General features: G+C 37.0%; 1 protein-coding gene and 2 long non-coding RNA genes across 6 annotated transcripts; 2 read left to right on the plus strand and 1 right to left on the minus strand.

The window, feature by feature from the left end:
* Nucleotides 1-20087: 20087 nt before the first annotated feature.
* On the plus strand, nt 20088-20888 carry LOC141481360 (uncharacterized). Its single transcript, XM_074172753.1, has one exon. It carries the CDS (start codon nt 20088-20090, stop codon nt 20886-20888), a length of 801 nt encoding a protein of 266 aa, XP_074028854.1.
* Nucleotides 20889-42217: 21329 nt separating this feature from the next.
* On the plus strand, nt 42218-107154 carry LOC141481335 (uncharacterized). Of its 4 annotated transcripts, none has more exons than XR_012464903.1 (3): nt 42218-42330; nt 47431-47612; nt 107033-107154. It is a non-coding gene; the product is annotated as an uncharacterized lncRNA (long non-coding RNA). The 4 variants fall into 4 exon arrangements; XR_012464901.1 differs by lacking the exon at nt 107033-107154 and adding an exon at nt 56781-57144; XR_012464902.1 differs by lacking the exon at nt 107033-107154 and adding an exon at nt 53686-55116.
* Nucleotides 107155-116458: 9304 nt separating this feature from the next.
* Nucleotides 116459-118574, minus strand: LOC141481364 (uncharacterized). Its single transcript, XR_012464917.1, has 3 exons — nt 117741-118574; nt 117478-117642; nt 116459-117260 (listed from the first exon to the last, which is right to left on the minus strand). It is a non-coding gene; the product is annotated as an uncharacterized lncRNA (long non-coding RNA).
* Nucleotides 118575-144179: the final 25605 nt, after the last annotated feature.

Raw genomic sequence — 144179 nt, forward strand, 5'->3', positions numbered from 1 at the left:
TTTTTACTGAAGAACTCAGAATATTTCACATTTAAAAACGACGATTGTGTCAAAGTCGAACCACAATTCTATGTGTGCAAGAAAATGCCGATTAGAGAAATTTCTGGAAATCTCTGTGAGCTGCAACTCCTGAAGATGGAAGACACTTCCACATGTAGACAAATCGATGTTAGGATGACTAAGCCAATATCTAACCAACTGGAGGACTCTACCCAAAGGATAGCGACATTTTTAAATAAAGCGACAATCCACCTACAGTGTAATGAACAAGAGGAAGTTCAACGAATAATTGGATCCTATTTGATCGATATTCCAGTAGGCTGCAATATCAAGGCGAATCAAACCGAAATAATCAATGAAGGAAATGTAATCAATAGCAATCAAATAATATTGATTCCCGAATTGAACCAAGATCGAACCCTTCAAGAAGTGTAAATATGAGATTTCAATTGGACGATTTGACCTGAAAGAAGTCTAAAACCTGAAAATCAGCTAATTGGTAACAATCCTGAAATCTTCACATATAGTCAGTGGGTATACTTGAATCCTGAATCCTGAAATAACATTCAACCAAGGCGGACTTTACCAGTCACCGAGTATATGGACTTTAGTGATGCACTTAACGATCATATCAATGATAGTTTACTTCTTGTACAGAAAAAATTTACTTCAATGTTGCACCAATAATGAGTCAAGAAGAGAATCAACTGCAAGTAATAAATGGAGGAACCGATCTATCTGTTCAACTACCCAACTGTGCATGATAGTTGTATCTTCGGGGGGAAGAACCATCTCACCACCTAGGACAATCCCGCTGATCTAGCAGTACCACCACCGTGTTCCAGATGCTGATAAGCGAAGCCTCGCATCCACAGTCAGTCGGATTTCATTCCTCAAAGTAACAACACGTACAATTTCATATATTTTGTATTTCTATAATTTTTAATTTTCAACTTCTGTAACAATAAAACTATTTTTAAAAAGCAAGATTAGTGCCGTCGATAGTTAATTCATGTCAAGACTTGAAGTGAACAGTCCTATTATTGCCAATCATTGCCACGTTACATTTTTCCATTTGTGACACAATCTGAACACGAATGAACCTTTTCATTTTCAATTTCATCAATTGTGAATTACAACTTACCCATTATCTAAATTCTTATTTTTATTTTCTGAGATCTGGGATTCTCCTGAGCAGTCTTCGGTAGCTCTACCAAACAAATATAAATCGAAATATTGACATTCAAAAGTCATATTATTTGCTTTTGATTATTTTAGTCCGTATCACGGGTAAATATGCAATTAGACGTCAGATAAATCTTCTTCTTTCGTTCATTTAAAGAATTCATTCTCAAACTGTAATATTATTGAGTCAGGAAATTCATTTATACCGTGTAGGGTCAAGTTAGAAGTTAAACACAGAGAGATATCTATTTTAATGCATTCTTAGAATCGGTGGATTTTGTTTATATGTCTATTTTATCAGGTGGGAAAAGAGTTTGAACTTTGAACTGATACCTACTCGGTGTAGGTAGAATGAAATTGTGAAACGGTCTTCTCTGTGCTTGTCTTTCAAATAAGGAGGAAGTAGTGGTGACAAAAATTATATTTGATTTCTGATAGTCATCCGTATGAGTGAATTCCAACTTTTAGAGTATTTATAGGGTGGAAATTGAATGAGTACATTATTGAATATTAGTATGAAGTTGTGAATTGAAACTAACCCTAGAATCGATTGAACCTAAAAGTAAACCTAATATTCAGGTAAAATAGAGAATCAAGCTTAGTGAAGCGTAGTAAAACAAAAATAAAAAAAGAAAGTATGAGAATATTATACCAACTGTATGTTATAAAAACTTTTGAAAGGACGAAACCACAATCGGTTGAGATAAGCAGCATGAAATATGAGAATTGAAGAAGAACGTTGAAGAAGTGTCTGGGGTAGCTGCTGGAGACTGCCGGAATCACCAGGAATCACCAGGATCAGAGAAGTCGGAGTGGGAGATCACCAGTCATCGGTTTCGATTTTCATTGATGGTTTCAGAAGATATGATTTTCATCTGAGTTTGTAAATTTTGATGCATTAAACCGTTGGGTGAGATCTTGTATTTTTCAAATATTCTTATCGAGGCCATCATTATACAAGAACTCATTCTTTATCCACCGACACTCTGGGTCATTTATTCAAGAATCAATCCCATTTTTTAAAAAAATATTTAATTCTTTACATTTCTGCATTGAACCGTTTTCATTGTTTTATTGGTAGTCTGGAAGTGTCTCCTATTCCTGTGTAGCATCGTTGATTTATAGTGACAAGTGACGACCTATGCCGTTGCCTCCACAGAATCCACAGCTAGGCGTGGCACTTGTCCCGTTATCCTACTCTGGCTTGAGGAAAGAGTGATAGAAAGTTACAAAACTGTCCTGGTAAATGTTCTCAATGACTTCGTTGATGAGTTGTAATCTGTATAGAAATATTTTTTTTTGATAGACGTGTTTTCGGATTTGTCCACACTGGGATGATTCATTATATATGACAGTCCACGTACAAAATTTTTGTCAGAATTTACGACTATGTTAAACGAAAATATAAATTAATTTTTTCAAAATATCATCTATTATATCATCATTACTCATTTTTTTAGTGTATCATTTTTTTAGGGTCCGGATTTACAATTTTCCACAAGTTTCCAGATTGTTTTTTATTCCTAATTATTTAATTTTTATAAAAAATGCCTCATTCTGTTTGATTAGTATATTAACGTGATTACGATATTGATTATATTGTTGCCTTGTTTCAGCATCTTCGTAATATGTTTCATGTTTACAATATAGATCATTCCTTTAAATAATTGGAATAACAAGACATTAAGTGATCCATTTTCCACGTTAAATTCCTTTTTGATCTATTTTTTTTTATTTTGTGTAATAAAATGCCTGGATATTTCCGTGAACGAACTCACCAATTCGTTAGATTCTACAGTATGAAAATATGCTGTCTAGTTGAATTTTCTTTCAAAGCATTGTAATTGAAACATTTCTTTGTATATAGCGAAAAAATTCAAGACATGGAGAAGAAAGGTTATATCAAGAAGTTGACGAAAAAAGAAGCAAATAATGTGAATGAGAAAACATGGTATTTGCCACATTTTGGGGTAACAAATGTGAACAAACCAAATAAATCAAGAATTGTCTTTGATGCTTCAGTCAGAAGTCACGGTGTGAGCCTCAATGATAATTTATTGACAGGTCCCGATTTGTACAACTCCATGAAAGGTATTCTGTCACAGCTGATATAAAAGAAATGTTTTTGCAAGTTAAAGTAAGACCGGAAGATTGCTCTGCACAACGAATATTATGGCGAGGTATAGATTGACGAATTGAACCTGATACATATGAAATTGTTGTCGTATTTTTTGGATCGACCTGTGGACCTTGCTTAGCCCAGGAGGCTAAAAACAGAAATGCCGAAGACTTCAGAGAAGAATTTCCAGAAGCAGCAACCGCCATCATACAACAACATTATATGGATGATCATTTGAGATCAGCAGACACACTCGAAAAGTCAATAAGTCTTATTAGGGATGTGATTCATGTACACAAAGCAGGAGGTTTTGTCATTTGTAACTGGATCACGAATCATGAAAAACTCAGCCAAAGTATTGATGTTTCACTCTTAGCTTCAGGTGGAAAGAATATGGAAAAGAATGGAGAATTCGTAATGGAAAGAATTTTAGGAGTTTTTTGAAATCCTCATGACGACACGTTCAGCTTTCAAATAAAATTTCAGAAAATTGACAGCGATATTTTGGAACACCTAAGACGACCACTTGAAAGTTTTGATGTCCATCTTTGATCCATTAGGATTTCTGGCAAATTTTTTAATTCAAGGGAAGATTTTACTACAGGACATCTGGAGGAGTCAAATTGGCTGGGATGATGAAATTTCAGATTGTATGAATGTAAAGTGGCAACTGTGGATTGCAGATTTGAAAACTATCCACAATTTCAAAATTCACAGACAATACTTCACTTTGGATAGACAAAAAAGTGAAATCCAACTCCACATATTCTGCGATGCCTCTGAAAAATGTTACGCAGCTGTAGCCTACTTAAGAATTCAACAAGGAGAGAAAGTTCAGACAAGTTTTATCACTTCTAAGACACGAGTGGCACCTTTAAAACCTCTTTCCATTCCTAGGTTAGAGTTACAAGATGCACTGATGAGAGCGCGCCTAGGACATTTCTTGAAAAAAACCCTAGACATAGAAATTTCAGCTATTTGGTACTGGAGCGACTCAAAAACGGTTTTGTATTGGATACGGTCTGAAGCTAGAAGATTCAAAGTTTTTGTTGCCCAGAGACTAGGAGAAATACAGGAATTGACGAATTCTTCAGAATGGAAATACATCAATTCCAAAGAAAATGTGGCTGATGAAGCTACGAAGAGATTGGAAAAAATTACGTTTAGCGATAATAACCGGAGATGGATTACCGGACCAGATTTCTTGATATTATCACCAGATCAGTGACCAGAAGAAAAAATGGAAAGGGAAGTAAATATTGATCATTTGGAAAAAAGACCTTGCGAATTTGTATTCTATCATTTCATTCAAGATAATCTCATAGTGCCTGACCCGAATAGGTTCCCTAAATGGAAGAGATTGTTACGTGCTACAGCCTATGTCATTAGGTTTTATGAAATGATTAAGAATCGTAGTAAATTCAAGTCCGAATTAACTGCAGAGGAAATTTGCAAAGCTGAAATTCATCTTTTCAGAAAAATTCAGTTGGATTCATTCAATGAAGAGATGACATTTCTTAGAAATAAAATGCCCATCAGAAGTAAAAGTCGACTTTACACTCTTTCTTGCAGTTATTCTGATAATGATGGACTCATACGGCTCAGTGGAAGACTGGACCAGTCAATTCAGTTGACCGACTCTGCAAAACGTCCTATAGTTTTAGATCCTAACCACAGAATAACTAAACTTCTGATCCAACATTATCATGAAATGGTTCACCACCATGATTAAGAAATGGTAGTGAATAATCTGCGAATGAGATTTTGGATATTAACAATGAGGCAAGCGGTAAGAACTGCTTGGAACAGCTGTCAACATTGTAAAAATCAAAGAGGTTTACCGAGAATCCCAATAATGGGACAACTACCCCCTTGCAGGATTGAACCCACAATCAGGGCCTTCATTGAAACAGGCGTTGACTATTCCGAACCTTTAGAAGTATCAGTCAACAGGAGCCGAGAAAAAAGATATGGTGTTATTTTCTCCTGTATGGTCACTCGCGCTATTCATCTTGAAATAGCACATGATTTGAGTACGAATTCATTTGTCAATGTACTTCGTCAGTTTGGATGTCGGAGAGGATTTCCTGAGGAATAATATAGTGATAATGAAAAAAACTTTATAGGAGCTGAAAAGGAAATATCTCAAGAACTGAAGAAGTTGAACCAGGATGAAATACTACGATTTTGTGCAATGAAAAAAATTAAATGGGTTTTCAATCCTCCTCTAGCACCTCACATGGAAGGATGTTGGGAACGACTTATTCAAAGTATAAAAAAGGTTTTAAAAGAAATGTTAAAATCGAAGTACTATCCAGAACATATTCTGAGAACTTTTTTGATTGAATGCGAAAATATTTTAAATTCTAGGCCTTTAACATATGTTTCGTTGTACTCTGAAGATGCAGAGGCATTGACTCCTAATCACTTTCTCATCGGTCCGTCGTATGCTGCACTCTCCTGTACCGAAACCAGCGATAGGGATATGAATGTGATGTCCAGTTGGCGTGCTGCACAGAAATTATCTGATTTATTCTGGTTCAGATGGAAAAAGGAGTATTTGCCAAGTTTGATCAGGAGATCAAAATGGCATGGTGATTCAAAATCTGTCAGTGTAGGAGATGTTATTTTAATGGTAGATCCAAATGGACCCAAAAATATTTGGCAGAGAGGTATTATCAACGGAGTTTATCCTGCCAAAGATGGTAAAATCAGGATCGTCGTGGTAAAATCAGGATCGTCCATGTGAAGAATAGTGGTGGCACGATTTTTCGACGACCAGTTTCAAAACTCATCGTTTTAGATGTTAAAAAATAGTAGTAATTTGTTATTCAATTACCAAGGGAGAGAATGTTATAGATTTATCATTGTTATCTGATTACTTCCTGTATATCGTTTTAAGTTGACATTTGTTAGTAGTGATCAAGGTTGATGTGAAAATATAAGTTATTGTTGAAAAAAATAGTAAAGTTTTTGAAAGACGTCTGATTTTTCTAAAAGAATATCAAATTTCGTTCTTCGCCCCGGAATAAATGATAATTTGCAGGTAATTCAAAAACAGACATGATGGACACGTTAGGCGTATTAGGAATGAATAGGTTAGATACTATTATACTTGTAATCAATTATTTTATTTGCGAGGCTCCAAGCCTTCCATAGTTCGATTATTTACAGATATGATGTGACCTTCCGTCGTTTTTTACTACCTTTAAGAAATATTTTTTCATTATTAACATATTGTGACCATTTGATCATTGGTAACTTGTGACAATTTTCCTTTTTCCATTATGAAATAAAATATGTTCTTCTCCATGTAAGTATTTTATACTTCTTTGCATCAACTGATGTTGAGTTTTATTGTAGAATTTCGAATAATCAGCTGATGATGAACCTCTATAGGTTCGAAACATGTTCTGGTTGATGGTTTCACCGTTCTAACATCCGAGGGAGACAACTTTGAGTTTTTATTCTTCGCAAATCTACTGCACTTCACTTTGACATATAATGAACTTCTACCAGAGGTTATTTTTTATTTCTCTTACAGATGAGTAATAAATGTTAGGGTAACGATATTTTTCAGACCTATATCCCTAACTTAGATAGGTATATAGTGAGAAACCCAATAAGAAAGAACAAGGAAATGAAGAAATAATTCAAGCAGGCTGGGAAGGCCCCATAAAAAACTGGCGAATGAGAAAAAGGAAATTGAGGAGGAGCAAAAATAAAGAATAATCAATGTTATACTTTTGAGAAAATAAAATATTTACGTCTCTCATTAATTTTTTCTTTTTTCAGCGAAATGCCTTTTGAAATATAACCTTGCGTGTTTCGATGATTTATATGGAGATGCATTATTGAAGGAATGTGAGGAAATTGAGATAACGATGGAAATTCACGAGTTAACAACTAGTGAATCCATAACCAATATTTTATTCTGTAAAATTTGTAACTCTCCAAAAGAAACCTGCATGAAAGCCATGAGGAAAAGGCAACAACGTCAGTTTTGTAATCATTGTTAAAAAAACCCATTTGAATCATTATTATAGAAAAAATAGAAAAATTATGTATTTTATTTACCTACTCTGTTTATACCATTATCATTCCAGAATTAGGACCTCACAAGGAACTCATTTCACAGTTTATCAGTGAAATGAACCAGAATTAGCAATTATGTGAACAAATTACGACCAAAAAGGTCAATTCAATTTCCAATAAACTACCAAATGCATCACAAATAATATCATTTGGGCAAGGCGTGGTTCGACTGGTTTCCATCGGACCATTTGTGGCACTGGCCATCGACGATATCCTCTACAAGAACTAACAAGGGTGTACAAGACCTAACGTTATTCCATTATTCTCGGGGGGTACATTTTTAACAACTCTTCACAAACCTACGTCACTCTAATACCAATAGGTTGAGAGAATTAAATGAACTGTATCTATTTTAGCGGTTATATTTCCACTAATCATGTATCTTGCGATTTTTTAACGCATTGAAGAAATTGTATTCAAGTATTATGAGCAACATATTCCATTTTATGAGATCAAGTGTTATATTTTATAACGAATATAAAATAATAACAGTACATTTCACATCTATTTTTGTGAAAGGAAATCATGAATCTTGCGATTTTTGAACACATTCAAGGAATTGTTTTTCAGTATGACCAACATATTCCATTTCATGAAATCAAGTGTTATATTTCGTAACAAATATAAAATAACAGCAATACATTCCACATCTGATTCTCTGAAAGAGAATCATGTATAATACAGTTTCTAGACATTCAAGAAATTGCAATTCGTTATGACCAACACATTCCATTTCATAAGATCGAGTGTTATACTCCATAAAGAATGTGAAATGACAGCAATACATTTTACATCTGTTTTCCGGAAAGAGTATCACGTATCTTGCGATTTTTAAGATCGTAAGTATGACCAACATATCCCATTTCATAAGATCGAGTGTTATATTTCATACAAATATGAAATAATAGCAATACATTTCTCATCTGACTTTCTGAAAGAGAATCATGTATCTGGCGAGTTTAAGATACATTGAAGAAATTGTATTTCAGAATCACCAACTTATTTCATTCCATAAGATCGGGTGTTATATTCCATAACAAATATAAAATGACTGCAATATATTTCGCATCTGTTTTTCTGGAGGAGAATCATGTATCTTGCGATTTTTAGACATTCGAGAAATTGTATTTCAGTATGACCCACATTTTCCATTTTAAAGATCGAGTATTATATTTAATAACAAATATAAAATAACAGCACTACATTTCACATCTGTTACTCTGAAGGAGAATCAGACACATTGAAGAAATTGTATTTCACTATGACGCACATTATTCCATTTCACAAGTTCGAGTATTATATTCCACAACAAATATAAAATGGCAGAAATACATTTCGCATCTGTTTTTCTGAAAGAGAATCATGTATCTTGCGATTTTTAGACATTCAAGAAATAGTATTTCAGTATGACCCAAATTTTCTATTTTAAAGATTGAGTGTTATATTTGATAACAAATATAAAATAACAGCAGTACATTTCACATCTGTTTCACTGAAAGAAAATCATGTATTTTGAGAGTTTCAGACAGATTCAAGAAAGTGTATTTTGTTATGACCAATATACTCCATTTCATAAGATCGAGTCTAATGTTTCATAACAAATATAAAATAACAATAATATATTTCACATCAGTTTTTTCGAAATAGAATTATGTATCTTGCTATTTATAGACTCATTTAAGAAATTGTATTTAAATTTGACCAACATATTCCATATCATGAGATCGAGTGTTATATTCAATAACAAATACAGGATAACAGCAATAAATTCGGAATCTGTTTTTCTGAAAGAGAATCATGTATCTTGCGATTTTTAGACACATTGAAGGACTTGGGATTTCAGTATGACCCACATTTTCCATTTTAAAGATCGAGTGTTATATTTCATAACAAATAGAGAATAACAGGAAAACATTTCACATCTGATATTCTGAAAGAGAATCAGACACATTCAAGAAATTGTATTTCAATATGACCAACATATTATATTTCATAATATGTAGTGTTAAATTTCATAACGAATATAAAATGACAGCAAATCATTTCGTATCTGTTTTTCCGAAATAGAATCATGTATCTTGCGATTTTGAGACATTCAAGGAATTGTATTTCGGTATGACACCCATATTTCATTTCATCAGATCGAGTGTTATATTTCATAACAAATATAAAATGACAGCAATATATTTCACATCTATTATTCTGAAAAAGAATCATGTATTTTGCGATTTACAGACTCATTCAAGAAATTGTATTCAAGTATGACCAACATATTTCTTTTCATAAGATCGAGTGTACCATTTCATAACTAACATGAAATGACAGAAATACATTTTGCATCTGTTTTTCTGAAAGAGAATCATGTATCTTGCGATTTTCAGACATTCAAGAAATTTTATTTCATTCTGACCGACATATTCCATTTCATGAGATCATGTGTCAGTGGCATATTTCATAACATATATAGAATGCCAAAAATACATCTCACACCTGTTATTCTGAAAGAGAGTCATGTATCTTGCGATTTATAGACTCATTCAAGAAATTGTATTCAAGTATGACCAACATATTTCGTATTATGAAATCGAGTGTTATATTTCATAAGAAATATAGAATAACAGCAATACATTTCTCGTCTGTTTTCCTGAAAAAAAATCAGACACATTCAAGATATATTTCAGTATGACCAACGTATTACATTTTGAATATCTGATTTTAAATTTCATAACGGATATGAAATAACAGGAATATATTTCACATCTGTTATTCTAAAAGAGAATCAGACATATTCAAGAAGTTATATTTCAGTATGACCCACATATTTCATTTCATAAGATCGAATGTTACATTTCGTAACAGATATGAAATGACAGCAATACATTTTGCATCTGTTGTTCTGAAAGAGAATCATGTATCTTGCGATTTTTATACATTCAAGAAATTTTATTTCAGTCTGACCAACATATTCGATTTCAAAAGATCAAGTGTTAGTGCTATATTTCATAACAGATATAAAATGACAGATATACATTTCACACCTGTTATTCTGAAAGAGAATCACGTATCTTGCGATTGATAGACTGGTTCAAGAAATTGTATTCAAATATGACCAACATATTCCATATTATAAGAACGAGTGTTATATTCCATAACAAATATAGAATAACAGCAATACATTTCTCATCCGTTTTCCTGAAAGAGTATCACGTGTCTTGCGATTTTTAGCCTCGTTGAAAATTTTTTTCAAGTATGACCAACATATCCCATTTTATAAGATCGAGTGTTATATTTCATACAAATATAAAATAACAGCAATACATTTCGCATCTGTTCTACCGAAAGACAATCATGTATTCTGCGATTTTAAGACATTCAAGAAATTATATTTCAGTATGACCAACATATTCCGTATCATGAGATCGAGTGTTATATTTCATAACGAATATAAAATAACAGCAATATATTTCTCGTCTGTTTTCCTGAAAGAGTGTCAGACACATTCAAGAAGTTGTATTTCAGTATGACCAACGTATTCCATTTTGGAGGTCGAATGTTAAATTTCATGACAAATATAAAATAACAGGAATATATTCCACCTCTGTTTTTCTCAAAGAGAATCAGACACATTCAAGAAGTTATATTTCAGTATGACCCACATATTTCATTTCATAATATCGAGTGTTACATTTCATAACAAATATGAAATGACAGCAATACATTTTGCATCTGTTTTTCTGAAAGAGAAACATGTATCTTGCGATTTTAAGATATTCAAGAAATTATATTTCAGTGTGACACACATTTTCCATTTCAAAGATCGAGTGTTGAATTTCATATACAATTATAAAATAACAGGAATACATTTCACATCTGTTATCCTGAAAGAGAATCATGTATCTTGCGATTTATAGACTCATTCAAAAAATTGTATTCAAGTATGACCAATATATTCCACTTTATAATATCAAGTGTTGAATTTCATAACTATGATGGAATGACAGCAATACATTTCGTATCTGTTTTTTTTGAATGAGAATCATGTATCTTGCGATTTTTAAACATTCAAGAATTTGTATTTCAGTACGACACACATTTTCCATTTCATAAGATTATTTACAAATAAAGAATAACAGCAATACATTTTACATCAGTTTTTCTGGAAGAGAATCATGTATCTTGCGATATATAGACTCATTCAAGAAATTGTATCCAAGTATGACCAACATAATTCGTTTTATGAGATCAAGTGTTATATTTCATAACAGCAATACATTTCACATCTGTTATTCTGGAAGAGAATCAGGCGCACATTCAAGAAGTTATATTTCAGTATGACTCACATATTCCATTTCAGAAGATCGAGTGTTACATTTTATAACGAAAATGAAATGACAGCAATACATTTTGCATCTGTTTTTCTGAAAGAGAATCATGTATCTTGCAGTTTTTAGACATTCAAGGAATTGTATTTCAGATTGACCAATATATTCCATTTCATAGGATCGAGAGTCAGTGCTATATTTCGTAACGAATATAAAATGACAGGAATACATTCCACACCTGTTATTCTGAAAAAGAATCTTGTATTTTGCGATTAATAGACTCATTCAAAAAATTGTATTCAAGTATGACCAACATTCTTCATTTTGAAGAATGAGTGTGTAATTTCATTACAAATATAAAATAACAGGAATACATTTCACATTTGTTTTTCTGAAAGAGAATAAGACACATTCAAAAAAATTGTATTTCAGTATGACACACATATTTCATTTCATAAGATCGAGTGTTATATTTCATAATAACTATAAAATGACAGCAATAGATTCCACTTCTGTTAATCTGAAAGAGAATCATGTATCTTGCGATTATTAGACTCATTCAAGATAATGTATTCAAGTATGACCAACATTTTCCATTTCAAAGATTGAATGTGTAATTTCATCACAAATATAAAATAACAGGAATACATTTCACATCTGTTATTCTGGAAGAGAATCATGTATCTTGCGATTCATAGACTCATTCAAGAAATTGTATTCAAGTATCACCAAAATATTCCATTTCATAATCTCAAGTGTTGAATTTAATAACCATAATAGAATGACAGAAATACATTTCGTATGATTTGAAAGGGTTATATTTTTAGGAGTGATTAATTTTTTGGGAAAGAAAGTTTTTGGCTTTCTACTACTCCATCTGATACAAAAAAAAAAATGGATGAGAGAATCTTCCAAAGAAAGGAAGGATTAATCAATTTGAAAATAAGTAACTCTATACATGGATGTGTAGATCATGCAAAGAAGTAACTTTCAGACACAAACTGAAAGAAAGTCCTCCTGAAACAGCTACTTTCATATAAACATTGAATTACACGAAAGAAAAAATTATTTCGAAACAAATACTTCTATATGAACACTGAATTATACAGAAGATACTTTTCTCTATTCAGTTTGTATATCGAACATTCGTGGAGGAATAAGAATCAGATATCATTCACATGAGTTCTACTTTGAATGAATGGTAATAAATTGTACTAAAAACATTTCGTATGTTTTCCGAAATAGAATCATGTATCTTGCGATTTTCAGACATTCAAGAATTTGTTCTTCAGTATGACACACATTCTCCCTTTTGTAAGATTATTTACAAACATAAAAAGACAGCAATACATTTTAAATAAGTTTTCCTGGAAGAGAATCATATATCTTGCGATTTATAGACTCATTCAAGAAATTGTATTCAGGTATGACCAACATATTTCGTATTATAAGATCGAGTGTTATATTTCATAACGAATAGAATATAACAGCAATACATTTCACATCTGTATTTCTGAAAGAGAATCAGGCACATTCAAGAAGTTATATTTCACTATAACCCACATATTTAATTTCAGAAGATCGAGTGTTACATTTCATAATGAAAATGAAATGACAGCAATACATTTTGCATCTGTTTTCCCGAAAGAGGATCATGTATTTTGCGATTTTTAGACATTCAAGGATTTGAATTTCAGTTTGACCAATATATTCCATTTTATAGGATCGAGTGTCAGTGCTATATTTCATAACAAATATAAAATGACAGAAATACATTCCACACCTGTTATTCAAAAAAAAATCATTTTTTTGCGATTAATAGACTCATTCAAGAAATTGTATTCAAGTATGACCAACATTCTTCATTTTGAAGATTGAGTGTGTAATTCCATTACAAATATAAATTACCAGGAATACATCTCACATCTGTTATTCTGGAAGAGAATAAGACACATTCAAAAAATTGTATTTCAGTATGACACACATATTTCATTTCATAAGATCGAGTGTTATATTTCATAACAACTATAAAATGACAGCAATACATTCCACATCTGTTATTCTGAAAGAGAATTATGTATCTTGCGATTAATAGACTCATTCAAGATATTGTATTCAAGTATGACCAATATTTTTCATTTCAAAGAATGAGTGTGTAATTCCATCACAAATATAAAATAACAGGAATACATTTCACATCTGTTATTCTGAAAGAGAATAATACACATTCAATAAATTGTATTTCAGTATGACACACATATTTCATTTCATAAGATCGAGTGTTATATTTATTGTTTTCCACCCTGGGTACAGCTTCGAAGGAGGATGTTGTCTTGTCGAGAGTGACCGCGTAGCAGGGTAGGCCTAGGCGTTCGAACGAAGCATCCAAAATACTCGCTACGTAATCACGTCGACTGAATGTCCAAGTTGGGGAGTGATTGCGCTCCTGAACGAACTTATTTTCCAACCAATGATCCAGGCCTAGGTGATGAATACTACCCGGGCTTTCTTCAACCAGATATTCGCCCATTATCTTCTATGATAAGTAACACCAAGCTGAACTGAACCGTTACATAAAGGCAAATTGATGTAAAGTAAGGTATTTGATAAGCCCACGTATCGTAAAATAACAAGTAGCAAAAGTAAAAAAGGCCCTAAAAAGAACATATTCATGAAAAGTTTGACCGGGTTCACATAAAAACATGCAAAGGCTGATGAAACCTACCTCGATGATGGGTGGCCTTGAGTAGAAATTATTCAATGTGAATTTAGCAAACTTATGTAATTCGGGAACAAAACTTCTAGAAATAGTCAGAGGACCTTCCTTTGACTAACTTTTCCGCAATATTACAAGAGTGTCAAAGAAAAATCCGCAACCAAGCGACCCACGTCTTTTCAATCTTCCTAGAACACCAGAAAAACGATCATTTTCCTCAACTCTCTTTTTTTTCATATTTAACAAAAAAACCCGCTTATTTTAAATTTTTTTCATTAGTGTCCTTCTTTATATTTCAGGTTGGGAACCCTGATATTTATAATGAAGTGACCTGGTAGTTCTAATGAACCTTCTGATGACAAGCAGAAATGAGGTTATGTTATTTTGATATGAATTCCCAAAATGATGCAAACAATTATTAAACGGTCCTTATTTTGGTTATCTACTCAAAAGCAGATCAACATACCTGACGATGAACCGTACCCGTACTATCGACCCCACTGGACTCGTTTTTGGTTAGTATTGAACAAAAAATTGTTATAACATTCGTAGTTAATAGATCTTTCTGTTTTAGGCATGAAAATATCAGCATATCCCTGTTCTGAATGTACATATTTCATAAAAAGTAGAAGTTGAATAATGAAGTTCAGCGAGTAGAAATAAAAAAAACTGTATCCTTTTTTTATTTTCACTGCTATAACCTCTGGAACTAACATAACCCATAACAGAGAATCAGACACATTCAAAAAAATGTATTTCAGTATGATCAACATACTCTATTTTATAAGATCGAGTATTATATTTAATAACAACTATAAAATAACAGCAATTCATTTCACGTCTATTTTCCTGAAAGGGAATCATGTATCTTAGGATTCAGACTCATTCAAGAAATATAAAATATAAATATGACATATATATATATATATATATATATATATATATATATATATATATATATATATATATATATATATATATATATACCGGGTGTCAACGAATCTATTAGACAAGTCATAATTTCTAGACTATTAGGAGAATTGAAATGAGATTTGGTATAATTGAATGGTATGTGGAGAGGAATGTTTTCACATATTTTTCACTTTCCGGTCACTTCCGGTTTCAGCGGAAATGGCTCCGGTTCTGAATTTTTAAATGGAATACCCTGTATATTGTAACATTTTTGGATTTCTGAGACAATTCTGGATCAGAAACTGACATTTCCGGAAGTTTTTCAGCCTACTTGATTTTTTCAGAGTCACTTTTAAAATTGCATCTAGGTGGCCATGATCGGACGTAAACTAATCTATGGACCTCAGGTGATATCAGAAAATTGCAATAGCGGAGTTTTAGTGACTAGTGTGTTGAATATGAATGAGACAAGATTACAAAATAACATTTTCGTGTCTAACTATTATTTTTCAAATGGCGACCATTTTTTGACAAGCAATTTCCGAAAAAAGGATTTTTTGACGAATCTAACGTTACTAATTTATTTGCGATTGGATCAACAAATTTAACAAATTTAACTAATAATTTCAGCGATGCACTTAGATTTTTTGCAATATCCTAAGTTCTTGAAAATTCCACTATAGTAAATTTTCAAAGTGCATCCCTCCTTGTTCAAGACACATTTCAGCTCGTTCAATTGTTTCTCTCAACACGTTTTGTAACATTTGAGGCGATATACTTCTAAATGCCTGTTGAATCCTTTCTTCTAAGATTTTGAGAGTGGCTGGGGCTGTTGCATAGTAGACCCTTTCTTTTACGTATCCCCAAATGAAGAAATCTAACACAGTCAGATCCGGTGAGCGGGCAGGCCACCGTACTGGACCGTTGGTTGCAATAACTCTATTATTAAAATGCTCTATTGAAAAATCAAGTACGTCTCTGCTATTATGGGGTGGTGCTCCATCTAGCTGGAAGTAAATTTGCCGTAAAACTTCTAAAGGCATATCATTAAGATGATCCTCGATTTCATTTTGAAGAAAACCCAAGTATCTAATTCCTGTTAACTGACCTTGAAACAATATTGGACCAATTATTCTGTTTCCAACGATACCAGCCCAGACATTGACGCCAAACCTTTCTTGAAAATTGCCCTCTCTCATTGCATGTTGATTTTGTTGGGCCCAGTACCGACAATTCTGCTTATTAAACATGCCATTATTTGTAAACCGTGATTCGTCGGAAAACAGAATGAAGTTGATAAAATTTGGGTTAACTCTATGAGTTAACTACTCTTCTATTGCCGTCGTCAGCATACAAATGTTGATGTAACTGATATTTAAATGCTCGATATCCGTGCTTTTTCACTATTTTTTTTTGCTGATTCGTGACTTATCTGCATTTCTCTACTAATTTCTCTTAAAGAAACCGTTTTGTCAACTTCTACCATAGCAAGAACGTTAATCTCAGTCTCCTCATTTATGACAAACCTCTGTTCTGCGTCTCGATTTCCCTCTTGCCTAAAACGACTCTCAACATAGGGAAAATACTGATGAGATGGGTGTTGCCGATTGGGATATCTCTGAGCATACAAATCAGCAGCTTTCCTTGAATTTCTGTGGCATTCTCCAAACAATAACAACATATCCACTTTTTCACTTTGAGTATACATTATTTCGACGAAAAATTAAACTAAAATTAACGAAAATCAAGAGAAACTTCTACTTTCTGCTCATGAAGCTTATGTCACTGTCATAACCTAGGTGAGCGTTTTGTTCTCCAAAGTGGACTTGATGGAAATAACCGCAAAATATTATGCATCATTCCTATCCATGGCACCCTTGACAAAAGTAAATGAATTTGTATCGAGTATTTTCCTCAGTAATATTTAATTTATGTTCTTATTTGTAATCCAATCGCAAATAGATTAGTATCGTTAGATTTGTCAAAAAATCCTTTTTTCGGAAAGTGCTTGTCAAAAAATGGTCGCCATTTGAAAAATAATAGTTAGACACGAAAATGTTATTTTGTAAACTTGTCTCATTCATATTCAACACACTAGTCACTAAAACTCCGCTATTGCAATTTTCTGATATCACCTGAGGTCCATAGATTAGTTTACGTCCGATCATGGCCACCTAGATGCAATTTTAAAAGTGACTCTGAAAAAATCAAGTAGGCTGAAAAACTTCCGGAAATGTCAGTTTCTGATCCAGAATTGTCTCAGAAATCCAAAAATGTTACAATATACAGGGTGTTCCATTCAAAAATTCAGAACCGGAGCCATTTCCGCTGAAACCGGAAGTGACCGGAAAGTGAAAAATATGCGAAAACTCTCCTCTCCACATACCATTCATCTGTACCAAATCTCGTTTTGATACACCTAATAGTCTAGAAGTTATGACAATAGTCTAATAGATTCGTTGACACCCGGTATATATATATATATATATATTTATATATATATATATATATATATATATATATATATATATATATATATATATATATATATATATATATATATATATATATAACAAATATAAAATGACAGCAACACATTTCGAATCTGTTTTTCTTAAAGTGAATCGTGTATCACGTGATATTTAGACATTCAAGAAATTGTATTTCATTGTAACCGCTTCACCGCGCGTCACAATTGGTGGCCTGTCACGATGACAGTCGGGCATACCGGTTTACTACAGAGAAGAAGGAGTGAGTTTTTTTTTTGGGGCGCTAGGTAAATTGAGATGCCAAAGTCCCCACAATTACACTCTGATCATTTTTTCAACTTACCAAAAGAAATGAAATGGAACTGACAAGCCGCAATTCAATAAATCTGGTATTGATCATCGAAACCAATAATTATTCAAACAATGTAACCTGAATTTCTGACTAACAAGAGGAAAAAAATACGCTCGTGCTCAGCGTCCAGGCTGACTTCCCCAGAAGACCTGGAAGCTGCCGACAAATACGAGGATTACAAAAGAGTTGAACAACTGCGATGGGAAGACCAGGTATATACGTGTACAACTGTAATAGTGGAAAACCCCCTTGAGACGGAGGACGAGGTGCATAAGGTGGTCATAGTCGAACCTGAAGACCCAGAGATGGCAGTAAGCATACAGAAGCTGTTCAGAGAGAAGTTCCCGGAACTGCCAAAACTCGAGGGAGATATTGAGACCATTGAGCAAATGACCAGAGTCAGAGGAACAGGGAACATCTCGAGCAGAAAGGTCACCAGAATGACTTATGACGGAACGGCACCAGACCTTTGGGAGAAACTAAAAAAGTTGAAAGAGGCTATAAAGGAAGACAGGAGGGTGAGCCTGCATCACATCAAGGCGATACCAGCCATGGAATTCAGGAAGATGGTTGAGGCAATTTTCCATAGGGAAAACACTAAGTTGGAAATATACACTACGGTCAAGAACAAGAACGGAAGCAAAGACAATAAGTACGGTGTCATAGTGAGCGAGGGTGGAAAATCTTATAGGGACATTCTAGGTGCAGTTAAGAATGCCGTACGAAATTCTGAGGCGGCAAAGGCCATCAGGGGAATTAGAAAAACAAGAGAAGGAAACCTTCTTCTCACGACGGATAAAGACCCGGAAGCGCTGTTAGAATTAAAGAAGGCCCTAGATGGTAGGGGATCACTCAAAACCAGGGGTTTGGGAAGGAGCGGGGCTTCTGATACCTTTCACCTCAAAGGCATGGCGGCAGACGCCACTAAGGAAGGAGGTCCAAGAGGCAAATAGAAGAGCCACTGGACAGTGGACCAGCGAATGCAAACTGAGCGAGATAAGGCCGTTGAGGAATGATAAGAACGGCCATAACGGTGACCTTGCCTAAAGATCTGGCTAAGCCAATGTACAAGAGGGAAGAGTTGAGGGTAGGCCTCGTCAAATGTAGTGTCGAGAGGAGAGTGGTAGTCCATAAATGTAGTAGATGCTGGAGCCATGATCATAAAAAGGACAGTTGCAAAGGGCCCGACATAACGGGAAGCTGTTACAAGTGTGGGAAGGCGGACCATAAAGCCCAAAATTGCGTAGAGAAAGAATACTGCCCAGTGTGCGACGCGACGGGACACACAGCAGGAAATGCGAGTTGCCCGCGCTTCAGAGAGGCGCTCAGAGAGGCCAGGAGAAGCCTCAGAGAAAGGAGGAGGGCTAGTGTCACTAGTAGGGAAGACTTTTTCCCAATAATGGCCTTCAAAAAAAATAGTAGGCAGCAGAATGAAGAAGGTGAGGAGTCTCCAAACACGGAGGAAGAAGTCTTCTCTCTGGAGACTGACGGGAGCAGATCCAGGGAAAATACACCAGTCCTCGAAGACCCTGATAGACTAGAAGCAGAATCACTGAACGAAAACCACTCTGTACTTTTAGGTTTAATAGAAGACCAGGAACCTAGATCAATGCAGGAAGGGACGGCGGAGGAGTCTCCTAACATCCACTAATGCCACTAAAAATTTTACAAATTAACGTGGACAGAAGGGGGGCAAGAGCCGAACATCCGGATGACATCCAACAATCCACGGTGGATACTCGACTCGACAAATACCTGTGCGGTATTCTGCGCGAACCCGGGCTGCGGCGTGGTAACACACATGAAGGGGCAGGGCTTTGTTTGCATCAAGTTTGAAGATTGGTCATTATATAGTTGCTATAAATCCCCCAATATCTCGCTGGAAGTATACAAAGAAATGCTTCACCTTATTCTGGATCACGTGGCGGACTCAAAGAACGAAGCAATAGTGGCGGGAGATTTCAATGCCAAATCGCCTTCCTGGAATTCTCCAATTACAGATGCCAGAGGCACATACATGGACGAAGCGTTGCAAGCTCTGGACATTGTTGTCCTTAACGAGGGGAGTACCCCGACCTTCACTAGGGGAGCAACGGCATCGTACATAGATGTAACCTTTGCCACACAGAAGACTAGCAGATTGGTGCATTCGTGGAGGGTATCCACAGGGGAAAGCCTTAGCATACACAGACATATATTTTATGACATCAACAAAGGAAATGTGACACCGAAGAAAAAATGGGTGGAAAGGCCTCGCCCGCAGGCAGATGTATTTAGAGATGCCTTTCGGATAGCCGCTAGGGGTGTGAATGACATAAAGAGAATGGTCAAGGTAATTAGAGAGGCACAAAATCTGAGTACGGTGGGGATACAGGTTGGTCACAACAGGCTGCAGCCAGAATGGTGGAACGAGGAGATCGAGCAGCTTAGAATAATCTGCAATAATCACAGGAGGTCCCTCACAAGAGCAAGAGGTAGAGACATGGTTCAAACCACAATCGAAGGTCTAGAGGCTAGTTATAAAAGCGGCAGGAAGAATTTAAAGAGAGCAATTAGGAGAGCACAAAGGAGGAAATGGGAGGAGCTGTGTAGTGGGTTGGAAGAAGACCCCTGGGGGAGGGGATACCAAATAGTCACTGGGTCGATGAGACATCTTAGGACCCCGTATGACTTACATCACACAATAAAGGTAGAATGAATCAGGGAGCTGTTTCCAACTGACGACAGCTAGATTCCATCATGCACCAGACCAAACGAGGATCCACCATTGTTCAGTACCGAAGAACTCCATGCGGCGGCGGGGAGATTAAAAAACAGAAAGGCACCAGGCCCGGACGGCATCCTTCCGGAGGCGATAAAGTTAGCGGCAGATACAAGCCCGGACATCCTTTTGAATATCCTAAATGCGCTGTTGGCGGGGGGGGGGCCTTCCCACAGGAATGGAAGAAGGCTAAGGTCATTCTGATACCCAAGGGCGGAGGGAATAAGAATAATGCTAAGGTCAGGCCTATCAGTCTTATAGACATTCCGGCCAAACTGTATGAGCAGTTGCTGAAGGCAAGACTAGAAGCGGAGCTTAGAGACAAACATGGAATTTCGGACACCCAATTTGGTTTTAGACCGAAGAAAAGCACAATCCAGGCAGTCCAGTTCGTACTGGAAAGAGCTTACGAGAGAGGGGCAGCGTGGGGGGCGATCATCCTCATAGACGTGAAAAATGCCTTCAACACCGCGAAATGGGGAAAAATTCTACAAAAATTACAGGAACTTGGAATCAGTAATTATCTAACATATATTATGTCCGAGTATCTCTCAGGAAGAACGCTGGTGTGTGGCAGGCACCAGCAAGATATGACACAGGGTGTCCCGCAGGGTTCCATACTGGGGCCAACACTGTGGAACGTAGTCTACGATGGAGTGCTGAGACAGGACCTTCCGGAGGGATGCTCGACAGCAGCATTTGCTGATGACCGAGCATTGGTTGTGGGGGCAGAGAAGCCAAGCCTCCTTATGAATAGGGCGAACACCGCGCTCGCACTAATAGGGGAATGGATGAGTGCAAATGGCCTTGAAATCGCGCCTCAGAAAACTGAGGCCATCATAATAAAAGGCCCGAGAAAGAGGGACAACATCTTTTTTGTCTTACAGGGAGTGAGGATAACACCTAAAAAGTTCGTAAAGTACCTTGGAGTCTGGCTGGACGACAAGAAGATCTTTAATGAGCATATCCGCAAGACCTGCGAGAAGGCGGATAGGCAAGTAGCCGCCCTGTCTAGGCTACTGCCCAACATGAGGGGTCCCACTACCGGCAAAAGAAGGTTGCTGTACGGCGTGGTACAATCCGTGATGCTATACGCGGCACCGGTCTGGAAAAGAGTGATGGAGGTGGAAAAATACAAGAGAATGGTAAACGCCACGCAGAGAAAAATGATCGTCAGAGTGATTGTCGCGTACAGAACAGTGTCAGCGGAGGCGGCTTGCGTGATAGCTGGGATACCCCCTATGGACCTCATGGTCAGGGAAAGGTCTCGCTTGAACGAGATACCGGATGTCCAAAAAAAAACACAAAGACGCCGAGAGGCGGAGAACGGTTCAGGAGTGGCAGGATAGGTGGGACACAAATACAATAAATGCCCTATGGACGAGAAGGGTAATACCGGATGTCCAGTCTTGGCTGGCCTGCAGACATAGACAGGTAAATTACTTTATTACACAGTTTTTTACAGGGCACGGTTCTTTCAGGCAATATACGAAGAAAATAGGCAAGAGCGAGGATGACTTATGTATTTACTGTGGGAGGTTTGACGACGTGGAGCATACTATCATAGCATGTGACAGATGGCTCAGAGAAGAGTAGCGGCCATTGATACCATGGTAAGAGAAATGTTAAATTCTAGAGAGGGTTGGAAAACGGCTGGCACGTTCATCGAAAGAATAATGAAACAAAAAGAGGTAGAAGAGAGAGAACATCAAAGAGAAGAGAGAAGAATTCAGGCGGAACACGGTCTCTAATTATCTATGAAGTATAAGAATTTTTGCCGCCCAACTCTGAGTATGTCCTTCCGGATGGTTCCAGGGATGGGATAGGGCCAGGGGTGGTTTTTGTCGGAGTAGCGCCCGACAGTACTAGGTCTGATAGACTACTATAGGCCAAGGACCTAGTCCTAAGCAGTTTCCACCCTACAGAAAAAAAAGGTTAGTTTAGGTTAGGTTAAGTTAGGTTAGGTTCCCTCTCGAAGTGTCCTCACCTTGTCGTGGTGGGAGGGCTTGCGAACCATGATGAGATGGGAGGCTACGCCAGCGGCAGCCTCGCTGCCAGAAGGGACTCCCAAGCTGGACAGGCTACCATGGAGTGGTCAGACTAAGAGGGACACAACAGGAGTAAACCTGAGAAAAATCCGAAATCCAAGATGTAAAGCGATCCGTGCCGATGGATGAATGGCCCTGCGACAATGGGTCTTGAACGGAGCCTGCAGGGAGATGGCGACACCCTGCAGTACTAGCCTTGCCCTCGCATGCGGGGCTCTGCGGGGGTGGACAACCTATTCCCTAGCTACTCGTGGGAACAAATATGGAAGCAAATAATTCTATAAATGAAGAAGAGTCAGAAAAGGAGGTATTTGGCAAAAAGAGCCGCCTGGCAGCATCACCTACAATTAGGAGGGAGAAAATGATCGAACAGAGCTCAAGCGCACCTCAAGACAAGGATGAAAATAATGTCTTCACCACTCAGATGAAGCAACAGGAGGAGGAAAGCGCAGGAAATAAAATCGCTCAAATAAGTGACTCGGAGGAGGAGGGGCCCTCCTTCTTCTTCAAGAGTTTCCTTCAGTTCGAAGAAACCGATAGCCAGAAACGAAAAAGATTTCCTACGCCACCGGAGGAAAACGAAGGAAATGGAATAGCAGAGGACAATACCATTCTCCATTTAATACGGGAAATAAGGAAACTTGGGAAACTGGTAAAGGAATTCCCAAACACTCAGAAGGGGATTAAGGCAATTAGTAGAGATCTGAACAGAGCCGCCACCAAGGCAGAGAAACAATATCTCCAGGATAGCGATAAAAGGAAAAGGAGCAGAAAGGAGGCGGATAAATCAGACACGGAGAGGGAAAGCGAGCCTAGAACGAATTGGAGAACCCTGACAGCGACAATCTCCACTCAAGTCGATGGGGATGGTATAGACAGGGAGTATGAGGAAATTGCCGAGAGCATGGAGGAGAAGATTAAACTCCATTTAGAAGGCATCGAAGGCCACGGAGGCTGGGATGGGCTGAGGGAAGTCTTGCACAGGAATAAGCCATGACCTGAGGGATCTCAGGAAAGGGAAGCAAGACCTGGTCATATTACTGGACCCAAAGGGAAACCGGGAAGGGGTGATCTTGGAGCAAGCGCGGTATAGATTTCCCGATCTTGCGAGGTTACTTGCCGAAGATCTGATGAAAGTGGAGTTCATCAGGCACAGCACGAAGGTAGTCACCAGCAGAGGGCTTAGAGAGAGCATAGCGAACACGATATATGCGATACCAGTGACCACGGGAGAGACCGGAGGGCCCGAGGAGGTTGAACACATATATAGGAGCCTGAGGGCCTTTAAGGAGGAATTCATGCCCCCGGCGGACGCAAACCATATCTACACGGTTGCAATGGTGGAGCATATGAATGATGGGTACCTAAGGAAGTGCGTAGAAAGTGTCTTCCATAGCACAACGGCGAAGATCATGGTCGTCTGTAAGAAAAAAGAAAATGTGGAGCACAAAAGGAGGAGGCAGGCACCGAGGAAAACCACAGAGAAGATTGTAATTAAAATGGAGGAGAGGAACTACGCGGACGCTCTGAGGGAAATGCGGAGCACAATGGATGTGTCAGCAATGGGGGTAGAAATTAGCAATGTTAGGAAAACGGCTAAGGGAGACATTCTTTTGGAACTTAAAGGTGGTAAGGATAAGACCCAGGTCATGAAAGAAGCCATAAGAAAACAGAACCCTACAAGCAAGGTGGAGCTCACCAGATCAGAAAAAATCCTACATATTACGGGGATAGAGGCTGACATGGAGGCCAAACATGTCAAGGAAGCAATATGCAGGGAGATCGGGGACATGGAAGAGGATTAAATAAAAGTCCTCTCGATGAGGGCTAACCAATACGGGAACCAGAACGCTATAATTTTCGTGGACAGGTGGATCGCCCGTGAATTAAATAGGGTCGAAACAATTAGGATAGGCTGGGTCCCATGTCGTATCAGGGAAATAATAAACATTTTAAGGTGCTACCGATGCCTGGGCTTTGGTCACAGGAAAGAGGGATGTACAGGCCCGGATAAGTCGAAGTGCTGCCTTAACTGCACCGAAGAGGGACACATTGCCAAGGTGTGCCTGAAGGATAGGCGATGCGCAAGTTGCGGTAAGGAGGGACATAGAGCGGATCAGATGAGCTGTCTAGTGTACAGAAACCTCATCGACGCGAAAGAAAAAAAGATCAGGGAAAGGAAGCAAGGTGGTGGGAGGGAAACGCTCAGCAATGTTAATATTGCAGATTAACGTTGGCAGAGCGAGAGCTGCACACGACGTAGCCTTTGCGGCTACGGACAGATTGAACGCAGACATCGTTATTGTGCAGGAGCCTAATAAGGCCTTGGCTGAGAGGCAAGGCCTGTTAACGGACAACAGAATTGATGTCGCGGTTTTCTGTAGGACGAAAAACATAGGTATTGTAAATCATAAAAGGAGAGATGGTTATATAAAATTAGTATTCCCTACCTGGGTCTTGTACAATTGTTGTGTCCCCTAATTTACAGCAAGGCAAATATGAGCGTTTCATAGATGACCTGATGAGAGACTATAGGACGGATGGGCGGGATGCAGTGATAGTGTTACGGTTACAAAATTCGTAACTCCAAATATTTCTGGTTATAATCTCGAAATGCTATTTATTGTCTCTAGCATAACAGGACACGCCAATCCTTTGTATTGGTCTAGTATGTGATTTCAACAAAGTCATTTTTGGAACGGTATTCGCGAAACGATACCGTCTAGAAGTGTTGTTTGTAGAACGTACCTTTAATTGCAATATTATCAGCTGGCAGAACTGCGCTGTAGTCTCGAAATTAAGGTCCGGACTAACTCTTGTTGGAGTGATTTTTTATTTCATATGTGATGAAATACATATTCAATTAGTTGTTTCTTGATAGGAAATTGGTCGTAAGAAGAGGTTGTTTAGTATACTATAAATAGGAATCGAATCATAGGCTAAATGGCATGATTTGGAATTGTTTTAGAAAACAGGTTTTGTGATTGGTCGCTGATTACATTCTTGTAAAGTGTAAATATATTCATTTTTAGTCTTGTTGTTTTGGTAGGCACTGACGGAAAAACGTCAGGGTAAAGGATCACTTCCGGAAGGTGGAATTTGAGGTTGCGGGTAGATTTCTTTGGGGAAGATATAGGTCGCGGGTGGAAAAAAAAAGTTTAACTGGTCCAACGTTAGGGTGATATCACTAGAGAGTGTCAGTGTCCGTTAGTAGATGCGGGATTTCACCCTTCGTGGAAAGTTAAGCGATGCGCAGAACTTGGCCTCTGGAAGAAGTCATAGAGACTGAAGACGAGAACAACCGTACTGGTGGTCTTCGGAGATCGATACGTTACGCAGGGCATGCAACTCCCGTAGAAGGGAGGTCACCAGGGCAAGGACAAGAGGTGCTGAGAACGAAGATCAGGAAGTAGCATATAAGATCGCCAAATCTCGTTATGGAAAGGCAATTAAAAAGGCCAAAAGAGAAAAGTGGAACGAGCTCTGTAATGAGCTGGACAACGATCCATTTGGGCAGGGGTATAAAATTGTCGTGCGGCACTTGAATTACCCACAGATCTCCTTCGAAATCAGAGCGGAGGAAAAGTGGAAGATCGTGGAGAATTATTCCCAACAAGAAACGACCCATGGGAAAGAAGCGAGGCTACGCCCCTTAGGGCAGAACTTGTGTTCACGGAGGACGAGGTCCGACTGGCTGCGGGCAAGCTAAACACTGGTAAATCTCCGGGACCAGATGGCATCAGTGTGGAGGCGATAAGAACTGCGCTGGAATAAATTCCTGAGAGGTTAACTAATGTTTTTAATGATCTGTTAAGAGGGCAGAGCTTTCCAGTACCTTGGAAACGGGCGAAAGTAATACTTATCCCGAAGGGATAAGTGGGTACTTGGTGAAAGTCGTTAAAAGCTACTTCACAGACAGGAAAGTCTTCATAGGAAAGAAACAGTTGAATATGACGCAGGGAGTCCCCCAGGGGTCGGTCCTTGGACCGTGCTTGTGGAATGTCCTGTATGATGGGGTGCTTCATTTACAATTGCCTGCAGGGTGTTACACCGCCGCTTACGCGGACGATCTGGTGTTAGTCGTGAAGGCCCAATCACCCAAGTGCTCATGAATAATGCAAACGAAGCGGCAAGGAAGATGGTTAAATGGATAACCCAAAGGCACCTAGAATTGGCCCCTGAGAAGACGGAGGCGATCATTTTAAAGGGTCCCAGGAATCGCGAAGGCATCTCCTTCGAAATCATCGGAAGGATTATAACACCGGCAAGGAAATTAAAATACCTGGGAATATGGTTCGACGACAAATGCTATTTTGGACCACACGTTAGAGAAGCGGTTCGGAAAGCCGAAATGTTATCAACGGCTCTAATGAAGTTGATGCCAAATATGGGAGGAATGGGCAGCCAACGCAGAATGATTTTAAATGGAGTAGTTCAGTCCATAATCACGTATGGAGCTCCTATCTGGCATGGCGCAATGCGTATTAATCTATACCGGGAGATGGTGACTAGGCTTCAGAGAAAGATGCTCTTGCGTATAGCTAGTGCTCACCGAACAGCAGCCACGGAGGGGTTATACGTGATCACCGGGGTCATCCCGCTGGATCTACTGATAGAGGAAAGAGCCGCAACTTATAATAACACAAATGAAAGAGATAAGACCGAAGAGAGGCGAGCTACGATCGCGAGGTGGCAGGCCAGATGGGAGCAACATATAGAAACGGCACAATGGACTAAGCACCTCATCCCGCGTATCGAACCCTGGGTATCTTGTAGGTTCAGGAGACTGGATTACTTCCTAACGCAGTTCCTAACAGGTCACGGGTCCTTTAAAACATACACATTTCGCATAGGAAAAACCGCAAATAACAACTGCGTGTACTGCGGGGCCCGTGATACTCCGGAACACACGGTCCTGGAGTGCTATAGATGGACCCGAGAGAGGCAGACAATAGAATCCCACCTGGGAGTGAGGCTAACGACCCGAAATATAACGGGAAAAATGTGTGATGATCGCGCTAAATGGGACGGCATTCATGGTTTCATTAGAGACATCATGTCGCGGAAGGAAAGGGATGAACGGGAAATGAATGAATAGATACTTGTCGAGCTACTCCGAAGATATGTCCGCAGAGGACGGTTCCGGATGGCTCAAAGGGCAAAAGGGGGGAGGTTTTAGTCGGTAAGAATCCGGCACAACGTCTTATGCAAGGATTTCCTCCTCCTCCTCCAAAAAAAAAAAGGTTAGGTTAGGTTAGGTTAGGTTAGGTTAGGTTAGGTTAGGTTAGGTTAGGTTAGGTTAGGTTAAGTTAGGTTAGGTTAGGTTAGGTTAGGTTAGGTTAGGTTAGGTTGGGTCCTAGGGACTCGGGCGGCCTCACCGCCTGAATAAAAAAGATGAGGGCGCCGGGAAAAGTACCAATACTTTTCCCTCCCAGGTCGACGTGATGCGAAACAAATAGCCTCTCCATCGGCAAGATCGTTGAGTGCCTACTCGTGGCGGACCTGTCTCTTACAGAACTCAACGGATCTAGAGGGGGAATCCTCGATAAAAAATCCTCCTGGAGTCACACATCTGGTGTGCAGGCATGGCGACCCTGGGATTTCTCCAGCTCGGACTCCACCTTCCTTCAACTTGTCTTGGGTGGACCCGTCTCGTTTTTTCGACCCTCTTTGGTCAACTCTTCTTTTTTCCGATCCTGACGCCAGCGAAGTATTTCGAGGGATAGGGATCATTATTTTCTAGTCTGTCCTCGCCCAGGGAGTAAACCCTTCCAAAATTCCGTAACCTAAGGTGTTATGCGACCCGTGCCGAGAGGTGAATGACCAGACGTTATATGGTCTTGGACGGAGCCACCGGAAGGTTGGCGATCTCCTGGTGTAGATAGCCTTAGCGGGGTAAGGGCGCACTGCCCCGTCGGAACTGAATTTCGACCCACCTCGTGGGAACAAAAATGAATACAAATAAAAATAATTTACAAATAAAAGAAACGGGAGACCACCAGCCCGCTAATACTGGTGGCGTAAATAAAAATGTAGTACTTTTGAGCGCAGGTAGGTAATCAAAACTGGGCAGAAGTTTCTCGGTCTCAGAAACTTCAAGAAAGAGGAGAACGGCAGATACGTCTTTTGATAAAGGCGAAGGGATATACAAAAGAAAAGAGAGCCCGGAGGCATTTACAATCATGGAGGCAATTAAATGCAACAAAGATCAAATGCGGGAAGATTAAGGATATCTTCCAAAAGATGCAGAAAACTACAGAACTTTTTCAGCGAAAAATAGTCCAGGAATGGCTGGAACGAAACAAAATGGAAACAGTAGAGAAACTGTATTTGGAGGCAGACACGCAAACCGAGACCAGACAGGCTAACTCTCACAGCAGGGAAACTCAAACCGAGGAGAGGGCTCATAGGTCACAGGAAGCGGATGATGGAGGTGAGGACCTGGATAAATCAACAGGGAAAGGGGAAAAGCAGTCTAGACTAACAAGACATGCCGAGGCCATAGTGAAAGAACTTTCAATGAAGGTCAGAGATAACCCCAATATCCCCGTGCACGTGCGTGTGCTCGTATACAATACAGTTGATGAAAGTTTTTTGGCTGACAATGTCAAGTGGGAAATATATGTATATATATATATATATATATATATATATATATATATATATATATATATATATACAGGGTGTCCCTGGACTTCCTCTTTTCCTCTCGGGAATGTATAGATGGGATCAAAATATCACCAGTACTTCATATAACTTTTTTCCTAAAATCCTTCGTTACCAAGTAACGGGCCCTCGAACTTACAAAATGAAAAATGTTTTTCTTTGATAACTTTTCAAGTGAATATTCAAAATCATCCAAATTTTGGTAATTGACTAAACAAATGAATTCCTTCCATGAGCTTTCATGCAGGAGTCAGTTGTTTTGCTACAAAGTCAGGAACGGACTACCCCCGATGGTCCACACCCCAAAACTTTGAAATGACAGATATTTTTCAATATTTTTCAACAAATCAAGGTTACTTGGACAATTTTATGAATAAAAGTACTCGTGTGGAAAGTCGATCGGAGCAACGAGTCTTGATAAAAATGTAGTTTCACTCGACGACATCAAACCCGCTCGTCCACCATTATTTGAAATGAATAATTATCAAAGCAGAAATAATAATGATAACGTTGATTCAACAACATTTATCCTGAGATGTCTACCATTATTCGAAAATATTAGTTTTTAAGGAAAATGGAAATGATAGGTAAAATGTTCATAACGAATTTTTATAATGCAAACACGTTTAACTAACGAAACTCAAGAGCCTCAAGAGCAAACAGAAATGAAAAATCCGCTACAGAAACTGCTGGATATGACCACCTTCTCTCTCTATACATTTCCTCAGTCTGCGAAGACACCCTCTCTGTACTTGAAATAGCATTCCAGGTCATATGGCTTCACAATGTAATGTTATTCTATTCAACAATGCATCTCTTGTGTGAATAGGTGTAGCGTAAACAAGGCTTTTTAGATGCCCCCACAGAAAGAAATCCAATGGATTTAAATCCGGAGACCGCGATGGCCATGAATATGGCCCACCTCTACCAATCCATCTATTGTGGAAAATATGGTTCAGATAGTCACGCACAATTAAACTAAAATGAGGAGGAGCGCCATCATGCATAAACCACATATCTCTTCGGGTTTGCAATGGAACATGTTCCAAAAGTCCATTCAAATCGTTCTGAATGAACTCCAAATAACGTTTTCCATTCAATCGGTCCTGTAGAACGAATTGTCCTATAAGATGGTTTCCTATGATACCAGCCCAAACATTCACGTTGAATTTCCGTTGGTGTTTGGTTTGCAATATCCCATGGGGATTTTCTTCGGCCCATATATGGAGATTATGAGAGTTGATAACTCCATCTCTACTGAAACCTGCTTCATCAGTGAATAAAACTCGATTAATAAAAGTCATATCCTCTCTTTGCCTATCCATGAACCAATTGGCATATTCCAGTCGTGCTGGAAAATCTTGAGGTGTCATGGCATGTACCTTCTGGATGTGAAATGGGTGGAGCAGTTGTTCCCTAATTATTCTATGAATAGTGGACTTGGATGTATGGAACTGTTCTGATAGATTTCTGATGCTCATTGAAGGATCATCAGCGACGGCTTCCAAAATATTTTCCTCCAATACAACGGTACGTACAGTCCTAGGAGCGCCCTCACCACCTCGTTTTGGCAAAACTGTACCTACAATAATATCGAAATAAAACAACGTGCGCAAATTAATTATCAATTATTACATACCTGTCTCCCTCAAGCTGCGATCGACACGCTCGAATGTTTCTCTTGACGGTACCGTTCGATTGGGAAAATGCTCGGAATACAGACGACGAGCTTCTGCAGCATTACAAAATGCTCGTCCATAAAATACATGCATATCTGCATATTCATTGAATATAAACTCTTCGGCCATATCAAAAAAATTCAAAATATCCTATAGAATATTAACAATACAATGATAGTCATATGACAACGCACCACTCAACAAAACAAAATCGCATTCCAGTTTCTCATTTTTTATCAAAACTTTCTAAAAGGTTTTTTTGTCAACATCTGTGAAAGAAATGGAACATAATTATCCCCTGGATATTTTTCACCTGATCATGTGCAGCCGTTTTTGTAGTTCATTTTTTTGCTTTTTATTAGTATAGTAAATATTTTTTCCGATGTGCGTTTTTTCAGCTAAATTTAGATTCGTGTTAAAGAATTTCTCCCATAAAATTATAATTATCAGTGAAACTCCTCAACAGTTTAGCTGTGAAGAAGAATTTGAAATATTCGAATGTTGAGTTTCATGAGATTCAGATAACTGATCAACACGAAACGTGATTATTCCACACGTATTATGTACATACAAAATATGGAATGAATTCGGTATTTCATAGTAGAGTAGCTTGTTACTTTAAAAACACCACGAATCTACAGAACTTGATATTTCTTTTGAAAAAATATCTGCTATCACAATTGTGACTTAAACTTCCATATAGGTACTGTACTTTTTGTTTACGACTTCATTTTAGCATACTTTGTATTATTCCTGTTATAAATGTTGTTGAATCAACGTTATCATTATTATTTCTGCTTTGATAATCATTCATTTCAAATAATGGTGGACTAGCGGGTTTGACGTCGTCGAGTAGAACTACATTTTTATCAAGACTCGTTGCTCCGATCGACTTTCCACACGAGTACTTTTATTCATAAAATTGTCCAAGTAACCTTATTTTGTTGAAAAATATTGAAAAATATCTGTCATTTCAAAGTTTTGGGGTGTGGACCATCGGGGGTAGTCCGTTCCTGACTTTGTAGCAAAACAACTGACTCCTGCATGAAAGCTCATCGACGGAATTCATTTGTTTAGTCAATTACCAAAATTTGGATGATTTTGAATATTCACTTGAAAAATTATCAAAGAAAAACATTTTTCATTTTGTAATTTCGAGGGCCCGTAACTTGGTTACGAAGACTTTCAGGAAAAAAAGTTATATAAAGTACAGGTGATATTTTGACCCCATCTATACATTCCCGAGAGGAAAAGAGGAAGTCCAGGGACACCCCGTATAGTTTGTACAAAAATATTCCACAAAAATATAAAGTTAGTAGAGTTTTTTCATTTGAGTGCTGTTACAAAAAATATCTCATCGCTGCTCAATTATAAAGCCATTGATTTCATAGATTTTATACTTCTGAAAAATTTTCAGTAATAAATTTGACATGTTTTCCCTATCCACGCAGAATTACAAAGAGTTTGTTTTCTTTAATGATATGCAATAATTGAAATGCACCTTGGATGCTGTCAAAATCATCGGAATCGGACGACCGGAAGTGGAAACTGAAAGTGGTCGTTTTTTGATGGATTCGAATCCTTCTCACCCTGAGGAATCCAAATATATCATATGTTTCAGTATACAATAGTTTTTTCATTTCCTTTGTCGAAAAATTGTGCGTTTTGCATCAAGCTTCTGCAATTGGAATAGACTTATAGTTGTTCATAACCCAACATTTTTCAATTCCAAGTTTTTTCAGTGATTTTTGTTGAATTTGCAATTTTTCCTATGCTATTTCACATTGGGCGTGGATATTATATTCGTTACACCATCTTTGTTTTTTCTCTGTCGGTACACTCTGTATTCCTTTCCCTTCCATTTGATGTACTGCACGTTGAGATTCAACTATCATTAACAAATATTTGGTTTAGTACCCTTATGACATGTTGCGTCATCTTCGATTTCTCTTCGTCGTTGACTTCTGCATTTCTTATCCTTTCATTTGACGCGCTGTACGCGACTATCCGATCATTATTAGCGAATATACAACTTAGAGCCCTTCTGACAGTTGTGCTATTATTTCTTGTAATTACTCATTAATTTCCACAAATTATCACACACGCCATCACCTCCCACGGTGACTACGTCACTTTCAAGGTTTCAATGTTTTATCAACATTATTATTATTATTATTCGATCCACATTCTCCAGTTCAATTTCATCTAGCACAATCAATCGAGCGATATTTGATTTCTCCATTGTGATTAGCTGGCCGACACTATTCTTTAACAGAAGTTAGGTTGAGTGTTCCACAAGTTTCCATTCAAGAGTCTGAGAATTCGCGAAATGAATCTTCATATGACAAAGCATGGACTTTTGTCATTTCCTGATGATGCTAACTTGGTTAGCGGAACGCGTTAAATGATAAATGACTGTAATATTGAAACAGAAAGAACCGTTACGACGATAACGATGAAACGATAACGAATAAACGCACGGAAAACGGTCGAAAACGCACGAATAACGATCGAAAACGATCAAAAATGCACGAAAAACGATCGAAAACGCACGGAAAACGGTCGCACGCAAAACAGTAACTCCTCGACACCCTTGGTGTCATTTCCTTCTTCTTCTGATGATGCTAACTTGGTTAACAAAGATACGAGACTTTCGATATGTTGGAACGCTGGAATTCTGTTGAATCGACATGTTTTTTTCTTCAATGATGTATTTTAAAACGCCCTGTATACACAATAATATCATATTTCAAATCGACATGTTTTTTTCCTATATTTTGACGCACCCTGTACACTTCGACGTCATATTTGTTTTTCAATGATGTATTTTGAGATACCTTGTACACATTGATGGATCGCACGTTGAAAACTTACAGCCTCGTGGAACTGTTATGTTTTTTCTCAAATGATGTATTTTGACGCACCCTGTACACTTCGACGCCATGTTTGTTATAACATTGAGAGATCGCACTTTGAAACGATACAGCCTCATCAATCTGTAATGTTTTTTCTCAAATCGGATTCATCATTACTAATATATAACTTTCACGCTTCCAATTTTCATCGAGTCATTCACGAATAATTTCAAAGCCGGTAACGCTACATTGCCCCATAAACAACGATTTATTATACAACCGGCGACGCCGAACCTGCCATGCTGACATGTATTGACATTTGACAGATGCAGTCTTATAAGTCTAGTGTTCACGGTGTCCTTCTTCAACCAATAGATAGTTCAGCTAGTGACTCATAGATGACTCTGTGTGTTCTATAACTTTTGTTGTATTCATATACTTTTGTATCGATGAATCGAGCGCCTATCTTTGTGTGGTTACTGATAACAGGACATGAAACAATTCTGTACGATAAATTATTCAAATGAATCTCTCAATATCCTATACGCAAAGCCACGTAAATATTTGAATCGATTACGTCACACGCGTTTCTCTCTTACACACACATACAGATCTTTATATGAAATTTTAATTATTTTCCAAATCTAAGTATATTTTCCTATCTTCAATATGATAATGACGATTACATTCAATGGAAATAAAAAGAAAATGCTGTCAAGTATAATGAATGAGTTAATTTCGGTCCCGACGAAACTAACGCTATAAATACCCAACATTCGCAGTTAACTTCAATATCTTACGTTGGTGTAGAGGCTAAGGACAATGTTCACGGCACGGAGGATCCAGGTGCGAATCTCATAACTATAAACTTTTTTTAATTAAAATCACGTGACAAGGGGGCCTGAGCGCTGATGCGGAATCCCAAGGGGGCCGAGTACTAAGGGAGCTGATAGGTTTTAGGTGGAGTACCAAGGGGGCCGAGGGGCAGAGTTCCACGCTTGAATCGCTCGTTCCATCCTGCGTCGATGACGTCACACGTTTCCCCCACTCCTGTTCGAACCAAAAATTGCAAAAAGTTCAGCTCCATAAAAAAAATGGGATTTTGCGCTCGTTCCCGCCTTGTTCATCTACTCCTAGTTCAAAAGATGTTTAGTTTGATGGAAGTAACACCTCCAAAATTTCAGACTGACGAAAAAAAAAACAAGACAGGGAGCCTTTGGTTGAATATCTCAATAGCGATGTTACTCAATGGGTAGAAAATCAGTATCGTGTGACAATCACCAATCCACCTATTCCAAATGACTGGAGTTGCGATAAAGAAAACCAATATAATTCTGATGCTATATATTATAATGAATGCTCATTACTACATCCAACACTTCGGTTTCAAATTTCACAGAAAGCCATCATTAATCCTGTTAAAAATAACATGTCACCAGGGCCGTAGCGAAAAGAAATACCAGGGGGGGAGGGAATCCACATTTTCCCAACCTCATCAGCAAAATTTCCCAACTTTCGAAAAAATGAATGCCAAGGGTTAAGTTACTACTATAATATAATAATCTTCTTACTTAGCTATCCAAAGATTGGCTGAATGCTTATGCACAAACAAAAATAAATTTTGGTAAATATGAAAATAATAATGGAAATTATTCTATTTTGGACCAAGGTCGTTGGTATTCCACCATATCCACCATGTATAACAATATTCAATACAAATGAAAGGAAACAAAACCCAAATTATATTATGTTTATTGTTTTCTACTATTATTTTTTTTATCTTCACGACCCGAAATTTCCCAACTTTTCAAAGTCGAAAAAATAGCGTGATGTTGAGAATTTTGTAAAATGGTCGAGGCCGAGGAATTAGTTACTACTATAATATATTGATTTTTTTACTCAGATTTCCAAAGATTGTTTGCTGAATTGAATAAACATCAGACTTTTCAGTTTGTAAGCGTAATGTGAATTACGGGTAACCTAAGACTACGTTTCTGAATTAATTTATTATTTGCTAGTCAAAAGTGGCAATTAGTTACTACAACCTCATTAATGATAACACTTAAATGAAACGTTATTGAGACTGTTGCAAAGACTCAAAATAAATAGATACATTTCTGAAACTTCTAAAACTTTTAATTTACTACCTCGCATTCACAGAACTTCCAGTACTTATTATTTATTATGTCAACAGAATGTTCTCCAATATGCGTCATAAACAGACTTCTAATATAATTTTGCAATAGTGACTTAATTTGAAACTAGTATTGAGCGCTTTTTTGCTAGGAGAGGAAAGTCTCTTGAATTATTTTTTGACAACGGCACTAACTTTGTCGGCGCTGACCGTGAGCTGCAAACCTTATTCAATTCAGCCGTTACTTGGTCACGGTGTACTCAAAAGGCTAACCTATAGATCTGCTAAGAATCGATATAATGCGTCGGAACACAGAAGAGTTATATTGAGATGTATTCAATACTATAATTTTTTGAAGACTTTCTTGCTCATTTACCACAAACTGTATTTTTTGAAATCAATCACTTTCATTCTTAGGGTGCGATTTCTTGAAATTATTTTCCATGCGTCAAAGTATCTCTTCTCACATGGTCCCTTCTACTGTAACCTTTACCGCAAATGGGGCAGTAGTGCGGTTTGGTATCTATATGATGATACATGTGCCGGGTGACATCGCATTTGTAATTGAACGTTTCATAACAATGCACATATTTGAAGGGTTTGTCTCCCCAGTGCCTTTCGAAATGTTTCTGCAAGACCTCCTCACTGCTGAATCTTTTGCGTCATAAACAGACGTAACTCATGAAAAATTTAGAAAAGTTCAAAAATAATTTTGCAATAGTGACTTAATTTGAAACTACTTTACATTTAATATCAATATATATTGGAAATATAATAAATACAAAATTACTTGGTCACGGTGCACTCAAAAGGCTAATCTATAAATCTGCTAAGAATTGATCTAATGCGTCGGAACACAGAAGAGTTATATTGAGATGTATTCAATACTACAATTTTTTGAAAACTTTCTTGCCCGGTTACCACAAACTGAATCTTTCGAAATCAATCACTTTCATTCTCAGGGTGCGATATCTTGAAATTATTTTCCATGCGTCAAAGTATGTCTTCTCATATGGTCCCCTCTACTGTAACCTTTACCGCAAATGGGGCAATGGTGCGGTTTGGTATCTGTATGATGATACATGTGCCGGGTAAGATCCCATTTGTGATTGAACGTTTTGAAACAATGCACACATTTGAAGGGTTTGTCTCTCCAGTGCCTTTCGACATGTTTCTGCAAGACCTCCTCACTGCTGAATCTTTTGCCGCACTTAACACACCTGAAGGGTTTGTCACCATCATGTATCGATTTTCTATGCTGTCTGAGGTAACATTGCTTAGAGAAATACATGTTACATTGATCGCATTCATGTTTACACGTTCCAGAACCGCTGTCCCCTTCGAGTCTATTTCCAGTTGTTTCAAGGCCGAAGCCTCGCTGGTGAGTCAGCTGCTTATCCGTCTGCGATCCACCTGAATCTCCAATGGAAGATGACATTCCCCGCATATCTCCATTAAGATGCTTTGCTGCTCCGTTGCTATTTGTCGTCTGATGTGAGTTGGCACTATTCTTCAAAACCATATTTTTATGAATTGCAGAATTATAATGCCGTTTTAAAAAGCCTAGAGAGGCAAAATGTCTTTTACAATCAGGACAATTATAGGATATCTGTCCCTCCATAGTAATGGATATGCTGGTAAATTCTCGCAATGTCATAGGAGATGAAGCATTGAAATCATTTGAAGGCTCCAGATGTAGCAATTGTGATGGTGTTTGGCATATACGGAAATCGATCCCCGGTTGACGACTCCCTTGGGTTTTTTCAAACACAATCTCCGACGTTGACATCGCTTCATCAGTATATTTCGCTCCCTGTTCCATATACTGTTCGAGTTCCTTCGCTGAAATATCGTTTTTCACTGCTGCTGATTGCCTGTCTTGGTTTGAGAGGTTCGAGACGTTAGAAAGGAAAGGATAAGGAGAAGTATGGCAATTAAAGGAATTCTGCCCCTCCATAGTACTGGATTCGCCGGTATTTTCTCGCGGTATCATAGGAGAGAAAGCACTGGAATCACTCGAAGGCGCTAGACGTAGCATTTGTGATGGTGGTTGCATGATACGGGAATTGATCCTCGGTTGATAACTCACTTGAGTTTCTTCAAATACCGTCTCCAACGTTGATATCGCTCCTTCAGTATATTTCGCTCCCTGTTCCACATACTGTTCTGGTTCCTTCGCCGAAATACTGTTTTCTACTGCTGCTGATTGCCTGTCTTGGTTTGACAGGTTCAAGTCTTCAGAAAGTAAAGAACCAGTAGAAGGATCATTTTTCAGAAATGCAACTGCATCCGAACTTGTTGCGAACCCATTCTCAGAGAAAACGTAATTTTCCAAATTATCTAGAATGTTTTCATTGTTATTCTCCATTGGAAGATTGTGCGATTTTCAGAATGAAAACTATATCAAATACTAGAAACTAGTCCACAAGCAGTTCAAAAATGAATGATGTTTCTCGTAGTCATTCGTTATTAGATATACTGAATAGAAACGTTTTTATGCTATTCAAAGCATAACTGTCGCTAAGCACCAACTATGTGATATGCTCAGATGGATATCATAGAATTTAAATACCCATTTCCTGAAATAGTCGTCCGTCCGCATATCGAATTTATTGTATGTCGTTAATAAGTAGGTAACATTTTAATTGAACCATGTAAATATAATGATATCTTGGTAATTGAGATCAGAAAGCAGGTACATGAAATTTAGAATTTATTTACAGAATGTAAAGATTTCTCATTTGGCCAGTTCTAGAAATGACAATGTTTATTTGATATCATCAGAGATGACATGGAAATTAAAATTTATGAGAAAGCAACTGCCAGTAAATTAAACATTCAGAATTTGACTATTGCTAAAGCCATCATTCTGTCGCAAAGTAATGTTGCCGAAAGGACATATAAGAAAGTAATAACATAATTGATTAGAATATCTATTGAATAGAATTGATATTGATGAAAAGTTTCGTATATTTCTCTAATAATTGTTGAAATAGTTGAATGATGTATATTTGAGAAAAAATTAAAATTTCGAAATTTGTTATGAAATCCGTTCGAATCGTCTTCAAATTCTCCACACGAAACATTCTTTTGAATTTTGGGATAGTCAACAAAAATTCTTTGATTGATTCAAATATTGTGACCCTATCTTTCATGTAATACGAAAATTATAATAGATTCAGTGGGAAGATAGGGACAATGCGTACGACAGCTCTTCGTAGGTATGCACTATGGATTTCGTTCAAAAAAACCTTTTTGTATTCTCAAATCTCAGCAATTGAATATTTTGTTTTATAGATATCTAAGTTGAGCGCCACACAGTCAATAAAATGAATGATCATTGATATGGTCGACTGTGAAACCAAATCTAATCAAATTCAGTTCTTTAAGCCACAGGAATGGAATGAAACTATAAAAAATCAGATATTCTGTTAATAAAACAGTATTTCTAATGCAAAAAGTGGTTATTTTCGGAAAAAGTAGTCAAGTGTAAGTATAATATTTGCCTGTTAGTTTTTCGTCGAGCTGTAGCTGCAGTTTTCTTCGACCAGAAACGGGACAGACTTGGAGCACGTACTTTTCTAATTTCAAAATGGACTTTGACTATCGTGGGGACATGGATAATCACATTTATCGAACTTGATGAATGAAAATTCCATCATTTGGTGAATTGACTGAAAATATATTTCGTGAGGCAATCAGAGATAGAAGTCCTTGTTCTTCCCTCTTTAATGATTCCAAACAAGTTCTGTAGAAGCTCTTCTGCAGAAACACTATTCTAAAAAGTCTCCAATACTAAAACCCTGAAAAAACAATTTCCATAATGAAAATTTATTCAAAAGTTCGAATCACTGAAAGGTGAATCTCATATGCAAATGAAAGGATCGAAATGAATTTTCATACCTCCTTAATCGAAGGGTCCGTTAATCAAAAAAATCACGAATAACGTTTTCAAGAAAATGGCGTCGCTCGTTCTGGAAAAGTGGTTGTGACCCAGTAGAATCCGAGTGAATCGGTCCTATTGGAAAGAAAAACTTATCAATCTGTACCAGAAACTAATTATCATGTGTATTGAGAAGTGAAAATCTTTGCGAGGCAAAAGGTGTGAATTGGATTGCTTACAACTCAGGAAACTTTTTTTAAAATGAATTATAATTACCTTCGGCGGAATAAAAATTATGCAATGATATGCAATAATTGAAATGCACCTTGGATAGTAGACTCGGCCCCGATTGAGCCAGACAGACAGCCGGAGCGAGACAGACAGCCAGGCATCCAACCGTGGTGTACCAGTGACCAACAGTGACGTCACCAGCCAGGCTTACGAATTGTCACAGGTTGTCAGGCATCCAATTGAGCGGCGAACCGTTGTCACGCGCAGAGCGTGCATTATAGTGGCGGGAGATTTGATCTGTGGAATAATTCAGAACAAGCGGGTAGGTAAAACGTTACAAAAAAGTTTTGTTGAGGAGTTGAACGTGGGACGTTTGGTATCGTAACTTTTGAGTATAATCTCATCGCTAGCGAGGTATATTGAAAGTGAATGCGAATAATTGGTAGATATGGGTTGTGGTTAATAAGCGCGTACTGATAAGTTGGCTGTTATAAAAACAATGACATAATCACGAATCGGATTAAAGAAAAAAACATGAGGCGGAAAAAACATGTCATACAGGGTGCAAATCAATGTCTATAGGGTGTAAAATGTCAGAGGGTGTATCGTTATAGCGAACGATTCCCGTGTGTACAGGGTGTCTCAAATACGTCACAAGGCTGTATCGTTTTTTCGTGTGTTTTGACCGTTTTCGACCGTTTTCAACCGTTTTTCGTGTGACCGTTTTACGTGTTACCGTTTTCCGTACGTTTTTCGGGCGTTTTTTACTATATCCTCAACATGTGTGTGTGTGTACAGGGTGTTTTATTTAAGGAGCATGGTAGGGGCTCTATCGTTTTAGCGTATTTCAATGTTTACAGGTTGTAAAATGTCAGGAAGTGTATCGTTTCAGCGAACGATTCCCTTGTGTACAGGGTGTCTCAAATACGTCACAAGGCTGTATCGTTTTTGTGTGCGGCCGTTTTTTTCGTGTGTTTTCTACCGTTTTCAACCGTTTTTCCTGCGTTTTCGATCGTTTTCCGTATGTTTTTGATAGTTTTTTCGTTTATGACCATTTTTCGTGCGACCTTTTCGCGTGCGATACCCCAACATGTGTGTGTATAGGGTGTTTTATTTAAGGAACATGGCAATTGGGCTCTATCGTTTTAGCCTGTGATTCTTCAATGTGTACAGGGTGTCTCATCATTTAATAAAAAACTCCGTTTCTGACTCATTTATGCTTTGGAGCTTCAGACCTCATAGCTGAACCTTGTGGAATACCCCTGACTGGAGGTAGATGTGTGTAAAAGATGTAATATGAGAAGAAGGTCATGACATCAGTGTAGAGTAGAGAAAAAAATAGTGCTTTTTGGGGAAAAAATAACGAAACAGCATTACATATGATTGACCCGCTGGGCACAGATTCAGGTTTTTAGAGTTAAACATATCCATTCGAACATTTGAGTCAAAATAAGTCCTTGCGGGTTGCGATGGGGACTCACTGTGGACTTAAACTAGTAGAGTGGAAGGGAGGTAACGATTCCATGTGTGTCAGAAGGACACAGAGTTTCGTCAAATAAGGTACCATCAACAGCTTGAATAACTGTAGGTAAAAGTGTATATAGGGTGTCGTTTGAGACAGAATGGTATTTAGCATACCCTTCGTATACGCTGTGTGTGCAGAAATTTGAATCCGGAAAATGGATTTCGTACAAAGTCCTGATGCCGGACCATGTATTGTTATTTAGGTGTTGGCTTTTGATAAGAAATCCGTCGGGTAGCGAGTTATCTCGTATAACTTCCTGTTGCTGTGTATGTGTGATAATATGAAATTCATTTGTGCGCGAGTTTGGTAAAGTAAAGTATTCATTTGGTAGAAGTGAAAAACACAGAGGATAATTTGAGTGAGTTAGAGTTTTATTTTGATTATATTACCAAGGTTCGTGACATAAATTGAGATATAGGCATATTCTGAACATAAATATTTAAATTGATTGATTGAAATTATAAGTAGCATTTTTTGTATTCCAAGAGTGGATAATAATTGAAAAGTTGTTGAAAAACAACAAAAAACTATGAAAAACAACCAACTGAAAGGAGTTTTCATGATAATAATAATTAGTCTTTTTGATTGGTTTATTTGAATTTGGGTGATAGTAATAATAAAAGGTAAAGGTATTCAAAATCACACACTACAAATTAAAACATTTTTTATATTTCCAGTTACAATAATTTCAACACAGAGTGTCAACAACAAATCGGTTTTTAAAAATTACACAACGAAAATGTCGAGGTGTACATTTTTTTCAATAATTTCACTACAAAATTATACAGAGTGACACCAACAAGTCTTGTAATGACACCAACAAGTCTTGTAAATCAGTTTAAAGAACCACTATAAAATGTTAGGGTATACAATTCAGAATGAACATCAATAATTCCTCAACAAAATTACACAGAGTGACACCAACAAGTCTTGTAAATCAGTTTAAAGAACCACAAAAATGTTAGAGTGTACAATTACCAACAAAATTATACAGAGTGACACAACAAACCTTGTACATAGGTTTTTGAACTCCACTATGAAATTTATAACATCAATATAAAAATTATACAGAGTGACAAAAATAGGTTTGTAAAAATTTTTTTTGGAAATCCCATCATGTCTGAAAATTGAAAAAATCACCAACATATTGAGAATGAGTGATTTCAAAATGGTAATATTGTGGATATTTGAGTCATACGAAGAAAGGTGTGGATATATGTGGGTGTATTTGTTAACACTGTACACCTTGATGAAGAATTGATAATATTTGAATAAAACAAAACATAATAGTGTTTTTATTGGCCAACATCAATCTTTAAATGGATAATAGAAAGTGTTTTCAGCTACATGGCGAGTTTTCATTCAAATATTGGTAATTTCAGTTAAAATGTTTTATTTTTTTATATCCATAAGGTACAGAATCGAAATTTTCAACACGTTTTCGTTTGGTAAAGTTGGTTCGAAAGACTTTTGTTACATCTTTTGTGATGACAGAGTGATCAGGATTCCTTAAAATATTTTTTGTTGTTATATACTCGTCGGAAGCGTTTTCGTTGATAACCATGTCTCTGAGTTTTTCAAAATTAGCTTGCTTATACGTGTTATAATTCAAGGTGATCCCTTTGACTTTGATTATATCAAATGTTTTATTCCGCATTGGGAAATATACACGATATGCGTATAATTTTGGACCACCAGAGACAAAGTTTGTTATGTAGCTACCATTTTCATATTCAGACAATTCATCAGTCATTTTACCTAAAAAACTACCTAAAGGTACATCATACATTCCGGGACGTGAAATATAAATAACTGAATCTGTGTCGTGATACAAAACTCTTATATCTAGTTTTTCCAAATATTTATATAATTCTAGTCTTGCTTGGGCTGTAGTATATGCAGCCAGCACAACGTTAACAGTTGGAAGAGGCTTATAAGCTTCATCTTTGAAAGTCCAATTGACAATTAAAGTGTTTTCATTCACTGAAAAAATGCTGTTCACTACAATGAATGGTTTTGATAACATGTCAAAAAGTTCAGCAGCTTCAGAAACTATGGAAGTTTTTGGTTGGTTTTCCCTTTGACCTAATTTTCCCCAAAAACTTGTTATAACACTTTTGCCAATTTGTCAACGTCCTGGATTGAATTCAATTTCTTTGGCACACAAGGTAACACTCTTTGTCATAGTAATCTTGAATATATTTATTTTTTTGTTGTTCTGATATACAATCGGAGGGCCAACCTGAAGCTTGTTGTTTGATTTTCAAAAACTTGGAAATATATTCAGAAAATAGACCGCCTGACTTGATAGCAGGGTCATATTGTACAACTTTGTATTTCCAGATTTCATAGATTTCCATGAGTTTGTACTATTTTTCCAAAGCTTTTAAAACCTCATCTATCACCCAAGTACCGGAGAGAGCCCGTTCTTCTTCACATATGTGAGTACATTCAACAGCCATATGTTCACAACACGATCGACAAAGGGGAAACATCAATTTGCCATTCATTTTCACCGGTAATACGGGGTCATATAGGTTTTGAGGAGGAAGAACTTTACATTTTATAATTCCAGCAACGTCATTTAAATTCAAAGTATTACATTCTTCCCAACAAAGACTTCCGGGTGTCCTACAGGGTACTTTCCGTATTTATTTATGAATGGATATAGGCTGCACACATCGACGTACTTGATTTTTTCACCTTCTTTACATTTGTAATACAATTTCGTAGCATCAGTTGGGCCACCATAGAAAGCATCACGGGGATTCAAAGGTAATTGAGCGAGTAAGGGGTGTTTTTCGGTGAAAATACACAATTCTGGATTTTCCAAAAGCTCTTTTCGAAAAGAACACTCCCATTTTTCTATGACTTCATAGTCAAGTTGTCGCAAACGTGCAGTTTTCGCCAAGGTTGCCTCAAAACGCATTTCTATAGTAACAGTAGGGTCTTCGAAAGTGTGGTCATTGCGTTTGTATTTTATACATTTAGGACATCCGTGGAAATAACAACCATAAAACTCGAAAATTTGTTTTGTTTTCTCACAGAAACCATCCACTTTCATATTGAATATGGATGCTTCAGACCCTCGACCAGCATGCTGAATCTTAATACCTCTTTGTCTTTCTTCCCACAGCAGCCATTGGACGGCTATTTTCGACTGATTGTCACACCATCTATATCCATTTTTAGGTATGAGACCTATGGTATTGGGTTTCAAAAAGTTTCTCCTGAATATTTTGTTACACGTACCTGGTAATGTAATGGCCTCTGTGAAAGGATCCACGCCGCCTTCTTGTATCATCAGTTCTCTGAAGTTGAGACATGCTCGAGACAATATATCCACATCACTTTGACAATATTCCACCAGTTCTTTCTGAAAGTCAAATACATAGCCTTGTTCAGATGATTTTTCATGCCATTCAATGAGTTGTTTTTTAGGGTCCTTGTCTTCTTCGAGATTGGTTGTATATTTGATTGATTCTGGGTCATAATATCCTAGAGCAGGTAGTGGTCCAACATAATTCCAGTTTTCAGCTTTATTGAAAAGGTGCGGGAAGTAACCCTTCTTTACACCATCCAGCCCAAAAGCCTTGGGTAATTTAGCTAAAGGCATCGGGAAATAATTGAGCGAGTCGATAAATTTCACATTTTCTACAGACATCAACAACAGTTTCGTTCCCTGGGTTATCAACTCTGGTTTCAGATTTGTTGATGTCAGTAAATAGTTCAAAAGGAATTGGTTGTCATATAGACCTGAGGCATGCCCAACAACAATAATTTGTTTGAATTGTACACGTTGATTCATTACGTACTCCATGAACCGGTCCACAGGTTGTATCTTCAAAACTTGTTTTCTGACAACACAACAGCATACTTTTATGTTTGTACCCAGACAATGTTCACAGTGTTGTTGATATACACACAGATTGGATTTACGTCGTAAAGATCCATCTGATAATATTCCTTCTTGAGTACTTTCCAGGTCGTAAAATATGAAAAGTACTCTTGACATTGATGGTTTGCCATTATCCACAGACATGAAGCATTTGTGTGGAATAGCTTTGAATTCTTTACATAGTTTACAAAAAACTTCCCCACAAACATGTTGTCTGTTTTAAAGAACAGTTTTAAGGCACTTTTCACAACACCTTATCTGTCCACAGATCTTGGCAGTTTTATGATTGTCAAAACATTCTTGGCCCCTAAAACCTCTGTTACAAGCGGTACATAATATTTTCTTTTCGTTGTGGCAGGGTGGGCTTTACTGACATGCTGGACAAGTTTGGTTACACTTGTGTTTCTCCTTATGATCAAAGGGTACGTGGCATGCTTCACAGTAATTCTTACAACAGAATGCAGCAGTCAGCGAAACTATTACATTGTAGTGGTTATTGTGATGTAAGAGGTTGATTTTTTCAGTCCCGCCAACACCCTCGTAAATAACAGTGCGACCTTTATTTCCATATTCATATACTGTGATTGTGTAATCTGACAAATAATCCTGGAATTTTTTGAGTTCCTTTATGCCGCCACCCTCTTCAGGTATATCCACACCACTCTTCTCCAACAAATCTAGGGTAAGACACGTTTGCACATTCAAGATCTGTCGGATTTTTTTCTTATCTGTGGCTTTGTCTGCATATGCTTTAGCAACCACCAAAGCTCTAGCAAGACAAAGATGGTCATTATTTTTAATCACTATAATTCCCTGGCGTTTGGCACATTCTTCGTCAAATGTATTATATTTTCCTTGACCTTTGGGCATTTTCACAGTAGTAGCCCCAAGACAAAAAGTCTCAGTGTCTAAACCTGTCGAGTTCGACTGATAAACAGAGCATATCATATTCCATATGTCCTCATACGATACTTCGGAAACGGGCTTGAATTGTAACCATACTTCACCACGGCTAAACTCTTTCGAGCAAAATGTAAAACCGACTTGGTCCGTAACTTCTGCATCTTGTGTTACTTCTTGTACAATCTCTTTTATGCTATTTTTCGTCCAAATAAGAGGATCTACACCCTTGGGTGCGGGTTTGGGTTTGAACTCTAAAGTTCTACCAGCCAAATTGAATTTACGAATTTTCTTCACCGTATCTTTAACAATTAAAAATTTCTCCATTTTTGGAAATTTTTGAGAAATTTAAAATTCTACTCGAAGCGCGATCTTATCAGAAGATACTGTAAGAGCACAATGAGCTCATCCCTAGCTCGCTGTCATTTTTATAAAGATAAAAAGTGGGAGTGGTCTAAAGATGTCATGTGATTATTTTCTCGAAAGTGTTTTAACCTAAATTTCGAAATTCTCGGGTGTAGACAGGCAACTTTGTTCGAGTTATCACTTGTCGTTTTACAGCTATAAATATCCTTTAGAATTTATTCCGGAAAAATATTATGCATGTTATGTGTACTTGATTATAAATTTCAGAAATTCATTTTGTGTTGTGGTTTTTAGATTCTGGACGAGTTTATTACGCAGGGTGTGGCCACATCGAAAGTTGAGCGTTGGCTTAGTCCATTATGAGGGGGGTTTCTGTCAAAGTTCCAGTAAATACGACGAATTCATTTTACACGAGGTGTGGTCGCATCAAAAAGTTGGATATGACGACACGGATTACAGGTTTTGACAAGTTCAAGGTAAATATTTTGCTATTTCTGTGTGACCTATTTTGTCGATTTTTTCATATCAAAGTTTTCATTTGTTGTGAAACCACTTTACAATACTCGGTGAATCGAGTTATCGTGTTTGGTTTAAAGCGATAAATATTCTCATGAATAATATTGGGTCTTTTATCTCGATTATAAATTTCAGAAACTAAAACTACATTCAGGACGAATTTATCAAGTAGGGCGTGGTCACATCGAAAGTTGACACACAGTATTCACAATTCCATCTTTCGTTATTCCAAGTTCATAGTCATCAAAATTGATACGATTATAATATATATAGGAATATAAAACTATCTTCAAATACAGTTGCATGAATGCACATCAAGCATTTTGTCGTAGTACGGTGACCGGGAGCAAAGTTACAACTTCAGCATAATATGAATGTTTATAAATATTAGGGAAGGTCAAGATCATCAACAGGTATTGAAGAATTCATTCGGTGTCCAAAGCTTTCGGTATACAATGCAAATACTTTTCTCCATGACTATTCGTTCAATATTAAACTTCAAAATATATCGAAATCATAACACGTTTGCGATTGATATATCAGTTACATTTGGAAAGTGAGTTTCAGTTTGAAGAAATAATAGCCCACACATGATGGAAATTTTGCCATAGTGTGGTGAAAATCGTATTGAAAATTCTACGAAATATAAGCGCATATATACAGAGTTAATCAATATTTGAAATACGTTGTTTGGAACCCCTCATAACCATTCTCTCTCTCTCTCTCTCTCTCTCGAAATTTGGCAGAAATAATGCTGAGTCGTATTGTGGAGTTAACGTTCGAAATTGGGGAAAGTGAAGTATTCAACAGTTTTGCGTGCGACGGTTTTGCATGCGTTTTCGACCGTTTTACGTGCCTTCATTCGTTATCGTTTCGTCGTTATTGTCGTTTTTTTTCCTATTTCAATATGACAGTCATTTATCAATTAACGCGTTTCGCTAACGAAGTATGTATCATCAGGAAATGACTAAATTCCACGCTTTGTCGTATGAAGGTTCGTTTTGCGAATTTTCAGACTCCTGAACCGAACCGTGTGGAACAATCAGCCTAACTTGTGTTACAGAGTGGTGTCGTCAGCCAATCAGAATGGAGAAATCAAATATCAGTAGAATGATGGTGCTAGATGAAATTGATGTGAAGAATGTGGGTCGAATAATAATAGTGATAAAACATTAAAACTCAAATTGTGTTACAGAGTGGTGTCGGTCAACCAATCAGAATGGAGGAATCAAATATCGGTCGAATAATTGTGTTAGATGATATTGAACTGGGGAATGTGGGTCGAAAAATAATAATAATAGTGATAAAACATTAAAACTTTGAAAGTGACGTAGTCAGCGTGGGAGATGGTGGCGTGGTAGAAAATGTGTGAGGATTTGTGGAAATAAATGATGCTGTAAAAAATTGTCCAATCGATTGTTTTATCGCTTGGACACGACCGTTGAAATCGAAAACGGGAGAATGAATTTGAAATTTCGATTTTGGTGAGAGTAAGATCCCATCTCAGACAAGTCCATCTGCCACAGATCATCCAGTCCTTTGATAATTGTACGACGTTGAGGAAATTTTTTTCTTAATGGTTTATGCAGTTCACGGACAAAGTTGAATCTTGTCTTTGGAAGCCAACTGCAGTTCACGGACAAGTTGAATCTTGTCTTTGGAAGCCATATGAAGACTGATGGATGAGATCATCATACTTGTTATTTTATTATGGTGATGCGAAAAACTACATTTTGTTGATTTCCTTGATATCAGATTGTACTTTCGCTATATCCGAATTCATTTTGGAAATTTGTTTGGAAATATCACCTTGAAAGTGCTCCATCATGTCGTTTTGTTTGATTTCCAAAGTTTTGTTGTGCGAATGAACCGAATCGGTGATTTCTGTTATTTTCTTCAGCAAATCTGCTCGAATACTTTCAATATCACTAACATATTGTTGATTGAATTTTTTGAAACGCGCCACCGCCTCGTTAATGCGTACCATATTTGTTTGTACCATTTGATCAAAATTGGTATTGAGTGTTTGAAATTCAGTGTCGAATCGTTTGTTTACATTCTCCTGGTTTTTTTGAATGTCATTACTCATTTTTGTTACTTTATCATTAACTTGAGTTATTTGATGTTGATATTGTTCGATTTGTTCTCGCATTTTTGCCAGATTTTCATTTACTTGGGCCATTTGTTTTCGATATCGACCACTTTGATTCCGTATAGTCACATCAATTTTTTTCTCAACTTCATCCATGTACTCTTTGTTGACCACATCTGATGCATTTATAGGTCTCTTCACATTACACAATTTTAAATAATCAAAATCAATGTTGCCTTCGGGTGTATGTATCAAACCTCCACTACTATCTACTACTGATGTTGTAGAATGCTTTCGCTTCCTATTGGAGCTACACCCGAACTTGTCGATAGTCATGATGGAAATGTGACCCACATCGATATGATTCTAGTAATATGTGTTTTTCAAAGTGATCAAAGTGTTAAAAAAAATGCTTGTTTCCACGCATTGAATTTTTGTCATTTTTTCGATACGATAAAGGTGACAAAATGAATGCTTTTTTCGAATCAAATTTTTGACATTTTTTGACACGATTTTCGCGTCGTTTCTGCATTATTTTTCATAGCGTGTTACAATGCAAATCATATGGGTTTTTGCACGAAATGATGGTTTGAAAAATACGTTTTTTTCGTTGCGATTGCTTTGACAAAACTGTACATTTAAACGCATCAAATTTTTGACATTTTTTTTATGCGATTTTCACGTTAATTCTGCATCATTTATCGCATTATATTTTTGAAATGAAATACATGTCATTTATGTATGATTTATTACTGAATAATGTCGACTTCTCTGAGTTCATCTGATATAACTGTAATTTCATTGTCATGTGGCGTATTTCCGGCATCTTTCGAAGCTATAAGCAGCTTTAATCTATCGCATAACTCGTTCGGATCATCCCAATACACATACTCGAAGGGCTTGTCATTATATATTCAACGATGAGTATCGATGGCTTTCGTTTGTAGAGTTCGAAACATAGGTCTTATTATACCATTTCCATTTTTGAGTTCCCTTCATGAATCCTCTGGCATTCAGGTGGGATTGTGTTACTTCCAACAAACGTTTATGAGAGGCTTGATCCTCCTTATTGAAGTCTTCAGGTTCATCGAGAAAGATCAAATTATATAGCCCTGGAGTTCCTTCGAATGCGAGTCCTTCAGTTGTAATATTACCACGTTTATCAAAGTCAATGTAGTTTCTACCGAAAACTAATTTAACTTTGGAAGAAATTATAGAAGGTTTCTGTCAGGCCTCATTTTTAGATAGTCTGTATGCTAATGCTTTACGTGAATATTCATTTTATTATAAACAAAAACTAGTGTATGATTTATGTAATAGATGAGAAAATATTTACTTTTTTTGTCGCTCAACAATCCTTGTCGCAACAATCCTCATTTGTACGAATACAATCACATACTTCATAGATAAAACATATAAAAATATATTTGTTTTTTCCTTCATTCAAAATCTCTCTGCCTCCAAGATACAACAATAAAAAGCTCGGTGGTGTAATGGTTGTAAAATAGAAAAAACTTCGAGCTGTTACATAAGTATCTATTGATTACATTAAGTAAAATATTAATAATAAATAGATGTAATTTCCTTCAGGAGTTCTTTAAGCTGGTGTAAAAGTCCTTCTGCAGGGCATGGAACACCAAACATATTCCAATTGAATTTTCCTGCTTCAACAATACGTCTTGTGAACTCGTTGTATTTAAAATACGTGTTCTCTCTAAAAAAGTACATGTGTCCAGTAATGTATCGAAAAGCATCTGTGATGTCTCCTGGAATTCCCGGAAATATATCGGAAATCCATCCTCTGGTTGTTATTACACTAGGCGTTTCAAAAAATTCCATGTATGATTTATTGTCATACAGTATGTAACCTTTTCCACTATTAGTTTGGAATATCACATTTATATCGGATGTAACTCGAATTGGATGATTTTCTTTGATTTCTAGGCTAGGAAATAGTGCCACATAATATTCACGTTTATTTTTATCGAGTGCAATTATGTCGCCTGCTGAATTTTGGAAAATTTGGTTAACAGAAACGTTTTCACTCATATAATCAGCAATTTTCTCTGGTTTCGCAGGTATCAACATCTCATTCAAATCCAGCTTCCATAAATATTTGTTGTAATCTACATATAGTCTGTGATTTAGAAATTCTGGAGCTTTTGCCAAAAACATAAAATCGGGGATTTTCACATTGCAAAGGTTTTTTATTTCAGTCTCAAGGGTGTTGGATGTTTTCTTCGTTATTTGCAGAGTATTTGTCGTTGATATTTTCTTCGTTATTTGGGGAGTATTTGTCGTTGACGTTTTTTTCATAATTTGGGGGTTATTTGTCGTTGGAGTTTATTTTTCTTGAAGTAGAACGCTGAGTTGTTTTTACTGTGGTGGTATTACGTCGACCATATAAAGATTCAATGGCATTTTCATCATCTATTCCTAATTGAATTGTTTTTTGTTGGTACCAAGGATACATAATGGAAGTTTCTTGGCTGCTATGCCTCAATCCAAGTACATGCCCAATTTCGTGAGTTAGGGTCATGAGAAAATTTGTACCTTCGTTTCCATCAAGATCCCACGATTCGTCCTTGTCTAAATGAATTTCAGAACATGCATCATTCGAAGGTGGGTAAGCATGAGCTAAAATTCTCCCGGGACCATCAAATTCAGATTGACACATTCCAATACCCATGCAGTCTCGGCGGAATGAATGCCTTCTTTTCACCACTGATATAGTTATATCAGGTTTTTCGGTATTCGTCAAACGAACATACTTGAATTTTAAATTAAAAATGTTCTCCCATAAACTGAAGGCTTTTTCAGCATCAAGCCTCATTTTGACAGATGCTTGCGGGAAAGACCATTTGATATATGTTTTGTTCCATTTACCTTGAATCGTGAAAGCGTTTTCAGCAATTACACATCTCGGTCTTTGAAGCAAACTCAGAGTATCTGAATTCAATGTACCATCTATGGGAAGATTATATTTCTCTTGAAAACTAATCATAGTCGATTCAAAATCTGTGAGAGAATTATTGTTTTCGATGTAACCATATCGAAATAGATACTGCAACATTTCTTCTTTATTCGTTACATTTTCACAAGTAGTGAGGTACGGAAAAAATATAAGTGGCCACCACAACATTTTGAAACAATACTGAATTCCAAAGTCATTTTTTCACTTTTATGTATGGTAGTTGTGAGTATGTGTGGGTGAGATGGTAATGACGCCAGCATGGGGTTACAGAAAAAACATGAAGCACTTAGCTGCAACTTAATTGATAACAATATTTGTTTTTCTTTATTGATGAATTTTGAGACACCCTGTACACATTGTGAAGTGATGTTTTAAATGATGAGACACCCTGTATATCTCGATGGCAAACATATTTTTGGTGCTTGGTGTCGACGGTGTCAAGTAGCTTATCACATTTCCTACTTTATCAATAATACGTGCTAACAATGAGAATATGCGAAACTGTTTAATATATTTTCATCGACTTGGAATAAAATGAAAACGTGAATATTCAAATGTTTTTTATTTGAACAAAATCGACCATTTCTTATTAAATTCCATGATTATTTCTTGTACAACTCTTATCAAAATACATGCTAATATCGTACACACTATAATGAAAATTCCATAAAGCTCAAATTCCATTTGCGACTTCTTTAACGTTGTATGCTCTGAAGCAAATTCCACCGTTTTCGTATCAACTTCACGAAGATCTTGGAATGTCAGCCTCAGTTTATATTTGAATGGAGTATTCTTTGGCACTTTGCTTACAAAAACTGCCAACTGGTTGTCATTGACAAATGTTGAACTCATCAATTTCCATTGTGTTCTATTGCATCCATTACCGAAATTATTAGGCTTCACACATTTTGTAATGTATTTCACACCCTTTGGTACGTTCACATACAAACCTTGTTTATTATTGCAGTTGAAATTACACACCCAATTGGACTACGGAATTATTCAAAATTATCAAAGTCAACATTACCAACCCCGCCACCTTTATGCTAGAAGATTTGCAGGGTGCACCTATCAAGGGTGTTTTCTATGGGGAAGAATTGCAAAAAACTGCAAATCCAGATATATATCTCGTGGAGAGAGTGTTGAGGAAAAAAGGCAAAAGAATGTATGTTAAATGGTTGGGTTTGGATAACAAATACAACAGTTGGATCGAAAATATTGATTTTGTATAGAATCTTATGGAAAACAAGCACACTGACATTGTATTGGGAGGGCCTTTTGTGAAGAAATGGTATTCAACAAACACAATATCTGAATACGTCCACGTGATCTGAAGGTATAAGAACACATGCAAATACACATGGATATTCAGTTTGAAAAATGTCTCTCGATAGTGGTTATGGTAGTGAAGTCGAAGTAATGTGTGATAGTGATGGTGAAGATTATAAAGAAACTCTGGGTGCAATAGACAGAGCATTGATGCAGTACGAAATGGCTGCTCGAAACGAATACTAATTACTATTGATGACATTCCCCATGTCATCTTATGTAATTCGATGTGGTCTATAGCACTTTGAAACGATTCAACCTCATTAATCTGTAATATTTTTCCACACCCTCATTGACATTTGCACAAACACCGATCCGTATTGACAGGTATCATAAAACCGGCAACTGTGCGGAATGCTGGACTTCTGTTAAACTGACATGTTTTCTCAGATATATTTTGACGTACCCTGTACACTTCGACGTCATGTTTGTTTTCAATGATGTTTTTTACCAAATCGGTGAGTTCTTTCAATCTCTTTGACAAATCGTTGCCGATACGTTCGATATCGATTTATCAAAATGATATGACTCCTTTGTGTTCACTCAAATAATACAATTATCTGTAACCACATTTCTGTTCATCGATTATTATCACAGAAAGGAACTTCCGCTGGGATTCCTTCCTAGACATCTGAATCATACGATCAAAAATAAAAGCGAGTTTATTTGTCATACATCAACAAAAATTATGCTGCTGAACGAAATAAATCAAAATTCGTTCACGCGTTTCATTTCATGACTGTGTTTTTAGTGAAAACCTTGTTTTTGGGCCGGCTTTCCACAGCCGTCAGTGACCTCTATATAGACAATCATGTGAAATGACACCACAAGTGTCACACCCAACTGAAAAAAAAATGATGCGAAATTGTATCTACCACATCCCATGACTCATAAGTGTATTAAAATATAGCGATTACATGCTGGAAAATTTGCTCAAAACTGTATCTACCACATCCATGAATCCAAGTATTTCAAATATATCAAAAGTTTAAACAATTACGTACAAATTTTTATGGAAAATTTCTTTCGTATAAATATTTATCACAAGTAATTTTTTTTGTAACATTTTGCAAAAAAAAACCAAACTATATCAATTTTTTTTTTGCAAAAATATCACCTTGTATTTTTGAGTACGAAATTTTTGTTTTTGCAAATGTCAGACAAATGCTATCTGAATAGTTCTTCTTCTTTGCTGTCAATAACAATTCGAGTCGATTTATAAATTCTGATAGCGTTCGTTGTTTGCGATAATATTTTGCGGTCACTCACTTTCCATTTCAACGGTCAACAATACGCTTCCATATCAGGTTCTACACATAAACACATTCCATATTTTTTTTTATGACGAAGTGGGGAAGTCTTATTTTTTCAAAATCTTTTTTTTTTTTGGGCTCAAAACGACTTAAAACATTATGCCGTCCACTAAATTTCTGCACACACAGCGTATACGAAGGGTATGCTAAATACCATTCTGTCTCAAACGACACCCTATATACACTTTTACCTACAGTTATTCAAGCTGTTGATGGTACCTCATTTGACGAAACTCTGTGTCCTTCTGACACACATGGAATCGTTACCTCCCTTCCACTCTACTAGTTCAAGTCCACAGTGAGTCCCCTTCGCAACCCGCAAGGACTTATTGTGGCTCAAATGTTCGAATGGATATGCTTCACTCTAAAAACCTGATTCGGTGCCCAGCGGGTCAATCATATGTAATGCTGTTTCGTTATTTTTTCCCCAAAAAGCACTAATTTTCTCTCTACTCTACACTGATGTCATCACCTTCTTCTCATATTACATCTTTTACACACATCTACCTCTAGTCAGGGGTATTCCACAAGGTTCCGCTATGAGGTCTGAATCTCCAAAGCATAAATGAGTCAGAAACGGAGTTTTTCATTAAATAATGAGACACCCTGTACACATTGAAGAATCACAGGCTGAAACGATAGAGCCCCATTGCCATGTTTCTTAAATAAAACACCCTATACACACACATGTTGGGGAATCGCACGCGAAAAGGTCGCACGAAAAATGGTCAAAAACGAAAAAACGATCGAAAACATACGGAAAACGATCGAAAACGCACGAAAAACGGTTGAAAACGGTAGAAAACACACGAAAAAAACGGTCGCACACAAAAACGATACAGCCTTGTGACGTATTTGAGACACCCTGTACACACGGGAATCGTTCGCTGAAACGATACACTTCCTGACATTTTACAACCTGTAAACATTGAAATACGCTGAAACGATAGAGCCCCCTACCATGCTCCTTAAATAAAACACCCTGTACACACACACACATGTTGGGGATATAGTAAAAAAACGCACGAAAAACGTACGGAAAACGATCGAAAACGGTTGAAAACGGACGAAAACGCAGAAAAACGGTCAAAACACACGAAAAATACGGTCGCCCTCTGACATTTTACACCCTATAAACATTGATTTGCACCCTGTATGACATGTTTTTTCCGGCTCATGTTTTTTTCTTTAATCCAATTCGTAATTATGTCATTGTTTTTATAACACTCTACCAACTTATCAGAACGCGCTTATCAACCACAACCCATATCTACCAACTATTCGCATTCACTTTCAATATACCTCGCTAACGATGAGATTATTCTCAAAAGCTACGATACCAAACGTCCCGCGTTCAACTCCTCAACAAAACTTTTTTTATAACGTTTTACCTACCCGCTTATTCTCAATTATTCCACAGATCAAATCTCCCGCCACTATAATGCACGCTCTGCGCGTAAAAATGGTTCGCCGCTCTATTGGATGCCTGACAACCTGTGACAATTTGTAAGCCTGGCTGGTGACGTCACTGTTCGTCACTGGTACACCACGGTTGGATGCCTGGCTGTCTGTCTCGCTCCGGCTGTCTGTCTGGCTCAATCGGGGCCGAGTATATTTTGGATGCTGTCAAAATCATCGGAATCGGACGACCGGAAGTGGAAACCGAAAGTGGTCGTTTTTTGATGGATTCGAATCCTTCTCACCCTAAGGAATCCAAATATATCATATGTTTCAGTATACAATGGTTTTTTCATTTCCTTTGTCAATAAATTCTGCGTTTTGCATCAAGCTTCTGTAATTGGAATGAACTTATAGTTGTTCATAACCCAACATTTTTCAATTCCAAGTTTTTTCAGTGATTTTTGTTGAATTTGCAATTTTTCCTATACTATTTCACATTGGGCGTAGGATATTATATTCGTTACACCATCTTTGTTTTTTCTCTGTCGGTACACTCTGTATTCGTTTCCCTTCCATTTGATGTACTGCACGTTGAGATTCAACTATCATTAACAAATATTTGGTTTAGTACCCTTATGACATGTTGCGTCATTTCCGATCTCTGTTCGTCGTTGACTTCTGCATTTCTTATCCTTTTATTTGACGTGCTGTACGCGACGATCCGATCATTATTAGCGAATATACAACTTAGAGCCCTTCAGACCGTTGTGCTATTATTTCTTGTAATTAATCATTAATTTCCACAAATTATCACACACGTCATCACCTCCCACGGTGACTACGTCACTTTCAAGGTTTCAATGTTTTATCACTATTATTATTATTATTCGATCCACATTCTCCAGTTCAATTTCATCTAGCACAATCAATCGAGCGATATTTGATTTCTCCATTGTGATTAGCTGGCCGACACTACTCTTTAACAGAAGTTAGGTTGAGTGTTCACAAGTTTCCGTTCAAGAGTCTGAGAATTCGCGAAATGAATCTTCATATGACAAAGCATGGACTTTAGTCATTTCCTGATGATGCTAACTTGGTTAGCGGAACGCGTTAAATGATAAATGACTGTCAAATTGAAACACAAAAAACCGTTACGACAATAACGATGAAACGATAACGAATAAACGTACGGAAAACGGTCGAAAACGCACGAAAAACGATCGGAAACGATCAAAAACGCACTTCTCCTGATGATGCTAACTTGGTTAACAAAGATACGAGACTTCCGACATATTGGAACGCTGGAATTCTGTTGAATCGACATGTTTTTTTCTTCAATGATGTATTTTAAAACGCCCTGTATACACAATAATATCATATTTCAAATCGACATGTTTTTTTCCTATATTTTGACGCACCCTGTACACTTCGACGTCATATTTGTTTTTCAATGATGTATTTTGAGATACCTTGTACACATTGAGGGATCGCACGTTGAAAACTTACAGCCTCGTGGAACTGTTATGTTTTTTCTCAAATGATGTATTTTGACGCACCCTGTACACTTCGACGCCATGTTTGTTATAACATTGAGAGATCGCACTTTGAAACGATACAGCCTCATCAATCTGTAATGTTTTTTCTCAAATCGGATTCATCATTACTAATATATAACTTTCACGCTTCCAATTTTCATCGAGTCATTCACGAATAATTTCAAAACCGGTAACGCTACATTGCCCCATAAACAACGATTTATTGTACAACCGGCGACGTCGAACCTGCCATGCTGACATGTATTGACATTTGACAGAAGCAGTCTTATAAGTCTAGTGTTTACAGTGTCCTTCTTCAACCAATAGATAGTTCAGCTAGTGACTCATAGAGGACTCTGTGTGTTCTATAACTTTTGTTGTATTCATATACTTTTGTATCGATGAATCGAGCGCTTATCTTTGTGTGGTTACTGATAACAGGACATGAAACAATTCTGTACGATAAATTATTCAAATGAATCTCTCAATATCCTATACGCAAAGCCACGTAAATATTTGAATCGATTACGTCACACGCGTCTCTCTCTTACACACACATACAGATCTTTATATGAAATTTTAATTATTTTCCAAATCTAAGTATATTTTCCTATCTTCAATATGATAATGACGATTACATTCAATGGAAATAAAAAGAAAATGCTGTCAAGTATAATGAATGAGTTAATTTCGGTCCCGACGAAACTAACGCTATAAATACCCAACATTCGCAGTTAACTTCAATATCTTACGTTGGTGTAGAGACTAAGGACAATGTTCACGGCACGGAGGATCCAGGTGCGAATCTCATAACTATAAATTTTTTTTAATTAAAATCACGTGACAAGGGGGCCTGAGCGCTGATGCGGAATCCCAAGGGGGCCGAGTACTAAGGGAGCTGATAGGTTTTAGGTGGAGTACCAAGGGGGCCGAGGGGCAGAGTTCCACGCTTGAATCGCTCGTTCCATCCTGCGTCGATGACGTCACACGTTTCCCCCACTCCTGTTCGAACCAAAAATTGCAAAAAGTTCAGCTCCTTAAAAAAATACACGGGATTTTGCGCTCGTTCCCGCCTTGTTCATCTACTCCTAGTTCAAGAGATGTTTAGTTTGATGGAAATAACACTTCCAAAATTGCAGACTGACAAAAAAAAAACAAGACAGGGAGCCTTTGGTTGAATATCTCAATAGCGATGTTACTCAATGGGTAGAAAATCAGTATCGTGTGACAATCACCAATCCACCTATTCCAAATGACTAGAGTTGCGATAAAGAAAACCAATCTAATTCTGATGCTATATATTATAATGAATGCTCATTACTACATCCAACACTTCGGTTTAAAATTTCACAGAAAGCCATCATTATTTCTGTTAAAAATAACATGTCACCAGGGCCGTAGCGAAAAGAAATACCAGGGGGGGAGGGAATCCACATTTTCCCAACCTCATCAGCAAAATTTCCCAACTTTCGAAAAAATGAATGCCAAGGGTTGAGTTACTACTATAATATAATAATTTTCTCACTCAGCTATCCAAAGATTGGCTGAATGCTTATGCACAAACAAAAATAAATTTTGGTAAATATGAAAATAATAATGGGAATTATTCTATTTTGGACCAAGGTCGTTGGTATTCCACCATATCCACCATGTATAGGAATATTCAATACAAATGACAGGAAACAACACCCAAATTATATTATGTTTATTGTTTTCTACTATTATTTTTTTTATCTTCACGACCCGAAATTTCCCAACTTTTCAAAGTCGAAAAAATTGCGTAATGTTGAGAATTTCGTAAAATGGTCGAGGCCGAGGAATTAGTTACTTCTATAATATATTGATTTTTTTACTCAGATATCCAAAGATTGTTTGCTGAATTGAATAAACATCAGACTTTTCAGTTTGTAAGCGTAATGTGAATTACGGGTAACCTAAGAATACGCTTCTGAAATAATTTATTATTTGCTAGTCAAAAGTGGCAATTAGTTACTACAACCTCATTAATGATAACACTCAAATGAAACGTTATTGAGACTGTTGCACAGACTCAAAATAAATAGATACATTTCTAAAACTTTGCATTTTAATTTACTACCTCGCACTCACAGAACTTCCAGTACAAAAATGACTTATTATGTCAACAGAATGCTCTCCAATATGCGTCATAAACAGATTTATAATATAATTTTGCAATAGTGACCTAATATGAAACTAGTATTGAGCGCTTTTTTGCTAGGAGAGGAAAGTCTCTTGAATTATTTTCTGACAACGGCACTAACTTTGTCGGCGCTGACCGTGAGCTGCAAACCTTATTCAATTCAGCTGTTACTTGGTCACGGTGTACTCGAAAGGATAACCTATAAATTTACTAAGAATCGATATAATGCGTCGGAACACAGAAGAGTTATATTGAGATGTATTCAATACTATAATTTTTTGAAGACTTTCTTGCTCATTTACCACAAACTGTATTTTATTAAATCAATCACTTTCATTCTTAGGGTGGAAATCATTTTCCATGCGTCAAAGTATGTCTTCTCACATGGTCCCATCTACTGTAACCTTTACCGCAAATGGGGCATTAGTGCGGTTTGGTATCTGTATGATGATACATGTGCCGGGTGACATCGCATTTGTAATTGAACGTTTCATAACAATGCACACATTTGAAGGGTTCGTCTCCCCAGTGCCTTTCGAAATGTTTCTGCAAGACCTCCTCACTGCTGAATCTTTTGCGTCATAAACAGACGTAACTCATGAAAAATTTAGAAAAGTTCAAAAATAATTTTGCAATAGTGACTTAATTTGAAAATACTTTACATTTATTATCAATATATATTGAAAATATTATAAATACAAAGTTACTTGGTCACGGTGCACTCAAAAGGCTAATCTATAAATCTGCTAAGAATCGATATAATGCGTCGGAACATAGAAGAGTTATATTGAGATGTATTCAATACTACAATTTTTTGAAAACTTTCTTGCCCGGTTACCACAAACTGAATCTTTCGAAATCAATCACTTTCATTCTCAGGGTGCGATATCATGGAATTATTTTCCATGCGTCAAAGTATGTCTTCTCATATGGTCCCCTCTACTGTAACCTTTACCGCAAATGGGGCAATGGTGCGGTTTGGTATCTGTATGATGATACATGTGCCGGGTAAGATCCCATTTGTAATTGAACGTTCTAAAACAATGGACACATTTGAAGGGTTTGTCTCTCCAGTGCCTTTCGACATGTTTCTGCAAGACCTCCTCACTGCTGAATCTTTTGCCGCACTTAACACACCTGAAGGGTTTGTCACCATCATGTATCGATTTCCTATGCTGTCTGAGGTAACATTGCTTAAAGAAATACATGTTACATTGATCGCATTCATGTTTACACGTTCCAGAACCGCTGTCCCCTTCGAGTCTATTTCCAGTTGTTTCAAGGCCGAAGCCTCGCTGGTGAGTCAGCTGCATATCCGTCTGCGATCCACCTGAATCTCCAATGGAAGATGACATTCCCCGCATATCTCCATTAAGATGTAAGTGCTTTGCTCCCTTGGGTTTTTTCAAACACAATCTCCGACGTTGACATCGCTTCATCAGTATATTTCGCTCCCTGTTCCATATACTGTTCGAGTTCCTTCGCTGAAATATCGTTTTTTACTGCTGCTGATTGCCTGTCTTGGTTTGGCAGGTTCGAGACGTTAGAAAGGAAAGGATAAGGAGAAGTATGGCAATTATGGGAATTCTGCCCCTCCATAGTACTGGATTCGCCGGTATTTTCTCGCGGTATCATAGGAGAGAAAGCACTGAAATCACTCGAAGGCGCTAGACGTAGCATTTGTGATGGTGGTTGCATGATACGGGAATTGATTCTCGGTTGATAACTCACTTGAGTTTCTTCAAATACCGTCTCCAACGTTGATATCGCTCCTTCAGTATATTTCGCTCCCTGTTCCACATACTGTTCTGGTTCCTTCGCCGAAATACTGTTTTCTACTGCTGCTGATTGCCTGTTTTGGTTTGACAGGTTCAAGTCTTCAGAAAGTAAAGAACCAGTAGAGAAAACGTAATTTTCCAAATTATCTAGAATGTTTTCATTGTTATTCTCCATTGAAAGATTGTGCGATTTTCAGAATGAAAACTATATCAAATACTAGAAACTAGTCCACAAGCAGTTCAAAAATGAATGGTGTTTCTCGTAGTCATTCGTTACTATATATACTGAACAGAAACGTTTTTATGCTATTCAAAGCATAACTGTCGCTAAGCACCAACTATGTGATATGAACAGATCAATCAATCAAAATCGTATATTTACAAATTTACAGTTTTGTTACAATTTTTGTGAGTGTATGTGTTTGTGTAGGGCCCTGCTATAGGCTTATGCCTCTTCAGGGTGAGTGAGTTATGTGTGTGTTTTGTGTTTTGTGTTGGTGTTTGTGTTGTGGTGTTTTGTGTTCCAGTTTTCTTGGTTGGTTTTAATGTTGGTCCATGTGGTAGTCCGGGTTCGTTGCGGTGGTCGGTGGTCCAGATGTTAAGATTCAGTACGGGTTTTTGGGCCGGGGTTGTGTGTGTTTTAGAGTATCGGTACTTTCCGTGGCGCTGCTGTCAGGTATCCGCTATCTGTATCCCAGTGGTAAATCCTCTAGGATGTCCTGGATCGGCTCCGGTGGGTCTTCCATCGCGCCCAGGAGTCTGGCTGGGGGAAAGGGGAGCTTTTTCCTAGGTTTCCTTCGGGATCCTCCACGGGGGATCCATGGCGATGTGAGCGTGTCGATGGCATCGGTGTTGTTGCTGCTCATCGTCCTGATCGCATATCGTCCTCGGAGTTCCTGAAATCTATGGTTGATTGGTGTAGTATTTGTGTGGTTGTATAATTGTTGGGAAGGGTATCGGTAGTGTAGGTTATGTATGTTTCGTAGTATTCGTCGTTCAGTTGTAAGGATGCGGTGGGACAGTCTCGGAGGAAGCGTACAGTATATCACTGCTTTGTAGTCGAGGACTGGTCTTATATAGGTATTATAGGTATGAAGCAGTGTCCTACTGTCGCATCCCCCAAGTTTTCCTCTCAGAGCCTTTAGAAGGTTAGCTCTCTTCCGGACTTTGTCCAGAGTCTCTCTCAGGTCGATCTCCCAGTTGAGGGTCCTCGTGAAGGTGACCCCCAAGTAGGAAACCGAGTCCTGGAGTGTGAGGTTTTCCCCCAAAAGTCTGAGATTCAAGTTGTCCGGGTTTAGTTTGGGACGGGTGGAGGTGTTAGGGTGTCGGAAGAGGATTGTTTGGGTTTTAGTGGGGTTGATTTTGATACGCCATTTGTTGCACCACTGCTCGAAATGGTCGATCATATTTTGGGCTTGAATTTGCAAGCGGCGGGTGTTGGGGGCGGAGGAGTATAGAATGGTGTCGTCGGCGTATTGGAGGATTTTGTGGGTTATGGGCACATCATGTGCATAGATGAGGAATAGGGAAGGGGCGAGGACTGATCCCTGGGGGACTCCGGCTTTAGGGGAGAAAGGGGTGGATAAAGCTTCTCCGACTTTGACGCGGATAAGTCGGTTGGATAAGTAGGAGGCAACTAGTCGGATAAAGTGATGAGGCAGGTTGATTTGGATAAGCTTCCAGATCAGGCCCGCGTGCCAGACCTTGTCGAAAGCCTTTTGAATGTCGAGGGAGATTGCAATGGTGCAAAAGGAAGCGTTGATATTTTGGGTTATATGAGTGTGAAGTTCGACTAGTGCGTTCTGGGTAGAATGTTCGGTCCTGAAACCATGTTGATAGGGAGGGATAATGTTGTGGAGTGTGAGAAAGTCATTTAGACGGTTGGTCATCAGTCGTTCCAGAAGTTTTCCAAGGCAGCTAAGCAAGCTGATGGGTCTGTAGGAGTCGGGATTAGTAGGATCCTTGTGGGGTTTAGGGATTAGAATTGTGTTAGCCTGTTTCCAGGCGTTTGGAAAGTAGGCGTGCGCGAGGCACGCGTCTAGGATGTGTTTGATGAAAGGGATAGCTGAGGCGGGGAGGTTTTTTAGAACACGGCGGTTAACCGAGTCTGGTCCAGGAGCGGTATTTCTACCACTGTGGATGGAGTTGAGGATGTCTTCCTCGCTGAATGGGGATCTTAAGGGGCAGTTGGCGCCGAGGGGGATTTGACCTGGGTGCCGGCCCAACTGCGCCGGCACCTGTTGGTGAATAAGGTTAAGAAATTGGTTATCGAAGTGTGGGTCTTTAGGGAGGCGGAAGGTTTTTTCGAGATTTTCGCGGAAGGCTTCGGCTTTGTCGATAGGGGAGGAAATGATGTTACCGTCGGTCACCAGGTGACTGTCGGTTTTCCTTTTTTGTCCTGTCAGGACTTTGAATTTGTTCCAGAAAGCCATTCCATCTCGGTAGTCAAGTTTTTTAGTCTCCTCTATCCACCTTTTCTGGGCGAATTGGTTGATGAGGAGGCGTATACGAGCGTTAAGACGGTTCCACTCGGTTTTAAGGACAGGATCCCTGGTACGGACGAAGGTTCTATAAAGTTTGCGTTTATTTTTGATGAGGTTAATGAGGTAAGGAGGAAGTGGGGATTGATCAATTCGTCGGGTTGAAGTGGGAGTGGATAAGTCATCGGACTCAGAGATAATTTTTTGGATTGATTCAATTTGGGAGTCGATTTGTCTGGAGTGGTTAAGTGGAGGATTGTCAAGAGTAGATAATTTTTGGTTAACGAGAAGTTGGAAATGTTTGATGTCTGTGAGTCTATGGTTTTTGTATGTGATGGTTTCAGGAATGGAAGGAGTAGGGAAATTTAATGAGGTCTTGATTATCAGGGGGAGATGATCCGACGTGATTGTGTCTCCGATATAGGCCAGTTCATCGACCGTCTCTATCAGGCTCTCAGAGCACAAGATGTGGTCAATGATGGAGGCCCCCCGGTGACTCAGAAACGTCGGGTCGGGGCAGGGAATTCTGTAAAGGTTGTATTCTAGGAGTAGGTTGGCTAGTAGACGGCCGTTGGCGTTGGAGTTGGAATCTCCGAATTGGGTGTGGCGAGAGTTGAAGTCGCCTATTAGGAATGCTTTAGGGAGAGAAGATGCATATTCAATTAAGTCTCTGGAAAGAGTTTGTGTTGGGTGATTGTAATGGGCTATGATAGTTATGTTGCCGGTGTTGGATAGGAGATCTATCGCAAGGCAGTCGAGTTCAGATAGGTTAGGGGGAAGAGTGTGTAGTTTGTGGGGGAGTCCACGTTTTGTTAGAATAGCTATGCCTCGAGAATGGGGGTCTTTTGGACGGTGGGATGTATTGAAGCCGGTGAAGTTGGGAGGATTTTTGGTAAGTGTATCGGTAATACATAGGATGTGGATTTTATGGATATGGAGTAGTGTTTTGGTGTGGAATCTTTTTCTGTTGAGGCCCTGGGCGTTTATTGTACCGAGGATTAAACGCCCATTATCCCGTATTATTTGAGCTTCAGCCATCTAGTTCAGACATCAGGTCGGTGAACGTATAGTCCACCTTGTTGCCACTAGCCGTGGCGAAGAGAGAGTGTCCAAGGATAGTTTTACATAGCTCGTTGGTAAGAGCTAGAATTTCGGATCTCATGGTGGGCATGAGATTTAGGAGGAGTGTTGTCTGTATTTTTATGACAGCTTGGACTTGCTGGGAAATGGGGGAGATGGATTTGGGGGTTTCAACAGTGATAGGGGCTACCTCTTTGGGGTTTTCAGGAGTTTTAACCCTTTTAGGGCATTTTAGCGAAAAGGCTGGATGGTCGCCTTCGCAATTGGGGCATTTGGGATTGGAGGTCTTTGTGCATTTTACTGCAGGATGTGCCTCACCACAGTGGGGACATTTAGTTTTGTGGGTAGGGCATTCAGTGGCAGAATGTCCTGTTTCACTGCAAATACTGCAGTATTTTGGGATGGGAGGAACTGGGTTAATGTTTGAGGCCTCACACTCGTGTGTTCGGCCGTAGATGTTGACACCGTGTGTCAAACACCCGGTGTATTGTTCCTTATTCGCGGTGATGACGCGAATAAGGGGGGTGGGTTTTGATGTTTTTTTGGAGGTTATCCTCCATATCTTGATGACATCAATTTTTGCGGCATCCAGGAAGCCGCTTATTTCCTCGATTGTAAAATCGAGGTGTACACCCCTTATTACGAACGAGAGGTGCGGCTCCCTCGGAGCCGTTGGTTGTGGGATTCGTGGTCTTAAGTCGACCACTTTGAAGGACATGTGACCTGTGCGGTCACGAAGCTGTTTTTGAAGCTGTTCCGCAGTTTTGGAACAGTTGGTGGTTTTTAACAATGCGGTTTTATTGAAATTGACCTTTAATTCCGTGATCTGGCCACGAAGGAATTCGTTTGAGTTTAAGAAATTAAATAGAGCCCTTTGATTGGCTAGGTTATCGGGGATTTCCCGGATGTTGAAAAGATTGCTTTTTGGAGTCTGAACTAGTGTGGATGTTGGAGGGGGAGTAATTGGGGGTTCGCGCTCGGGAGACGAGCCGGAGAAGGATGGAGAAGGATTAGTGAAAGGAATTTGTGTGCGTTTGGATTGGCGAGTTTGTCTCGCCATATTTTGTTGTTAGAAAATTAAATTTGATTGAATACAACCTTGGGTTTTGGTGATCCTTTGCAAGTGCACCTCCAGGTGCAGATCTGGGAGTTAGCGGCACCTTCGCCTATTGGACTAGGCTCTGGTGTCTCTATCGGAAGAGTTTGATTATAATAATCAGTGACTCCTCACGCCGGTAGACACTTATGAGGTAATCCTCTGGGTTTAGGTACTCACTTCACTTCACTTCACTATACTTTGTTCGCTTCACTTCACTAAATTCAACTTAGGTAAACTGGTTGAGGAATCGACCTTTGCAGTTCGAGCTCTACCACAAGAATGTGAACAGATGGATATCACAGAATTTAAATACCCATTTTCTGAAATAGTCGTCCGTCCGCATATCGAATTCATTGTATGTCGTTAATAAAATAGGTAACATTTTAATTGAACCATGTTAATATAATGATATCTTGGTAATTGAGATCAGAAAGCAGGTACATGAAATTTAGAATTTACTTACAGAATGTGAAGATTTCTCATTTGGCCAGTTCTAGAAATGACAATGTTTATTTGATATTATCAGAATAATTATATAACTCATATACAACGACATTATATAATGTTTTATTTTATCTAGTTTTAATAGGTAAGTTATGTATCTATATGGCATATCGGATATAGGCTACAAATACGACGGTATCTATACAATATAAATTATTTTGAGGTTGTCAAAAATACATTATTATCTAAAATATATCTGAAGTTAGTTATATTTTCTTTTGTGATGGAAAGTTAAAAATAATTTTATAATTGAAAAGTCACCTATCGTTGAAAATGCGTACGGCAGCTCTTCGTAGGTATGCACTATGGATTTCGTTCAAAAAAACCTTTTTGTATTCTCAAATCTCAGCAATTGAATATTTTGTTTTATAGATATCTAAGTTGAGCGCCACACAGTCAATAAAATGAATGATCATTGATATGGTCGACTGTGAAACCAAATCTAATCAAATTCAGTTCTTTAAGCCACGGGAATGGAATGAAACTTTGAAAAATCAGATATTCTGAAGATACTTGACATTCACAAAATACTGGCCGGTGAATTGAATAAGGGTAAAAATCAAAATCTGAATGAGCTCCAAGTTTGCCATTTAATCATATGTGAAACACATTATAATAACTCAATAATGATCGTAGGTAAAAGTACGCTTTCATTTACCTAAGGATAGTCCAGGTAAAAATATCAGGAAAAGTATTATTCATAAGATTCATGTCATAAAAAAATAATCAATAGGAATGGTGTTGAAAATTACCTCATCAGAATATACCCAGTTCAGGTTAATAAAACAGTATTTCTAATGCAAAAAGAGGTTATTTTCGGAAAAATTAGTCAAGTGTAAGTATAATATTTGCCTGTTAGTTTATCGTCGAGCTGCAGCTGCAGTTTTCTTCGACCAGAAACGGGACAGACTTGGAGCACGTACTTTTCTAATTTCAAAATGGACTTTGACTATCGTGGGGACATGGATAAACACATTTATCGAACTTGATGAATGAAAATTCCATCATTTGGTGAATTGACTGAAAATATATTTCGTGAGGCAATCAGAGATAGAAGTTCTTCTTGAGATTCTCGTTCATCACTCCTTTTTCCAAAAAATGCCACAACTCTTTGCCGTTCTCATGATCAAGGATCACCTACAGCGCAAATATATTATGAGGAATTCACCCAAATAATTTTGGCAACACCTCATTCCTGACTTTCGGTTTGATGAAAATAGAAAATCTACTTCGAAGGGATCCGAGTGAATCGGTCCTATTGGAAAGAAAAACTTATCAATCTGTACCAGAAACTAATTATCATATGTGTATTGAGAAGTGAAAATCTTTGCGAGGCAAAAGGTGTGAATTGGATTGCTTACACCTCAGGAAACTTTTTTTAAAATCAATTATAATTACCTTCGGCGGAATAAAAATTGAATGAAGAGTACAGTAGGTTTTTATAAACACTACACAACCCCTCTCCCAAAAAAATAAAATAGACCACCAAAAGGATATTATACAACACGAAGTGCTATTCATTGAAGTTTCGGCTACGGTAGCTCTGCGTATCACACATTCTGTAAGAATAAGTACTATCGAAAAGTCTAAATCAGGATTTGTCATGAGTCGGGAAAAAGTTACAATCAAATATGTCTGCCTCAACTTGTAATGATCACACAAAAACTAGATACAATTTTCTTCGAAAGAACCATTATATCAAAAACACATACAAACCAATCAGAAACAAAAACTGATAGTACTCTCAGAATAAGGAACATCGTGCACTAACTTCCTTCATCAAGAATGAAAAATACTAGTAATATATCTGTAGGAAATCTAACAAATCCAACATAGGTTGAAATAGGAGATCAGTAACAAAATATTACCCTACTGATACTTCAGAGTCAGAACCATAATAGGGTTTTATATCCCTTATATGCCAATCTCCAGCATTTGAACCATCTACAATAACTAAATTATAAACCAAGGCCTATGGAGCTTGCCTATACTCACGCTCAACAGATTCAAACGGAGTTGTGCACACACAACTAATATGCTCCAAATCAAGAGTGGCTCCTGTGAGCCCAGTTAGCTTGCCTCGCTCAGAGCTATGCAGTGCAGTATTACTTTTCAATTCACTTATCATGGTCAAGAAATCTCTTCTATTAGACGTCACTGACATTTATTTGTGGTCCGACTCCACGATCGCATTACATTGGGTGCAAACTGCTCCGTATCGCTTGAAACCTCTATAGCCAATCGTGTAGCTGATATACAAAAACTTACCAAAATCTCTCATTGGCGACATCTATTCTCTAAAGACAATCCCGCAGATCTAGTATCACGCGGAAAATTACCTTCTGGATTTATTACTAGTTCTATATGGCCTAACGGCCCCTCTTGGTTATCACAGGACAAAGACGAATGGCCAAAAGGCGCATTATCTGAAATTACTATCCCTGAACTTGAAACCGTAGCAAATAATTCCGTTACTTGTTACGTTTCATTGGAAGGGTTTCCATTAGTTGAATGTTTCAGTTCTTTTCGTGAACTTAAATGTGTCGTTGCTTATCTATTGCGTATTGTACACAATACAAAACATAAAACCCTCAAAATTATTTCAAACAAAACGTATCTGCTTGTTTTTGGTACTAATCGTAGCTTGGTGGAGAGACATATTATTATTGTTATCGGTGATACAGTAATATGCCCCACGAACGTGGAAAAAATTCAGGTATCGAAATGGACGTGAATTTAAGGTTTACAAAACATGTCACAAAATGTGTTCAAAGAAGTTACATGAGTTTGAGAATGCTTTATCCTCATCGTCATTTATTATCAATAAGTTTGAAAATACAATCATGTGAAATGACACCACAAGTGTCACACCCAGCTGAAAAAAAAATGGTGCGAAATTGTATCTACCACATCCCATGACTCATAAGTGTATTCAAATATAGCGATTACATGCTGGAAAATTTGCTCAAAACTGTATCTACCACATCCATGAATCCAAGTATTTCAAATATATCAAAAGTTCAAACAATTACGTACAAATTTCCATGGAAAATTTCTTTCGTATGAATATTCATCACAAGTATTTTTTTTTGTAACATTTTGCAAAAAAAAACCAAACTCTATTTCAATTTTTTTTTCTTGCAAAAATATCACCTTGTATTTTTGAGTACGAAATTTTTGTTTTTGCAAATGTCAGACAAATGCTATCTGAATAGTTCTTCTTCTTTGCTGTCAATAACAATTCGAGTCGATTTATAAATTCTGATAGCGTTCGTTGTTTGCGATAATATTTTGCGGTCACTCACTTTCCATTTCAACGGTCAACAATACGCTTCCATATCAGGTTCTACACATAAACACATTCCATATTTTTTTTTATGACGAAGTGGGGAAGTCTTATTTTTTCAAAATCTTTTTTTTTTTGGGCTCAAAACGACTTAAAACATTATGCCGGCCACTAAATTTCTGCACACACAGCGTATACGAAGGGTATGCTAAATACCATTCTGTCTCAAACGACACCCTATATACACTTTTACCTACAGTTATTCAAGCTGTTGATGGTACCTCATTTGACGAAACTCTGTGTCCTTCTGACACACATGGAATCGTTACCTCCCTTCCACTCTACTAGTTCAAGTCCACAGTGAGTCGCAACCCGCAAGGACTTATTGTGGCTCAAATGTTCGAATGGATATGCTTCACTCTAAAAACCTGATTCGGTGCCCAGCGGGTCAATCATATGTAATGCTGTTCCGTTATTTTTTCCCCAAAAAGCACTAATTTTTTCTCTATTCTACACTGATGTCATCACCTTCTTCTCATATCACATCTTTTACACACATCTACCTCTAGTCAGGGGTATTCCACAAGGTTCCGCTATGAGGTCTGAAGCTCCAAAGCATAAATGAGTCAGAAACGGAGTTTTTTATTAAATGATGAGACACCCTGTACACATTGAAGAATCACAGGCTGAAACGATAGAGCCCCATTGCCATGTTCCTTAAATAAAACACCCTATACACACACATGTTGGGGAATCGCACGCGAAAAGGTCGCACGAAAAATGGTCAAAAACGAAAAAACGATCGAAAACATACGGAAAACGCACGAAAAACTGTTGAAAACGGTAGAAAACACACGAAAAAAACGGTCGCACATAAAAACGATACAGCCTTGTGACGTATTTGAGACACACACGTATTTGAGTACACACGGGAATCGTTCGCTGAAACGATACACTTCCTAACATTTTACAACCTGTAAACATTGAAATACGCTAAAACGATAGAGCCCCCTACCATGCTCCTTAAATAAAACACCCTGTACACACACACACATGTTGGGGATATAGTAAAAAACGCACGGAAAACGGTAACACGTAAAACAGTCACACGAAAAACGGTCAAAAACGAACGAAAAACGATCGAAAACATACGGAAAACGCACGAAAAACGGTTGAAAACGGACGAAAACGCACAAAAACGGTCAAAACACACGAAAAATACGGTCGCACGCAAAAACGATAGAGTCTTCCTACCTTGTGACGTATTTGAGACACCCTGTACACACGGGAATCGTTCGCTGAAACGATACACCCTCTGACATTTCACACCCTATAAACATTGATTTGCACCCTGTATGACATGTTTTTTCCAGCTCATGTTTTTTTCTTTAATCCAATTCGTGATTATGTCATTGCTTTTATAACACTCTTCAAACTTATCATAACGCGCTTATCAACCACAACCCATATCTACCAACTATTCGCATTCACTTTAAATATACCTCGCTAACGATGAGATTATACTCAAAAGCTACGATACCAAACGTCCCGCGTTCAACTCCTCAACAAAACTTTTTTTATAACGTTTTACCTACCCGCTTATTCTGAATTATTCCACAGATCCAATCTCCCGCCACTATAATGCACGCTCTGCGCGTGACAATGGTTCGCCGCTCTATTGGATGCCTGACAACCTGTGACAATTTGTAAGCCTGGCTGGTGACGTCACTGTTCGTCACTGGTATACCACGGTTGGATGCCTGGCATTCTGTCTCGCTCCGGCTGTCTGTCTGGCTCAATCGGGGCCGAGTCTACTTTGAATGCTGTCAAAATCATCGGAATCGGACGACCGGAAGTGGAAACCGAAAGTGGTCGTTTTTTGATGGATTCGAATCCTTCTCACCCTAAGGAATCCAAATATATCATATGTTTCAGTATACAATGGTTTTTTTATTTCCTTTGTCAATGAATTCTGCGTTTTGCATCAAGCTTCTGCAATTGGAATGGACTTATAGTTGTTCATAACCCAACATTTTTCAATTTCAAGTTTTTTCAGTGATTTTTGTTGAATTTGCAATTTTTCCTACACTATTTCACATTGGGCGTTGGATATTATATTCGATACACCATCTTTGTTTTTTCTCTGTCGGTACACTCTGTATTCGTTTCCCTTCCATTTGATGTACTGCACGCTGAGATTCAACTATCATTAACAAATATTTGGTTTAGTACCCTTATGACATGTTGCGTCATTTCCGATTTCTCTTCGTCGTTGACTTCTGCATTTCTTATCCTTTCATTTGACGTGCTGTACGCGACGATCCGATCATTATTAGCGAATATACAACTTAGAGCCCTTCAGACAGTTGTGCTATTATTTCTTGTAATTACTCATTAATTTCCACAAATTATCACACACGCCGTCACCTCCCACGGTGACTACGTCACTTTCAAGGTTTCAATGTTTTATCACTATTATTATTATTATTCGATCCACATTCTCCAGTTCAATTTCATCTAGCACAATCAATCGAGCGATATTTGATTTCTCCATTGTGATCAGCTGGCCGACACTACTCTTTAACAGAAGTTAGGTTGAGTGTTCACAAGTTTCCGTTCAAGAGTCTGAGAATTCGCGAAATGAATCTTCATATGACAAAGCATGGACTTTAGTCATTTCCTGATGATGCTAACTTGGTTAGCGGAACGCGTTAAATGATGAATGACTGTCATATTGAAACACAAAAAACCGTTACGACAATAACGATGAAACGATAACGAATAAACGCACGGAAAACGGTCGAAAACGCACGGAAAACGGTCGAAAACGCACGAAAAACGATCGGAAACGATCAAACGACATTTGACAGATGCAGTCTTATAAGTCTAGTGTTTACAGTGTCCTTCTTCAACCAATAGATAGTTCAGCTAGTGACTCATAGAGGACTCTGTGTGTTCTATAACATTTGTTGTATTCATATACTTTTGTATCGATGAATCGAGCGCTTATCTTTGTGTGGTTACTGATAACAGGACATGAAACAATTCTGTACGATGAATTATTCAAATGAATCTCTCAATATCCTATACGCAAAGCCACGTAAATTTTTGAATCGATTACGTCACACGCGTCTCTCTCTGTTACACACACATACATATCTTTATATGGAATTTTAAGTATTTCCCAAATCTAAGTATATTTTCCTATCTTCAATTTGATAATGACGATTACATTCGATGGAAATAAAAAAAAAATGTTGTCAAGTATAATGAATCTGTCAATTTCGGTTCCGACGAAACTAACGCTATAAATACCCAACATTCGCAGTTAACTTCAATATCTTACGTTGGTGTAGAGGCTAAGGACAATGTTCACGGCACGGAGGATACAGGTGCGAATCTCATAACTATAAACTTTTTTTAATTAAAATCACGTGACAAGGGGGCCTGAGCGCTGATGCGGAATCCCAAGGGGGCCGAGTACTAAGGGAGCTGATAGGTTTTAGGTGGAGTACCAAGGGGGCCGAGGGGCAGAGTTCCACGCTTGAATCGCTCGTACCATCCTGCGTCGATGACGTCACACGTTTCAGCCACTCCTGTTCGAACCAAAAATTGCAAAAAGTTCAGCTCCATGAAAAAATACACGGGGTTTTGCGCTCGTTCCCGCCTTGTTCATCTACTCCTAGTTCAAGAGATGTTTAGTTTGATGGAAATAACACTTCCAAAATTGCAGACTGACGAAAAAAAAACAAGACAGGGAGCCTTTGGTTGAATATCTCAATAGCGATGTTACTCAATGGGTAGAAAATCAGTATCGTGTGACAATCACCAATCCACCTATTCCAAATGACTGGAGTTGCGATAAAGAAAACCAATCTAATTCTGATGCTATATATTATAATGAATGCTCATTACTACATCCAACACTTCGGTTTAAAATTTCACAGAAAGCCATCATTATTTCTGTTAAAAATAACATGTCACCAGGGCCGTAGCGAAAAGAAATACCAGGGGGGAGAGAATCCACATTTTCCCAACCTCATCAACAAAATGTCCCAACTTTCGAAAAACTGAATGCCAAGGGTTAAGTTACTACTATAATATAATAATTTTCTTACTTAGCTATCCAAAGATTGGCTGGATGCTTATGCACAAACAAAAAGAAATTTTGCTAAATATGAAAATAATAATGGGAATTATTCTATTTTGGACCAAGGTCGTTGGTATTCCACCATATCCACCCTGTATAGGAATATTCAATACAAATGAAAGGAAACAACACCCAAATTATATTATGTTTATTGTTTTCTACTATTATTTTTTTTATCTTCACGACCCGGAATTTCCCAACTTTTCAAAGTCGAAAAAATAGCGTAATGTTGAGAATTTTGTAAAATGGTCGAGGCCAAGGAATTAGTTACTACTATAATATATTGTTTTTTTACTCAGATATCCAAAGATTGTTTGCTGAATTGAATAAACATCAGACTTTTCAGTTTGTAAGCGTAATGTGAATTACGGGTAACCTAAGACTACGCTTCTGAAATAATTTATTATTTGCTAGTCAAAAGTGGCAATTAGTTACTACAACCTCATTAATGATAACACTCAAATGAAACGTTATTGAAACTGTTGCAAAGACTCAAAATAGATTATAATATATTTTCACAAACTACACTTAAACGATTTGATCTCCACTAACTTTATTGAAAATAATCATAACATGTTTCGCTAAAACATTAGCTTTTTCAAAATATTAATCATTTGAAAAAGCTAATGTTTTAGCGAAACATGTTATGATTATTTTCAATAAAGTTAGTGGAGATCAAATCGTTTAAGTGTAGTTTGTGAAATTACTATGGATCTTCATCAAGTAACGGCCGAATCAATCAGAAGATTATAATATAATTTTGCAATAGTGACCTAATATCAAACTAGTATTGAGCGCTTTTTTGCTAGGAGAGGAAAGTCTCTTGAATTATTTTCTGACAACGGCACTTACTTTGTCGGCGCTGACCGTGAGCTGCAAACCTTATTCAATTCAGCTGTTACTTGGTCACGGTGTACTCGAAAGGCTAACCTATAAATCTACTAAGAATCGATATAATGCGTCGGAACACAGAAGAGTTATATTGAGATGTATTCAATACTATAATTTTTTGAAGACTTTCTTGCTCATTTACCACAAACTGTATTTTTTGAAATCAATCACTTTCATTCTTAGGGTGCGATTTCTTGAAATCATTTTCCATGCGTCAAAGTATGTCTCCTCACATGGTCCCATCTACTGTAACCTTTACCGCAAATGGGGCAATAGTGCGGTTTGGTATCTGTATGATGATACATGTGCCGGGTGACATCGCATTTGTAATTGAACGTTTCATAACAATGCACACATTTGAAGGGTTCGTCTCCCCAGTGCCTTTCGGAATGTTTCTGCAAGACCTTCTCACTGCTGAATCTTTTGCGTCATAAACAGACGTAACTCATGAAAAATTTAGAAAAGTTCAAAAATAATTTTGCAATAGTGACCTAATTTGAAAATACTTTACATTTAATATCAATATATATTGAAAATATTATAAATACAAAGTTACTTGGTCACGGTGCACTCAAAAGGCTAATCTATAAATCTGCTAAGAATCGATATAATGCGTCGGAACACAGAAGAGTTATATTGAGATGTATTCAATACTACAATTTTTTGAAAACTTTCTTGCCCGGTTACCACAAACTGAATCTTTCGAAATCAATCACTTTCATTCTCAGGGTGCGATATCATGGAATTATTTTCCATGCGTCAAAGTATGTCTTCTCATATGGTCCCCTCTACTGTAACCTTTACCGCAAATGGGGCAATGGTGCGGTTTGGTATCTGTATGATGATACATGTGCCGGGTAAGATCCCATTTGTAATTGAACGTTCTAAAACAATGCACACATTTGAAGGGTTTGTCTCTCCAGTGCCTTTCGACATGTTTCTGCAAGACCTCCTCACTGCTGAATCTTTTGCCGCACTTAACACACCTGAAGGGTTTGTCACCATCATGTATCGATTTCCTATGCTGTCTGAGGTAACATTGCTTAGAGAAATACATGTTACATTGATCGCATTCATGTTTACACGTTCCAGAACCGCTGTCCCCTTCGAGTCTATTTCCAGTTGTTTCAAGGCCGAAGCCTCGCTGGTGAGTCAGCTGCATATCCGTCTGCGATCCACCTGAATCTCCAATGGAAGATGACATTCCCCGCATATCTCCATTAAGATGTAAGTGCTTTGCTGCTCCGTTGCTATTTGTCGTCTGATGTGAGTTGGCACTATTCCTCAAAACCATATTTTTATGAATTGCAGAATTATAATGCCGTTTCAAAAAGCCTAGAGAGGCAAAATGTCTTTTACAATCAAGACAAGTATAGGATATCTGTCCCTCCATAGTAATGGATATGCTGGTAAATTTTCGCAATGTCATAGGAGATGAAGCATTGAAATCATTTGAAGGCTCCAGATGTAGCAATTGTGATGGTGTTTGGCTTATACGGAAATCGATCCCCGGTTGATGACTCCCTTGGGTTTTTTCAAACACAATCTCCGACGTTGACATCGCTTCATCAGTATATTTCGCTCCCTGTTCCATATACTGTTCGAGTTCCTTCGCTGAAATATCGTTTTTTACTGCTGCTGATTGCCTGTCTTGGTTTGGCAGGTTCGAGACGTTAGAAAGGAAAGGATAAGGAGAAGTATGGCAATTATGGGAATTCTGCCCCTCCATAGTACTGGATTCGCCGGTATTTTCTCGCGGTATCATAGGGGAGAAAGCACTGAAATCACTCGAAGGCGCTAGACGTAGCATTTGTGATGGTGGTCGCATGATACGGGAATTGATCCTCGGTTGATAACTCACTTGAGTTTCTTCAAATACCGTCTCCAACGTTGATATCGCTTCTTCAGTATATTTCGCTCCCTGTTCCACATACTGTTCTGGTTCCTTCGCCGAAATACTGTTTTCTACTGCTGCTGATTGCCTGTCTTGGTTTGACAGGTTCAAGTCTTCAGAAAGTAAAGAACCAGTAGGAAGATCACTGTTCAGAAATGCAACTGCATCCGAACTTATTGCGAACACATTCTCAGAGAAAACGTAATTTTCCAAATTATCTAGAATGTTTTCATTGTTATTCTCCATTGAAAGATTGTGCGATTTTCAGAATGAAAACTATATCAAATACTAGAAACTAGTCCACAAGCAGTTCAAAAATGAATGGTGTTTCTCGTAGTCATTCGTTATTATATATACTGAACAGAAACGTTTTTATGCTATTCATAGCATAACTGTCGCTAAGCACCAACTATGTGATATGCACAGATGGATATCATAGAATTTAAATACCCACTTTCTGAAATAGTCGTCCGTCCGCATATCGAATTCATTGTATGTCGTTAATAAGATAGGTAACATTTTAATTGAACCATGTTAATATCTTGGTAATTGGGATCAGAAAGCAGGTACATGAAATTTAGAATTTACTTACAGAATGTGAAGATTTCTCATTTGGCCAGTTCTAGAAATGATAATGTTTATTTGATATTATCAGAATAATTATATTACTCATATACAACGACATTATATAATGTTTTATTTCATCTAGTTTTAATAGGTAAGTTATGTATCTATATGGCATATCGGATATAGGCTACAAATACGACGGTTTCAATACAATATAAATTATTTTGAGGTTGTCAAAAATACATTATTATCTAAAATATATCTGAAGTTAGTTATATTTTCTTTTGTGATGGAAAGTTAAAAATAATTTTATAATTGAAAAGTCACCTATCGTTGAAAATGCGTAAGGCAGCTCTTCGTAGGTATGCACTATGGATTTCGTTCAAAAAAACCTTTTTGTATTCTCAAATCTCAGCAATTGAATATTTTGTTTTGTAGATATCTGAGTTGAGCGCCACACAGTCAATAAAATGAATGATCATTGATATGGTCGACTGTGAAACCAAATCTAATCAAATTCAGTTCTTTAAGCCACGGGAATGGAATGAAACTATAAAAAATCAGATATTCTGAAGAAACTTGACATTCACAAAATACTGGCCGGTGAATTGAATAAGGGTAGAAATCAAAATCTGAATGAGCTCCAAGTTTGCCATTTAATCATATGTGAAACACATTATAATAACTCAATAATGATCGTAGGTAAAAGTACGCTTTCATTTACCTAAGGATAGTCCAGGTAAAAATATCAGGAACAGTATTATTCATAAGATTCATGTCATAAAAAAATAATCAATAGAAATGGTGTTGAAAATTATCTCATCAGAATATACCCAGTTCAGGTTTACATTATGAATGGATCAACTCAAAATTCAATAATTGTATTATGTTAATAAAACAGTATTTCTAATGCAAAAAGAGGTTATTTTCGGAAAAATTAGTCAAGTGTAAGTATAATATTTGCCTGTTAGTTTATCGTCGAGCTGTAGCTGCAGTTTTCTTCGACCAGAAACGGGACAGACTTGGAGCACGTACTTTTCTAATTTCAAAATGGACTCTGACTATCTTGGGGACATGGATAATCACATTTATCGAACTTGATGAATGAAAATTCCATCATTTGGTGAATTGACTGAAAATATATTTCGTGAGGCAATCAGAGATAGAAGTCCTTCTTGAGATTCTCGTTCATCACTCCTTTTTCCAAAAAATGCCACAACTCTTTGCCGTTCTCATGATCAAGAATCACCTACAGCGCAAATCTATTATGAGGAATTCACCCAAATAATTTTGGCAACACCTCATTCCTGACTTTCGGTTTGATGAAAATAGAAAATCTACTTCGAAGGGATCCGAGTGAATCGGTCCTATTGGAAAGAAAAACTTATCAATCTGTACCAGAAACTAATAATCATATGTGTATTGAGAAGTGAAAATCTTTGCGAGGCAAAAGGTGTGAATTGGATTGCTTACACCTCAGGAAACATTTTTTAAAATCAATTATAATTACCTTCGGCGGAATAAAAATTAAATGAAGAGTACAGTAGGTTTTTATAAACACTACACAACCCTTCTCCCAAAAAAATAAAATAGACCACCAAAGGAATATTATACAACACGAAGTGCTATTCATTGAAGTTTCGGCTACGGTAGCTCTGCGTACCACACATTCTGTAAGAATAAGTACTATCGGAAAGTCTAAATCAGGATTTGTCATGAGTCGGGAAAAAGTTACAATCAAATATGTCTGCCTCAACTTGTAATGACTACACAAAAACTAGATACAATTTTCTTCGAAAGAACCATTATATCAAAAACACATACAAACCAATCAGAAACAAAAACTGATAGTACTCTCAGAATAAGGAACATCGTGCACTAAGTTCCTTCATCAAGAATGAAAAATACTAGTTATATATCTGTAGGAAATCTAACAAATCCAACATAGGTTGAAATAGGAGATCAGTAACAAAATATTACCCTACTGATACTTCAGAGTCAGAACCAAAATAGGGTTGTATATCCCTTATATGCCAATCTCCAGCATTTGAACCATCTACAATAACTAAATTATAAACCAAGGCCTATGGAGCTTGCCTATACTCACGCTCAACAGATTCAATTCACTTATCATGGTCAAGAAATCTCTTCTATTAGACGTCACTGACATTTATTTGTGGTCCGACTCCACGGTCGCATTACATTGGGTGCAAACTGCTCCGTATCGCTTGAAACCTTTATAGCCAATCGTGTAGCTGATATACAAAAACTTACCAAAATCTGCCATTGGCGACATCTATTCTCTAAAGACAATCCCGCAGATCTAGTATCACGCGGAAAATTACCTTCTGGATTTATTACTAGTTCTATATGGCCTAACGGCCCCTCTTGGTTATCACAGGACAAAGACGAATGGCCAAAAGGCGCATTATCTGAAATTACTATCCCTGAACTTGAAGCCGTAGCAAATAATCCCGTTACTTGTTACGTTTCATTGAAAGGGTTTCCATTAGTTGAATGTTTCAGTTCTTTTCGCGAACTAAAATGTGTGGTTGCTTATCCATTGCTTTTTGTACACAATACAAAACATAAAACCCTCAAAATTAATTCAAACAAAACTAATCTGCTTGTTTTTGGTACTAATCGTAGCTTGGTGGAGAGACATATTATTATTGTTATCGGTGATACAGTAATATGCCCCACGAACGTGGAAAAAAATTTAGGTATCGAAATGGACGTGAATTTAAGGTTCACAAAACATGTCACAAAATGTGTTCAAAGAAGTTACATGAGTTTGAGAATGCTTTATCCTCATCGTCATTTATTATCAATAAGTTTGAAAATAAAATTAACAATTGCTCTTGTGTTGAGTCATTTTGCATATTGTCATGTTGTGTATGGTTCATGCCTGGATGAAAAAGATATTTTGAGAATTGGGAGAGTTCAAAAATCATGTCTTAGGTATATTGTATATGGTATCAGAAAATATGACAAAATTTCATATAAACTTAAAGAAACCAATTGGTTGACTATGGAAAATACACGTGTTTTACACTCGGCTACCCTCTTTTATAAAATATTGATTAACAAATGTCCATCATATTTGTATAACAAAATAAGATTTCGTAGCGATGTACACACTCTAAATTTGAGGTTTAAAGGGTTACTTTCTCCGCCGCACAATCGAACCACTCTATATCGACGATCCTTCAGTTATAATATATATAGTTCGTACAAAAATATTTCACAAAAATATAAAGTTAGTAGAGTTTTTTCATTTAAGTGCTGTTACAAAAAATATCTCATCGCTCCTCAATTATAAAGCCATTGATTTCATAGATTTTATACTTTTGAAAAATTTTCAGTAATAAATTCGACATGTTTTCTCTCTCTCTCTCTCTCTTTCCTCTCTCTCCTTCCTCTTTTTTTTTCTTCCAGTACCCTTCCGGTACATGTTGTTTCTAGCCTCATTTGTATTTTTTCTGATCATTTTTATAGATTGTATATTTATTGTATTTATATGGAACTACGAATAAATATTTTTATTATTATTATAAACTAGAAAACAGAATCAAACAAAAAATACAGAACAAGGATCAAGCCACCCCAACAGACAGAACAATACAACGATGGACAGCATTTACGTACGTAGGACACCAACCCAAAAAACTAACAAATATCTTCAAATCACTGAACATCAACATCACATACAAGCCGAACACGAAGATAACACAAAAAATAAACAACTATGAAAAAGAAGATGACAAAGACCAAAACGGGATATACAGTATACAATACTCGGACTGCAACAAATTCTATATCGGCCAAACCAAGAAAAAACTAATCCAAAGGTACAATGAGAACAAAAAGGCATACATAAATCCAATAGTATATAAATCAAACCTCGCAACACACGCCATACAAAACAAACATAATTTCCCCCCACCAGAGAACATAAAACTCATAAAACAAGTCAACAAGGGAAACCGCATGGACATTTGGGAAAACTTGAACATCCATAAATCACTCATCAAGGAACAAGTACAAATCGAAACACAACAAGACCTAGCATTCAATATAATAAACAAAACCATACACATTCCTAGAGAAGATCTAACACAAAGAAGAGCAGTACAAATACAGACGAATTTACCTAAAGTACCTGAAATACCTGAGTTGAGACGCTCTGACCGTATAAAGAGGCAGACGACAGGATGACAAGTTCAGTTTGAGTGCCTAGAGGATGACAGTACTACCAACTGTCGAAAGCGCTCGCAGATAATCAATAGAAGATATAAAGCTTTAAATCCTTCTTGTGGAATATCAATAATAATATATATGAATTGAAAGGGTTATATTTTTAGGAGTGATTAATTTTTTGGGAAATGGAAGATTCTCTCATCCATTTTTTTGTATCAGATGGAGTAGTAGAAAGCCAAAAACTTTCTTTCACAATATATATATATATATATATATATATATATATATATATATATATATATATATATATAGTATATATATATATATATATATATATATATATATATATATATATATATATATATATATATATATATATATATATATACAGTATATATATATATACAGTATATATATATATATATACAGTATATAATGGTTTTTTCATTTCCTTTGTCAATAAATTCTGCGTTTTGCATCAAGCTTCTGCAATTGGAATAGATTTATAGTTGTTCATAACCCAACATTTTTCAATTCCAAGTTATTTCAGTGATTTTTGTTGAATTTGCAATTTTTCCATTGCTATTTCACATTGGGCGTTGGATATTATATTCATTACACCATCTTCGTTTTTTCTCTGTCGGTACACTCTGTATTCGTTTCCCTTCCATTTGATGTACTGCACGTTGAGATTCAACTATCATTAACAAATATTTGGTTTAGTACCCTTATGACATGTTGCGTCATCTTCGATTCCTCTTCGTCGTTGACTTCTGCATTTCTTATCCTTTCATTTGACGTGCTGTACGCGACGATCCGATCATTATTAGCGAATATACAACTTAGAGCCCTTCTGACAGTTGTGCTATTATTTCTTGTAATTTCCCATTAATTTTCACAAATTATCACACACGCCATCACCTCCCACGGTGACTACGTCACTTTCAAGGTTTCAATGTTTTATCACTATTATTATTATTATTCAATCCACATTCTTCAGTTCAATTTCATCTAGCACAATCAATCGAGCGATATTTGATTTCTCCATTGTGAATAGCTGGCCGACACTACTCTTTAACAGAAGTTAGGTTGAGTGTTCCACAAGTTTCCATTCAAGAGTCTGAGAATTCGCGAAATGAATCTGCATATGACAAAGCATGGACTTTAGTCATTTCCTGATGATGCTAACTTAGTTAGCGGTACGCGTTAAATGATAAATGACTGTCATATTGAAATACAAAAAACCGTTACGACAATAACGATGAAACGATAACGAATAAACGCACGGAAAACGGTCGAAAACGCACGAAAAACGATCGAAAACGATCAAAAACGGACGAAAAACGATCGAAAACGCACGGAAAACGATCGCACGCAAAACAGTAACTCCTCGACACCCTTGGTGTCATTTGCTTCTTCTCCTGATGATGCCAACTTGGTTAACAAAGATACGAGACTTCCGACATGTTGGAACGCTAGAATTCTGTTGAATCGACATGTTCTTCTCTTCAATGATGTATTTCAAAACGCCCTGTATACACAATAATATCATATTTCAAATCGAAATGTTTTTTTCCTATATTTTGTTGCACCCTGTACACTTCGACGTCATATTTGTTTTTCAATGATGCATTTTGAGATACCTTGTACACATTGAGGGATCGCACGTTGAAAACTTACAGCCTCGTGGAACTGTTATGTTTTTTCTCAAGTGATGTATTTTGACACACCCTGTACACTTCGACGCCACTTCGATTCATCATTACTAATATATAACTTTCACGCTTCCAATTTTCATCGAGTCATTCACGAATAATTTCAAAACCGGTAACGCTACATTGCCCCATAAACAACGATTTATTGTACAACCGGCAACGCTGAACCTGCCATGCTGACATGTATTGACATTTGACAGATGCAGTCTTATAAGTCTAGTGTTTACAGTGTCCTTCTTCAACCAATAGATAGTTCAGCTAGTGACTCAGAGATGACTCTGTGTGTTCTATAACTTTTGTTGTATTCATATACTTTTGTATCGATGAATCGAGCGCTTATCTTTGTGTGGTTACTGATAACAGGACATGAAACAATTCTGTACGAAAAATTATTCAAAATAATAATGGGAATTATTCTGTTTTAGACCAAGGTCGTTGGTATTCCACCATATCCACCATGTATAGGAATATTCAATACAAATGAAAGGAGACAACACCCAAATTATATTATGTTCATTGTTTTCTACTAGTATTTTTTCTATCTTCACGACCCGAAACTTCCCAACTTTTCAAAGTCGAAAAAATAGCGTAATGTTGAGAATTTTGTAAAATGGTCGAGGCCGAGGAATTAGTTACTACTATAATATATTGTTTTTTTACTCAGATATCCAAAGATTGTTTGCTGAATTGAATAAACATCAGACTTTTCAGTTTGTAAGCGTAATGTGAATTACGGGTAACCTAAGACTACGTTTCTGAAATAATTTATTATTTGCTAGTTAAAAGTGGCTATAAGTTACTTCAACCTCATTAATGATAACACCTCAATGAAACGTTATTGAGACTGTTGCAAAGACTCAAAATAAATAGATACATTTTTAAAACTTTGCATTTTAATTTACTACCTCGCATTCACAGAACTTCCAGTACAAAAATGACTTCCTTGCCCGGTTACCACAAACTGAATCTTTCGAAATCAATCACTTTCATTCTCAGGGTGCGATATCTTGAAATTATTTTGCATGCGTCAAAGTATGTCTTCTCATATGGTCCCCTCTACTGTAACCTTTACCGCAAATGGGGCAATAGTGCGGTTTGGTATCTGTATGATGATACATGTGCCGGCTAAGATCCCATTTGTAATTGAACGTTTTGAAACAATGCACACATTTGAAGGGTTTGTCTCTCCAGTGCCTTTCGACATGTTTCTGCAAGACCTCCTCACTGCTGAATCTTTTGCCGCACTTAACACACCTGAAGGGTTTGTCACCATCATGTATCGATTTTCTATGCTGTCTGAGGTAACATTGCTTAGAAAAATACATGTTACATTTATCGCATTCATGTTTACACGTTCCAGAACCGCTGTCCCCTTCGAGTCTATTTCCAGTTGGTTCAAGGCCGAAGCCTCTCTGGTGAGTTGGCTGCATATCCGTCTGCGATCCACCTGAATCTCCAATGGAAGATGACAATCCCCACATTTCTCCATTAAGATGTGAGTGCTTTGCTGCTCCGTTGCTATTTGTCGTCTGATGTGAGTAGGCACTATTCTTTAAAACCATATTTTTATGAATTGCAGAATTATAATGCCGTTTCAAAAAGCCTAGAGAGGCAAAATGTCTTTTACAATCAAGACAATTATAGGATATCTGTCCCTCCATAGTAATGGATATGCTGGTAAATTCTCGCAATGTCATAGGAGATGAAGCATTGAAATCATTTGAAGGCTCCAGATGTAGCAATTGTGATGGTGTTTGGCTTATACGGAAATCGATCCCCGGTTGATGACTCCCTTGGGTTTGTTCAAACACAATCTCCGACGTTGACATCGCTTCATCAGTATATTTCGCTCCCTGTTCCATATACTGTTCGAGTTCCTTCGCTGAAATATCGTTTTTTACTGCTGCTGATTGCCTGTCTTGGTTTGAGAGGTTCGAGACGTTAGGAAGGAAAGGATAAGGATGGCAATTATAGGAATTCTGCCCCTCCATAGTACTGGATTCGCCGGTATTTTCTCGCGGTATCATAGGAGAGAAAGCACTGAAATCACTCGAAGGCGCTAGACGTAGCATTTGTGATGGTGGTTGCATGATACGGAAATTGATCCTCGGTTGATAACTCACTTGAGTTTCTTCAAATACCGTCTCCAACGTTGATATCGCTCCTTCAGTATTTTTCGCTCCCTGTTCCACATACTGTTCTGGTTCCTTCGCCGAAAAACTGTTTTCTACTGCTGCTGATTGCCTGTCTTGGCTTGACAGGTTCAAGTCTTCAGAAAGTAAACAACCAGTAGAAGGATCACTGTTCAGAAATGCAACTGCATCCGAACTTGTTGCGAACCCATTCTCAGAGAAAACGTAATTTTCCAAATTATCTAGAATGTTTTCGTTGTTATTCTCCATGGAAAGATTGTGCGATTTTCAGAATGAAAACTATATCAAATACTAGAAACTAGTCCACAAGCAGTTCAAAAATGAATGGTGTTTCTCGTAGTCATTCGTTATATATACTGAACAGAAACGTTTTTATGCTATTCAAAGCATAACTGTCGCTAAGCACAAACTATGTGATATGCTCAGATGGATATCATGGAATTTAAATACCCATTTTCTGAAATAGTCGTCCGTCCGCATATCGAATTCATTGTATGTTGTTAATAAGATAGGTAACATTTTAATTGAACCATGTAAATATAATGATATCTTGGTAATTGAGATCAGAAAGCAGGTACATGAAATTTAGAATTTACTTACAGAATGTAAAGATTTCTCATTTGGCCAGTTCTTGAAATGACAATGTTTATTTGATATTATCAGAATAATTATATTACTCATATACAACGACATTATATAATGTTTAATTTTATCTAGTTTTAATAGGTAAGTTATGTAAATAGAGGTCAAGGCAGTTCTGATAATAGAAGGGTTTGTATCGTGTTTATTATAGAAATGTCAATTGGTGTTAATTTCAGGAATTGCTATAGTCCAAGGGGGTGGATGGTCGAGATCTAACGGATGGACATCCGGGAATTCAATGTTTAGGTGCTGAAGATACGTTCGAATTCTTTCATAGTATGGCTTAGGTGTGCGTGTCTTCCCATCGAAATAGTGCCGGTATTTATTGGTAAACGTATTATTGTACAAAAGCTTATTTTCATTTGCTGCTATGGATGTGGCATGTGACAAGGTAAAATACATTCACCGGCGGGTTCACCAGTTTCAAAATAAATACTATCTATCGGAGTAGTGCGAAAAGCACCCAAAGCGATTCTGAGAGCAGTTTATGAATAGTGTCAAGCGGTCTCAAGACTGATTTTGAGGCAGATACATACGCAATGGAACCATAATTAATTTCTTATCCTATCTTTTCACAAGAGTTATTGTAATTCTTGTGTGCATTGAGCATTCATACTCACGATAAATCAATCATGGGTCAAAACACTCTAAGTATAATAGGGACAGCGCATGTTTCGATCTCTTCTACTGTTCCCGCTATTCATTTATGCATGTTGTGTGAAAGAGGCAGAACTAGTATGTATTGCGTCAGACGTGCTTTCGAGTGGACGTGTAAAATATCGGCGGATCTCGAAGTGTGTCTGTTTATTGCAAATACTGTGGAGGTAAGTAACAACTATTTTTTTGTAATAAAGTGACCATTTGTAAAATAGGTCTGTATAGAACAAAATATGTAATAGTGTTCAGTGACCTTTTACAGATTAGGTCTATGTGGTAAAAAATAATAATTAAAAATGAACGGCACTTATGCGAATAGGTCTATTTTTGACTAAAATTATACCGACTGATTATTTTTGTTATTCTGAATATTGAGCCTTCAGTAGTAAAAATAAGGAGGATCAGTTGGCTATTTCTTGGAATACGTCCCCTTAATATAAAAGTTTTGTACGTTATGTACCGAATATTACTGGAATTTTTTTCCCAACATCAAATCGTTTTTAATAACTGTTTTTTTTAACCTTCCTCTTTGAAGATGATCACTTGGTGATCGAAACACGTGTCGAGGTGTTGAAAATAATGATTTGATGTTGAGAAAAAACTCAGTAATATTAATTACTACACCAAAGGTTCACTTCACAAGCCTAGTTCAAGAAATGTTCAGTTTGATAGGAATAACACCTTCAAAATTGCAGAATGATGAAGAAAAAACAAGCATTTGGTTGAATATTTCGATAGCGATGTTGTTCAATGGGTAGAAAATCAGTATCGTGTGACAATCACCAATCCACCTATTTCAACTGACTGGAGTGGCGATAAAGAAAACCAATCTAACTCTTATGCTATATATTATAATGAATGCTCATTACTACATCCAACACTTCCGTCTCAAATTGAGAACTCACATACACACGTCCACCTGGATCGTGATGTAGGTGAAGTAATTATTGATAGCTACGAGGGTTACGTGGAAAAAACTCTGTCACAGAAAGCCATCATCATTCCTGTAACAAATAACATGTCACCAGGGCCGTAGAGAGAAGAAATACCGGGGGGGGGGGGGAGGGAATCCAAATTTTCCCAACCCCATCAGCAAAATTTCCCAACAATAATATATTAATTTTCTCACTTAGCTATCCAAAGATTGTTCGCTGAATTGAATAAACATCAGACTTTTAGTTTGTAAGCGTAATGTGAGTTACGGGTAATCTGAGACTACGTTTCTAAAATAATTTGTTATTTGCTAGTCAAAAGTAGCAATTAGTTACTACAACCTCATTGATGATAATACTTGAATGAAACGTTACTGAGACTGGTGTAAAGACTTCAAATAAATAGATACATTTGATTTTTAAAACTTTGCATTTCAATTTACTACCTTGTATACACGAAACTTTGACTTTGTTTTAGTTTATACATCATTATAAACCCACTGGATGCTTAGTTGTGTTTCGAAAAAATATTTCATATAGAAATGAGTTGTTAGGGTTGGATGGGAGTTCAGTTTTAGCAGCTGAACCGTACAAGGTGATTCACGGCATTTAATTAATTTGGGAGTATCTAGGTTTCCGATAATTTTGTGATTTGAGCGTATGCGTTCGCGTTCAAATTCAATTGTATAGGTTCGCTATCCGCTTTCCATAATCAATTCGTAACAGTGTTCGTATCCATAAGTATTCGTTAGTGAAAATGGCTTTGATGTTGGGATGTTGACTAATTGACGTATGATTGAGTTTTGGGGTGGGTTCGAATACTCTATTTGTAACAAATATTTTTTTATAATTTTCTGTTTAGTGAAAGAAGGGATAATGGTTGGTTTGGATTAGTTTGGTTTTGTTTCAGTTATTTCAGAAAATCCGTCTATTAAAAAATATACGGTCGGAAATCTTAATAGTGGGTCTAGAACGGTTTAGTGTTGGGAGAAAACTCCAGTAATATGAGGTAACACTCTTGCAAAATACTTCCATATTTTTAATACATTGTAGCTTACGTCCAAAAATTATTGAAAACTAATTTTTATAAATTATAGTTAATTGATACATTTTGTCAATAACTAATAATCAGTTTCTATTGTTACTGTATTCAATTCTAATTCATTCTTAATTTCAGACACTATGATATGCATATATTAGTGTATTAATTTATACTTTCAATTTGATAATAATTCCATCGTGTGCATACTGTAGTGGATTTTTCTGTTTGTATCCCGAATATTTAAATAAAAATAAATAATAACTCAATGGCGGCCATTTTGAACATTTATTAGAGGGTATATAATGGTTTTAGATTCAGTTCAAGGTGCTTCAAATAGATGAAGAAATGACTTGGTGTTCCATAGGAAAACTTTCTGGAAGCTTTTTGAGTCGCTCTGTATATTGGAAATACTAATAAAACACTTTAAATTACTCCACCTAACCTAGTGCTTCAATTTTTTCTTGCAAAAATCAGGAAAAGGTTATGATAATGGTTAAAACCCGTCGTTTAGCCTCTATAATCGATGAAAGAAACTTTTTAGTCGGAAAATCAAAGACAGATAATATTCATCCAAACTATATGTGAGAAATCTTTCATTCATACTAGCACTTTTGTAAAAACCTAAAGCTTTAAAAGTAGTCCGACTCTGCCGCAATACCATCACTCCCAGTACTGTTTCTCAACAGTTTTATAGGGGTAACATAGCTAAAATACGTTGAAATGCTTGCTACTGATACCAATTCATTTTATAGAACGACGCCATTTGTAACGATAGCGATCCGGGATACTGAAATTAGATGAGTTGAAAATATGAAATACCGCACATATAGTGATATTTACAGCTGAAAACTACATAAATATTATAACATTATATTATTTAGAATGAAGTGAATTAAGTTTGCGACTAGAGAATTGATACGTCGACAGAGTGAATTTTTGTATAATTAATAATTTTACCGACAACATTTATAAATGAGTGGCGCGCTTGAATTTTGCTAATAATAGGCTATAATTTGTCAATAAAATTTCATTTGCAGTAAAGATATCAATCTTCGAAACATAAACAATGTCTTTATCAGTTTTATGAGTGCAGTCTTTAACAGTTTTATGAGTGCAGAAGTGAAATTTTAAAATAGCCTCAACCTTTCTATTTGTCAGTTTTCAGTTGGTGACATATCTATTATATTTTCCTAGTGTCCAATACAAAATTACTTCTTGCATCTTCAAGAAAACATTTTTAACACTTCTTTATTTTATTGTTATCGTTTTCGGCTGTATTATATTTTATAACGCCTACTTGGAACTACTAAAAAACTCTTATAAAATTGTCTTCTGATTATTTTATAAGTATCGCTTGAATATGTTGCAAAAGTGCAGTAAGGAATAACTATAATGTTTTATAAGACGGTGCCAATTTCCCATTTATAGCAGTTTTATACATATTAAAAACATTTCTGGGGGAAATGCTGTTTCATAATTTGTTTCTCCGAAATGTTTCCGCAACTATTATAAGATACGAAATTGCTAGTTGGGTTATTACTTATTATGTCAACAGAATGCTCTCCAATATGCGTCATAAACAGACCTAACTCATAAAAAGTTCAAAAATAATTCTGCAGTAGTGACTTAATTCGAAACTACTTTATATTTAATATCAATATGTATTGAAAATTTCATAAATACAGAGTTACTTGGTCACGGTGTACTCAAAAGGCTAACCTATAAATCTGCTAAGAATCGATCTAATGCGTCGGAACACAGAAGAATTATATTGAGATGTATTCAATACTATAATTTTTTGAAAACTTTCTGGCTCATTTATCACAAACTGCATTTTTTGAAATAAGTCACTTTCATTCTAAGGGTGCGATTTCATGAAATTATTTTCCATGCGTCAAAGTATGTCTTCTCATATGGTCCCTTCTACTGTAACCTTTACCGAAAATGGGGCAATAGTGCGGTTTGGTATCTGTATGATGATACATGTGCCGGGTGAGATCGCATTTGTGATTGAACGTTTCATAACAATGCACACATTTGAAGGGTTTGTCTCTCCAGTGCCGTTCGAAATGTTTCTGCAAGACCTCCTCACTGCTGAATCTTTTGCTGCACTCAACACACCTGAAGGGTTTGTCACCATCATGTATCGATTTTTCATGCTGTCTGAGGTAACATTGCTTAGAGAAGAACATGTTACATAGATCGCATTCATGTTTACACGTTCCAGAACCGCTATCCCCTTCGAGTCCATTTCCAGTTGTTTCAAGACCGAAGCCTCGCCTAAAACTACACCAAATACTAAAAACTAGTCCAGAAGCAGTTCAAAAATGGATGTTTTTTCTCGTAGTCATTCGTTATTAGATATACTGAACGGAAACGTTTTCATATTATTCAAAGCATAACTGTCACTAAGCACCTACTATGTGATATGCTCAGATGGATATTAAAGAATTTAAATACCCATTTTCTGAAATAGTCGTCCGTCTCCATATCGGATTCATTGTATGTCGTTAATAGAATAGGTAACAGTTTGATTGAACCATGTAAATATAATGATATCTTGGTAATTGAGATCAGAATGTAAAGATTTTTCATTTGGCCAGGTCTAGAAATGAAAATGTTCATTTGATATTATCAGAATAATTATATAACTTATATACAATGACATTATATAATGTTTCATTTTATCTAGTTTTAATAGGTAAGTTATGTATCTATATAGCATATCGGATATAGGCTACAAATACGACGATATCTATACAATATAAATTATTTTGAGTTTGTGCAAAATATATTATCATCTGAAATATATCTGAAGTTAGTTATATTTTCTTTTGTGATGAAAAGTTAAAAATTATTTTATAATTGAAAAGTCACATATCGTTTAAAATGTCAAAGCTAATATTGGGGTTCTGGCTTCAATAATTCTAATTCTAAATGTGTCACAATAATAGTTTATTGAAAGATCTTTCTGCAATAGGTATTCAATTTCCTAAGACATACAGAGTGAAAATATTCGCTTAATTGAATGGTGAACAAAGATAACTTTCATTTAACTAATCCCTGAGAGAACTTTCAGATAATCCCTTCAATTTACTACCTTTCAGAGAGGTACTGAATTGTGTCATCGTTTCACACATGTGAATATCATCAATGGTTAGAATGCCGAAATGAAATCGAAATGAAATTCATCAGAAAGAAACTGCCAGAAAGTTAAACATTCAGAATTTGACTATTGCTAAATCCATCATTCTGTCACAAAGTAATGTTTCCGAAAGGACATATCAGAAAGTAATTGATTAGAATATCTATTGAATAGAACTGACAATTGTTGAAATAGTTGAATGATGTCTATTTGCGAAAAGATTAAAATTTTGAAATTTGTCATAAAATCCATTCAAGTCGTCTTCAAATTCTCCACACGAAACATTTTTTTATATTTTGGGATAGTCAACAAAAATTATTTGATTGATTCAAATATTGTGACCCTATCTTTCATGTAGTACAAACATTATAATAGATTTACTCGAAAGATAGGTACAATGCGTACGGCAGCTCTTCATCGGTATGCACTATAGATACATGATCTGGTCGACTGTTGTAAAATGTTGCTTTCGAGTTGTTGAAATGAGACATAAACGCTGATAAAATTTAAACTATATATTGCAATGTTTGTTACATCATGCACCGACAACTGTTCAAGGCGAAGTGAAATACATTTTTTCTCCAAAACGGTGACCGATGCTCGCCTGTTGCCATTCCGGGAAGAAGGGGCGAGAGGTATATAGCTCGCTGCGTGGACGGTCAAATTGATGAGGGGTGCCAGTGGCGTGGGCAATCCTAGGGAGCGTTAACATAGCCGCCGGCCTTGAAAACCCTGAGTTTTCAAGTTCAACTGCAAATAGGCAGCTTACAGAGCCTTTGGATTGCTCTTTTGAATACACCTGTAGATGTTTGGATGCTGACAACTCGAGTGATGCCATCTGCTCCTGGGTGTAGTTCGATTACGCGACCCATTCTCCAATGTTGAGGGGGGGTGGTATCTTCTCGCAAAATAACCAAATCGCCAATGGTTAGTGACTGGGCACCAGTTTCCTTCCATTTGGTTCGTTGTTGGATGTTGGTGAGATACTCGTTTGACCAGCGTTGCCAAAAGTGCTGGGTGATTTTTTGGAGGACTTGGTACTGTTTTAGTCGGTTATCTGGATTTTCGGCACAGTCTATTTCAGGTAAGGTTAATAGGGAGTCTCCAATGAGAAAGTGACCCGGAGTTAAGGCTATAAGGTCATTGGGGTCTTCGGATAATGGAGTGATTGGTCGGGAATTCATTATCGCTTCTACTCGAGAAAATAGGGTTGATAAATTTTCGAAAGTCAAATGCCGATCACCAACTACTCGTGTTATATGATACTTAGCAATCTTAACTGCAGCCTCCCATAGGCCTCCTTGATGAGGTGAGTTGGGTGGGATAAATTTCCACTCTATTTTATTTTTTAACAAGAAATTTAAATTATCACAGTTATTGACAAATTTAGGTAACCTTTCATATATCTCAGTTAATTCATTATAGACACCTACAAAATTGGTGGCATTGTCAGAATAGATTGTCTTACATATCCCGCGTCGGGATACGAATCGAGTTAACGTTGATAAAAAAGCTTCACTTGTCAAATCACTAACCGCTTCCAAGTGAACAGCCTTGGTTGAGAAACACACAAATATGCATAAGTATGCCTTTATTATTGCCCGATTTCGCAGTCGTCCATCTTTTATGAAAAACGGACCAGCGAAATCGACGCCGGTTACATAAAATGGGCGGTATTGAGTAACGCGATCTTTCGGAAGATCACCCATCTGACAATTCAACGAGTATGGTTTCGCTCGAAAACATACTAAGCATTTGCGTAGAATATTTCGGATTGTGGAGCGACCATTTATAATCCAAAATCTTTGACGTATAGCATAAAGAATAGCTTGTGCTCCCGCATGGAGTTGAGTATAATGTTCGTTTAGAATTATAAGTTTGGTTAATGCATGATTTGATGGGAGCACAATTTGATGCTTCTTATCCGTCGCCAAAGAAGATTTTGATAATCGGCCTCCCACACGAATCAAATTTTCTGAATCAATAAAAGGGTTGAGAGATAATAATTTTGACCGCTTCGATATGTGTTTATTTTGTTGGAGAGCATTAACCTCCTCTGGAAATTCTTGTAATTGAGCCAATCTGGCCAAAACCTTCATTGTGTCTTCTATTTCACGTACGTTTATTTTACCGCGGATTCGGTTTACTGGGGGTTTCGAACAATTTCCGATAAAACGCAGGCACAATGCTAAAACGCGCTGTAACTTAAAGAGGCATGAAAATTTCTCAAAAATACTAAAATCACTTACAATAGATGTGAAAGTTGATACCTTCGACTTTCGTTTTTCTGGTGTACCCTGTGGGTGCCTTACGGACTTTGGCCACATATCGGGTCCGAAACGAAGCCATGGTGGTCCGTTCCACCATAGGGTATTATTACATAAACTCTTTGGATCTGTTCCACGTGATACAAGATCCGCAGGATTATCTTTAGTTGATACATGCGACCACTGACTAAATTCAGTGTGAGTTTGTATCTCTGCTACTCTATTCGCCACGAACACCTTCCATGTGTTTGGAGGAGATGCTAGCCATGACAAGACTATAGTACTGTCTGTCCAGAAGTATGTCGCATCGACATGTAATTTTAAAGACTTTATTACCTTAACATATAAGGTTGTTAATAAAACTGCTCCGCACAGTTCAAGCCGCGGGAGAGATACTGATTTCAACGGAGCCACACGAGATTTACTACAAAGAAGCTGAATTTCATTTCCATTTTCGGTAATTGATTTCAAATAAATACAACAGCCATAGGCAGCTTCGGACGCGTCACTAAATCCGTGAAGCTCGAGACGCTTATAACTTGGATTTAGGACTAATCTAGGAGTTTTTATGCAAGCAGCCCCTGATAACTGTTCAATGAATTCTAGCCAGGACTCTTGGTAGTTAGATGGTAGAGAATCGTCCCACCCTAAATTACACTGCCATAATTTCTGAAGCATGACCTTTGAGCGTATCACGATTGGTGATAGTAGTCCCAAGGGATCAAACAATTTTGAGATGGTTGAAAGGATAATTCGCTTTGTTAACTTTCCTTCCGAAAATTTAATGACATTGGTTTTATAACTGAACATGTCTGATTTTGCATGCCACCAAAGACCTAAAGTTTTCTTAGCGCTATCATCCTTAACTTGGTAGTTATCATCTACATCGTGATTTGCTTTCTCCGATAACTGAATGTCATTTGACATCCATTTCCGCAATTGAAATCCATACTGATCTAATATTTTTATTAGGTTAATTTTTATTTCATGTGCTTCTTCCAACGTGGACGCTCCACTTAATAAATCATCTACATAGAAATCGGATTGAATAATTTGACTAATATGAGGAAACCGATCTTGGTTATCGATACCCGTTTGTTTCAAACATCTTATCGCTAAATACCCTGCTGAGGCCGTTCCGTACGTAACCGTATTCAACCTGTAGTGGCTGATAGGTTGTGTTGCGTCGCTTCTCCAAACAATTCGTTGGAAGTCACGATATTTGTCATTTACCAAGACTTGCCGATACATTTTTGCTATATCTGCTGTTACTGCATACCGATATTTTCGGAACCTGATTAAGATCGAAAATAAATCTTCCTGGATTGTTGGACCTACTAACAATTTATCGTTTAATGCAATTCCATTCGATGACTTGCATGAGCCATCGAAAACCACACGTAATTTTGTCGTGCTGCTACTTTCATTAATAACGCCATGATGCGGTAAATAGAAAATATTGGCATTAACTGAATCAACCTGTTCATCCTTCAGCTTAGTCATGTGACCCAAGGATTCATACTCCATCATAAAATCAATATATTGTTTTTTGAACTCTACATTTTTCGTGAATTTTCGTTCCATTGCATAAAGACGTTTCGTCGCATTCTCAAGAGAATTACCGAATGACGCTATACTTTCTTTCATCGGAAGGGTAACTGAAAATCTCCCGGTTGAATATCGTTTAGTTGTTTGAACAAAATTGTTTTCACAAAACTGTTCATCCTTAGAGTAGTTATAACCATTACCGCAATCTTCAATTTTCCAAAATTTCTCCAAATCAAAATGTAGATTTTGATTTATAGCTAAATTGCATACCTTAACATTCTTGAGAGGTTTGTTAAAGGATACGGGACCAGAAACAACCCACCCTAATACGGTTGATTGCAGGGTTGGCAACCCTGGACCTAGTTTAATTCGATCTTCTAGTAATAGATCATAAAAAAGTTCTGCTCCGATCAATATATCAATAATACCAGTCATATTAAATTTAGCATCTGCAAGTATGATGTCTGATGGAATATTCAAGGGTAATTTTTCGAATGCAACAGTTGGCAAATATTCAGTTATTTTATCCAATATTAAAAACGTTAGGTTTGTAGTAAAATTTCCCGTAACTGATTTCAACTGCGCTTGAGTTTTGTATAATGAGTTGGTAGCTGACTTTCCTACCCCGCAAATAGAAATGTTAGTTTTTACTTCCGAAATGCCAAGCTTGTTAAATAGATCGCGACTAATGAAATTTGGTTGAGAGCCACTGTCCAACAGTGCCCTACCTTCATACCACTTTCCGTCCGCACCCCGTAGTGCAATTATTGCTGTGGATAACAGAATATGTGATCTTATTTGTTTACAGGTGTGAACTACGGGCGTTTCCGTTTCCGCATTGATTTCAGACTCTGATACTGCCATATTAGCAGAGTTTGATTCTAATATTACCTGATTTGTATTTTCATTACTACCTGATAACTGATTATTCGAAGTATTTTCGGCATGCAATAACGTGTTATGCTTCCTTGAGCATTTTTTACAGCCCGATGACAAACATTCTTTGCTGAAGTGATTGTTGCGTAGGCAATTCATGCATAATTTTAATTTTTTAATTTCTGTTATGCGAGACGCCACTGGTAGCGACTTAAATTTCTCACAAAAGTATATATTGTGGTTGTCGTTGCAATAGTTACAATAATAATTCGATTTTACCGCTGCGTTACTGACATATTTTTTAGAATGAAATTTGGAAAACCTGTCACTTTTTGTTTCATTTTCAAACTTTCTACTACTCTGATTTCTAGCTAATTCCGATGATTCAGTCTTATCCCTTTTTTCTAATAATTGGCAACGTTCTTGTAAAAACTCTATAATATTTTGATAAGTTGGGCGTTTAATGCTTTTCTTACCAAGGTATACCTCCCATTCATCTTTAGAACCTGAATCTAATTTTTTCCATATAAGATAAACTAAGAGTGTATCCCATTGGTCCACTTTCTCTCCTAGAGTTTTTAGTGATCTTACATGTGCTTGAATATCATCCGTTATCTCTCTTAGACCAATCTTTACATCTTTTCCGACCGCCGGCATCTCCACTAATGCTCTGACATGATTTCTAATTATTATTTCTGTATCTTCAAACCGCGATTTGAGCAAATCCCAGGCTATTGGGTAATTATCGTTTGTTACCTTGATAGATTTTATTACTTTAGCTGCCGATCCTGTCAAAGCATTAGTAAGATAATAAAATTTTCTAATATTGTCCATAGAAACGTCGTCGTGCACTAGTGCTACAAACATGTCTCTAAAATGCTCCCAGTGATCATAATCTCCATCGAACTTAGGTAAATCCATAGTTGGAAGCCTTACGTTTGGTTTCAAATTGGTTTGATTGGGCGGCGTTGGGCTTTGCCCTTGAGGCATTTTATAACAATCCGCGATTTTTTCCCGTGCTAACCCTACCACTTCGTAATATTTTTCTTCAAAATTTTCCTGTTCACTTTTCCCCGCCTCTGTTGGATCTAGTAACTCTATCTTTAGTTGAATTTCTAAAAAGTTATCTTTCTCGGGTTTAATATCATCCAACCTTACTTCTAGTTGGTATCATTTATCGTTAGTAAACTTGTCAATAAATGTATTAAAACGTGTGAGCTTAGCTTTTGATTGGGTTCTTAGAGCTTTTAACCGATCTAAATTCTCATTCATTTTGAAATGCTTATGTATATTTAAACACGAATAATTGGGGAAACTGCTTTCAAATACGTACGATATGTTTTACAGACAAATCTCGACACAAAGCGATGACGAATAGGATAAGGACGTGTTAAAAGGAATAGACTCACCCCGCTATTTCTCTCCAAATCTGATGCTGAATTTTCCGATTTAAACTGCTTCACTCTGCTTTGATGAACCTATCCATAGGTATCTTCTATTCGGTTGAAGGACCATGTAAAATGTTGCTTTCGAGTTGTTGAAATGAGACATAAACGCTGATAAAATTTAAACTATATATTGCAATGTTTGTTACATCATGCACCGACAACTGTTCAAGGCGAAGTGAAATACATTTTTTCTCCAAAACGGTGACCGATGCTCGCCTGTTGCAATTCCGGGAAGAAGGGGCGAGAGGTATATAGCTCGCTGCGTGGACGGTCAAATTGATGAGGGGTGCCAGTGGCGTGGGCAATCCTAGGGAGCGTTAACAACTGTGAAACCAAATCTAATCAAATTCAGTTCTTTAAGGCACGGGAATGAAATGAAACTATAAAAAATCAGATATTCTGAAGATACTTGACATTCACAAAATACTGGCCGGTGAATTGAATGAAGGTAGAAATCAAAATCTGAATATGCTTCAAATTTGCCATTTGATCATGTGTAAAACATATTGTAATAACTCAATAATGATCGTAGGTAGAAGTACGCTTTCATTTACCTGAGGATAGTCTAGGTGAAAATATCAGGAAAAGCATTACTCATAAGATTCATGTCATAGAAAAATAATTATGAGGAATGGTGTTAAAAATTACCTCATCAATGTATACTTAGTTCAGGTTTACATTATGAATGGAGTTACTCAAAATTCAATAATTGTATCATGTTAATAAAACAGTATTTCTAATGCAGAAAGAAGTTATTTTCGGAAAAATGAGTAAAGTGTAAGTATAATATCTGCTTGTTAGTTTCTCGTCGAGCTGTAGCTGCAGTTTTCTTCGACTAGGAGCGAGACAGACTTGGAGCACGTACTTTTCTAATTTTAAAATGGACTTAGACTATCTTGTGGACGTGGACAATAACATTTATCGAACTGGATGAATGAAAAACCCACCTTTCGGTAAATTAACTGAAAATCTTTTCCGTGAGGCAATCAGAGATGAAAGTCTTTGTTCTTCCCTTTTTAATGATTTCGAACAAGTTCTGTAAAAGCTCTTCTTCAGAAACACTATTTTAAAAAGTCTCCAATACTAAAACCCTGAAAAAACAATTTCCATAATGATAATTCATTCAAAAGTTCGATTCACTAGAAGGTGAATCTCATATGCAATTGAAAGGATCGAAATGAATTCTACTTTTCAATCGAAGGGTTCCATTAACCAAAAAAATCACGAATAACGTTTTCAAGGAAATGGCGTCGCTCGTTTTAGAAAAGTGGTTGTGACCCAGTAGAATCCTCAGAAAATGCAACCTTTTGTGAGAAAATGATAAGGAAAAAGAATTCGATACATTTCAGTTCTTCGTTCGAAATAGATTTTGAATTATTAAACATAGCCAGTATTGAGTATCAGATTCATTGTAGCACACCCTCATATGGATGGAAATGTGAAAGTTCACTAGTATCCATCATTGAATGACATTCAGACGTCAATCAAAACTACATGATTGAGTGGAATTTCTTCTTTTTCCCATATTCATTTCTACCAATTAAATACTTGATGAGTCAATGAAGCGTGACATTATGAGTATATAAAATGGAAGTACCCCTCTAAATTAAATCAGTACGAGTAATTTCGTTGTGAGACCACATTTTAAATCTGTGGATTTGTTATAAGTCATTCTGTTCAGTGTCAAGTATTCAAAAGCAATATGGAAGAATCCGTTGCTGCTAGTAACAGGCGGTTAATCGACCGAACGAATTCGATATCGGAAGCGATTACGAAATTGAAAATAACAACGGAGGAAATAGACATCAACAATACATTTCTCGACTGTTCAGTGGAACATGAACTACTTAATATTTGGGTTACTGAATTCGAAACGATGGAGAACCCAACATTGCCCATGGACTTCTGCAGTCTCATAACAAAACCTATCAAAATTAGGAGTCGAAAAAGGAAACTACCCACACCCGACGATGATTCTGAAAGAGAATCGAACGACCATGAAGATGAGAAAAAACAGGACAAATCTCATAGCCTGAAAGACGTGAGACATCTAAGGAAGAAGTCTCGAAGATGGTTGGGCAATTCTCTTCCTATTCCGAAAAGGGATTTTGAAATCATGAAGAGATTCTGATCATTCCGTCATACCATTAGGATAGGTAAAATAAGTATTTTTGTTTGTTTCAGTGAATGAAATTTTATGTAAACTCAATGAAAATAAACGTGATTTTATAATAACTGTCGTATTTTACTCGAATTTGAAAATGCTTTCCTATGTTCAACATAGTTTCAGTTTTCTTCTGGAATCACTGAGTTTCGAGGAAAATAATGAGGAAAAAAAATTCGATACATTTCAGTTCTTTGTTCGAAATAGATTTTGAGTTATTGAAACTAGCCAGTATTGAGTATCAGATTCATTGTACGTCTGAATGACATTCAGACGTCAATCAAAACTAGTAAAGGTGCTGCACCGGTTCTGACTCATTCCTTATGGAGAATAACATGGAAAAACAGCTAAGGTTCATTATGCAATTTTTGGTTCCCTTCAAGGTCACGAGTTACGTACCGAATAAGTACGTTCAACCAGCCGACTAGGTCTACGACCCGGCCAAGTAGCGCCGACGCTGCAGTATCAAATAGCCGGCATTCCAGGAAAAGCCAACATTATAATTTCTCACCATTTATATTACATTATTAAGAATTTAGTCTTGATGTAACTTTTGTACGAACAACTTGTCCAAATGAAAATATTTCGTCTTTTTAAAAACGGTCTTCGTTCTTTAAAGTACGTAATTGGCGCAGTCGGTAGGATTATCGAAGGCATCTATCGATTTAGATATCCTAGAGTTTCAACTCTTCATCGAGAAGAACCGAATAAGTCGTTTCGGCAACGAAAAAACTCTGAAGCTGAAGGAACCATCATCGGATCAACTACGGTTCCAGAGGCGGATCCCAGTACCTGAAATCTCCAACACTAGACGATGGAAAGGAATTTTTCGTGAGTTACTCATTGTTCCCTTTTGTGATCCTATATGTCAAGCTCCTCAATTTTTCCTGAATCATTAGGTGACATCAGTGCAGAAATTGAGTTAGATTTAAGTCAATCACTGTAAGCTCTTAGTATAAATAATAATCAAACTAGACAATTAGGAAATATAGTCGATTCTATCATGGCAGTAACACCAGTTTTTGATTTGAAACTTTTGCAAATCATACCAGAGTTTGATGGTAACCCTTGCAGACTTTATCGATTTATTTCAACATGTACCGATATATTGAACACCTATTGGGACGCCACTCCCGCAAATAATAATTGTTTACAAAATAAACTTTTACTCAACAGTATTTTTTCCAAATTGACTGGACCGGCAGAAGAAATTTTTTCTATTAGCGGTAGTAACGATTGGAACACCATTTAAAATTTATTGATCACTCACTTTGGCGATCAGAGAAATGAAAGTAGTTTATTATCAGATTTAGGCTCCTTGAGACAAAATCCAAATGAAAATTCACTAAATTTTTTTTCAAGAGTTGTTTCTATGCTCAATCTTCTCCATAACTATGTTAATTTACACGAGGTAAACGAGCAAGTGAAAATAAACAAAAAATTACTCTATGATTCACATGCATTGCATACATTATTTGTTGGTTTGAGAGAACCCCAAAGTTCAATGATCAGATCAATGAAACCGAATAATTTAGCTGAAGCACAACAATATATCATAGAAAATAACAACATTCGGTATTTACAAAAATCTCAATTCAATAACTTCGCCCCTCAAAAGTCACCAACCATATCAAATCCCCAAAATTTCAATTTTGTTCAACAGTCTCAGAATTTTCAGCCGAACAGACCCCAAATGCAACAAAATATTTCTCGACAACTGCAACAGAATCAAAAATTTTTCAACCAACCTCAATTTCCTAGAGGACCAATTCAAATACAACCCCGTCAAAATGTGCCCCAAAAAAAAATACTTCACCAACAGCCAAGTATTCGGAGCACCGCGAAATGTTTGGAAACCCAACAATGGGCCATCCACTTCTCAACCAACCCCGATGAGCATTGTCAGTACCCAGAATTTTTCGAAAAATAAGACCTCCCTTTCCTAACGTGTTAGGAATCACACGTTAAAAGGTAAGACCTCGTTAATCCTTAGCTCGCACAAGTTTCGACTTCTGAGGGTTGTCGTTCGTAGGGGTGCGACAGCTGGTTAACGGAAAAACAGATTTTAAACAGATTTTAAACTACCCATTCGAAATCACTTCCGGAATAATCCAAATCAGAGTCGTAACTTCGTCTTCGAAGAACTTCATAATATTGAATACGATGAAGACTATGAAACATGTGATTTTCCACAGGGAGAGTTTTCAAACGAACAATACGTTGACGAAACTGAACAATTCTCCTATTATGACGAGACTGACGATCAAAATTTACACGAAACGGGGCCAAACCCAGGCGAAACATAATCGACCTCAATACCATATATGACAAAAAAGAATTACCTTACATTCAAATCGAAAATCCACCCATGAAACTTTTGATAGATACGGGAGCAACCAAATCTTTCCTGAATCACGAAATTGCAAAAATGTATTACTCTGAAAATATTTTTAAAGAACCCTTCGTTGCTACATCAGTTTTTCAACAATCACAGCGTGATTATTGTGCTAGCATTCCATCTTTCGAAGAGTTCAACTCAGAGCAAAAATTGAAGTTTCATTTATTTAAATTTCATCAATATTTCGATGGATTGATCGGGTTAGATATACTTAAAGAAATGAATGACAAAATCGATTTCTCAAATTCAATTTTATATACTCCAAATTCTCAACTCTACATTCAGTACTATGAGACCCAGAAAAAGCTATTATTTTTTGTCGAACTGGAACCAAACACAGGGACCAAAATAAAAATCCCTGTGAATCAATTATCAGGTGATATAATCGTACCCCCTACAAAAATCAATGGATGTTTCATCATAGAAACACTAACTAGAGCCAATAATGGATACGCTATGGTAGAGCTAGAAAATCCGAACGATCAAAATTGTGAAATTGAATTGTTTGAGCCACTTAATACATATTCATTTCCTGTTCAAAACTATGAACTTTACCATGCAGATATTGACCCCTTACAAACAGACGAACATGACATCCGACATCTCATTCGAACTGAGCATATGAATAATGAGGAAAAACTGCACATTGTCAAATTATGCCAAAAATATTCAGATATTTTTCACCGTGAAGGAGAAAAGCTTACTTTCACAAATATAGTCAAACATCAAATAAAAACGAAAGATGAGCTTCCTGTATACACTAAATCTTACAGATATCCCTTTATCCATAAGGCAGAAGTTGCGAAACAGATAAATTCAATGCTAGATCAAAATATTATCCGACCTAGTAATTCGCCCTGGTCTTCACCTATTTGGGTAGTACCCAAAAAACCGGACGCCAGTGGGAAAAAGAAATAGAGGATTGTGGTGGACTACCGGAAAGTCAATGAGAAAACCATTGAAGACCGGTATCCGCTGCCAAATATAAGCGATGTATTGGATAAACTGGGCAGGTGCCAGTATTTCTCTACATTAGATTTGGCAAGTGATTTCCATCAAATAGAGATGGCCCCGGAAGATATTCAAAAAACAGCCTTCAATGTCGAGAATGGCCATCACGAGTACCTGAGGGTACCGTTCGGGTTGCGAAACGCCCCAGCAACCCTCAGTAGGGTGATGGACGATGTTTTGAAAGGTCTCCAGAATGATATATGTTTAGTGTACATGGATGATATTATTGTATACTCAACATCCTTACAAGAACATATAATCAACCTGAAAAATGTTTTTCTGAGGCTACGCGAAACAAACTTGAAAATTCAAGTTGACAAATCAGAATTTCTCAAGAAAAAAGTTTCTTTTCTCGGGCACATTGTAACATCAGAAGGTATTAAACCAAATCCGGATGAAATCAAAGCTATTATGCAATATCCCATCCCAACAACTACGAAACAAATAAAATCATTTCTTGGACTTTTGGGATACTACCGTAAATTTATTAAAGACTTTGCCAAAATTACAAGATCATTTACACTTTGTCTGAAAAAAGGCGCCACAATCAAGCATGATGGAAATTTCATCAAAGCTTTCAACCATTGCAAAACTCTTTTGACAAATGACCCAATATTACAGTTCCCAGACTTTGACAAGCCTTTTAACCTTACTACAGACGCCTCAAATTCGGCAATTGGTGCTATTTTATCACAGGGCCCTATTGGTTCTGACCGTCCCATTGCATATGCATCTAGGACACTGAACGACGCGTAGCATAACTATAACACAATAGAAAAAGAACTTTTGGCTATTGTATGGGCCACGAAGTATTTCCGGCCCTACATTTTTGGTAGAAAATTTTTCATTTATACTGACCACAAACCACTTCAATGGCTGATGTCTTCAAAAGAATCAAATTCAAGACTCGTCCGTTGGAAGTTGAAATTAGAAGAGTTCGACTATCAAATTATGTACAAAAAAGGAAAAATAAACACCAATGCAGACGCCCTCTCAAGAATTGAAATCCACGCCAATGAAGTAGAACCACAGCCATGCAGTGCGAGGACAAATCTAGAAGATATGAAGGAACCTCCCCGTTTTTACAATATATGAAAAAATTCAACATTACACAGAAACACCCAGAACAAGACAACATCTCATTATCTAACAACCTTGACGAAACCCCGAACGAAGCCGAAATCGGAGTAGAAACCGACACATCGAGCTCGGTACAAGAAAATAAGATCCAAGAATTGATTTCAAACCCCGAGGAACCTGATGAACCCGAAGAAAATAATGTAACTGTACATACAAATGCTGAAAATCCCGTACAAGGAATCAACCCAAGTGAATCACCTATCAATGTCTTTCAAAATCAAATCCACATATCAAAATCAACCTTGCCAAGAAAAACAACCAGGAAAACGCTATGGGAACCATACATAAAAAAAATATGGAACATATACATAGTAAACAATGACCTTTCTCCAATCATTACATTTTTTAGTGATTTTGGTCAGCCTAGAAAAACTTATGCATTTTATTTCAATGATGACGAATCGAACAAAATGTACGAAAAACTTTGCACTCTAATGACGCAAACTTTCAAAAACCACACATTCAAATTAATTAAATGCAATTTGAACCTGAAAATATAACAAACGATGACAGACAGAAAGAACTATTAGTCTATAATCATGAAACAAAAACAAACCATCGCGGAATTCAAGAAACCATACATGGAATTAAGAAAAAGTACAATTGGCCCAACCTTGCTAATCATGTCAGGAATTATATCAACAAATGCGAAGTATGTCAAATATCTAAATATGATAGAAACCCAACCAACACTCAAAAAACCATCTGAAATCGTTCATATCGATGTTTTTCAAGCCAACTGTCAAAAATTCCTTACGATAATAGATACTTTTTCTAAATATGCACAGGCTTTTCCTCTCACATTCGCAAACGCTTCCTCTATTGTCGAAAGTCTCATCACATTCATGTCGTTCCACAGGCTACCACTTAAAATCATAGCCGATAGTGGAAACGAATTCAAAAACTCTACTTTGACTGACTTCACAAAACTTCACAAAATTGACATTCATTTCATCACCCCAAAAAACTCAACTAGTAACGCCCCCGTAGAGCGCCTTCATTCAACCTTGCTTGAGCATTTGAGGGTTTTGAAAATTGAAAATCCCCGTTCTGAAGTAACGAGTCTAATGCCTTATGCTATTTTTGGATATAACCACTCCATACATTCCTTGACAAAACAAAAACCAATAGATATTGTGAGTGGACATATCGATACAAAAGATCCATTTGATATAGATATAAACCACGAAATTCTGAATAATTATATTCAGGAACACAAAGACAGAACTCAATTGATTTTCAATTACATTCACGAGACTTCCCAACAACAAAAAGAAAAGATAATAGAAAAACAAAATCTCACTCGCGAAAATCCGGTCAGCTATCCTGAAGATGGCGAAGTTTATCGACATAACGTAAAAACTCGTGGGAAAAAACTGAACGTTCCATTCATAAAAGAAACTGTTGTCACCGATCAAGGACTGAAACTAAAAACAAAACGTAATACCTACCACAAAAACATTTTCAAAAAACCCCGAAAAATCGTAACAAAGTCGAATTTGTTACAGGACCCTCCTACTCTTGACGATAATCCACCTAACATCATCAAAGAACGTACAAATAACGAACCTGAAGGACAACCCAGAGATCCTGCCCTTTCTACTAGGGACAGCAAAAATTAGAGTAGCCACACATACTTTTCTTCATTATATTGATTTCAAGCCAATTTCAGAAGAAATCGGAGAACTGACTCATCATTATAATGCAATAAAATCATCACTCATGAATCAGAAAGACCTCAGTTCAACCTACCTTACATCCCTACATCAATACACCAAACAACATATAGACTTCCAGTTGAAATCAGTTAAAGAAAAACACCAATCAATCTACCCCTTAGCGATTCGAAAAAAACGAGGGTTGATCAATGGACTTGGAAATATTGTCAAATTTGTTTCCGGTAACTTAGATCAGGAAGATGCCCAGCGTTACGACGCAGCTATTGAAAAATTACAAAATAACGAAAATCAAATTGTTCATTCTCTGAAACAACAAATATCATTGACTCACAGAGTACTTGAAAATAACCATAAAACATTTTCACTCATGATTCATAATCAGAATGTGATCAAAGAAAGTATCGAAGAGCTTAACAATAATAGCACACATTTTTTGTCCTTATTAGATACATATACACAAATAAAATTCAACTTGGATACACTACTTTCAATTCTCACCAATATTGAAAACGCCATTTCTTTCGCTAAACTTGGCACCGTACATCATAGTATAATATCTATCGACGATATAAAATCAATACTCGATTCGCTTCTGAAGTATCATTCTAAAGATCAATTGGTATATTCAGAAATCGAGGACAGCTATAAACAATATGATATAATACCTGTTGACGCATATTTTTCGAATACAAAACTAATTTTTGCATTGCATATCCCTCTAGTGCATCCCGAAACCTTCTCACATTACCACCTTTATTCAATACCCACTCAGAATTTCACCACAATTATTCCAAAAAACTCCTTTTTCACAATGAGTAATGATATGTTCCAATACGACACTGGACCATGTCGTTATCTGAACCCGAGCTACCTGTGCCCGAACAACTACCTGATAGATGGAACCCAGGAAAGCGATTGTATTTTTTCAATTTTACAAGTAGAATATAACGAAGCCGTATGCCAAACAGCAACCATAGTGGTGAACAAGCCCTCAATCGAGGAAGTCAGCGAATCGAATTATATCGCCATATTCCCTCAACAAGAAAAAGTCCAAATCCGATGTGACGAAACCGACTTCGTGATGCTGAAAGGATCCTTCCTCATCGAAATCCCATACCAATGCAGCATCGAAACCTCCGGACATGGATACACCAACGAGAAGGGAGAAACCAAGGGAAAACCATTATTTCTTCCTGAAATTACAATACACGAACAGAAAATCGAAAAAACCAAACTCCAAGTCGACGATATCTCACTTGATGAACTACGTGAAGTGCAAGTCCAAGGAAATAGACTTCAACCCCTAGACTTAACAGGTTCAACTTCTTCCAGCCACCACCCCTGGACGATTCCCTTATATATATATATATATATATATATATATATATATATATATATATATATATATATATATATATATATATATATATATATATATGTCCCATCCAAAACTTCATCTTAGGAGGAAGGAGTTACGTACCGAATAAGTACGTTCAACCAGCCGACTAGGTCTACGACCCGGCCAAGGAGCGCCGACGCTGCAGTATCAAATAGCCGGCATTCCAGGAAAAGCCAACATTATAATTTCTCACCATTTATATTACATTATTAAAAATTCAGTCTTGATGTAACTTTTGTACGAACAACTTGTCCAAATAAAAATATTTCGTCTTTTTAAAAACGGTCTTCGTTCTTTAAAGTACGTAATTCGTGTGACGTAATCGAGGCAAAGAGAGATGGAGATGGAATCGAGGTTATACGCTGCCAATGCCAGCATTGCAGGGTCGGCGTTGCCGGTTGTACAATGAATCATTGTTTATGGGGCAATGAAGTGTTGCCGGTTTGAAAATGAAGAGTAAGTAATACGACTGTGTACGGGATGTCTCAAAATACATCATTGAAAGAAAAAAACATGACGTCGAAGTGTACAGGGTGCGTCAAAATATATCATTTGAAGAAAAACATGTCAGTTTAAGAGAAGTTCATCATTTCAACATGCCAAAAGGGCATTGAGTCTCGTATCTTTGTTAACCAAGTTAGCACCATCAGGAGAAAGAGTAAACCCGAAAGTGTCGAAGGGTTACGCGTTGTGGACTCAACGTGAGGGCAATGGGGGAGCGAAGTATTCAGCAATGAGATTTTGCATGAGTTTCGACCGTTTTTGCGTGCGTTTCCGACCGTTTTTCGTGCTTTTTCGACCGTTCTTCGTGCGTTTTCTACCGTTTTTCGTGCCTTTTCGACCGTTTTGCGTGCGATCGTTTTTCGTGCGTTTTCGATAGTTTTTTGTGCGTTATCGACCGTTTTTCGTGCGTTTTCGATCGTTTTGCGTGCGTTTTCGACCGTTTTGCGTGCGACCGTTTTGCGTGCGATCGTTTTTCGTGCGTTTTCGATAGTTTTTTGTGCGTTTTCGACCGTTTTGCATACGTTTTATATTTTTGTTGAGGGTATCATAAGGCGGTGAGGTTAGATGAAAGAGAAGAAATGATTCAGAAATTTATTATAAATTTTTATTTTGGTGATATATCACAAAGTCATTTGTATAAAATATCTACGTTTCGGAGACTGCAATTGTACTTGGTTCGGTTGCGAATGTGATGCATACAGGGTGAGGCACCTTCGTTATTGTCGAATGTGGGAATCATTCATGTTGTATTTTCATAGCCCTCCAAATTCACAACGCCTGTAGGTATATTCATCTCGTGAAATTTTTCAGTCAGAAAGTCATGTTTTTGATATCCACGCACATAAATGACATCGACACCTTGTAGATTTTTCATGAGGATGGCATCCAATTGATTATATTTCACAAAGCCAGAGAAATACCCCAATCCGTGAATGTTTCACTCCAAATAACAGGCAGTACGGTGATCTTCTTTACTCAAACAGGAAAATGATGTATTTGCCAGCAGTAAAAAGTTATTACACTGAATTCCAACCCTAATGGCTATTTCTTAAGGATGGAATTTTTGCTCGACGGTGAAGCCTTGAATATGTACAGCAAGGAAAGAAGCGAAAGCACATGTTCAGTTCCATTTTTTAATAATTTCGCTGAGTGGGGGGTGTTTTATGACAGTGTCGTGCACAATGATGCAATAGGCTCTAGTATTTTGAGGAAACTTTTCGGATGCTCCGATTTCAAGTTTTACATCAACACTGGAACTTTTGATGCTCTCATCCCTTCTGGAACAATCGATGACAAAGAGAGCTTTGTCCGTGAAAACGGTGGAAGTGAGAAGAGGATTATGTTGATTAGTCATTTTGTAGCTGATACCAAATTGTGAGTAGTTGAAATAAGCTTGCGAAAAATTCCCCTTTGCAAAATCCAAATGCATATTTTTCTTGGAGTAATTCTCACCGATTAGAGTGAGCATTATATTGGTGATATTCAAATGATTGAATATTGTTGGATCATTGTTGACTTTAGTGTAGTCACTATTTTTTTGGAAACATACAATCACACCTTGTGTGAGAGCAGGCAGCATATGAAGTTCCATTTTCTGAACGGTATGAGAATAGGAGTAACTGTTTGGATAGCTTCCAAAAGTTGCTATTTGATTTGATCATGCATAAAGATTCATTCAACTTTCAGTTCAATATTTTCAATTTCCAATTCAACTTCCGTTTTCGGTGTTAGTGCAGCAGGAGTCTCATCTATTTTGAAACAGTTGCTATCATCTCCAGCTCGTACTAATCGAATGGTATGTTTACCGTAAAAAACGCACTGATAATCATTGAAGATATTCAAAAAATGTTTGATGGGGATGAGCATGTTGAATGTTAGATGAGTTGTGTTGAGGAAGCCTGTATTGTTGGGAAAAGTCCAGCCGGAGGTGGCTAAGTGTTTGATTTATTCGTCGGTGTAGATGAGAAAGCCTCTTACAGTACTAACAATTCCAAGTTCACGAACTGCTTCCAATTCATTACCACTCTGCTCATAACTAGCAGATTGAAATATGAAAGCGCCAGCATTGTTTACGAAAGGTCTTCTCAACTTTTCCACTAATGAATAGCAAACTATCGTACAAAGCATCGTAGGCATCAGATTGATTGATGTTGATTTCAATAACATCGTTGTTGCGACAAGACTTGACATAAAGATAGTAGGTACGCCACTTTACCTTTTGTATGGACTCATCGATTTGCGGTTTTCGGACACACTTGATTGGACAACATGGTAACCAAGAGATTCCAGAAACAGTTTATTTTTCGTTCTCAATAGTTGTCGACTAGTGAAGGTCTTGGTGAAGAGTGACTTGGGGTATGGAGGTGTTTTATTTTTATAGATAGTCAGCACCATACTTTCGCTTCAATTCCAAACGAATTATTATTTCTTCGTTTCGGAAATCAATGAACCTGGAATGTTGGTCGAGCACTCGCAGCGTAATATTGTTCATTTCGTCTCTATGTGCAATAGGTAGGTGAATGGAGTGATTAGGTTTTTCGTCAATTACGTACCGAGGATCAACACCAACAGCAAATTCGTATATCGTATGAGCCGGTCTGTCGTTGTAGGAGGCTCCAAACGTAATATTGTTATCTATGTGTATGGTGCGTACTTTAATGATATCCACAGGTAGATCGGATTCGTAATAAATTTTTGGTTTGAGAAGAGTAGATGAAAATACCAGTATGTAAGCCAAGCTATTTGCAGGTCAGAAATCAATCGAGTGTTTCAGACAGAATATTTCACTTTTCAGCGTATTATTATTCGGTTTTACATAGAAAAAATCCTCAGGGATTTCCTTGAACGTTTTAGGTGAGATGTATTTGTTTATTAATTCTTCAATGTCACCAATTTCGTAAGATCCAACAGGAATATCGATGCTTTTTTGTTTAGTTTTGTCAGCGTTTCAATAGTAGTAGAATTTCATACCTTCCTCAATGTTGGGTATACTGTTGTATGAATGGAAACTGAGCAAAGCCAAAGTATATTCAGAATCAGAATCTAATCGAATGGGTGGATTGAATTCGATGGAGAGCGTCGAAAAACGACTCGTTAGCGTTAATATCATAGACATGACTGATATAATGCCAGTATGACATAACCTTAAATAATGATTGAAACAACAACAAGATTTTGAATAAAAATCATCCATTTTTACAATGATAACATCCCATTTGTGAACTCACAATAATAATAATAATGATAATGATTATCTCTTTATTTACTCATATTGATTTGTATAACCACAGGAGCAGAAGTACAAATGGAAAAGAGCGATGACGCTGCTGATGTAGGTGGTGGTACCTCATGTCGGTAATGGATGAAACATGGTAAACGAATCTGCAAAGCAAATTGATGTTGGTAGTCCTTTGGAAATCTATGCCAAACATCCAATAATTCCCAAGGTTCAGCATTCTCGATCAAATAGTCGATCGATAAAGTTTCCAACTCAGCATCGGTTAAATCTCGTATAGATTCATCTCCAACCATTTTTGCATACATTATGGAGCAGAAACTGTTAGCACAGATGTCCGCAATTACTCTGGTCAAAATTTTGATACTGATCATTGTTAAATGTAATCGTTATACCCTCTCCAAAATATCTTACCAATTCCACTGGAGATTTGAGATTACCGAAACAGTCAAAATATTGTACAGCATCACCGTTTTTAATGTAAGCTACCCAATGAGTGCCTGCATTCAATTGAGAATCTAAGTTCAATACAGCACATTCTCGCAGCCGACGACCACGAGTTGGCAACGTGTCGCGCATAAAGACTCCACGAAAATGTGGAATTCTCAGTTGACGGGCACATTTCTGAATTTCCAAATCGTATAATGCTCTATGGGGTAGCTTCAGTGGGAGTTTTTTTGCTTTTTCAAGTAAAGACCTCGCCCATTACGTTGCTGTTGTTTCTTTAGGAACAGACCAAATCCTCGAGGTGTTTTGCGTAGGTACAAACCGGAACCTAAATGTTCCATAGCTTCGTTGTGACGTTGATCTTCTTCAAGTTTCTTTTTGGCATTCTTAGCATCTATTACGGTTTTTGCGATAGCGCCTGCTCCACCTGCCAAAGAACCCAAAGTTGAAAGGGCAGCGAATATAGGTATGAGTGGAAGGATTCCTCCGGATTTTACTTCGAATGGGATTATCCTAGGTATCCGTATGTTTTTACGTCCTCCAGTTTGACTCAATGCCATTTTAGCAGCTCGCAAAGCCAAAGCATTAGATTTCTTCCAATTTGTAGTAAATATTCAATGCATATTACGTCGAAAAGATAAATAACCTCATGCCGAGCTTATGGTTTGCTTTCATTGTTACAGTTACGAGCCAAGCTACAGCTTTTTCACCAAATCTAGCGTCTTTCGATTTAACGCGTTCCCAAGCTCTATTTTCCAACACTTGATCTGCTTTATGACGGTCTTCTAATGAGTCGCTTTGAGAGTACGCGATATCGTGATCTTTACAATATTCGTCCAAAGGATTTACACCGGTGTCACCGCGTTCCAATCTCTTTTTCAATTTGATGCCTGGTCCGCAAAACTGATAACCAGGTAGATGTAATTCGAATGGGAGCATATTGATAATTGAATTGACGACACCTGCACCGGAGTGAGTCAACATTGAGAATGATTGGGTGATGACTGTAATGTTTTTATTTATAACCGTAGAGCACTCATTGTCCAACATCACATCATGTAAGTCGTTCAACAAAACAAGACATTACCTATTGAACATTTAGACTTATTGAATGAAGCCAACAATAGTAGTCTAGTTGGAAAGCATGGTGCAATAATTTGTGGGCCAAGTGGTTGTGGAAATACAAACGCTATCTTAACATTGCTATTCCATCCGAATGGCGCCAAATTTGAAAATATCTACGTATATTCAAAATCATCGTATCAACCTAAATATCAAGTGGTTCGAGGAATTTTCAGTAGAGTTTAGGGTTTGGGATATTATCCGTCCAGGGAAAATAAAGATATCATGAGCCCTCACGAAGCCAAATTGAATTCCATATTCATTTTCGATGATGTCGCATGCGATGGCCAACAGAAAAGTCGCGAATATTATTCTGTATGTAGGCATAAGAACATTGATACCGCCTATCTTTGTCAGACATATTCAAAAATCCCCAAACAATTGATACGAGACAATTGCAATATGACTGTACTTTTCAAACAGGATGAAATGAATTCGAAACATATATTCGATGAACACGTCTCTCCCGACATGTCTTTCGATGAATTCAAGAGAATGTGTGGCGAATTTTGGCAACATCGATATGGACCCGTTGTAATAATGAAAGATTTCGATAAGAATGGTGGATGTTTTTGTCAAGGATTCGACAAATATATGAGTATACACAGTGTGTAATGTAGTATCATTCACCATCATGAAACCGTTGAGCAAAGAAGTTGATGTTATTCGAAAGAATGAAATCAACGAAATTTCACGCATCATTCGAAAAAAATATTTGGCTCTGAATTTGGGCAAATCTGAAGAAGATGAGTCATTGCAAAGATTTAAAAACCTCTGTCTCTGTCTATTCCATTGAAGAAAATAGCGAATAAAACAGCAATACAGTCAGCTACTACCCCATTGAAAACAGAGGCTAAAACCGAAGTCGAACAAGAGACAGTGGAAGAGCCTGAAACGACTCCATTCCAATCCCTCGTACACGTTGCAGGTACAGATGAGGATGATGATGATGAAAACGTCTTTAGTAGGTATGCAGAAGACGAACAAGACCACAATGTTGCATCAGGCATTAATGAACAAGTTTTAGAAGAATATATCGATCAATATCCGATAATCTCTCAACCGTACATCGAAAAACATTGGGGAAATGACAAGTAAATCGACAAAGTATGCGGTCCCATATATGATGGAGTATCTTCAAAATGGTTCCTAGGCCGAAAGGAAATCGATACCCGGTATATATGAACTGTTATTTCTCGACATGCCTGGAAATTATAACTCTGAGGATTTGAATATATACAAAAAAATTTGGATTTATCGAGCGCTCACAAGAATTCCGCTGGAGATCTAAAAGGCACTCAGAGATACAAGTACACCAACATAATCAAACCGTTGTTTCCTACAACAGGAAATCGTCGTAAAACTGGTACTGGGTTTTTTCAACCTAAAACACCTCTCACTACTACTAGTTTCCATGACATGACATCATGTTTACACCCAAAACGTTACCTCTTGCAATGACATTCAATACGAAACCCATTGAATACATTTATTGGGACGATCCCAACGAGCTATGCAAACATCTCAAATTATTACTAGCGTCTCGAGATGCAGGAAATACTTCACACAACAATGAAATAATTGCCATTTCGAATGAACTCAAAGAAGCAGAAATAATTATAAGAGAAACACTACGTCCTCCAATACATTATCATTTTCAAAATGGTTATCGATAAGTTTGGACGTAGCGACAGTAACAGAAAGTGAAAATTGCCAACGCCCTCTGGAGGAAGTTTATTGCATTATACCTCAGATGGTAATATTCATTGTGGTGATGTGAAATTGTGTCATGTGAAAAGCCACATCACTGATTACGATGTTGCTAATAAAAAGTATGTGGATGGAACCGATAAAGAACTTTCTCCTTTCATATATCAGCTAGCTAAGCAACACGGAAAAGAAATGACCCAAGTAAATGAAAAACTCATCAAATTTCAAGGTGACATCTCCAAACAAATCACCGAAATAAATTCGAATATAGCCAAGGTACAATTTACTATCAAGGACATCAACAAGATGCAAAATGAAGTTCAATCATAACCATAATAAAAGAGCGGGGTTCACACATCTTTAGCATCAGTCGTCATGACTTCCAAAGACAAGATTCAACTTGTAAACGAACTACATAAACCAATTAGAAGGAATTATCGAAGGAATAGATGACTTATGGCAGATGGACTCACAAAACTCGAAATTTCAAACTGATTCTAGTCGTCATAGATTGTTTTTCGTTTTTGATTTCGTGGACTAGACCACTGAAATCAAAAACGGGAGAGGAAACTACCAAAACGTTTGCAGATATCTTGACACATACGAGACGTTGTCCAAAAAATTCACAAACCGATCAAGGCAAAGAATTTCACAACAATAAGTTTCAAACTTTGATGAAAAAACATGGAATAAATCACAACAATACGTACAGCATCACTGAAGCTTCTATGACTGAACGTACCATTAGAACGTTGAAAGAAAGACTTCAAATATTTTTGTCTGAATGGCAACTACAAATGGTTGAATGTCCCACCCCGACAGTTGTTCTTCAGATTCGCCTAATTTATTCAATATAACGTCCACAACGGTTTCATTGTACCAAGCAGCCAAGTCCATACTTGAATCGATAACTTTATTTGCCGTACTGAAATATTTGCGATCAACAATATCACCATCATTCGATTTCTTATTAAAATCCCCTGAAAATGTAGAATCAACTTTGAGGCATGACATTTGTTTTGAAATTTTGTGAATCTCACGTTTGAATAATGGAAAAGCATCGTCTAGAAAATTTTTAGGTTCTTTATGAGTCAAATTGATGATTACCCCCGTTGTTACTCTTCTATTGAAAACATTGTTAACATTTTGCCACTTTACCCTGGTGCTTCGTCGTTTCAAACCCGAACCTATATGTTTATCATTCATCATTTTGATAATAACTTTAAAGCGTTTCAATTTCCCAATTTGTGTAATCATTGTTTTTCCCCAACCGGAAATTGAATTGTTTTCATAGTTAAAACGCATTTCCTTATATGTTTATCAATTTATCGTATAGCTTGTTTTGCAATATGATCCGAATAATTATCTTTGATGTGTTAGATGTATTTATCAATTACCGACTTGATTTTTGGAAAATCAACCATTTGGATTTTATTTATTGACATGTCTCACCGATATTTTGTTCACAAATGAAGTTCTTAGTGTGATGAGTCGATTTTGGAAGCTGCAGAAAATTGAATCTCGTTCTGTGGACACTGTTGAGATGGTTCTGGAAGCTGTTGAGATTAAAGTTCGTTCTGGAAAGGTTGCTAAGAGTGGGGGTAATGTCTTTCGTGGAGCGATTGTGATAAATGGGCGAGCTACAATTATAATTGAAAAAATCAATTGTCATTCAATACAAGTACTAAACACAAGTCATTCTGTAAGTACTAAACACAAAAAAAGTATTGAAAACACTATTTTATGCAGATCATATCTATGAATGAGAAACTTTTTGAGTCGAACAAAAAGTATTGTATTCAATCACAAACTCTATACATATTTCGAACAGAGAAAAAATGGGAAAGCAGTACTAACCTTAATTTCGTACAAATTCAAATGAAACAACACGACAGCGTATTTTTCTGATGATAAATTTTTCCTAATGGGGAGTGATACTTCTCCGTCAGTCGATGTGGTAGAAAATTGTTGTTGTTAATTAGTTTCCTCTTCACGACCGAACTTGAATTTTTGAAAATCCACCTGCGAGAAACCAAAAATTAAATAACAATTAATGTTTCAAATTATACGAACACTCTCTCAACTAACGACAACATAAATAAAAGTTATTCCTTTCTTACTATACGTTTTATTCAACTCGAAAGCTGGTCACAAAATGAGCTTCTGCTTATAATATTATAAATGTGTATACAGACAATCTATGGCATTGTCAAAGGCAAATAGATAAAATACGGGAAAAACTCTTATTCAGCTTGGATGATTCTCGAGTGAAATTTATAATCTCATTTCACGGTTATGAGGCTATCATCTAATGGAACATCAAAACAAATTGTACGAGAAAAATGGATGTCAGCAATTACCGGTTCTTATCTTTTATTCATTATTAATGATTGAGAAATATCAGCAATTGTCACTTCCTATCTTCTGATATATGTAGGATGAAAATAGTAGTCCAGGGTTGGCTTGAGGAATACGTTATTACCTCTAAACTATTTTGTATTACAAAATAATTGAAAAAAGAACAATAACCTTCAAAAAGTATGTATAAAAAAACACTACAGTAAATTAATCTGAGGAAAATTTTAAAAATCCAATGATAATTCAACAAAAACTCTTACCACCTTTGAATTGAATTAAATTTGAATGAATTCATTTGAAAAAAAGTCAAAAACGTATAAAAAATTTTGCAATGAAAATTCTCAAGTGAGCATGGAAAACACGATCAGATGGAAATCGTTGCACTTGTCACTAGTATCACCTTCAACCGATACAAATAACTCATCATTTCGCCTCGCAGGAGGTATTTATAGGAAAATAAGTGATGACAAATTATGATATCAAACAGAGAGCCTTTGTTCCGTCTTACCAACTTGAAATAAGTTGGTTGTACAACTCTAATCAAAATACATGCTGACATCGTAGATTCTATGATAACTTTATGAACGTCAAATTTCATGCATGACTTCTTTTTCTCTTGCCTCGTTGCGTGTTCTGGAACAAATTCAACAGTATTTTGTTTTCAAATGACGATCTTGAAATATAAGTTTCAATTCACAATTGAATGGTGTACTCTTTGGAATTGCGCCTGCGCAAATACTGCTAACTGGCCCTCATCGACTGATGTTGGACAAATCAATTTTCATTGTTTACATAAGCCTTCACGATCATTTCCTTGGAATTTCACACACATTCGGTACGTTTACATATTGAACAAAAATTATTGTAGTCGAAAGTACAAAATTTGTTTTTCAGCATCGTTGAAGACATATTCTACATTTTGAGGCTGGAACACTTTGTCTTGAATGTGTAAATTAGTATTTTCAAGACAACAGTCGTTTGAAAGCGATAACGCGATAACTCATCGGGACAAAAACTACGTCAAGATGTATGTTTTCAATATATATCAGACGATGTAAATTTACTTTACCAGTTGTACAAAAAATGTTGTTTGTATTTCGTCTATATAATTCGTGTTTTCATGCCACATTCGAGAGAATTTTTGGCTCTGACCTGCGGTCTGGGCCAAATATAGACACTCTTTCTTGGCACTCAATACAGAAATAACCATAAAGACTTTTCACATATTCGCCTGGAGAACGTTTGAGAGACGTCATAGCCTCTACATTAGAATGTCCAGTTTGCTTGACAAAACGCTCATCAGATTTGTTTTGGATGATTCTCTCGAACGAGAGATCGTGCTGTATGTAAAGGTCCAAATTTGAAACAAATATTCGAGATAATAGAAGTACCTTGCAGAAATGCTTGCAACGGCTATTAAATCCGCCAAAATGGTCGATCCATAGTATCTCACGAAATATTGTGCAAATTTGCATATTTCTCAGATATATCTATTCGGGTTATACTACCACCATTGAAATCAACATCCATCTTCTTAGATATAACTTGAAATTGAAGCATCTACGATCAAACAAGTCAAAAAGGCTAACACGCGGCTTGCCAACAAACCGTCTATTGTAACAACACAGAAAGACCACTGGATGTTGTGAAATTGTATTGTAAGTATTGATATCATCAAATATAAAATGAATGGAGAAGGGAAGTATTACTTATTTTTTTTGGGCTAAGTTTTTTCATGCAGAAAAAAATTCTGTATTCGATTTCACTGAAAACATTCAATACTATTTTCAAGAGAAAAGTCGTTTGAAAGCGATAACGCGATAACTTTACAAAAATAACGTCAAAATGTCTGTATTCCATATATTTCAGACGATGTTAATTCACTTTAACAGTTGTACAAAAAATGTTGTTTTTATTTCGTGTATAAAATTCGTGTTTTCATGCCACATTCGAGAGTATTTTTGGCTTCGACCTGTGATATGGGCCAAATATTGACACACTCCTTTTCCGCACTCAATACAAAAATAACTATTGAGAATTTTCACATATGCGCCTGGAGAACGTATGGAAGACGTCAGGGCCTCTGCATGAGAATATCCAGTTTGCTTGACACGACGATCATCAGATTTGTTTTGGATGTTTCTCCCGAACAAGAGATTGTCCTGTATGTAGAGGCCCAACTTTTGGGACAAATATTCGAGATACTGGAAGTACCTTGCGAGAATGCTAGCAACGGCTAGGTCGATACATAGTATCTCACGGAATATTGTGCAGAAATGCATATTTCTCAGATATATCTATTCGGGTTATACTACCACCATTGAAATCAACATCCATCTTCTCAAATATAAATTGAAATTGAAGCAACTACGATCAAACAAGTCAAAAAGTCTAACACGCGGCTTGCCAACAAACCGCCTACAGTAACAACACAGAAAGACCACTGGATGTTGTGGAATTGTATTGTAAGCATTGATATCATCAAATATAGGATGAATGAAAAAGAGAAATATTACTTAGTCATTTTGGGCTAAGTTCTTTCAGACAGGAAAAATTTCTGTAATCGATTTTACTGAAAACATTGAATACTATTTTCAAGACAACAGTCGTTCAGAAGCGATAACGTGATAAATTATTGGGACAAAAACTACGTCAAGATGTATGTATTCTATGAATTTCAGACGATGTAAATTCACCATAACAGTCGTACAAAAAATGTTGTTTGTATTTCGTGTATAGAATTCGTGTTTTCATGCCACATTCGGGAGTATTTTTGACTTCGACCTGCGGTATGGGCCAAATATTGACATTTTTTTTCCGCATTCAATACAGAAATAACTATGAGGACTTTTTACATATTCGCCTAAAGAACGTTTGGAAGACGTCATAGCCTCTACATTAGACTGTCTAGTTTGCTTGACAAAACGGTTATCAGATTTCTTTTGGATGTTTCTCCCGAACAAGAGATTGTCCTGTATGTAGAGGCCCAACTTTTGGGACAAATATTCTAGACACTAAAAGTACCTTGCAAAAATGCAAGCAACGGCTATCAAATCCGTCAAAAAGGTCGATCCATAGTATCTCACGGAATATTGTGCAAATTTACATAGTTCTCAGATATATCTATTCGGGTTATACCACCACCATTGAAATCAACATCCATCTTCTTGAATACAACTTGAAATTGGAACAACTACGATCAAACAAGTCGAAAAGTCTAACACGCGACTTGCCAACAGACCGTCTATAGTAAAAACATAGAAAGACCACTAGATGTGAAATTGTATTTCAAGTATTGATATCGGAAATGAAAGAGAGAAGTATCACTCAGTTATTTTGGGCTAAGTTTTTTCGGACAGGAAAAATTTCTGTATTCGATTTTACTGAAAACATTAAATACTATTTTCGAAACAACAGTCGTTCGAAAGCGATAACGCGATAACTCATCGGGACAAAAACTACGTCAAGATGTATGTATTCAATATATTTCAGACGATGTAAATTCACTTCAACAGTTGTACAAAAAATGTTGTTTGTATTTCGTCTATATAATTCGTGTTTTCATGCCACATTCGAGAGAATTTTTGGCTCTGACCTGCGGTCTGGGCCAAATATAGACACTCTTTCTTGGCACTCAATACAGAAATAACCATAAAGACTTTTCACATATTCGCCTGGAGAACGTTTGGAAGACGTCATAGCCTCTACATTAGAATATCTAGTTTGCTTGACAAAACGGTTATCAGATTTGTTTTGGATGTTTCTCCCGAACGAGAGATTGTCCTGTATGTAGAGGCCCAACTTTTGGGACAAATATTCGAGATACTAGAAGTACCTTGCGAAGATGCTAGCAACGGCTATCAAATCCGCCAAAAAGGTCGATACATAGTATCTCACGGAATATTGTGCAGAAATGCATATTTCTCAGATATATCTATTCGGGTTATACTACCACCATTGAAATCAACATCCATCTTCTCAAATATAAATTGAAAGTGAAGCAACTACGATCAAACAAGTCAAAAAGTCTAACACGCGGCTTGCCAACAAACCGCCTACAGTAACAACACAAAAAGACCACTGGATGTTGTGGAATTGTATTGTTAGCATTGATATCATCAAATATAGGATGAATGAAAAAGAGAAGTATAACTTAGTCATTTTGGGCTAAGTTCTTTCAGACAGGAAAAATTTCTGTAATCGATTTTACTGAAAACATTGAATAATATTTTCAAAACAACAGTCGTTCAGAATCGATAACGTGATAACTCATTGGGACAAAAACTACGTCAAGATGCATGTATTCAATATATTTCAGACGATGTGAATTCACTATAACAGTCGTACAAAATATGTTGTTTGTATTTCGTGTATAAAATTCGTCAAGTCAAAAAGGCTAACACGCGGCTTGCCAATAAACCGTCTTTTGTAACAACATAGAAAGACCACTGGATGTTGTGAAATTGTATTGTAAATATTGATATCATCAAATATAAAATGAATGAGAAAGGGAAGTATTACTTATTTATTTTGGGCTAAGATTTTTCTTGCAGAAAAAAATTCTGTATCCGATTTCACTGAAAACATTCAATACTATTTTCAAGACAAGTCGTTTGAAAGCGATAACGCGATAACTTATATGGACAAAAATAACGTCAAGATGTCTGTATTCCATATATTTCAGACGATGTTAATTCACTTTAACAGTTGTACAAAAAATGTTGTTTGTATTTGGTGTATCAAATTCGTGCTTTCATGCCACATTGTTACGCACTACTCAAATAATATTATGTACCCTTGTTCATCTGTCCAATAGCTGAGGTGCGTGAACTCGTACCCAAGCTCAAGTGTTGGTCGGGGTGGGTCCACGAGATCAATTTTATTAGATTTTCCTGAGTTGATTTTAATGGGCGCCACTAGTTATCAATGAGCCAGTCTTAACTAGTAGATTGCCCAGGGTGACTGGGTATGAACAGACAAATCGGAACGATATAAAGATGATTAACAATTATATTACAATAATAATCAGGATTACGCGTATCGGTACAAATTACTAAATAATCAATTCACACAAAAGAAAGGGCTGCCCCTCAACATCTAATATATATTAACTCATAACAACAACAAAAAGCAAAACAAACTCAGTTAACGCGCCGCAGTGACGTCACGTTGTCGCTTACACATTACCTTAGGAACAAAACACATAATACAATTTTTTTTAAATAAGAACGTCATTGAAATTCTCTTCAAAATCCCTATTTTATTTGTATTGTTCTTGCTTAAATTAACGGATCAGAGGCTTAAATAAAATGGTATCGACTAATAATTCAATAGAGCTGGAAGACCATTTCAAAACTTGCAATTTGAATAAGTCAGCACTCCTAACAACTACAAATTCTACAGTTTTCTCCGGAGAATTCAGTCGGGAAATTGAGTTGAGAGCTACTGATTCCACTTGCCAAAGACAGCAATATTGCATGTAGAAGCAAATGGCTACTTCATTAACTTCCACATCAAGTTCAATCAGGAATAGTGGCCCCCTCACTGGAACCCTATAAATTGCACAAAAAAATAAAGTCACTCACCAGTTGTTCTTGAATACGTATTGAGTTACCTCTTGAGGGTCCTCACGTCCACAAAACCTCTTGTATCCAAAATAAGTAACAAAGGAAAAGCCCCAACTGCTTACACAGTATTTAATCCACCTTGTAGTGAATATTATTGGCGAAAAGTTCTTCCTAATATCGCTTTGAAATACTTCACTCCACAGATATTAGACTCTTCCACAACCAGGAGCAGAGACAACGATGATAACCAATTCCTTCTTAACGTTGAAGCACTCAAATAACTATAATAAGCCACATTCTACTCCTACATAACGTTCCTACTCGAGTTCTCACTTCAGTGCCCTTCCCTATTCTTGTAAATTAAGTAAATAAGTTTACATTACTCCAAATCTTATTGCACAATAGAGAAGAAGGTACAATTTCGAAATACCAACACATACACACGACCAGAAGAGAACCTGTTTATCAAAACCTAGATCAGCTTTTCGCTTTTTTTCCCTTTTTATTTTCAAGGAACGAATTCTCCACTTGAACGAGCTGCGAGCGAACGGCGAACGGCTTATCGGACCAATTTAGTTTTTGAAGTTACGGGGTGGACCATCCAAACCGTAACACTCCCCCCTTACTTCCAGAAATTTCCATGAAATTTACCAGTTATGCCCAACCGATGATTCAACTATCTTTAACTATGTACAGGACAATAACCCTCACCATACTACTAACATGTGGTATCTCCATGTCAAAGGTTCGACAAGAATCAAGACCTTCTGAGTTACACAGTAAAGCACCATTGTACAACTACACCTTAATAATTCATCAAGCAACACGTTACTATAAATTACGGAAAATATCATAAGTAGAATAAAAACTGTATCAAAATTCTCTGTTATGTATACCCTTGCAACCTACCTATACGAAAACTAAAAGCTAATCTGCTTCAATTATTTCTCTCTCAACTTAACCAGGTACCAAGCTAGAACAATCTCTCACATTACACTCTTACAGTAAATACCTCATCGGATCCGACAGGAACTTCAAGGTAGTTTGATTTGACAAATACGTTACTAGAGGGCATTAAGGCAGCGTCTCACCGCGAGGGTATTATAAAGCCCCGTCCCGCAGGGTCTGAGTCATTACTTTCTCTCAATGAATGGCTTCATGTCACATACATGAAAATCGCCCAATAGTTTCTGATCATGAACGGATTCTAATCTATATACATTGTTCGATATTTTCTGACGAATCCTAGCCTTGATAAACTTGGGTGCCAATTTGGCGGCAAAATAATTACCTGCATCCGATAAAACATGATTTCTTACCATAACCGTGTTTCCCCTACCATAGGTCACAGGTCTTCTTCGCAAATTATACCTGACCGCGCTTTTCTTATAAGCCGAATTTAATCTACTTTTCACCTCATTACGAACGCCTTCTAGTTCTTCAACTTGTTTGGCTAAAGCACTCCTTTCATCGACCTCAAATGCTGGTGAACCTTCCAATGGCGTTGAATCATGTGGAGATTTCCCTGAGAGATTCAACTCCCTCCCAAAATTGAGATAAGCCGGTGTATAGCCTGTAACCTCATGGTCTGCGGTCCGAAGGGCGAAACCTAGCTTAGGCAAGTGTAGGTCCCAATTCCGATGATTGTCTCCTACGTAGGATCTGATCATAGTTTTGAGTAACCGATTTATCCTCTCAGTAGGATTACTCTGCGGATGATAAAGAGGGTTGAGAATCATAGTACAGTTGTATCCCTTAACCATACTTCTGAATGATTTACCTACATACTGTCTACCATTATCACACAGCAGATATTCGGGAACCCCGTAGACCATAAAAACGTCATTTTCAATATGGCGTTGAATAACAGCCATCTTAGCTGTTTTGAGAGAAAATAATAAGGAATATTTCGTGAAGACATCGGCTACAACCAACAAAAACCTATTTCTGTGAGAAGTTAAAGGGAACGGTCCCATGATGTCAGTGCACATAACTTGCCAAGGTCGAGTCACCTTCCTTGTACCCATAACACCAAATGGAGCCCTCTGCTCTGGTTTCTGAGCTTGACAAACTTCGCAACTTCGAACATATTTCGCAACTTCTTTCTTCATACCCGGCCAATAATAAGTTTGGGCAACTCTCTGTGAAGTTTTGGAAATACCTAAGTGCCCTGCCGTAACGTCATCGTGACACTCAATGAGTACCTCTTCTCTCTTTGTCCTTGGCACCACTAGTTTCCATTCAAAAGTCTCCTCTAAGTGAGATCCTCTACTCGACACATACTTGAAGAGCTTACCTGACTCGATTTTCCATAATGGATACCGATCAGGTGTGGTCTCAACATTTTCCAGCTGCCGCCAATACCATGGATCGAGATCCCTACTGTTAACATCGATCAGATCTAACTGAGTAACTACTCGCGATAACGCATCTGGGACTTGATGATATTTACCCTTCCTATGCACCACTTCAAAATCGTAGGCTTGGAGTTGCAATACCCAACGTCCAAGCCTCCCAGATGGTTCTTTCAAGTTAGCTAGCCACTTGAGACTGGCGTTGTCGCTAACAACCTGAAAATGGACCCCTTCCAAATAACAGCGAAACTTTTTTATTGCCCAGATGACAGCCAAGCATTCCAGCTCTGTTGCACAGTACTTGGTTTCGCAAGAGTTCAAAGTCCTGCTGGCATAAGCAATAACTTTCTCTCCTTCCTCAAACTCCTGAACTGATACGGCACCCAAGGCCTTTTGACTGGCATCCGTCTGGACAATGAAGGGACGGCCGAAGTCGGGACAAGTTAGTATAGGTGCAGTTACCAAACATTGTTTAAGATCGGTGAAAGCTGCCTCAGTTTCTTCGTTCCATATGAACCGTTTATTTTTCTTAGTTAGATCTGTTAATGGAGCAACTCTCGCTGAAAAATTTGGAACAAACCTTTGGTACCATGAAGTGAGTCCGAGGAACCGACGCACTTCTTTTACTTTAGAAGGGGTAGGGAAATTAACAACTGCCTCAACCTTTTCCGGGTCTACTCTCAAACCATTTTGGTCAACCACATAACCTAATTATTTTAGTTGAGGTTTCACAAATTCACACTTTTCCTGATTTACCGTTAGCCCTGCATTAATCAACCTCTCAAATACTTTCCGCAACACAATAGCATGTGTCTCAAAGTCAGGGGTGGCTATGATAATATCGTCCAAGTAAATGAAGCAGAACGGTTCCAAATCGTGCCCCAGAGTATTTTCCGCAAATCTCTGCCACGTTGCAGGCGCATTGTGTAACCCAAATGACATTCTGGTAAATTCGAATAAGCCACGCCCCGGAACAATAAAGGCAGTTTTGTCCCTACTAGTTTTCTCAAGCTTTATCTGCCAATATGCACTCTTGGGATCTATTGATGACAAAAATTTACTATCTCGAAGGCGATCTAATATCATTGAAATATACGGAATTGCATAAGCGTCCCTCTCAGTTACTTTATTTAGGGCCCTGTAATCCACACAAAATCTATACTTATTATCCGGCTTCTTCACCAATACTACCGGTGATGACCAAGCCGGGGACGATGGCTGAACTACTCCTAACTCTAACATACGATCCAATTCGTCATACATGATCTTCTGCATGTACTGAGATATCGCATAGTACCGTTGTCTAATCGGAGTGTGATCTCCAGTATCTATTTTATGTTCCACCCCTTTGGCGCAACCCAACTCGGTACCCATTTTCTCAAAACTTTCTTTAACTAACTGATTCAAAAGCTCCGTCTGATCTGGAGATAATAATTCCTTCGTTAAAATACCGTGCAACCCGGACTGCTCAAACTCCCAACATCCTGAAGAGAAGGATGGAACGACTCCCATAGATTTCCAAAAATCAATGCCTAAAATAATGCCCATATCCACCTCTGGTACGACTAGACAGTTGATGACCTTCACTTTACCCTGCAAGTCAATAGGTAGACTCACCATGCCGATAGCCTTACATGAAGCTCCATTTGCCATTATGACGGAAACGGATAATTTGTTAGTCAAATTCATTATGCCCATTTGTTGCAGTTTTTGCCAACCCTGTCGGCCTATAACTGTCTGGGATGCACCCGAATCCAACAAACACACAAACCGAACTCCAAAAATATATACTTCTACATACGGTCTTGGATCTCCAGATACTTCACTTAAAAGATAGTCTACTCTAGGTTTTTGAAAAGCGGTTTTAACCGTGTCCAGCCAAACCGGCCATGAAAGATCTACCGGGATTAGCCTGTAACGTCCGGTAGCTTCGTCGCCATGACCGTTTCCCGAACACCTTGGGCACTGAGCTCTTATGACGCCATCTCGTCCGCAGCCAAAGCAAAATCTCCTAATTCTACTTTTAGAACAGGTCGAGAACCGATGTCCTTCTTCTAGACAATTCCAACACTTACTCCGATGCTCTACAGCCATCAACCTCCTAGAAGGACCAGGGATACTAATACAAGAATCACCTCGATAAGCCAAGTCCGGCTCAAGTAAATTATCTCGTTGAGTGGGAGGAGGTTCACATTTACCCGCCATATCCCGATTCACCTCCAATTTCTTACAGAATTTCAATAATTCTTCGACGGTACTATATGAGGCAAGACCTAGATTATGAATAAAATAGGGGTGTATATTTTACTGCAAAATGTTCAGCCTTTGATCTTCTGTAGGGATCGTAGGTAGGCGTTTGAACAGGTTATCCATAACAGCAAAATATATACCTACACGCTCCTCTAGACCCTGCGTTCTACTTTTGATCTCGGCCCAAAGTTCTTGTTCATAGTTAAAGGGTTGAAATTGTTCCCTTAACAAACTTTCAAAATCCTTCCAAGACTTAATGCCATTCTGAACTGAACGATACCAAATGGCTGCGACACCCTGTAAAAGATCGCTAACACAAGTCAGAAGTTCGCCATGGGAAATATTGCTTGCTCGCCTTTTCTCTTCAACAATCTCCAAAAAAGCAGATACACTAAGACCTCCTTCGCCAGTGAAGTGAACTTCCCATTTCCTAGGTTCAAATTGATGTTTGTGAATATTAGTTATAATAGTACTAGTGCTAGAGTTAGTAGGTTCACTAGGTAGTTGCGAGAGTGCATTACCCCTGCTACGAGCCAAAAACTCCATCTGAAGTGCTTGTTGGATTTTATCGGCGTCCACCTCTATGGCTTCAAGTCGAGCCATTATGTTTGAAACAGCGCTACAAAGAACTCTATTCTCAGGCTTATCTTCTAATTTGAGTCGTTGTACTCTACCGTACAAATGTTTTAGTTTCGTATCAACAACTTCATCCCCTTTTTCCTTACCACTATTACGCCAACTATCTACGAACTGTTCTAAACTTTCCGTTTTTTTTGTAATAATTTTAATTTCATCTAACGGAACCGGGTTGTAGCCAGCATCTGTAACAATATCCCCAAATGTATCTGTTCTGATGATTTCTTGTAACTGACGCCGCATGGATGTAACAGTTTCTACCTGAAGCCCTGAGAACCCTCTAACAAGCAATTCATACTTCACCTCATCCTTCAAAAGTTTATTGACATCCATTCTGAGTCCTAGTGTGAATTACAATTCAACAATAACCAATCTTCTATTGAAAATAGTGACACAACCTTCCACAACCGAATATATACACATATATAGACATATAATACATATGTATATATATACACATATAAATATATATATATTATTTTTATTATACGACCTATAGGTATTTAAGACAAAACCTGTAGCTTTTCAACTCATTTTGGGCCCCACGTTGGGCGCCAAAATTGTGTTACGCACTACTCAAATAATATTATGTACACTTGTTCATCTGTCCAATAGCTGAGGTGCGTGAACTCGTACCCAAGCTCAAGTGTCGGTCGGGATGGGTCCACGAGATCAATTTTATTAGATTTTCCTGAGTTGATTTTAATGGGCTCCACTAGTTATCAATGAGCCAGTCTTAACTAGTAGATTGCCCAGGGTGACTGGGTATGAACAGACAAATCGGAACGATATAAAGATGATTAACAATTATATTACAATAATAATCAGGATTACAAATTACTAAATAATCAATTCGCACAAGAGAAAGGGCTGCCCCTTAACATCTAATATATATTTACTCATAACAACAACAAAAAGGCAAAACAAACTCAGTTAACGCGCCGCAGTGACGTCACGTTGTCGCTTACACGTTACCTTAGGAACAAAACACATAATACAATTTTTTTCAAATAAAAACATCATTGAAATTCTCTTCAAAATCCCTATTTTATTTGTATTGTTCTTGCTTAAATTACCGGATCAGAGGCTTAAATAAAATGGTATCGACTAATAATTCAAAAGAGCTGGAAGACCATTTCAAAACTTGCAATTTGAATAAGTCAGCACTCCTAACAACTACAAATTCTACAGTTTTCTCCGGAGAATTCAGACGGGAAATTGAGTTGAGAGCTACCGATTTCACTTGCCAAAGACAGCAATATTGCATGTAGAAGCAAATGGCTACTTCATTAACTTCCACATCAAGTTCAATCAGGAATAGTGGCCCCCTCACTGGAACCCTATAAATTGCACAAAAAAATGAAGTCACTCACCAGTTGTTCTTGAATACGTATTAAGTTACCTCTTGAGGGTCCTTACGTCCACAAAACCTCTCGTATCCAAAATAAGTAACAAAGGAAAAGCCCCAACTGCATACACAGTATTTTATCCACCTTGTAGTGAATATTATTGGCGAAAAGTTCTTCCTAATATCGCTTTGAAATGCTTCACTCCACAGATATTAGACTCTTCCACAACCAGGAGCAGAGACAACGATGATAACCAATTCCTTCTTAACGTTGAAGCACTCAACTAACTATAATAAGCCACATTCTACTCCTACATAACGTTCCTACTCGAGTTCTCACTTCAGTGCCCTTCCCTATTCTTGTAAATCAAGTAAATAAGTTTACATTACTCCAAATCTTATTGCACAATAGAGAAAAAGGTACAATTTCGAAATACCAACACATACACACGACCAGAAGAGAACTTGTTTATCAAAACCTAGATCAGCTGTTCGCTTTGTTTCCCTTTTTATTTTCAAGGAACGAATTCTCCACTTGAACGAGCTGCGAGCGAACGGCGAACGGCTTATCGGACCAATTTAGTTTTTGAAGTTACGGGGTGGACCATCCAAACTGTAACAACATTTGAAAGAATTTTTGGCTTCGACCTGCGGTCTGGGCCAAATATTCATACACTCCTTTTCTGCACTCAATACAGATATAACTATTGAGACTTTTTACATATGCGCCTGGAGAACGTATGGAAGACGTCATAGCCTCTGCATCAGAATGTCCAGTTTGCTTAACAAAACGGTCATCAGATTTGTTTTGGATGTTTTTCCCGAACGAGAGTTTGTGCTGTATGTAGAGGTCCAACTTTGGAAGAAATATTTGAAATACTAGATGTACCTTGCAAAAATGCTAGCAACGGCTATCAAATCCGCCAAAAAGGTCGATCCATAGTATCTCACGGAATATTGTGCAAATTTGCATATTTCACAGATATATCTATTCGGGTTATACTGCCACCATTGAAATCAACATTCATCTTCTCAAATCTAACTTGAAATTGAAGCAACTACGATCAAACAAGTCAAAAATTCTAACACGCGGCTTGCCAACAAACCGTCTATTGTAACAACACAGAAAGACCACTGGATGTTGTGAAATTGTATTGTGAGTATTGATATCATCAAATATAAAATGAATGAAAAAGAGAAGTATTACTTATTTATTTTGGGCTAAGTTTTTTCTTGCAGAAAAAAATTCTATATTCGAATTCACTGAAAACATTCAATACTATTTTCAAGACAAAAGTCGTTTGAAAGCGATAACGCGATAACTTATCTGGACAAAAATAACGTCAAGATGTCTGTATTCCATATATTTCAGACGATGTTAATTCACTTTAACAGTTGTACAAAAAATTCGTGTTTTCATGCCATATTCGTGAGTATTTTTGACTTCGACCTGCGGTATGGGCGAAATATTGACACACTCCTTTTCTGCACTCAATACAAAAATAAATATTGAGACTTTTTACATATTCGCCAGGAGAACGTTCGGAAGACGTCATAGCCTCTACATTAGAATGTCCAGTTTGCTTGACAAAACGGTTATCAGATTTGTTTTGGATGTTTCTCCCGAACGAGAGATTGTGCTGTATGTAGAGGTCCAAATTTGGAACAAATATTCGAGATACTAGAAGTACCTTGCAGAAAAGCTAGCAACGGCTATCAAATCCGTCAAAAAGGTCGATCCATAGTATCTTACGGAATATTGTGCAAGAATGCATATCACTCATAAATATCTATTCGAGTTATACTACCACCATTGGAATCAACATCCATCTTCTCAAATATGAATTGAAATTGAAGCAACTACGATCAATCAAGTCAAAAAGTCTAACACGCGGCTTGCCAAAAAACCGCCTATAGTAACAACACAGAAATACCACTGGATGTTGTGGAATTGTATTGTAAGTATTGATATCATCAAATATAGGATAAATGAGAAAGAGAAGTATTACTTAGTCATTTTGGGCTAAGTTCTTTCAGACAGGAAAAATTTCTGTATTCGATTTTACTGAAAACATTAAATACTATTTTCGAAACAACAGCCGTTTGAAAGCGATAACGCGATAACTCATCGAGACAAAAACTATGTCAAGATGAATGTTTTCAATATATTTCAGACGATGTAAATTCACTTCAAGAGTTGTACAAAAAATGTTGCTTGTATTTCGTGTATTAAATTCGTGATTTCATGCCACATTCGAGATAATTTTTGGCTTCGACCTGCGGTCTGAGCCAAATATTGACACTCTATCTTGGCACTCAATACAGAAATGACTATAAAGACTTTTTACATATTCCTATTGGCCAGGAGAACGTTTGGAAGACGTCATAGCCTCTACATTAGAATGTCCAGTTTGCTCGACAGAACTGTTATCAGATTTGTTTTCGATGTTTCTCCCGAACGAGGGATTGTGCTGTATGTAGAGGTCCAACTTTGGAACAAATATTCGAGATACTAGAAGTACCTTGCTAAAATGCTAGCAACGGCTATCAAATCCGCCAAAAAGGTCGATACATAGTATCTCACGGAATATTATGCAGAAATGCATATTTCTCAGATATATCTATTCGGGTTATACTACCACCATTGAAATCAACATCCATCTTCTCAAATATAAATTGAAATTGAAGCAACTAAGATCAAGCAAGTCAAAAAGTCTAACACGCGGCTTGCCAACAAACGGCCTACAGTAACAACACAGAAAAACCACTGGATGTTGTGGAATTGTATTGTAAGCATTGATATCATCCAATATAGGATGAATGAAAAAGAGAAGTATTACTTAGTCATTTTGGGCCAAGTTCCTTCAGACAGGAAAAATTTCTGTAATCGATTTTACTGAAAACATTGAATACCATTTTCAAGACAACAGTCGTTCAGAAGCGATAACGTGATAACTTGTTGGGACAAAAACTACGTCAAGATGTATTCAATATATTTCAGACGATGTAAATTCACTATAACAGTCGTACAAAAAATGTTGTTTGTATTTCGTGTATAAAATTCGTGTTTTCATGCCACATTCGGGAGTATTTTTGACTTCGACCTGCGGTATGGGCCAAATATTGACATTTTTTTTCCTCACTCAATACAGAAATAACTATAAAGACTTTTTACATATTCGCATGGAGAACGTTTGGAAGACGTCATAGCCAGTTTGCTTGACAAAACGGTTATCAGATTTGTTTTGGATGTTTCTCCCGAACGAGAGATTGTGCTGTATGTAGAGGTCCAAATTTGGAACAAATATTCGAGATACTAGAAGTACCTAGCAACGGCTATCAAATCCGTCAAAAAGGTCGATCCATAGTATCTCACGGAATATTGTGCAAAAATGCATAATACTCATAAATATCTATTCGGGTTATACTACCACCATTGAAATCAACATCCATCTTCTCAAATATGAATTGAAATTGAAGCAACTACGATCAATCAAGTCAAAAAGTCTAACACGCGGCTTGCCAAAAAACCGCCTATAGTAACAATACAGAAATACCACTGGATGTTGTGGAATTGTATTGTAAGTATTGATATCATCAAATATAGGATAAATGAGGAAGAGAAGTATAACTTAGTCATTTTGGGCTAAGTTCTTTCAGACAGGAAAAATTTCTGTAATCGATTTTACTGAAAACATTGAATACTATTTTCAAGACAACAGTGGTTCAGAAGCGATAACGTGATAACTTATTAGGACAAAAACTCAAGACGTATGTATTCAATATATTTCATACGATGTGAATTCACTTTAACAGTTTTCCAAAAAATGTTGTTTGTATTTCGTCTATAAAATTCATGTTTTCATGCCACATTCGAGAGTATTTTTGGCTTCGACCTGCGGTCTGGGCCAAATATTGACACTCTTTTTCCGCACTCAATACAGAAAAACTATAAAGACTTTTTACATATACGCCTTTAGAACGTTTGGAAGACGTCACAGCCTCTGCACTAGAATTTCCAGTTTGCTTGACACAACGATCATCAGATTTGTTTTGGATGTTCGTTCCGAACGAGAGATTCTCCTGTATGTAGAGGCCCAACTTTGGGGACAAATATTCGAGATACTAGAAGTACCTTGTAAAAATGATTGCAAGGGCTAGCAAATTCGCAAAAAAGGTTGATCCATATCCATTGGATGTTGTGAAATTGTATTGTAATCATTGATGTTATCAAGGATAGAATGAATGATAAAGAGAAGTTATTTTGTGCTAAGTTTTTTCAGACAGGAAACATTTCTATATTCGATATCACTGAAAGCATTGAAAACTATTTCAAAGACAACAGTCGTTTAAAAGCGATAACGCGATAACATAGCGGGACAAAAACTACGTCAAGATGTATGTATTCAATATATTTCAGACGATGTTAATTCACTTCAATGGTTGTACAGAAAATATTGTTTGTATTTCGTGTATAAAATTCGTGTTTTCATGCCACATTCGAGAGAATGTTTGGCTTCGACCTACGGTGTGGACCGAATATTGACACACTTCTTTCATGCATGCAATACAGTAGTAACTATTGAGATTTTTTACATATTCGCCTGGAGAACGTTTTAAAGACGTCATAGCCTCTGCACTAGAATGTCCAGTTTGCTTGACGCGACTTTTCACATATTCCTATTCGCCAGGAGAACGTTTGGAAGACGTCATAGCCTCTACATTAGAATGTCCAGTTTGCTTGACTCAACGGTCATCAGATTTGTTTTGGATGTTTCTGCCGAACGAGAGATTGTCTTGTATGTAGAGGCCCAACTTTTGGGATGAATATTCGAGATACTAGAAAGACCTTGCGAAAATGCTAACAACGGCTATCAAATTCGCAAAAAAGATCTATTCGTAGTATCTCACGAAATATTGGGCAAATTTGCCTTCATATCGTGTCCACTGGGAAGGACTGTCGAATGCAGATGGGAAGGTTTTAAATCTGACTCTGTAGATCATTGCAAGAGAAAACATTGTGACATGATCAGTTCGGAATCCGAAAGTAGATGGGAATTGAAGGATTTCTACAAACAACACCGTCCTCAATTTAATCTCCTGTTTGTTCACGGTGTTATATTCAGATGTGGCTGAAAGATATATGGAATCTCAAATAAAATTCCGTGAATTACATAGAAGATGAGAACAACGTGACATCATACACCTCCGATCTGAAGATCGTCAATCCTGAATGTGATAATGGATGTATAATTTTTGGAGGCGTATGTTTTCCTGTAAGAAATTTCGGTGACATATCGAAGTCTACTTTTTATGTAGTTCTAACTAAAAAAATATTTCAGATGTTTGTGGTAGGTATGGTTATCTCAGCTATGTTATAACAATCAATGAATGTTTTTGAATATTTCATTTATTTCCATGAGATTATTTTTATCGTACCTATTGGAGGATTTTTTTTCAATTCAGATGATTCATGTGACATCCTGTATATAGTTTGTTAGTGTAGCACTCTGAACATAGTACTTTTCCATATATCATCTACGTACCGATGAGCAGTATGTCTAGGTGAGCGACAGAATAAAGAACGGAAAATAAGCTGTTTTTTTATTTCAGTTCAATGCAACACACTTCTTTTCTAACATAATTAGGTTTTTGAATTATTCAAATGATAATAGTTTTCGTGAATTATCTCACCACCTAGGACAATTGCGCTTATCTAGCAGTACCATCATCCTGTTTCAGATGCTGACAAGACAGGCAGACTCCTTATAGTGGGCAAGAAAGCGGTTACCAAAATCTTGCTTTCATTGTGAGTACTCCGATTTTATGTCGCTTGACAATATTTTTCATTTATTGTCTTTAGCTGACTCACACAATTCAATTTCCAACCCAAATCCAAGAACCAATCGAATTTTTGTAAACCCCTTTTCTAATCGAACTAATTTCATTTCTCAATCAATTCCAATCAATAGTGATAATACATTTTATAACCAAAACTCAGAATTGAATATTTCAAACTCTTCAGAAATGGCAAATGTTCTCAAACCCGAATATTCAAATTGCGTTCCACAATTCGATGGAAACCCAAATGAACTTAAGTACTTGTGATAGCTTGACTATCTTCCTTCCAAAATACATATCTATTGAACAGTTTGGTAATTAAACTAATAGGGAATGCTAAACTAGTAGTTAATATTCAAAATGTCACAATTCGGAATATTTTAAAAGACACACTGTATAGAAATTTTGCGGATTAATGCGATGATGCGTTGATCTTCAAATAATCAATTCCATACATTGAAAAATTTCCCTTCACAGCCTTTAAATATTTAACCAAGAATTGATATTGCACAACAAATATTTTTCCGAAATTCTCAAGTTTTTCCCACTAATAACCAGAACGTTTTCAAGCTCAATCTCAATCGAAATCTTCCCAGTCAAACACTTATGACTGTTTCAACAAGGCAAACGTTCAACATAAATCAACCAGGTCCCTCATTTCCTAGTACACATCAACAAAGGTACTTTATCTCAGAGGAACTTTTCAATACAGAAACGAATGATGTCGAATATTATTCACAAAATTCTGAAGTTGAAAGCCAGTGTCAGTATAAAAATTTCGAAAATACCCAATATAATCCCGATGAAAATATTCAATGAATAAGTCAACACACCAATCAAACGAAGAACCAGTGATAATATCTTCAAATTCAAGTAATTCTAGTGAATTACCCTTTACAACTTTACTTGAATATAATTTGAAATTTTCAGTCGATACAGGACCGACCAAATCTTTTATTGATCCAAATCTATCTTATTATCTATACCCGATAGAATCTAAAATGATCCATTCATAGTGTCAGCAGTATTTCAAAAATCCTGTCATAAACATAGTGCTCTCATTCCCATTTCAAAGCCATTTGATGTTTCTGGAAACCTGAAACTTGAAACTACTACGCTAATATCAGAACCGACCATTTGAATGTCGAAGAAAAATCAATGAAAGAAAAATTATGTTTGGAATTTTTCGATATTTTTTACCATGAGGATAAACTGCTTACTTTTACAAATAAAACTAAAAATCGTGTAATGTCTTTACACGACTGACGAAATACCCGTTTATATTGAGACATACCCCTTCATTCACAAAAAAGAAGTCCAAACACAAATTCAAAAAATGTTAGATCAAAAAATTATAAGGCCTAGTTGTAGATTACTGGAATATTAATGAAAAAACAATTGATGTTAAATATTCCTTGCCGAATATAACCGATTTATCAGATAAACTAGGTAGATTCCAATATTTTTTGACTCTGGATCTTGCCAGCGGATTTCACCAAATTGAAATGCGTGAGGAAGACATCGAAAAAACAGCATTCAATACCGAAAATGGGCACTACGAGTTACTTAGGATGCCATTTGGTCCCAAGAATGCTCCCGCGACTTTTGAACGAGTGATAGAGAATCTCCTAAGAGGTATTCAAAACAGAAAATGCTGAGTCCATTCAGATGACATATCTCTCTGAGAGCATATCGAAAGGTTAAGAGCAGTTTTCCAAAGACTCAGAGAGTCAAACTTCAAAATGCAACTTGATAAGTCAGAATTTTTATGAAAAGCAGTGGCTTATCTTGGCCATATTGTTACTCCAAACGATGTCAAACCAAATCCGAATAAAACTAAATCAATCGAGAACTTCCCTATTCCAAAAACAACTAAACAAACTAAAGGATTCTTAGGACTGTTATGATATTATAGACGATTCATTAATAACTTTGCAAAATTAACGGAACCACTCAAAAAAAGCTTGAAGAGGGGTGCACAGATCATCAACGACAAAGAATTCCGATCGTTTTTCGAAACTTGTCAAAATTCACTGATTAATGAATCAATCCTTCAGTACCATATTTTACTAAACTGTTCAATTCAACAACGGACGCCTCAACCGTAGCCTTGGAAGCGGTCTTGAATCAAGGACCTATTGGAAAATACCCTCCGGTAGCATATGTTTCAAGGACTCTAAACGACTCCAAATCAAATTACAGCACGATACAAAAAAAACTTTTGGCTAGTGTCTGGGTAACCAAATATTTTCGTCCTTACCTTTTTGGCAGGAAATTCAATATAGTCACGGATCATAAACCACTCCAATGGCTATTTTCAACGAAAGACCAGAGTTCTATATTGCTAAGATGGCAAATTAAACTTGAAGAATATGAATATAATATAATTTACAAAAAAAGGTCGTCCAATACGAATGCTGATGCACTTTCACGCATTGAACACAAAAGAGTCAAATACTTTTTGGGAAGAACTAGATCGAAGAGTCCGAACGTCTAGCCGGTCCATCTATTACTTTTGATAACCAAAATAGTGTTAACCCTAACTGAAATACCCCAGACTACCAACCATCTTCGGATATATTAGAAATACGTAAACATTTTTAAGATAATACTTCTATGGTAGTTAATGCCGACATAGAAACTACTCAAACTTCTGAAAAACATGAACTAAACCCAATTGAAGAAATTGATGACGTTACCGTACACACTAATACCGAGAAAAATCCAATTGTTGAAATACCCATTCCAGAAACCCCAGTAAATTTTGGTCAAAATCAAATTATTTTCCAATTAGTTCTTCATTCACCATCCTAACCAAAAATAACAATCTTATTTGAGAAGAAACAGAGAAAAACTGTTCAGCTTCCTTTAAATAACTTTGAAAGAGACGTAATCGATTTCGTAAAAGAATATATCGCACCTAACATACCTTATCATCTTTACTTCGAAAATGCATATAACTATGAACGATTTTGTGAAATAATTAGACAAAATTTCAAATGACCTTCAATAAAATTTAAGAGATGTGAAAGCAAACTAATCGATGTCACAGATAAAAAAAAGCTTTAGAACTGATACAGACATATTACGAAGGTAAAAGTAATCATAGAGGTATTGACGACACCGAACAGAAACTCAAAACCCTTTATTATTGGCCCAGTATGGAATATTTTATCCAAACCTTCATTAACGAGTGTGAAATTTGTTAACGAAGTATATACGAAAGAGATTCTATAAAAATAAAAATTAATATAACTCGACAGCCACCAAACCATTCGAAATTATCCACATTGACGTTCATACTTTAGGTATTTCTTACCATTATAGACAGTTTTTCAAAATACGCGCAAGTATTTCATTTCCCTTTTCATTGCCTACCGATATAGCTGACAAACTTAATATTATTTTCACATCATGGCGTACCTATTCAAATTATAGTTGACAATGGATCTGAATTTGAGAACAGTGGAGAGATTCCAAGTCACGTTAGTTCAGGACGTTTCGATTGTTAGTATCTACAATCGTCTTCAGGTGATGACTGGACTGATTCCTCCGAGAGATGCCTATTTATGATGGGCTTCCATATGTTGCATACGCTGGCTTGGCTGAATACGTTGTTGGACATCATGTATGCGGCTTCTTTGAATTTTCTCCTGAACCAATGTTCCTCTCTGTGCAAGATCTCAGCTTGGGACCACTCGATGTTGTGTTAATGAGCCCAAACATGGTCTGCTATTCCTGATTTGCTGGCTTCCCCTCGCTGTGTGTGTTTCTTGTGCTCGGCAATGCGAACATTCAATGGCCTCTTAGTTTCACCAATATAGGATTTTCCGCACTCACAGGGTATCCGGTAAATCCAATTCTTAGAATCGCATTCCGCGTTTGGTGGCCTGGTTTTCGTGAGGCTGCTACGGATAGTGATACCGGATCTGAAGCAGGTTCTGATGTTGTACTTGGAACCAATGCTTCTTATCCTCTCCGATGATCCTATGATGTAGGGAAGTGCAAGCACTACTTGTGACGAAAACCCACTCATATGGGACAGTATCTGAACCACGAATCCAACAACCATCAATCGACTGAAAGAGGAATCATCAAGACTCTATCAGACCGTGCTTTTGGGCTCTTTAATACGAAGCAAGGTCTCGAGAAGGAACTAGACATCATCAAAAATTATCTTCAATGGAATGGGTACTTCAAAGCGATGGTAGAAAAGACTTTGGCTGGAAGACAGCAGGAGCTTCGCAAGGAAGAGAAGCCGTCACAACACAATTCACAATGAAAAATTTCTTCAAGAAATAATAGTTCATATTGCTGCCATATTTCAAACAGAGAGTTATGAAGAAACTAAAGCATATGTTCAAGATATACTAAACCAAACGATTGATATGTTCGGAATAGTCAAATCTGCCTTAAAGGAGATTGAAAATTCGATAGCATTCGCGAAACTCAACATTATGCATCCAAGCATAGTGAAACCCCCAGACTTATACGTCGAACTTCTTAAATCACACAGAAGTGTTCCAAAGAATTAATTTCCTATTTACATTACTTTAGAAAACATCTTGAAATTAGAGAAAATCATGAAAATCGAATGTTTCATTCTGAATGGTAGAATAACCTCTCTTATTCATTTTCTGATCACATATCCATACATTTTCGATTACTATTACTTTCATGCAATCCTCACATATAGTCAAAGTCAGTTCAAGGCACTTATACTCGAAAATTCATTTTTACTGAAGAACTCAGAATATTTCACATTTAAAAACGACGATTGTGTCAATGTCGAACCACAATTCTATGTGTGCAAGAAAATGCCGATTAGAGAAATTTCTGGAAATCTTTGTGAGCTGAAACTCCTGAAGATGGAAGACACTTCCACATGTAAACAAATCGATGTTAGGATGACTAAGCCAATATCTAACCAACTGGAGGACTCTACCCAAAGGATAGCGACATTTTTAAATAAAACGACAATCCACCTACAGTGTAATGAACAAGAGAAAGTTCAACGAATAATTGGATCCTATTTAGTCGACATTCCAGTAGGCTGCAATATCGAGGCGAATCAAACCGAAATAATCAATGAAGGAAATGTAATTAATAGCAATCAAATAATATTGATTCCCGAATTGAACCAAGATCGAACCCTTCAAGAAGTGTAAATATGAGATTTCAATTGGACGATTTGACGATTTGAAAGAAGTCCAAAACCTGAAAATCAGCTAATTGGTAACAATCCTGAAATCTTCACATATAGTCAGTGGGCATACTTGAATCCTGAATCCTGAAATAACATTCAACCAAGGCGGACTTTACCAGTCACCGAGTATATGGACTTTAGTGATTCACTTAACGATCATATCAATGATAGTTTACTTCTTGTACAGAAAAAATTTACTTCAATGTTGCACCAATAATAAGTCAAGAAGAGAATCAACTGCAAGTAATAAATGGAGGAACCGATCTATTTGTTCAACTACCCGACTGTGCATGATAGTTGAATCTTCGGGGGGAGGATCCATCTCACCATCTAGGACAATTCCGCTGATCTAGCAGTACCACCACCGTGTTCCAGATGCTGATGAGCGAAGCCTCGCATCCACAGTCAGTCGGATTTCATTCCTCAAAGTAACAACACGTATAATTTCATATATTTTGTAATTCTCTATTTTTTGATTTTCAACTTTTGTAACAATAAAATTATTTTTAAAAAGCAAGTTTAGTGCCGTCGATACTTAATTCATGTCAAAACTTGAAGTGAACAGTCCTATTATTGCCAATCATTGCTACGTTACATTTTTCCATTTGTAATTTCATATTGTTTGTGACACAATCTGAACACGAATGAACCTTTTCATTTTCAATTTCATCAATTGTGAATTACAACTTACCCATTATCTAAATTCTTATTTTTATTTTCTGAGATCTGGGATTCTCCTGAGCAGTCTTCGGTAGCGCTACCAAACAAATATAAATCGGAATATTGACATTCAAAAGCCATATTATTTGCTTTTGATTATTTTAGTCCGTATCACGGGTGAATATGCAATTAGACGTAAGATAAATCTTCTTCTTTCGTTCATTCAAAGAATTCATTCTCAAACTGTAATATTATTGAGTCAGGAAATTCATTTATACCGTGTAGGGTCAAGTTAGAAGTTAAACACAGAGAGATATCTATTTTTATGTCATTCTTAGAATCGGTGGACTTTGTTTATATGTCTATTTTATCAGGTGGGAAAAGAGTTTGAACTTTGAACTGATACCTACTAGGTGTAGGTAGAATGAAATTGTGAAACGGTCTTCTCTGTGCTTGTCTTTCAAATAAGGAGGAAGTAGTGGTGACAAAAATGATATTTGTATTCTGATAGTCATCCGTATGAGTGAATTCCAACTTTTAGAGTATTTATAGGGTGGAAATTGAATGAGTACATTATTGAATATTAGTATGAAGTTGTGAATTGAAACTAACCCTAGAATCGATTGAACCTAAAAGTAAACCTAATATTCAGGTAAAATAGAGAATCAAGCTTAGTGAAGCGTAGTAAAACAGAAATAAAAAAAGAAAGTATGAGAATATTATACCAACTGTATGTTATAAAAACTTTTGAATGGACGAAACCACAATCGGTTGAGATAAGCAGCATGAAATATGAGAATTGAAGAAGAACGTTGAAGAAGTGTCTGGGGTAGCTGCTGGAGACTGCAGGAATCACCAGGAATCACCAGGATCAGAGAAGTCGGAGTGGGAGATCACCAGTCATCGGTTTCGATTTTCATTGATGGTTTCAGAAGATATGTTTTCCATCTGAGTTTGTAAATTTTGATGCATTAAACCGTTGGGTGAGATCTTGTATTTTTCAAATATTCTTATCGAGGCCATCATTATACAAGAACTCATTCTTCATCCATCGACACTCTGAATTATTTATTCAAGAATCAGTCCCATTTTTTAAAAAATAGTTGATTCTTCACATTTCTGCATTGAAGCGTTTTCATTGTTTTATTGGAAGTCTGTAAGTGTGTCCTATTCCTGTGTAGCAACGTTGATTTATAGTGACAAGTGACGACCTATGCCCTTGCCTCCACAGAATCCACAGCTAGGCGTGGCACTTGTCCCTTTATCCTACTCTGGCTTGAGAAAAGAGTAATAGAAAGTTACAAAACTGTCCTGGTAAATGTTCTCAATGACTTCGTTGATGAGTTGTAATCTGTATAGAAATATTTTTTTTGATAGACGTGTTTTCGGATTTGTCCACACTGGGATGATTCATTCATATATGACAGTCCACGTACAAAATTTTTGGCAGAATTTACGACTATGTTAAACGAAAATATAAATTAATTTTTTCAAAATATCATCTATTATATCATCATTACTTATTTTTTAGTGTATCATTTTTTTAGGTTCCGGATTTACAATTTTCCACAAGTTTCCAGATTGTTTTTTATTCCTAATTATTTCATTTTTATAAAAAATGCCTCATTCTGTTCGATTAGTATATTTACGTGATTACGATATTGATTATATTGTTGTCTTGTTTCAGCATCTTCGGAATATGTTTCATGTTCACGATATAGATCATTCCTTCTAATAATTGGAATAACAAGCCCTTAAGTGATCCATTTTTCACGTTAAATTCCTTTTTGATGTATTTTTTTTTTATTTTGTGCAATAAAATGCCTGAATATTTCCATGAACGAAATCACCAATTCGTTAGATTCTACAGTATAAAAATATGTTGTCTAGTTGAATTTTCTTTCAAAGCATTGTAATTGAAACATTTCTTTGTATATTCTGTTTTTGTTCCATTACTTATCAAAATCATAACCAGAATGGTTGCCTTGTGGTCTGTGATGTTTTGAGCCGATTCTAAGCCTACCCCCACCACTATGACGTCATTAACGTCTGGTGGTGGGTGACTCCGAACGATATGTCTGGTGCAGAAAAAAAAATTCAAGAATAGTTTAACCTTGGGTCAGATTATCCTTTATGTTTACTTTCTTGTACAAAGTATACATTGGAATTTGCACGGTATAGATATCCTTCATTGTGAAATAGATTACATATACGGTAAAGAGTGGGCATAACCCTTCATATGTACTCTGTACAAACTGGTTTGCAAAGAGAACCGGCCATCCACTATTCACCAACACGAGAACCACACATATGCACTTCACGAAGATTGTTTTATACAG

The sequence above is a fragment of the Leptinotarsa decemlineata genome, unplaced genomic scaffold (assembly GCF_025532065.1).
Source record: "Leptinotarsa decemlineata unplaced genomic scaffold, Ldec_3_MD MMD2_tig00000157_RagTag_RagTag, whole genome shotgun sequence".
NCBI classification, from domain to species: Eukaryota; Metazoa; Arthropoda; class Insecta; order Coleoptera; family Chrysomelidae; genus Leptinotarsa; species Leptinotarsa decemlineata.

Bases quoted from the DNA above. Each gene is read 5' to 3' on its own strand.
- LOC141481360 (XM_074172753.1), top strand. From the start codon at position 20,088: ATGCTTCACCTTATTCTGGATCACGTGGCGGACTCAAAGAACGAAGCA.